Consider the following 144179-nt stretch of genomic DNA (forward strand, 5'->3'; position numbering starts at 1 on the left):
CAGTTGATAAACTAGGTTTATCGACTGTAAACTATAGTTTACGAACTGTAAACTATAGTTAACGATTCGTTAACTATAGGTTTCATCCGTAAAACTATATTTAACGGTTGTAAACTATAGTTTACAAATGCTAATCCAAGTTTATCTGTCTTTAAATAAACGTTAACAATAGATTTTGCTGATAAATACAGATTCACATTTGTAAACTATAATTTACACTCGTTAACTATAGTTAACAATTGTTAATCCTAGTTTCACAAATTGTGATACTATATTTATCAGATAAACTTAATAATAGTTTAGACTTGTAAACCGTAGTTTACAATCGTGAAACCGTATTTATCAGATATAAACTATGTTTTGCAATCGCTAATGATTGTTTTCATTGTTAATTATAGTTTACGCTTGTGAAACAGATTATCTGTTAACTATGGTTTACAGATGTGAAATATAGATTAACGTCGTTAACTATAGTCTACGGTCCGTAAACTATAGTTTACAGTCGATAAACCTAGTTTATCAACTGTGAAACTATGTTTAGCTCATTTTTGTGAATTTGGCGTGCCATATGTATGAGGCGTATTTTGTAGCAGAATTTCAAGATATCTTTTTTTTTCAATATGCCACAAGTAACAATATATGACATTTTAAAAAGAGAAACGGTTAAAAGGAATAAACAAAACAAACTCATCCACCTACCCACCTACAAAAATACCACCACCACCACCAAAAAAAAAAAAAAAAAAAAGAAAAAAAAAAAGAAAAGAAAAAGAATCCCCCCAAAAAGAAATCGGCTTTCAATCGTACTAGATTTACCGCTTGCCAGGTATGACACAGGGTCGTTTCGCCTCCATATCGATTCATATACAGGTTTACAAACCTTTTATAAAGCTTCCTCGAATTCTTTATATAACAGTTAGGTTTGTTCTTTTGAAAAATAACACATACATAGTGTTCAGTAAAAAGCGGATGTTTAATGAAATGCATTTGCACCAACATTGACGACAAATTACACGGATACGAAATACAACGCAGACGAAACGACATCCTCGTTCTAATATCGCATTCAATTCAATGCTTGAAAATGTAGGATAAAAAAAATAGGAAATAGAAAACGCACACAAGACTGAGATAAAATCGAAAACATTCTATTTTCAATATGCAGACTGAGACTGAGTCTGGTCCATTGTTGGCAAGCGATGAAGTTCTGGAGAATGTTAGACGAAGGGTACAGCAGAAAATCGCCGGGAAATTTATTGGTGCCATTGGAACAGGTAGTGCTGTTTCAGTAGGGTCAACAGTGGAATTTTTCTCCACGGCATAGGACTGTCATGTCACTAGTGTCGCGTCGGTGTCATGTCATGCCAGTGACCAAGTGCTTAGTGACTAAGTTAGTCAGATCTGTATACACTGGTCTTGTCCATAATCCGTTATAGTGATAAACATATATACCGTTGTTAAACTCAACCATTATAAATTTGGATAATTAGCAGGTCCAGTCCAAAGACTATTTCTACTTACGTAGCTATTGGTAGTTGCGTAGGTATTTAAACCTACTTAATGTAGCTACTTCTACCTATTTTTGAAAATATAAATGAATAATAATTAAGGCGCATCTTTTAAACAGGTCAGTCGTTTTATGTATCATGTTGTGCATCTGCACAGCAAAAATTAGGAGTGTAAATATGAATACTTTACAAGGGTGGAGAATGCAGAGAAAATGCATGAAAATTTGCCCCCAAATCCTTTAATGTAAAAATGCATGAAGGTAAATTTTAATATTGATACAGATTTGTAAGACACTCTAGCCTTTTTTATCACGTAGCTATGATCCTAAGGTCCTAGAAAATGGAACTGGGTGCTGATATTATTGATGCAAATTTGAAAGGTTAGTGTAACGTATTTCCTTATACGCAAGAAGGCTATCAAAGTCCGTGCCTTGTCAATTCAAGGGTTCGAGGTGTAATTAGAATAGCAACTTTCATTGGTAAAATAAGATTGGGAATGCTATTAGAAATTGGGCCTGCAGATATATACAAATATGGCCTAACCCTACCCAGGTTAATAATTACTATGAAATCAAGGAAAGTCAATCAACATACAAAGATCAGGGGTTCACCAAATGATTTATAATATCAAAACAATTTAACAATGGGTATGACCACCCTCAGTGAACGACTGGCTGACCTCGGACTAACGCTTGTACTGCAGCCTTATTCAGGACACATAGTACAAGTGACAGCCCTTCAACCGCTGCACACACTGTAGAGCCTTATTCAGGCAGACACTGTGAACAACAGCCTGGTCGTCAGTCAAGTCCAGTACACAGGACAGACGAATTATGTGGCTAGCCTTTATCTGGTCGACCTCGACAGTGGCAGGCCTCTTACTACTAAGGTCAGCCTATTAAAAGGACAGCCTCAATGCCTCCACTCTAACACCGTTACAACGTACGGAATCAAACACTGGCTTTCTCAGTAAATCACTTTATTGCTTGCAACTTACTCTTAATCTTGTCCACCACGTCTTCTCGCTCTGGGCTTCAACAATAACTGACTGACGACAACTGTTTCGCGCTGTATTTATAGTGTTAGGTCATGTGACTAAATTACGGATGTTTACATTGAAAACTACAATGTAGAACCTAGATGGTCGATGGATAAATTTCCGGAATATTACAGTTAGAAAGTAATCATTTTTTCTCCAATATGCAAGTAAAGGAAAAAGTAGGTAAGAATAGATACCTGGTGTAGGTTTAAATACCTACATAGCTATAAGTAGCTACATAGGTAGAAATAGTCTTTGGACTGGACCTGATTAGTAATGATCATAAAGATGCTTTACGTGAGGTTGTCTCATATATTTAAGCGCTTCAATGAACAAGAAGTACTCTGGTAGCAAATTTATGTAAAATTAAAACTTATGTCAAATGGTATGAAAACAAGTTATGAAATGTTCAGAGAAAAAAAAAATCAAAATTTTTCGAATTAACACTTACACAAGTTTTGCGTTGGATGGAGTTGTTTTGGCAGTTGGTCGGAAGAGGGCAAACAATGTTTTAAAGGTGGCCTAATATTGTCAGTATATTGAGAAAAAAATTAACAGGCACTATATATTGAACATTAATTGTAAATGTTTTATGACCAATTCATTATTAACCTTTGATAATCAAATTATAAACCAATAACAACATTAATACTAGCTGCAGAACTGTAGCTCTCCGAAAAAATGATCCGTCACAATATCTTCAGAGAGCTACAGTTCTGCAGCTACATTACTCTGCATATCTTAAATATATATCCCATAATCAGCATTGGAGGTAGGACAATCCCTGAAACTTATTCCATTAAAAAGCATGAAGTACACTCAAAACAATTATTGGCTGTTGTAGAAATATTATCATCATAACCTATACAAGTTTACAAACACAAACCACTGATAACCAATACATGTACATGTTTGTCTAATACTGGCAATCAAAGTATTTAACACAGAGCTACCCCAGAGTGTGATTGTTTTGAGAAATGGCACTTTTAATGGTCATTTAAAACTAGATTCTGGTCTTAGTTTAGGTGATAAACTCTTGGATGGAGAAATTTTTAAAATACTGAATTGTCAGAGCTTCCCAGCTGATATATAGTTTAAGAACCTAGACCTGAAATTTTGATTTTAAATGTCAAGAAATATTGTATGCAAAGAATTTGCATCCTATGACAGTGATCTTTCACATGCAGTAATAGTTTTGATCAAACCATGAACATATGATTCCATAAAAATAAAAAGAGTCTACTGTTACAGTATAGGTTTTACAGCCAGTCACTATATATGATTTGTATAGGTTTTACAGCCAGTCACTATATATGATTTGTATAGGTTTTACAGCCAGTCACTATATATGATTTGTATAGGTTTTACAGCCAGTCACTATATATGATTTGTATAGGTTTTACAGCCAGTCACTATATATGATTTGTATAGGTTTTACACCAGTCACTATATATGATTTGTATAGGTTTTACAGCCAGTCACTATATATGATTTGTATAGGTTTTACAGCCAGTCACTATATATGATTTGTATAGGTTTTACAGCCAGTCACTATATATGATTCGTATAGGTTTTACAGCTAGTATCTATCTATGATTTGGTTTTACAGTTAGTCTCTATCTATGATTTGTATAGGTTTTACAGTCAGTGTCTATCTATGATTGGTATATATATTACCAGTCTGTATATGTAATTTGTATAGGTTTTACAGCTAGTGTCTATTAATTTGGCCATTTTTTATAATTTGTCAGATGAAGACAAATCCTCTTTGAGTCAAAATATGGATGAAGAAACGAGAGAGCAGTTTGAGAAAAGATTTGGAAAATACAGAACCAAAGAATCCCCATATAGCATTCAGAACATTCTGTGGTTCGTCAGCTCTATTGCTGTCTTCTACTACACCGATTTCTACATTGCATGTCGCTACGACCAAAGAGTAAACAGGTACACATGTCCTCTCATGTCATAAACATGCATGTTTGATTTTAGCATTAATAATGGATTTTTAGATATGCTATCTCATTTTTAGACCACCTTAGGTGAAAGGTTAAATGAGCTTTTCTGAATGAAATTTGCCAATCATCTGTCCATATTGAAGTTTTTTCACAAAAAAGGGGTTTTACATGAAGGCGTATATAGGAATTTATTTTTGATATCTCACAAACCACAAGAGTACAGTTTGTTCAGTTAAAATGTTAGTAACCTCATTTAGTGTCAATTCAAACTTGTTTTAGTATTGCAACGGTAATTAAATTTGGAATTCAAAATCAGAATTTACTTTTCAAGCATTCTTATGTAATGTAAAACTTATATGGTACCAATTTTGATGCACCAGATCCGCATTTCGACAAATAATGTCTCTTCAGTGATGCTCAAGCTGAAATTTTGGAAATTTGAAATAACAATAAACTTGTAAGAGCTAAAAGGAAAACCAGAGTGCCAAAAACTGAATCCAAATACGAATTCAAGTTCGATTTAAATTGATCCGTTGTTTGTAAGCGTTTCACATTTTCTACTTCTTTTCAAGAATCTCTAAGCCAAATTAAGACAAACTTAACACAAAGCATCAATGGGGAAAGGAGATTCAAATTTATTAAAATAGTTATGTCTCCTTCTAAGGGGTAGATAATTAAAAACAAGAGAAGATAGGGTGGTTGTTTTAAAAAATTATTTTTATGCCACGTATGTCATGTATCAAAAGAAAGTAGAATTCAGTGGTTAATCCCAGTATGGAGGAAAAGACTTGTTATGTGGTTAATGGAGGTATGGAGGAATAGATTTGTAATGTTGACACTAGGAGGGGTAGGGACACTGTGTGCAAATAAAATATGAAAAATTGGAAATATATGGAGGAATAGACTTGTAAAGTGGTTACTCCAGGTATGGAATAGATTTGTAATGTGGTTAATCTCGATATGGAATAGATTTGTAATATAGTTAATCCCTGTATGGAGAAATAGATTTGTAATGTGGATAATCTCGGTATGGAATAGATTTGTAATGTGGTTAATCCCGGTATGGAGAATTAGATTTGTAATGTGGATAATCTCGGTATGGAATAAATTTGTAATGTGGTTAATCCCGGTATGGAGAAATAGATTTTTAATGTAGTTAATCCCGGTATGGAATAGATTTGTAATGTGGTTAATCCCGGTATGGAATAGATTTGTAATGTAGTTAATCCCGGTATGGAGAAATAGATTTGTAATGTGGATAAACTCGGTATGGAATAGATTTGTAATGTGGTTAATCCCGGTATGGAATAGATTTGTAATGTGGATAAACTCGGTATGGAATAGATTTGTAATGTGGTTAATCCTGGTATGGAATAGATTTGTAATGTGGTTACTCCCAGTATGGAGAAATAGATTTGTAATGTGGTTAATCCCGGTATGGAGGAAAAAACTTGTTATGTGGTTAATGGAGGTATGGAGGAATAGATTTGTAATTTGGTTAATCACGGTATTGAGGAATAGACTTTTAATGTGGTTACTCCCGGTATGGAGGAATAGATTTGTTATGTGGTTAATGGAGGTATGGAGGAATAGATTTGTGATATGGCTCCTTCAGGAATATAATGAGGTTTCTTCATTAAGGAATAGATTTGTAATATGTTTACTATGGGGAGGTGGTAATTAACTGTAAAAATTCAATGATCATTTAAATGAATACAATTTATGGTTCACAGTTATGGAATAATATATCAGAATTTTTAAAATATTACCCAAGATTGGAAACTTTTAAATCCGCTTATCTTAGAGATTTTTTTAATTCTGGAAATTTTTCTTTATTTATTTTCAGTTTTAAATATGTAGATAGCATATGTATGTAACCTACCTTCATATACAATTTTATATTGTATCTGTATAATACTGCTGTCTGTATATATGTTTTCAGGACCACAATTTAAACTAGTTTTTAAATTAATTGTGCTATCCTGTTTAGGTAAAGGACAATATTATTATTAATACTATTAATGTTTAACAAGTTTTATATCAGATCGTGACAATAACGAGGTCCTCCCTCAAATGAATTAGATCGTGACAATAACGAGGTCTTCCCTCGAATGAATCAGATCGTGACAATAACGAGGTCCTCCCTCGAATGAAAGACTTGATATGTTAACAACAAATAACACTTACTCAGAAGATTTTTGTTTGATACTCGGTAAAGATAAAGCCTATAGTCTTCCTCAATTCTTTTAGTAAGATTTTTGTTTGATACTTGGGTAAAGATAAAGCCTATAGTCTTCCTCTATTCTTTTAGTAAGATTTTTGTTTGATACTCAGGTGATGATAAAGTTTATAGTCTTCTTTTTATACGCCCATCTTTAGACGGGATGTATTATGGTGCAGCGATGTCTGTCCGTCCGTCCATCCGTTCGGGGTTTTCTCTTTATAATTTCATTTCCCTTTCACATATCATGCTGAAACTTGCTGTGTAGCTTCTTTGTGGGTCACTTTAGATCATACTGCAATTTTGATCCATTTCAACCTTTTTTCCAGGAGTTTTGCCCCTTTATTTGGAAATAATTATTATATACAGGGTACATAATTTGTCCGCCCTACTTCTCCCACAGTTTTCAAGTGAGAGCCTTCTTATTTTGTGGAGTGTTTGTATGGGTATTGAAGATGTGCATGTGGGATGGATTTTGATTTTCTACAATTTTTGAGAAAATTACAGGTTGTTGAACTTGGTCTATTTTGGAAATTAATATTCTATGGAGGGTGCATAATTTGTCCGCCCTACTCCTCCCACAGTTTTCAAGTAAGGACCATCTTATTTTGTGGAGTGTTTGTATGGGTATTGAAGATGTGCATCTGGGGAAGGATTTTGATTTCCTTCCATTTTTGAAAAAATTACAGGTTGTTGAACTTGGTCCATTTTGAGGAAATCTCGATTTTTAAGCCAAGACCCTTTGTTCATATGAAAGTTTGTCACATCCTCATGATGGCTGATACTACCTGAAGCAAAGTTATACAAATTATAGCACAAGAAAAACACCCTATGTAAGCATTTCACGAGCATATTATGTACCGTTTGCGGTACTCTTGTTTTCTTTTAGTAAGATTTTTGTTTGATACTCGGGTAAAGATAAAACGGAAACTTCTTTTCTTTCAGTAAGATTTTTGTTTGACACTCGGGTGATGATAAAGTCTTCTTCTTTTCTCTTCAGTAAGATTTTTGTTTGACACTTGGGTGATGATAAAGTCTTCTTCTTTTCTTTCAGTAAAAGATTTTTGTTTGACACTCGGGTGATGATAAAGTATTTGTCTTTTCTTTTAGGGTGTGGTTCAATGTGGGAGCCATTCTCATACTAGTTAATGTTTCCATTGCGGCTTTCCTTATTGTATACATAACATACATAAAGAAGGTCAGCACAGATGACTGGGAAACCCACTATCCTGCTGCTATTCCAATAGCCACGGGTTCCTTTATAATAGGAGGGGTTTGGTAAGTAATTGTGCACCGATTTGTGCATGTACAAAGATAGCTGGAGGGCTGTAGTTCTTGGGGCAGGTGGGGATTTGGATACACCAGAGAGCTACAGAACCTGCAGTGCACAACACAACTTTTTCTGTGGAAGATTAGGTCTTATATTGCTCTATTCTTGGATCACTACCTCAAAAGTTTAATAAAAAAAATCTTGATGTATTCCCTTGCTACACTTGTGTCAAGACATACAGACATTCCAATAATTGTGTCTCTCCTTATCACTTAACAAATGAATAGATCTATATGTAGTCTTATCACTTAACAAATGGATAGATCTATATGTAGTCTTATCACTTAACAAATGAATAGATCTATATGTAGTCTTATCACTTAACAAATGAATAGATCTATATGTAATCTTATCACTTAACAAATGAATAGATCTATATGTAGTCTTATCACTTAACAAATGAATAGATCTATATGTAGTCTTATCACTTAACAAATGAATAGATCTATATATAGTCTTATCACTTAACAAATGAATAGATCTATATGTAGTCTTATCACTTAACAAATGAATAGATCTATATGTAGTCTTATCACTTAACAAATGAATAGATCTATATGTAGTCTTATCACTTAACAAATGAACATATCTATGTGTAGTCTTATCACCTAACAATTGAATAGATCTATATGTAGTCTTATCACGTAACAAATGAATAGATCTATATGTAGCCTTGAATTATCACTTCAGATTTTCAAACATTTATTGATTTTTAAAACATGATAAACTCCTTAAATCTTGAATGGATTGCAATTTTTCATAAAAAAATGTAAAATTACACAATGTTGATTATCAAATGGGTATGAACATAAAGAACACATTTTTGCATCAACTAAAAACCCAGTTATTGACCTCAGAATTTGTCCTCAGTCAATATTGGGTTCTTGGTCAATGTGATATAATCATGGATTATATAGTAAGTCGGTCTAGGACTGAGTGCAGTAGTTGAATTGTTGATACGGAGACCTTTTAGTCGGTCTAGGACTGAGTGCAGTAGTTGAATTGTTGATACGGAGACCTTTTAGTCGGTCTAGGACTGAGTACAGTAGTTGAATTGTTGATACGGAGACCTTTTAGTCGGTCTAGGACTGAGTGCAGTAGTTGAATTGTTGATACGGAGACCTTTTAGTCGGTCTAGGACTGAGTACAGTAGTTGAATTGTTGATACGGAGACCTTTTAGTCGGTCTAGGACTGAGTGCAGTAGTTGAATTGTTGATACGGAGACCTTTTAGTCGGTCTAGGACTGAGTGCAGTAGTTGAATTGTTGATACGGAGACCTTTTAGTCGGTCTAGGACTGAGTGCAGTAGTTGAATTGTTGATAAGGAGACCTTTTAGTCGGTCTAGGACTGAGTGCAGTAGTTGAATTGTTGATAAGGAGACCTTTTAGTCGGTCTAGGACTGAGTACAGCAGTTGAATTGTTGATAAGGAGACCTTTTAGTCGGTCTAGGACTGAGTACAGTAGTTGAATTGTTGATACGGAGACCTTTTAGTCGGTCTAGGACTGAGTACAGCAGTTGAATTGTTGATAAGGAGACCTTTTAGTCGGTCTAGGACTGAGTACAGCAGTTGAATTGTTGATAAGGAGACCTTTTAGTCGGTCTAGGACTGAGTGCAGTAGTTGAATTGTTGATACGGAGACCTTTTAGTCGGTCTAGGACTGAGTGCAGTAGTTGAATTGTTGATACGGAGACCTTTTAGTCGGTCTAGGACTGAGTGCAGTAGTTGAATTGTTGATACGGAGACCTTTTAGTCGGTCTAGGACTGAGTACAGTAGTTGAATTGTTGATACGGAGACCTTTTAGTCGGTCTAGGACTGAGTGCAGTAGTTGAATTGTTGATACGGAGACCTTTTAGTCGGTCTAGGACTGAGTGCAGTAGTTGAATTGTTGATACGGAGACCTTTTAGGCATATGGACCTACTATTAGTTTTCTGTTATTTCTCTCTGGTGACCATTAAAGCTTAGAAACCTCTTAATACCTAAATGGTGTACATCATTTTTCCTTTCAAAGTAAAGGATTTGTTTTGTTCTTTTGCAGTGTAACAGTTGGTCTGTGGCCTATATGGAATATATTCACCCCTGTCATCCTGTTTACCTTATTTATGGGCTTGATTGTAACACTAGCTATGTTACCAAACTTTTAGGAGGTCAGCAAGAAATAGAAGAGGGTGAAACATCGTAGGAAAAAACGATGTTATCGTACTCTTAAAAAACAACGTTATGGTACTCTTGCATTGATGTTGATGAAGGTTATTTATGTAATTTACTGTTTATGTACCCTTTTCCTTGCAGCTTTTATCTTTTTTGTTCCATACTTAAATTCCATGGATTTGTGTGCAATTTTATTATATTCCTTTACATTAACTTTATTTCACTTGTATGATAGTGGGTGGATTTTTATAGTCACAAATAAGGTGAAAATGTAAACCGCGGGGGAAATAGTACACTTGCTATACAGTAGTTTTATGTCGGATAGAAAGTATTTTGTGTAATAATTCATTGTAGTTTTTATGTACCAAGCAATTGAATGGTTATCTTTTGCATTCAGGTTCCTTTTCATTCATTTGAGCTCACCTGAGTCAAAGCTGGCTTGAGTGAGTTTTATGATCAAATTTTGTCTATTTTCTTCCTCTCTGTACTTTTCAATTTGTTTTCCAAAACCACTGGAACAATTTCAATCCAAACTTGTCACAATGCATCCCAGTTAAAAGTCTCTGAGGAGATGAATGATAATAAAATTGCTAGGAATAAAAACAAGATGTGTTTGTGAAACACTGAGTCCTCGGTAGCAACAATGAAACACTCGAAGGTCACAAGGTCAATACTTTGGCAACAAAAGAAAGATCTTGTCACAAGGATTGTACATATGAAATAAGAGAGTCCTATCACTCACCATTCAAAAGTTATGAGCAGAGTTAAAGTTTCAGACAGACAGACAGGACAAAACAATAATCTTTTAATACGGGGACATAAAATAAAAGATAAAATGAGGTCAGCTTATCAGACATGACCAAACTTAAGCAGGAGTTAAAACATATCAGTATAAGTCATTTTGTGTTATCCTTGGTGACAGTCCCAAATACTAGTAACTGTAGTTCCAACCTGGACCAGACTTGCTTGGAAGTTACCGGTACATCTAGGGGATATTAACACCACTGTGCTTGCTTCAGATGTTGAGTGTGACATACAACTTTCTGAATGATTGACAGGTTAAAAATTAAGAACATGCTAATATTTTAGATCTTGGCTTCATTTAGTAGATATGAGACCTACCTAGAACAAGGTATTTAATATGGCACATTTAGGACTGCAGATGGCCAGACTTGTTCTGTAGGTCTGACCTCAGCACCCTTCCTTTTATTTCATTATTTCAAAGTAAATGTACTTCATACTTGGACCAAATTAATATATATTGTTATATATAGATGAATAATGTAATGATATCAATAGTATTGTAATATATATTTATAAATTATTCGATAATATCATTTTACATATCTACCTGATGTATTGGTATCATAACATCATTAAATTTATATAAATAGGAGAATGGCATTTGATTGGATATTTTTTTAATGATTTAAGTCCCTTATTTGTCGCGGAGGTGAGCTGTGTTAGCTTTGTCCACCTTACGTTTTGATAGTGTTTGTGATACTATTCTGATTGTTACTCTATGTTGCTGCAGATTGTTGCACTAGTGGTTCATATAGCACCAAAACTCATCCATCATCTGCCAATGCAACTGCGTTGAAGAGCATCAGACTTGCGGTGATATTGTGTTCCTTACACCAAGTTTTCTCGCTGAAGTTTCTGTTCACAAGTGAAAATCAGATAGTGGCTGTTGTTTATTTTGTTATAACTCTCAGTATATGAATTATCATCTCATGATAAAAAGCTTCTTGTTATTGATTGTTTTACGTCCCGTCAAGAATTTTCACCCATATTGAGACGTCACCATTGTAGATGAAGTACCAAAAATTTAGACGCTATGCTTAGTGGTCATGGCCTTACAGTGAGAGTTCTTTCATGTGGCAACACCTGCCATGACAGGGACCTCAGTTTTTAAAGTCATATCAAAAAGCCCCATGATTCTCACTTTTTAAATGCCAAGCAGCAATTACTACCAATGTTAACGTCTTAGGTTTGACGCTGCCATTGCACAAGTGGGGCTCGAACGCCCGACCTCCCAGTTACGAAGCGAACACTCTACCGCTGAGCTACCGTGACCAGAACAAGATAACTAACTCATTATAATGAGATAGTTAACGTGGTATAATGAGTAAATTGTAAAAGATTAATCTTAGGGGTACTCTGCAGTTGCATTGACGGAGATGGCTGAGAATTGTGATACACCCCTCCCCCTTGCATTTAAAAAAAGAATCCTCCAGCATACTTTGTAATGACCACAGAGTGCAAAAGATTAATCCTCCCGCATACTTTGTAATGACCACAGAGTGCAAAAAATTAATCCTCCTGCATACTTTGTAATGACCACAGAGTGCAAAATATTAGAGAAAGTAGTCAGGTTGCTCTTTTATTGAAAAAGTCTTGAAGAGCTGACCATTGAAGGGGTGGAGTCACAAAGTGCAACAATCAGGGCTGTAGAAAAGTCATTCATGTGACTGAGTTTAAATTATGCTACATACTAGTATGTGGAATCTGAAAAGATGTTATTTATTCAAGAAAAAATCCTTTGAATTGGGGCATTTTTCTTGTCATGTTGCCAGCATTGCAATCCATTGGAGCTCAGCTCCTATTTTACTCCGTTTTCAGCCTGTATAAACATGTCTTAATGGCTAATTGTTATGTACAGTAAAACATGGTTACAGCAAACATGCTTATAATGAATTCACAGTTACAGCGAATTGATTTTCATTCCTAATTTAAAACATATTATGAACTTATCGGATATAACGAATAAAAATTGTTTGTCCCCAGCACTTGTCTAAATTGTGTTTTACTGTAGAACAGCATTAGCCTATCAGTCTTTTTTAAGAGATTGACTGTATTTTCAGGATTTTATCAGTATGTTGTCTATTTTTCTTCCGACTCAATTTTATTTTTCTCCAAAGTATATTGATGCTAATCTGTGATGGAATCATACTTAAGGCAGTGTAATGCTATATAAGAGAACTTCCGATTGTAATCCAGGTTTACATGTAAGTTGTACAGCATTTGCCACTTTGCAACTCAATTCATTGCATTTTTGATGCCAAACATTTGTTATATTTTGTAGTTATGCTCAGTCCCATTTCCCATTATTTTCTCCTTTTATAGAAGTGCTTCATGTATAATATTTTCCTGGATATGATATAAATTGTTACTTACATAACTGACTGTTACTAGTATGTATACCGACATTGTAATTTTTAATGCCCCCGCCATGTCCTTAGTCTTAAATTGTTGCTCCTCTCCATTTACCAGTCCTTTTCATTAGTCCATCATAGTTTTAGTCTTTTGAATTACTTTCAGAAGAACTATAATAGTCCATGGACAATGAAATTTCACAGATTCATGCAGCACGTGGGCCTTTTACTTCTCGTTATGCTTGCAGATGTTGAGCTGATTTTTTAATGTGTAGTTGCATACTGAAGAAGTGCAGGTCTTCTTCATTTCCCTAGACTTCATAGTTTTCTTTTGAGAAATAAAAAGGAGATAGGTCTGCTGCTCTTGCAGATGCATAGATATACCATATGAGTGGAATTTTTAGCGAGACACAAATTTAACGATTTGTCCATGAATTATGGGTATATATATTTAGCGAGAGCTAATTCTAACGACTTTATAATTCCAAGAAAAATAACTATTACCTCCGGTATGGAGTGAATATTAGCGATATTCAATTTTAGCAATCTCAACACCCTCGCTAATAATGCCAAAATTTAAATCCCCACTAAGAATTCTGCTTATACGGTACCTGGTATTTAGCTGATTTTTTGCTATGTTTTGTATAGTGAATTCAAATGACTTATTCTCAGCAGGATTAAAGTCCATGAACTTTACAAATTTCTGACAAGCAAAATGTTGGTCTGATTAACAATGTAAATCGAGTTCCAGATCAAACTCATTTTTTATTCCAGTTGACATTGTACTCTATTGGCTGTACACATTTTTATTTGGTTACTGGCAGGGGCATTGGTGTTGTATTTACACATCTAGTTTTATTTGAAATAGCAGAAATGTTGTTGGGCTGGAAGTTGCTGTCAATGGAAATGGTGATTTTAGGATCCATAGAGGCAAAAGCACAGTATATACCTTTCAAAACATGCACACTTCTTAATCCAAATTATTACCTTTTTAAATTAAATTTCTGGGATGTGTATGTCGAAAAGAAAAGAATTCAGTAATGTTGACCATTAGATACAGATATTTTGTACTTTGATGTTAAAAAAAGCTCCAGGGCATTGTACTTCTCTGACGTCTCTCCATACCATAACTTACAATCAACTAATGAAGAGCAATAAACCCAGTTTAGCACAATGAGGTGGAGAATCCCTTTTGACTTACCAAATCAAAGCTTGACCTTATTTACATTGTACATGGTATACAAAAACACTATTCTAACTTTTTTCATTAGCCCAATTGAACTGAAAGCTCATATGAAATTTTCAATCAAAATTGGTCAGTCTTGATGTCTTTCTATAACCAACATTTTTTCGCATTTTGAACATCTTGTTAAGAACTTTGGACATCCTTGGGTAAAGGGATTCTAGATTATTTCCAAGTGAGGGATAGTATTTTCTCGCAGAGGAAAATAAATTCTAGTTTATATTCATGTGAAGGACCATATTTCTCTCAAGGGCAGATAATTAAAAAATAGATTCTTGTTTATTTCCATGTAAAGGACCATATTTTCTCTCAAGAACAGATAATCAGAAAATAGATTCTTGTATATTTCCATGTAAAGGACCATATTTTCTCTCAAGGACAGATAATTAGAATATAGGACAAGTCATGCGGAATCCTCTGAAGACCTACTTGATCAGAACTGACAAAACTTTTGTATAATCGTTCCTATGTAGTGTTGGGTCAAATTTTGGCTAACAGGGGTTGGAATGAGTTGGCAGTAATATACTGTTATAAGCATTCTTATTTAATGCATATTTGAATGTATTCAAATTATTTCTCCTGAGGCAAAATAACCTGTCTATAATGAAGCAGCTTCAGTTGACCGTCAGGGTGATATGGTTGTGTTGCTCAGTGGTTAGAGACTCAGAAAGCATCAGTTTGAGCCCCACTCAAACTTGTGGCTTAAAATAAGTACATAGTGAATAAGTACATAGTTAGTGCTCTTTTTCCCCAAACATTTAGCATTCCGAAATCAGAGTTGCGAATCTTTCATATGAAAGCTTTAGAATGAGGTCATGGTAGGCATTGGCACAATAAAGAGGCCTCGCTGCTGTGGCACCATGCCTAGGTCTAAATTTGTGGCATTTTGCCTACAGCTGAGAGCATCTCTTGATGAGTGAGAAATTCTAGAAGGGACATAAAACAGAAATTGCTGTAAACTCTTTTAGCTTACATTTTTAGATGAGTAGACTGCCATTGACAAAATTTTTAGAAAATTTATATTTCCTGTTGTGTGGTATAAAGTTTTCATATTGCTCTGTGAATTTTGACAAATAATGGCTTCATGCAATGTTTACCAAGAAATGTCATTATTAACAGTATTTGACATTTAGGATATTCACACAAATTGTCTTTTATTATGCATTTAATGTTGAGTTGCGTAAGTTTGAATGATAATTAGTATGATGATTAGTATTTTTGAAAAATCTCCTGACTCATTTTTGTTTGTGGCAAAACCTTAAAGTTCATATCAAGGATGTAGTGATTTAACATCACCATTGATCAATAGCAAAGTATGGGTTTTTTATGGATAGACTACCTTAACAAAGCTTTAATCAGCCATCAGACTATAAAACGCTTGTTGTACAGATTCAAGTTGATTTGAATTATGGCCTTCAGAGAGAGAAGAAGCATAATGTATTGGTCTGAAGATTTCATGCAGGAATTAAAGAATCCCGTACAATTCCCAATACAAACAAATCTACTGAAGGTTTTGTTAATATGTAATCGTAATGAGACAGGGAACAGTGTTGTACTATAGCTGGTCTTTCTCTTTAAAGTGTAGGGCCATTATTAAGAATTCAATGAGAGGTCAAGGTCACTGAAGGAAATTCAGAAAGTTTTTTATATAAAATTTTAGCAACATTTTTAATCCAAATTTTGTAAATTTGATAATGTGTAATATTGAAATACTGATTTAAACTTCTCATGTGTAATTTTATGAAACTATACAACTTTAATATATAAAAACCAGTTCTAAGCTGGGCATATTTCAGATATATCAAGCCTAAATTCTTTATGAATTGAGATGAAAAAAATTGTAGAATTGTCCTAATGATAGATTTCTAACTATGGAGGAATGTAGTGAATGCTTCTAGGAGAAGACAGAGCTGGGGGTAGTGTGTTACAGCAGGTTACTAGTGGGCTGACTATAGTGATGTGAAATGTAGTTACATGTAATACTAGTATTCTGTGGCAGCTGTGGTTTCTACCAGTATGCATCGATAGCAACTTTCAGCAGTATTGTAATATCTGTGATATATCTTGTCTAGAACAAAAACATCTGTTTTCAAAATAGTATAGATAAGTCATATTTTTTTGTGTAATATTTTTTGTACTTTAAAATAAATTATTTTAATAAATTCTTTCCAAAAAAGAAAGTTACTTGTGAATTTTTATATACATATGACATTTGCCAGAGACTTACAGTACAGATCGATGATGTGCACCAGGTAGATATTCCATTTAGAGACTTGCAGACTGATGATGTGCACCAGGTAGATATTCCATTTAGAAACTTACAGATTGATGATGTGCACTAGGTAGATATTCCATTTAGAGACTTACAGATTGATGATGTGCACCAGGTTGATATTCCATTTAGAGACTTACAGATTGATGATGTGCACTAGGTAGATATTCCATTTAGAGACTTACAGATTGATGATGTGCACCAGGTTGATATTCCATTTAGAGACTTATAGATTGATGATGTGCACTAGGTAGATATTCCATTTAGAGGCTTACAGAATGATGATGTGCACTAGGTAGATATTCCATTTAGAGACTTATAGATTGATGATGTGCACTAGGTAGATATTCCATTTAGAGAGGGGTAGAAACATACGAGTGGAATATAAATCAAATCAAATCATGGGAAATTCTTTTTACCACATGTTACCCCCCCCCCCCCCTTTTACCCAGGTTATTCATTTACATTACTGTATTGTTGGGAATTTTGGTCCTGACATTTTGTAAACAAGCTTGTTGTTTGTTTTGCAACATCACAAATGGGGTAGGAAAACATGGGGTAATAATTAAATTGATGTAATGGGTGATATCCATTGGATAAAGGAGTAAACATGTGATGAATATGATATACTTATGTAGTTTGAGAAGAAGAGCTATGGATAGTGGTTGTGTGTGAGAGGGTGGAGTGGTCAGAAATCAAGGCACTCCAGCTTCCTCCTACACTAATGTAAAATGCAAATGTCTATGCATAACAATAACAAGGACCCATTCAGAAAATAGTTCTAGAACTTTAATGAATTATACTGGCATTTAACATTGAAGCTGCATAAAGATTTATTCTATTCAAATCAAGGGACATATCCCCATTTAAAGTGTGATAATTGAAAAGCATGGTGAAAATTATCTTAAAAAATCCTTTCAAGCCTCAGAAAGAGTATCCAGGTTATAACTTTCCAACATACACTTTTTTTTAAAATTGTTTAATTCATTAGTGCATTATGTTCAACAAGTGTGATAAGTATAAAAGAGATTATGCATTTATTTTTTTAAAAAGTCCTCTGTCTTATTTTTTAAAAAAAACCAAACATTTTTCCTACTTTATGTAGGGTTGTATGGGAATGGGGGGGGGATGAAGATGACATACAGTGATCAATCTGATAAATCCTACAGATACTAGGGTAATCGTAGACCTTTGAACACAGAGAGGTGGGGCATTATATAGGATATTATTATTATTATTTATTATTATTATTATGAACACACTAGAGGTGGGATCTAGTATCTGGGAGTAGTAAACATTCCCTGTCAACCGGTCGCATCTGCCGTGAGTCCTGTATCTTAATCAGGTAGACGGAGTGATCCGTGGTCAACACAAAATCAATATGTAGGCCTAACAGCCTGACTGCTTTTGGTCTAGTGACAGTTTGAATTCATTATGAATCCATTCCCTCTTCAGCTATGAATTTGTTTCTATTATACAATTTTCCTAAACAATTGTTTAATGTAGAAATGATTTATGTTTTTACTACATGTAAGCTAATTACATCATATTATTGCATGCTCTTTACATCATGTTATTGCATACTCTCTCTCTCTCTCTCTCTCTCTCTCTCTCTCTCTCTCTCTCTCTCTATATATATATATATATAACCTGTACATGGCTGTACTTTTCATTGGTTTAGGTAAGTGATTATTTCAAAATACTGTACATAACATTAATGAAATTAGATAAACCTGTTTAAATAATTGCAAGATTTGGGGGGGGGGGGGGGGGGGGGCGGATGGCAAAGGTATACAAGTTCCGCCAAAGTCCTAAAAATTCTCTCGCTGCGAAGTTCTAAAAATTATCTTGTTGCAAAGTTCTAAAAATTCTCTCGCTGCGAAATTCTAAAAATTCTCTCGCTGCGGTAGAGAATTTGTAATTTCAATAGAAGATCCATTTAGTAAATGCAATTTAATTTTCCTTTTAAGTATGAACGCATATTTTCTTTCATGTTTAACTTGATATTTGTTCTTAAAAACCATCAAGTGTTTAAACACCCCCCCCCCCCCCCCCCCCCCCCGGAGACTGCTAATTGATAAGATATAATAGGATATCTCCGGGGTAAATGATTGCTTATCTCCCAACTTTATTAATTGATAATTCCCCCCAAAATCCCAAAGTACGTGTTACGTTTTGTGACACAATAGGGTGTATAATATTATGATAATCTCATCTTAAAACAGCTTATTTTTTAACGAAAACACCGCACTCTTATTATTACATTCAATTCATGACAAACAACAACAACAAAACAAACAACGAATAACAACAAAAAGCCGATAATTTTCAGACATTTTCATCTGAAAAGAGTGTTGTACATTTGCCTTCTTGTCAAGTTTGACGCGGTACTGTAATATCATCAAACTCTTATAATGACGCGGTACTGTAATACTATCTAAACGTACAGCTACATTCAAACTCCTTTAATGACGCGGTACTGTAATACTATCTACACGTACAGCTACATTCAAACTCTTTTAAAAGTTGAAAATCTCGGTCGTTTTTAATTATTTATGACGATTACCATGACTATATTTTGACGATGTTTTATAAATAATACGCGCAGTGAGTGACGCTGTACCAAATACAGGAGAAAGAACAAGTTTAGATTTAGTTATTATTTACAACTTGTATATTTATTAAATCCCGTATGTTTGGTCGATATTGGAGTTGTAAGACTCGTGTAAATTCAACGCCACGGATACATGTGAGTCCAATGATCATTTGAACTTGTCTTCAAATTAATTCCTTGTATTCGGGTTCAGAACTTTTTATACAAACAAAACATCAAAACAAAGGTGCGTACCATCTATACTTCTGTGTTTAGTCAACCAGAAGTTATAACGAGTTAGATAGGTTACACAAGGAATAGGCTTTGGTTCCTGCTGACAAAGCTTGTAATCACAGTCATTGTCTTTGTGAAGCTCAGTTGTATTTCAAACAAACTCGGCTTTTAATTAATCGTACTTATACTTCAACTGCCTTTTCAAAAGATGAAATTCTTCAAAATCATGCTTCAGTTTTAAACACATTTAATATCCCAGTCAATGGGACGAATGAATATGAGTTAACGTACCTATGATGGATCCCTAAATTTCATAAAAACCTTTACAAACAACGATACTTTGCTGGATCCAGTAAATGTTCTACTAAGCCCCTATCTTTGCCCCTCACGAAAATATTAAATGCTCTGAGGGAGAAACTTCAGACGTATTCAATTAAATATACCTTTAAAAAAAAACACATTATAGACAGTTGCCTCTCCAATAAATCTAGTAAATATCTTGTGATCAGTTACCAAAAAATTACCTTGTTAAACACCACTATGATTCTGAGCACGGAAACACAGGCACTTGTTTCTGTAAATGACTTATGACCTTTGTATACTAATAACAACACGTGTTGTTATTAGTATACAGAGGCCATAAGTCATTTACAGAAACAAGTGCCTGTGCACGGAAATATTAAAAAGATGCCGAAGTTCCTCATCGACAATATCTTTGTTGATCAAATCTTCCGACAGTCTGTTGGAATTCCCATAGGCACATATTATGTTCCTTTGTTAGCTGACCTGTTTTAATATTCTTACGAGGCAGAATTTATTCAAAAGTTTCTACATTAGAAGAAAAAATATATTGTCGTCTTCAACTCGATTTGTAGATGTGTCAACGACATTTTATCTGTTAATGATTATCATTTTCATTCACATGTCAATTCGATATATCCCAATGAACTTAAAATAAAAGACACCACAGAGTCTTCCGCAGCTGCTCCATAATTAGATATTTTACTGAACGTTGATGTTAACGACAAACTAACAACTCATCTTTATGACCTCAGCTTCTCCATCGTCAACTTCCCATATTCATGTAGCAATATTCCAATATCACCTGCATGTGGTGTTTATATCTCTCAGCTGATTCGATACACAAGAGCTTGTTCTACGTATGATCAGTTTTTAAATCAAGGCAGGCTACTGACAAACAATTTGATGTCACAGGGGTTTCAACAATCTCGTTTAAAGTCAGTATTTCGCAAGTTCTATGGTCGTTATAATGATTTAGTTTGCCAGTATAACCTATGATTGGGTCAAATGCTGTCTGACGTGTTTCATAGCGATTGTTAGGCAGTTCTTGGCACACTGAATTTGACTACGGATTATTTCATTTACCTGATCAAGATACAGGGCTCACGGTGGGTGTTACAAGTCGACAGTGGATGCTTACTCTTCCTAGGCACCTGACCCCACCTCTGGCATATCTAATCTGGTATCGTGTTTGCCCAATCTCGGTTAAGATTCGACTCGGCTGAATATTTAGACGGCAAAGGCGCCAATCCAAATATCCAACTCAGCCGAGATTACGTGTTTGCCCAACAACTCTATTTTTTAGAATCCTGTTGGGAGTCATGAGATTGATAACTGTTCGTTATATAGATCTTCGCCTTCCACGGCAAGTACAGTCCTAACGATGGATTGATTGCTTTATTGGTTTTCCTCGAAAACAATTCATCTAACTAACCCTTCTTAATTTTTTTTTGGTTGCAGTTCTCATCTTTTATATCCCCCAAATAAGTACCCATTTTAACTGTTTTATTCACACGTAGTTCATTGTGTAAATGTGACATGGAAACTTCGGTCTTTCGGCTTTCTACCGTACTACATTTATCTATTGCAATATACACTCCTTCAGCTCAAGGTTACTCATTTTACCATTAGCAGGAAAAGATGGCGGCCTCCATGAATATCACGCTGAACAGTCTTTTCCGTAACTTGTGTGACAAAACCTTGTCTTATGAGGATCTGATTCTCCAATTAAGAAGAGTAAATGACACACAGATTCGCAATGTAGGTTTTCAACGCTGTAATTACTTATTTTTAACGTGCTTATGGTGTCCGTCCAAGGATGGCTTGAACAAGTTTCATAGTTAGAGAACACTTCCCAGGTACAGCGAGATATTTTCGCTAAAACGCGATTATCCCTCCCTAGCGAGAGTAAATATATTCCGTACAACCGAGAAAAACACTGTTGAGTACATCTCTTCGTGTTTCACGTGAAAGAAGCGAAAGGGCTAAAGTGTCTGCATGATACTTCTGCAAATATATTAATCAAAACAAAAACGCTCACAATGTGTATTGGATTTCAGACTGCTTCCCTCTTGCACAGCAACTTTGATATGCAATTTCTTGACTGTGTTGTCAATTCCATAGAAACAATTTGTGTCGTGTTGAGTATGTGTCGCACTTATTTAGCGTTGCCCGGGATTTGCCATTATTTTCAATAAAGATGCCTAAAACACCTGTTTATGGTAATGTTTACTCTCTTGCTAAAGAGGGATAATTGCGTTTTAGCGAGAATATCTCGCTTTAGGGGAAGTGTTCCCAACCTGTTGAAGTATTTTCGACCACAGGGGCTTGTCACGAATTGACCCCCTCTATTCTATATTTACACAAGCGAGGAATCCGGAATCCAAAAAAATTGCTACTTCAAATTTTCATTTTTCTCCATTTTATATTTGAAGGACATGCCTAGTCTTGATCGATCGAGGAAAGATCATAGTATGTAAAAATACCTAATATTTGTTTGAACCGGCAATAAATATGCAATGCATTTTCAGTCGTTTTGAACCACAGGAACTTTTCCTCAATCACTTAAAATAGAAGACGCGTTCTCATTGGTCAATTCAATTTGCTCTTATGCTACACTATCAGGTCATAATGTTTTGATCGCGGGTGTTGCAGGCACAGGGAATTTTTTTAGCAGTAGACAATCTTAAAAAATGTTCTCTCCTCTCAAACGTGTGAGAAAAACTAAATACATGGTCTATGTATGGGATATGATACTCAGGTGACCAAAAGGCCTTTGAGCTCGGGTTTGATGGACAATTGAATTGACGAATAAGAACATGTTTTCTATTTTGGGTAATTGAGAAAAAGCTCCTATGGTTCGAAAACAACAGAGAATGCATTGCTTCTTCATATTTATTGCCGGTGCAAACAGATATTATGTATTTTTACAAACTCTGATCTTTCCTCGATCGATCAAGCCCGGGATAGTAAGATTTAACGTCCATGAAATATTAAAATGAGACGAATGAAAATTTGAGTTACCGATTTTTGGGATTCCGGATTCCTCCCTTGTGTAAATATAGAATAGACAATGGAATATTTTAATAAGACAAAAATTTCGTGATTTGCCCCTGTGGCTTGGCTGAATATTTGGACGGACACCTTCACCGAAAGCGTCGGTCCAAATATTCGGCCAAGCCGAATCTCATCCGAGTTGTCAATTTTATCAGTAAAGGAAAAAAGTAAAATAAAAGCGAGAAACAGACATGGCCCCTACTGGTCAGTAAGCTTCATGTCTGTTCTCGCTGTTCTTCACTTTACTGATAAAATTGTCGGCTTAGCTTAGTGTCCAACTATATACCTTCTGCAGCTTGTCAGTTAGTCTGAAAGATCTGACGTTTTCCTGGCTTTTTTCTGATTTTGATATTTACAGTGCCAGGAAAACGGCAGAACCGGCGCCATTACGTAAACTGGAAATTATGAGTTTAACATTAAATTCAGCTCACAAGTATTTTTAAAAAATCCGCCCAAGAATGCCTTTTTCCTGGCATGGTAAATATCAAAATCAGAAAAACATCAGCTATTTCGGACTACTCGTCAGTATCAGATACTAATGTTGACAATTCCATCGTTAGGGTGAGGGCAACAAAGGCAGTGGTGGATCAAAATAAATTTCAAAAGAATGGGGGGGGGGGGGGGGGGGAGGTGTTCCGAGATGGTACCTGTAGAAAGGTTGGGAACACTTCCCCTATAGTGAGATCTCGCAAAAATAAATTATCCTTATTAAACGAGAGTAAATACATCGTAAAAGTACATCTATTGTGTTTCACATGTAAAAGAAGAAAAAGTGCTAAGATGTCTGATACTACTGCAAATATATAAACCAAAACAAAAGTACTCGCAATGTGCATTGGATTTGAGCCTTCTCTCTTGTGCAGCAATATATTGATATGAAATTTCTTGGCTGTGTTATCAATTTTATAGAGGCAATTCACACTACACTGAGGTATGTCACAATTATTCAACAACAAAACACCAGTTCATGATAATGTGTATTTGCTTGCTAAAGAGGAGGGATAATCGTATTTTAGCAAGGTCACACTGTTTCCAACCCATAAGAATCTCTCCATAGAGTCCAAAGGATACTGAAATTACCAAATAAATGATTGAAATTACTATTAATGGGCCAAAATTACCTCAGGTCATGTTCTTCTATATGTCCTCTAGACATATATAAATATATTCATTATATATATAATTACAGTGGAGCCTCGTTAATCCGGACACTTTGGTTCCCAGCAAAATCGTCTGGATAAATGAAGCGTCCGGATAATTGAATCGCATATTTTCTATCTTTACATAAGTAACCAATATATGTCTACTTTATTGATGCATAGTCAATTAAACACATTCTATCATTGGATTTGACCATTTGCATTAGTAAATAAATTATGATAATGTTAACATTTACATGTATTTCAAAGCACTAAAATCTAATGTACGGTGTTCAGTGTATTTGCCCGTGCTTACATTGTGCATATGAGCCCAACAAATAAATATACAAAACTGTGTACCGTATGCACTAAAACAAATAATGAAGCACTTTATGTAACTATAAGTAAATAAATCATTACATTAGTAACTAATATAATCATTCACACTTCAAACATTTCATCACACTTTTACTTCTTAAAGAGGCCGGTAATTTCCATATGTCATGATTCACGGGTTTGGTGGTCTGTTAAAACAATCTTCATCGTCCAAAGTTGATATAAGAATTTCATGATTATCATGTCAGTTAACAACATTCTTTAACCAAAATTCAATCTGCCAGAGTTTATATTTCTTACTCTATAATTATCCAAGCCAATATCGGGAGAACAAAATCATTTACGCTCGTAATATCAAGGCCTACTACTGCTTTGATCTAGCCACGCGCACCTATTATTTTCATGATGCGATAATAACAGAACAAACTCGGGTGAAACTAACATTACGGGTACATACAAAATTTAATTGTTATTTTCCTTAAAATGGCAATTTTCTCACTTCTACCCAGAGTTTAAAAATTCGAAAGCAATAAAGCTCTACAACATCGTAACAAGAATTAATCGTACACAGGTACATTCTACATGCGTGACATTCTAAACGTTTAAAACTTACTACGTATACATGTGCATTAACATACATGTATATTTCACGCCAATCAACAGTATAAAATCCAGAATCTAGAAGTATAATCTACACTATTTAGATTTACATAAGCCGATAATCAATTTACGAATCAATACAACTGATATGTGTAGCAGTTAAAAAAATTATCATTACAGCATGATGTTTAATTTATTAATACTATTAGGCTATTGATCAAGACTATAAAATAATATGCTACAGATTTATTTACAAAATTCAACACTACACACAATAAAAATCTTATGTGCGAAAATTGGCAATACCATGTCTCGATTGGCACGTGCTATCTAATTGACATATCATCACACACCACCTAATTATAGGTAGGTGTTGACAGGGTACAGGCAATCGCTTCAATTAGACAGTTTGGCTTGTTTTCTTTATAATTTGCGCCTTGCTGAAATTGTCCAACACAGACCTTCCCTAAACAAAATTACCGTCCGGATTAACGGTACAATTTTCAATGCATTATAACGTTTTGTAGTAAAAAGTGACCGTCTGGATCCGGAACGCGAATTTCCGGATTAATGATGCAAAATAATGTATAAAAATTCCGTTCCCTAGAAAAATCGTCCGGAAGGTGAAGCGTCCAGATTAATGGCGTCCGGATTACCAAGGCTCCACTGTATATTAAATGTTATAGATAGCTAAATAGACACATATAAAATTTCATGATTGAAGGAGTTGTGGTCAAAAAAGTATCTTGTACTGGTGGTAAACTGTAAATACCAAGTACTAGTGATTATTGAATATACATATCTTATACCTTATGTTATCTTATTAATAAATATATTCATTATATATATAAATATACAATGTTATAGATAGCTAAATAGCATATGGTAGCCACAAGTGTAAATTTGAAATAGTGAGGAGATGAGGCTAGAGGAAAAACACAAATGGCTGGATCTGCTGAATCTGGTCTATAACAGACACAAAATGGACACAGAACAGAGTCGGACATAAAACAGACATAGAACAGACACAAAACAGACAGAGAACAGACACAGGACAGACATAGAACAGACACAAAACAGACATAGTACAGAGAACAGACACAAAACAGAGAACAGACACAAAACAGACATAGAACAGACACAGGACAGACATAGAACAGACACAAAACAGACACAGGACACACATAGAACAGACACAAAACAGAGAACAGACACAAAACAGACATAGAACAGACACAAAACAGACATAGAACAGAGACAAAACAGACATAGAACAGACACAGAACAGACATAGGACAGACATAGAACAGACATAAAACAGACACAGGACAGACATAGAACAGACACAGGACAGACATAGAACAGACACAAAACAGACATAGAACAGACACAGGACAGACAGAGAACAGACACAGGACAGACATAGAACGGACAGAGAACAGACATAGAACAGACACAGGATAGACATAGAACGGACAGAGAACAGACAGAGAACAGACACAGGACAGACATAGAACAGACATAAAACAGACATAGAACAGACACAGGACAGACAGAGAACAGACACAGGACAGACAGAGAACAGACACAAAACAGACACAGGACAGACATAGAACAGACACAAAACAGACATAGAACAGACACAAAACAGACACAAAACAGACATAGAACAGACACAAAACAGACATAGAACAGACACAAAACAGACATAGAACAGACACAAAACAGACATAAAACAGACATAGAACAGACACAAAACAGACATAGAACAGACATAGAACAGACACAAAACAGAGACACAACAGACAGAAAACAGACACAGCAGAGGTACATGTATGGTCTGCTTTTTGCATCCTGTAAGGTGTTTTATCTGGTTGGGACTGTGCTTGTAACAAATAAAAACTTTACAGATCTAATTGAGGCAGATTATGTTGTGGGACTTTCGGAGAATTTACTTTTGCAATCTTAATGATAATTATTGTTTTTGGTTTTTTTTTTCAGAAGTCAAACTTTCAGGATACAATTGGACAGATGCACACATTTCTCCATACTGCCAGTGATAGGTAACTTTTCACGAGCTAGCCTTTAAAATATATATATAACCTTCATGAACATTGTTAACCTTCATAAACATTTAACCTTTATAAACATTATTGTTAACCTTTATAAACATTATTGTTATAACCTTTATAAACATTATTGTTATAAATTTTATAAACATTGTTTAACCACTTTAAACATTATTAATCGGCCTTTGTTATTGGTTTAAAAGATAAGAAATTTAAGGTGAAATTCGGTACTAGAATTAAGCTTAATACTATCATTACAAGCTCATGTCCTAAGGTAAATTCTATGAGTTTCAATATCTAATTGAGATATTGTTTTTTATTCACTTTGTTAATTTAGATAATGATTAAAGAGAAATTGTGATTTTTCCTTATTTTTAAATTCGCCCGTTGACAACAAGGCCAAAAATAAAATGGGGTGTGAATATTTCTCCGTATACAGTAGTGATGTGATGGACTAGTACATACAGATTTATACAGTAGTGATGTGATGAACTAGTACATACAGATTTATACAGTAGTGATGTGATGAACTAGTACATACAGATTTATACAGTAGTGATGTGATGGACTAGTACAGATTTATACAGTAGTGATGTGATGAACAAGTACATACAGATTTATACAGTAGTGATGTGATGGACTAGTACAGATTTATACAGTAGTGATGTGATGAACTAGTACATACAGATTTATACAGTAGTGATGTGATGAACTAGTACATACAGATTTATACAGTAGTGATGTGTTGGACTAGTACATACAGATTTATACAGTAGTGATGTGATGGACTAGTACATACAGATTTATACAGTAGTGATGTGATGAACTAGTACATACAGATTTATACAGTAGTGATGTGATGGACTAGTACAGATTTATACAGTAGTGATGTGATGAACTAGTACATACAGATTTATACAGTAGTGATGTGATGAACTAGTGCATACAGATTTATACAGTAGTGATGTGATGAACTAGTACATACAGATTTATACAGTAGTGATGTGATGAACTAGTACATACAGATTTATACAGTAGTGATGTGATGAACTAGTACATACAGATTTATACAGTAGTGATGTGATGGACTAGTACATACAGATTTATACAGTAGTGATGTGATGGACTAGTACATACAGATTTATACAGTAGTGATGTGATGAACTAGTACATACAGATTTATACAGTAGTGATGTGATGGACTAGTACATACAGATATTTACTTTTACAGGGTGCGAGGTTTGCTGCTTTTATCCTGTCTTATCAGTCGTTGTGACACACAAGATTTAAACCAGCACATGGCTACCTGGCTGAAAGTTATCACTCAGATACTGCAGGTAATTTCTTTTTCTGTAGTATGATCACTCAGATACTGCAGGTAATTTCTTTTTCTGTAGTATGATTTTGTTTTTGATTCTTGAAGCAGATTTAAATGACCCAGAAAGACGAGTGAACACTTTTTGATCAGAGTGTTATGTCAGTCTGAGTCAAAGGCACTCTTCTTGTAGGTTACCTTAGGCAAAGATATCTCATAATGTTTAGTTCACCTGATCAAAGCATGTCTGTTGTCTGTCAGAGTCATCATTGTAAACTGTTCGACTTTTTCTCAAGAACCACTGGGTCAATTTCAACATAACTTGCTACAAAGCATTGTTAGGCTGAACAGATTCCAGTTTGTCTAAAGAATGGTTATTCTCAATCCCAAGAGGGATAATTAAGGAATATAATGAAAATATGGAGTGATGTTTAAGAATGATCGAGAATACTGCTTCCAAAAATATAAACAAAATATTTCAAGAAAACAGAAATTGTACTTTGGATATCGTGTGTTTTTGAATTAAGGAATGAAAGTAATTTTTACTCGTTTTATACAATATAAAGTAATTTTTACTCGTTTTATACGATATAAAGTAATTTTTACTCATTTTATACGATATAAAGTAAGTTTTACTCGTTTTATACGATATAAAGTAAGTTTTACTCGTTTTATACGATATAACGTAAGTTTTACTCGTTTTATACGATATAACGTAAGTTTTACTCGTTTTATACGATATAAAGTAATTTTTACTCGTTTTATACGATATAAAGTAAGTTGGGGAGTCTACGTATTATAAACCAAGAGACAGTTTATAAAAAAGTGTAAACTGTTCCAACTTTCTTTATATCTTATAGAATGAGTAAAACTTTCTTTATATCGTATAAAACAGTAAAACTTACTTTCATAACTTATAATTTTAGATAAATTCAGAAAAACAGATTTGTTGTAATATATAAATTGTTGACACGGAAATGATGCTAATGCAGCCAAGGGTTGTAGAGAAGTGGAGCGGATTGTAAACCGTTGGCTAGGGAAGATGTATAACTATAAGAAATAAACTTCACAGCATCATTAGTGCTTCATGAAGTATACGGCCATGAAGTGTTGCAATTCATACTCTCAAGTATTTTCAAAAATGAAAATTTCATCAATAACTGTTGTGATTTGTTGATTTCATCAATAACTGTTGTGATTTGTTTATTTGATCAATAACTGTTGTTATTTGTAGTCCCGGGAGCCTGCTGTTGTTCTGAAGCTGACCTGCCATGTCTGTTGTCAGCTCATTAAAGTGTCCACTAGTCTCCTAACAACGAGGAAATCCATGCAGAACTTTGTTCCTCAGCTGATTCCTCTGGTTTTGGTAGCCTCTTCCGAGGTATACATGTTTAAAATAGAATTTGTCATTCCTCTGGTTTTGGTAGCCTCTTCCGAGGTATACATGTTTAAAATAGAATTTGTCATTCCTCTGGTTTTGGTAGCCTCCTCTGAGGTATACATGTGTCTTAAGTTGTTGAATGGATATATTTTGAACGTATCACTTTATTTTGTAATGTAGACTGACTTACTGTGTTACAATGTGATTTGTGATGTATTGCCTTTTTTAGTATTTCTGATTTCATTATAACATAATAAGGTATTAGATGATAATCTTCAGTTACTTTTTGTCTTTTTAGCTCGTATGAGCCAAAGGCTCAATTGAGCTTTATTGATACAAATTTTTCTGTTGTCTGTTGATGTGATCGAGACCTTGGTTAACTTTTCACATTTTTCTGTTGTCTGTTGACGTGTCAATGTAATTAAAATCAAATTCTAAGATTTGCTCACAATTGCTACAATAGGATCTAACATAACCCCATAGGGGGTCACATCTGCATGACCTTTCGCTTGGAATATTCATGAGAACTATCATTCAGTCAGATTGGGCCATACAGACAATGATGGCTATTTAGGTAGTTCCCGGCAATTTGTTAACAAGTTGCAGTAATCTCTCTTCCACGAAGTTTATTCTACACTATAAAATTGTGTATTCTCACATAAGGAATTTTAAACTTTCGCAATAATGCCTAATCTATTCCGTTTATACAAACAACAAAACATATGATGTAAAATACACCCAAATCAAATTAATTGTGAATTGCGATTTATGTATGAATAGCGATGGGATATTTGAATAGTTTTCAAGATGGTTTACTTAATTGACGTGAGGAATAACGCCAGTCGTTGTAAATTGTGCATTGTGACATCACATCTAGTGCGATGTGTTTTCTTTCAAACCAAAGAATTGCAGCCATTTTCCTTGAATTGTGAACACCGATAAGCAACGCGCTGATTGGCTAACATAAAGTTCACATGAACATGCCTCATAGTCGTGTGTCAGATCTTCTAAGAAGTCTTGATTTTAATTTGATTGTTGACATGGTCGAGACTCATATTTTCTGTTGTTTATTGACGTGGTTGAGACCTTGGTTAAATTTTCACATTTTCATTCCTAAAAAAGCATAGGGCCAATTTTATCCAAACTTTTTACAAAATATCCGGGTGCTGCATGAAGAAAAGCCATGTTTGCTTAGCTGAAGTCATGATCTGTTCTAAAGGGAGATAATTAAGAAATAGTTAGGAGTATGTAAAAGTTTCAAAAGATCAAGAGAACAAGAGTAAATCTACATATTTATGTAGGAGAAAAAATTGGGACTGTGAGATTACTTTGAAGAGATCAAGAACCTCGAGAGATTAAAATTTGTGACATTTAGACTCCCTTATATTTATTTTAGAATTGTTTTGCTTTTGTTTTTGACAACGAACAACTAAACTATAAATTGAATTGTGATAAGGGAAATGGAAGCATCTAATAAGATTTAGAAACGTGTGCTCCATGAGTTAGGGGTTCTAATTTGATCAGGCCTCAGAGTTTAGATATGTAATTCATGTAATGGAAATCTTTCAATTTTACATTGAGCTGGGGGTCAGGTAGAAATCTTAGTTTTGCAATGTGCCATTGGGATATCTTACTTTCTGCACTGCGGTGGGATCAGGTGAAAATCATGCGTTTGCACTGTGTTGAACTGAGTCGTAATACCAGGCTGGACATGTTTGAAGTGTGCCTCACATGTAACAGGAAATCACTTTACCTCACAGATTTCATGCCTGTACTTTCACCAAGCAAATTCATCACTGTGTAGTACTGTATACTGAGATTTGAGGGAAGGTTGGGGATACATGTCGTAAAAACATCTCTTGTTTAGTATAGAGTGTACAGCATGAACCTTGGATTACCAATAGGGGTTTGAACTTCAAGGCGAGCTTACTGTCGATCTCGATCTCACAATATTAAAGGAACATATGGTGAAAAAGCGAAACTTAAGACTAAATGTGAGCTTTTCTCAAGTTTTATGTTCCCAGTAAGTGTTGGAATGGGTTTAAAGTTTTATGTGGAGAGCTACAACTGCTCAGGTGAGTGATGTGGCTCATGGGCCTCTTATGATAACGACTCCATACAAACTTGCATCTGCTCTTACAAAATCTCCAATTTGTAAATTATTTATAATTTTTGGTAGTTTTTATATAAACAGCTGTTACAGATGTGGTTTCATTTTCAGTGGAAGAGACAGTCCATTGCCGTTCTGAACGCCTGCATCACCCACTATAGTACCGTCTGTGGACCATTCAAGGTATGTCTCGCTCTTTTATTAATAGGAATTTCATATGATGTAGGACTATTATCCCAGTACTTAAACGCATTATTCATAGATATTTTGTGAGTAACAACACGCTGACCAGCCGTGTTAACTAATATGATCACTCCAAATTAACTAATATGATCACTCCAAATTAACTAATATGATCACTCCAAATTAACTAATTTGATCACTCCAAATTATCGATAAATTGTGGTGTTGTCAGTTTTTGTACAGTAAATCTTTTCTAAACCTACCAAAGTGAGTTTTTCTTATCAGAATTTGTTAGTCATCTGTTGTTGTAGTTACCTTTTCAAGTTTTCCACTTCTTCTCCAGAATCACTCAGCCAATTTCAATGAAACTTTACATAAAATATCCTTGGGTAAAGAAGATTCAAGCTTCAGAAATAGAACCATGTTCCTTTCCAATGGGAGATAATGGTGCAAAATACGAAGGGTTCATGAAATTAAAACTTTGATGAAAGCTTTGAATCCTTGTATCTTTGTAGCCTAGATACAGATTTCTTCAGATTAGGAACATTAGGACCAGGGTGAGGCAGCAGTAGAGATTTAAAGTTTTACATAAAAATACAATTCAACCTCGTTATCTTGAACTAGATGGGACCAAGAAAAAACGTTGAGATATCCAAGAATTCGAGATATCAAGGATAAAATACTTAAAGAATAAGTGGTTGGGACTTTGAATCGCTTTGACATATCCATGGTATTCGAGATATCCGTGTTTGAGATACTGAAGTTCAACTGTAGATTTAAAAAAATCTAAAATCTCAGGAACTGCAAGTTAAAGGTACAATGTATCAAACTGATGCATGCAAGCATCCACTTTGACTTCGTGAGCTGTAACCTTTTCTACTGACATGTTTTCTGTTGGTAGTCCCTGTTTTATAAACTGTCGTACTCTGAAATATTACAATAGACATGTTACAGGTCTACAAATATAAAGTCTGTCAAATTTTGTTGTGACCAGATATGGAAAGAAAATGGAAAGTCAGTTATGGTCAAAACGTGGGGAAAAGGTGGCAGGTTTAAAATCTGGATTGGTTACAAAGCTTATTAAGGTGCACACTGTGAATTAAAGTGCTTTTATTGGATACTACTGGAAATGTTTGTAAATCATGCTTGAATGAGCAGAAGTTGGGGGGGGGGGGGGGATTGTCACTGGAACAAAGGAATACACTCTCAATGTTCATTATCTTAATTGTTTTAATATAATTATGTAAACAAACCACCTATAGACAATCACTAATCGATTCTAAAAAAAATTATTGCGCGTGTGTAATACTTAATGGTGACATATAAACATCTGTGGGCCATAGGGTAGAAAGTTTTATTTCATCATATTTTGATAAAGTGGATGGTTGACCAGACAGCAGTATATAAAGGATTTTGGAAGCTTATTGTATCATCTGCTAGATGAAGTGTACATGTAATTCATTGTAAACCCCCCTCCCCTTCTGAACAAAGGTTAGGGGACATATACTGGAATCACCTTGTCCATCTGTTTGTCGGCTCGTCCGTTCTTCTCTGCATCAGGCTATCTGTCCACCATACACTTGATTGTCCAGAGGATTAGAACTTTGTGTATATCTTATATGAATTGTAAAGGTGTGCACCTGCAATTTTGATTGAGATTTTTTAACATTGAAGGAAATTATGAGATTTTTTAACATTGAAGGAAATTATGGATATTTCTTTTTCAACTTTATGGACTGTGTCATTTAGTTTTAGATTTTGTAATGATAAGTTCTCTCATAGAGCCTGCCGCATAAGTTAAGGAGAGGATACGATGACTCCATTATACAATGGAATCATTGTGTCCTCTGTCCATCTGTCTGTGAATATGATTACACCCCCGCAAACAAATTTTGGGGGTGGTGGTATATTGGAATCACATTGTCTTTCTGTCCATACACTTAATTTGTCCAGAATACAGATGCATCTTTAACGCCAAAAAACAGATTTAATTAAAACTTTGTGTATATCTTATAAGAAAAATGAAGTTGTGCACCTGCTATTTTGTTTGAGATTTCTTAACATTCGAGAAAACTGTGGATTTTTTTTACCATATTGATAGAGGTGTATGTGTCATGTTGTCATTGTTCATGGTATATTCTGAAAATCATTTATTCTTCATTGATTACAAATTCACTATTTTCCACCATCCAATGTGCTCTGTATTAGTCTTGTATGGGTAGTTCTAGCTTTTATAGGAAAAGAAAAAAACAAACAAAAAACAAAAGAAAGAAATTAAAAGATAAGATCTTTACAGATGAGTTATGAAATCTTGATCGCATCATGCTATATCTGTACAGATGAATTATGAAATCTTGATTGCGTCATATTATATATTCTTTACAGAGTAGAATTGAGAAATGTATCCATCAGGAACTGCAATCTGGCTCCGTAACCAAGGTAACACCTCAAAGATTCCTTCTGACCTTTCTTTCCTGTCAACGTTTATTAAATCATTAGTCTATCAGAATGAATATGACATTTCGGAGCAGTGTGTCGTTACAACTCTGTTGTAGGAGGTTGTTTCCTGTTTTTGTTTGCTTTCCTGTTGCGGCACTAGTGGTAATCAGAAGGTCAAGTATACAGAGGGCTGGAGCTCACAAGTCTCATATTTGCTGAATGACCTTCACAGTCTCACTGACCAGATCTACAATGACCTTCACAGTCTCACTGACCAGATCTACAGAGACTTATCTAACACAGGTCAAGTGCCTTTTTATTCTTCCATTCATATAAAGTTCAGGACTTATGTGGCGTTTCTGACATTTTCTCTTAAAATTATTTTTTCATCTCCTTGATATGAAGAGTTCTGGTGTAATTTCTGAAATAGGTTTAAATTTTACATTGTAGTAATATAACCGTACTTTGTATATCGGCCTGAGTCACAGAGTGGTTAGATCACCTAACTAGTAACACAAGGGTCCTAAGTTCAATATGTCCTTAACATATACAATATTTCTCAATAATGTATAATTTTTCACGAATTTCACGTACAATTCATTTGCATTCTATCTCATTTCTACAAAAAATCTTAGGTTATATTATTATGTCTGTTTTAGAGTTAGCCTATTTTGATAGTTTCTGGTTGTTGCAAGTAAAAATGTAAAGTCAGCTCTTATGTATAAACAGTAAGTTGTATAAATGGACATTACTGTAGCAAAGAAGGAGAGAAAAATCTTTGGAACAATTGTGTATTGAACTTCTGGTGTCTGAAGTTTTATGCTCTGCCATTGTAAGGGGAGAGATGTATAGATATGATGGTGTTTCAGGAGTCTCATAAGTTCACCATGAATTTCACTTTACTTCTCTGTCCTTTTTAGTCTGAAACCGTTTTACTTCAAAAAACATAGATGGACTTTGTGAACAAGAGTAAATTTTCTACGAATGACCTATCTTTGAAATATATTTGTAGTAGCAATATGACCTCGCTCATGAAATTGCTCCATGTGGGTGGACAGTAAAATGATATGAAAATATGCACCTCATCAGAATTTAACAATCTGGGAAAATGTTCATATCTTAGGATTTCCAACAATTTTTAGAAATAACAAGTAATATCAAATTGTACGTATATGTTCCTTTGTCAAAATATAGTAAACTTTGTTTGAAAATAATCGTCATTTTAGGGGGCAAATTTAGCTAGCTAAAATAGTGTATCTTTACATGTATTGTTGTTTGTGACTGCTGATGTAAGCAATGTGACTGTTGTTATGGGTTAGGTTTATCAATGTGACTGTTGTTATGGATTAGGTTTATCAATGTGACTGTTGTTATGGATTAGGTTTATCAATGTGACTGCTGATGTAAGTAATGTGACTGTTGTTATGGATAAGGTTTATCAATGTGACTGTTGTTATGGATTAGGTTTATCAATGTGACTGTTGTTATGGATTAGGTTTATCAATGTGACTGTTGTTATGGATTAGGTTTATCAATGTGACTGTTGTTATGGATAAGGTTTATCAATGTGACTGTTGTTATGGATTAGGTTTATCAATGTGACTGCAGATGTAAGTAATGTGACTGTTGTTATGGATAAGGTTTATCAATGTGACTGTTGTTATGGATTAGGTTTATCAATGTGACTGTTGTTATGGATTAGGTTTATCAATGTGACTGTTGTTATGGATTAGGTTTATCAATGTGACTGTTGTTATGGATAAGGTTTATCAATGTGACTGTTGTTATGGAATAGGTTTATCAATGTGACTGTTGTTATGGATTAGGTTTATCAATGTGACTGTTGTTATGGATTAGGTTTATCAATGTGACTGTTGTTATGGATTAGATTTATCAATGTGACTGTTGTTATGGATTAGGTTTATCAATGTGACTGTTGTTATGGATTAGGTTTATCAATGTGACTGTTGTTATGGATTAGGTTTATCAATGTGACTGCTGATGTAAGTAATGTGACTGTTATGGATTAGGTTTATCAATGTGACTGTTGTTATGGATTAGGTTTATCAATGTGACTGTTGTTATGGATTAGGTTTATCAATGTGACTGTTGTTATGGATTAGGTTTATCAATGTGACTGCTGATGTAAGTAATGTGACTGTTGTTATGGATTAGGTTTATCAATGTGACTGTTGTTATGGATTAGGTTTATCGATGTGACTGCTGATGTAAGTAATGTGACTGTTGTTATGGATAAGGTTTATCAATGTGACTGTTGTTATGGATTAGGTTTATCAATGGCTGACACGGAGATCACGGAATCCTGCCGGGAGTCTGACCTAGTGACACTCTTCACTAATCTCATGCAGTGCCTAAACAAGATGCTCAGGTCAGCAAATTTATTCAAAGAAGCATATTCCCGGTATGAGCCATGCAGTCTCAGACACTAAGGTTTTCTACTCATTTTGAACCCCCCCCCCAATACTAACAGATAAACTAGAACAGAATCACTGTATTTTCCCATAAAGTTTTGTGGATGTGTGTTATAACGTATAGGGGCCTGAAGTACATTCCTGTGACATTTATATGTTATGTACCTGGATATTACATACCTCATTAAGTATTATGTACCTCATTGGATGTTATTGTAGGTACTTCATTAGATATTAGGTACCTCATCAGATATTATGTACCACATCAGATGTTATTGTAGGTACCCCATTAGGTATTATGTACCTCATCGGATGTTATTGTAGGTACCCCATTAGATATTATGTACCTCATCGAATGTTATTGTAGGTACCTCATTAGGTATTATGTACCTCATCGGATGTTATTGTAGGTACCCCATTAGGTATTATGTACCTCATCGGATGTTATTGTAGGTACCCCATTAGATATTATGTACCTCATCGGATGTTATTGTAGGTACCCCATTAGGTATTATGTACCTCATCGGATGTTATGTAGGTACCCCATTAGGTATTATGTACCTCATCGGATGTTATTGTAGGTACCCCATTAGATATTATGTACCTCATCAGATGTTATTGTAGGTACCCCATTAGATATTATGCACCTCATCGGATGTTATTGTAGGTACCCCATTAGGTATTATGTACCTCATCGGATGTTATTGTAGGTACCCCATTAGGTATTATGTACCTCATCGGATGTTATTCAGGGTTCGAAATTAACTTTTTCAAGCACTAGTCTGTATGGACTAGTCACTGTTGATGTTCACTAGTCCGCAAAGCATTTCACTAGTCCGTCCAGTATATCATAAAATGATCTTCATTTTAATCAAACCAAACACATCACAGTTGCAAACAATTCAATTTCTGACACCTACAGAAGAAAAAGAGACCACCATATTTTATTTCGCATTCAAAATCTTCAGAAGCATACAATATTAACCTCCGAGTTAATCCTTTTATAAACGTCTATAAGTGCGTTCGAGATTGATGTTCCTGTTCTTTTGGTGCTCAGATTTTAGAGTCACAGGAGTTCGAAATTTTATCAATAAAGTCGATAAAATTCACTCGATTGACCAAGTCATGAGCTATAGTGTTATGAACTACTGTGTTAGAGTCGCGAATGACGAGAACATGTGCGCACAAACGTGCATGTTCTCAGACCACACTACTTGCAATTCTTACACCTAGAACACGTTCTCGTGATGTGTACTCGGCGTTCGGAATCGGCAGGAATTTGACAATTTGTACACGTTCGAAGAACGGCGGTCTCGAACGCACTCCATGTGTTTGGAAGATCAGGATGTCATAGTCATGCAAACACTTGACCATGCAGGTAATCAACCATAAGTTCAAACATCTAAGAGACTCAGACAAATCTTCCTAAAAATCTTTACCACATTGAAGATTGATTTCCGGATTTTCACTAGTCCGTACGGACTAGTGCTATAGAGAGTTCACTAGTCCGACTCGTTTTTTACTAGTCTCGGACTTACGGACATGAGTTAATTTCGAACCCTGTTATTGTAGGTACCTCATTAGATATTATGTACCTCATCGGATGTTATTAGATGTTATGTAACTTAGTTAGATTTTAGAATCTTGTGGGATATTAGACACCTCATTGCCATGTTAGACACCTCATTAGATGTAACTATAGGTACCTCATTGAATATTGGACACCTCATTGGATATTAAATTCCTCATTGGATGTTAGGTACCTCATTGCCATGTTAAGTACCACAATAGAGTTGCATGATTTGTTTTTTAGACACTGATATAGGAACCTCTTAAGGCCAAAAATACAATTAATTTGGAACCGTACGATCATATTAGTTTCAGGTAAATACTAGATATGAAGTACACAGTACACGGTATGATCTGATGCAGTGTGTTGTATTGCTGGGTCTCTATGATGTCATCAGTACTCAAAATCAAGAACGATGAGTGTGGCACATTCCTTGTGAACCTGCAACCTTGAACTCAATTTTCTTATGTATTTGGAGGCATTCATGTTTTTGTAGAACAGTTCAATTTCATATTCTTGAGCACAGTTCTGCTTATTTACAAAGAATATTCATACTGTTCCTATGGCCTTTAAAAAGATTAGAATTTTAGTGTAAAGTTGTAAATACATGTGTATTAATGTCATAGAAATAACCCTATAACATAATGCATTCTAGTACAATATTTAATTTCTTGAGAATGTACATGTGATGAGTACTGAGATATAGCAGAGGACCAGTGTGAAAAACTAATGGCTTTCTGACTGATAATTTCTAAAATCAAACATACACATGATATTTTACATCTCCCAGATTTACCAGGTGGCTCCCAAAAACAGAGTATAGAAATGGTGGAACTATGTGCTATATGTTTTAGATATAGTGTTGATGATTTCTGTAAATTGTGTTGTATATAATACGTGACTTTATTCATTCGTAGAAAGTCTTTTCCTGCTATGGTCAGAATTCCGGTCGAGAAGATCCTGGAGTTTGTTGATAAAGTTCTCTTTGTGGATGTTGCTAAATTGGTGAGTAACTTCAGCACTATACATACTTCACTTTCACCTGTGATTTGTAGAATGACTAGAATTTTGCCATGCTTGTTCCTTTATCTTCACATAAAAGAAGAGGATAAAAAACTATCATATCATTATTGTTTTTGTATTCCAATTAATAAATATAGGTGCGCTTTAAAACCTACTTTGATATTTTGTGAACTATATTTGACTCTGATTCCTAAGCATTCTATACTACTACTTTAGGGACAATCACAGAGGTGATAAAAAAGCTTGTGTAGCACCCTCTGGTAGATATTGGGCGTGTACTACTTTGTTGACTATCATTCAGACCAGCTGATCAATGTTTACGAATCACGGATTAATTATTCAGATATACATGTACTCATTCTCTGGATAATTTTTAAACAAATTATTTATGCTCATATTCTATTTTGAAAATGTTTTGTTTTGAAGTCTGTGAAATCAGATTATAAGTTTCTTGTCTGTTTGTCTGTCCTTCCATCTGTCTTTTTGTCAGTTTGTCTCTCCATCCATCTGTCTGTCAGTCTATCTTTGTCCATCTGAGTGTCTGTCTGTCCATCTGTTGATTTTTAAAAAAAAAAATGTTTGCCTTATATCCAAACTTAAGTGGACTTTTCTGATCAACATTTATCAGATAAAAATGTCTACTTGACATTAATTTTCCAAGTACACAATTTACATCTTGACCAATTTCAGCTGAAATTGGCACAATATCCTTGATTGAAGAGAAGTTTCGATAATTGTAAACTTTCAAAACATCTAAACAGTAGAAGTGCAAAATATCCAAAATTAGCAGAGGAAATTCGGGCTACCGTAGATCTTATAGAATTTGCCTGTATTTATTAGTCAAGCTTTGCAAACACACAGTAATGCAGCAAATTAAGATAAAATTTGTAATAAATCACAAATACATATGTACAATTTATGTCTGCTTTGATGGCATTTCATAGTCCTTTAATATGAAAGGAGTGTGACCTTGAACTCACCTTGATATAAAAACAAGAACTGCGACACCCAGTTTTCTGTATGTGAAAAGAATGTATTAAACTATACCTACACTCTGTAGATTCCATAGTTGTTTTATTAGGTCAGAGTATTGCAGTCTACCTCATGATACAATATGTATCATGATACAAACGAGAAATATGATGTGTATCACAATATACTTTTTATGACTTGATAACTTATTAATAAGATTTCTCAAAAGTGTGCCAAAAAAAAGCAGGGACCCACAACAGGTCATTCATACTGAACACACTTGGCTTGATTGACAGGCAGCACAACTCTGATCACAGATATTTTTGGGTGTTGGATGAAAATTGAGTCTTTAGTACTAAGTGAATTTGTTAAAAAAAATATTTTCAGAAGTCCCGGAGTTTTGAGGACAGCTTATTATCGGACTATCTTATACTGTTTCACAGAGATGCAGTCAACATTATCGAGGTTTTGTTTGAGAGGTGAGAAGAACTTGTTTACTTAAGCTGATGTAAAACTTTACAAACTCCTGTTGGATGGGGCTTTACGGACAGACTGATTTGTTGCCTATTTTACAGACAGTCTGATTTGTTGCCTATATTTTACAGACAGACTGATTTGTTGCCTATTTTACAGACAGACTAGACTGATTTGTTGCCTATTTTACAGACAGACTGATTTGTTGCCTATTTTACAGACAGTCTGATTTGTTGCCTATTTTACAGACAGATCGACTGATTTGTTGCCTATTTTACAGACAGTCTGATTTGTTGCCTATTTTACAGACAGTCTGATTTGTTGCCTATATTTTACAGACAGACTGATTTGTTGCCTATTTTACAGACAGTCTGATTTGTTGCCTATTTTACAGACAGATCGACTGATTTGTTGCCTATTTTATAGACAGTCTGATTTGTTGCCTATTTTACAGACAGTCTGATTTGTTGCCTATTTTACAGACAGACTGATTTGTTGCCTATTTTACAGACAGTCTGATTTTTTGCCTATTTTACATGTACAGACAGTGATTTGTTCCCTATTTTGGCTGTAAATTTTAATCTATATTAAGTGACAAAAGTGTTCACATGAATGTGTTGTTAGATAATGAAGGTATATAAAACTAATGGTTTCAGTGGTGAAACATGTATATGATTTATGACATCCCACACAGATGCATTTCTTGCCACTCTCATGAAAATCTGTATTTTCAATGCTTATCTGTATTCAGAAAGTATGAGCCACATGCACTGGTGAAAATGAGATTGACACGTGTTAATCTTTGTTTAAGAAATCAGTTTCTTTTTTATCCCATCACAATTAATTTTTTGGAACGGTTCATAATTATGTGGGTGAGTGTGTTTGTAACATTGAGCTTGTATACACTCTATACAGGCCACATTTTTTGCTCGATTGAGATTTCACAGGTAGCTTTGTACTAAAGAAAGGGAGAAACCTCTTGAGTTTTGGGATCGAAAGGTCAAGGTCATTATGGAACTTTGTAGAAAACTCTTGTAGACACTCATTGCGAGGGGATATGGAGCCTTGTGGAGCTCTTGTTGAAAATGCATCAGGTTATGAACTGCAACGCTTCAGACCGGCATACTTTGAAGTTTTCATTAAGTGCTTACATGCTTCATGAAGTACAGCGTGAAGTGCCACAGCCTGATGTATTTTCAAAACGAAATTTATATCTTATATCTACATTCTACTTTGATTTTTATTGGAATTCCCAGCCATCAAAATATATGTACAAAAAAGTCATATACTAATTTGTCAAAATTCATACATGCATTGTTGACACCTGCAGCACATTCAGTAAAGATATCACAGGTAAAAACATTGGAAATGTAAATGCGTCATTAAGATGTAAATCAAGGTTTGATTGTTGCCTGTAGTCCAGAAATGAGTCAAATGACTAATGTCACATGTTGTCCTATGATATATTTACTCAGCAGAGGTACGTAGGGAAAAAAAGATTTGATTGGTTGATATTTTTTATGGGCTCCACAGGCAACATCTTCTGTATGTTGTATATATATTTTGTTTATATTAATAGAGGGAGATAACTCCAATTTTCTCTTTACAAATAATATAAGTGCAAAATGTGCTGCAAATGAAAAGGAAGTTTGTTGTGTCACTTTTTCAGTTCCAGAAAACTGATGTTGCCACACAGCCAGAAAGTGATGACTGTATTAGTCAGAGAGCTGACATTGAGCCACTCAGATTCTCCATTCACTTGCACTAAACCTAACAGGTAATAAACACACTTTCCTTATACAACTAAACGAAATCATTTTTGTGCAACATTGCAGTTTTCTTCCTCCAAATACTGAAGAGTACACTCCACACTAAAGGAAACTACACATATACAAGCTAGTACATTTGTAGACGGTACATCTGTAGCAATTTTTTATTCTCTGAAGATAATCTGGGATACATTGTTTTAGAATGGTTAATATCTATCCTAAGTAAGCAAGCATGAGACTCTGTAAGAGGCTGGGGTCTCCTGAGACTTTCTGTAAGAGGCTGGGGTCTCCTGAGACTATCTGTTAGAGGCTGGTGTCTCCTGTTAAATTACAGAGTGTTTCACATACTGTAGATTTCTTATATTACGCGACTATATATTATCGCGAAATGACTCGTGGACGTCAAATTGCAAGAAAATAAATTTGTGAGTGCTTGGTTGATCAAGTGTTTTTGCATATATTTTAGCAATATAAAAATAAAAGCGAGAAATGTTTTTTCGCGAGTTATGTTTCTCGAGAAATTATGTGAAAATAAATTCCTGGCGTATATTTAGGAATTTACAGTATCTCTTGTTTGTTGCAGAGTGTTTCACATATCTCTTGTCTACTGCAGTGTTTCACATATCTCTTGTTTACTTCAGTGTTTCACATATCTCTTGTTTACTGCAGTGTTTCACATATCTCGTTTTACTGCAGTGTTTCACATATCTCTTGTTTGGTGCAGTGTTTCACATATTTCTTGTTTACTGCAGAGTGTTTCACATATCTCTTGTTTACTGCAGAGTGTTTCACATATCTCTTGTTTGCTACAGTGATTCACATATCTCTTGTTTGCTACTGTGTTTCACATATCTCTTGTTTACTACAGAGTGATTCACATGTTTCCTGTCTGACATCTGTTTTGTCTATGGTTATATTTCAATGAATTCTGTTTCCATTAAACAGAATGCTGAGAGAGGCAGTGTACAGAGCCATAGAAGCCATGATGAAATCCACTAGATGTTTTCTGGAAACTCTGAGGGAAGAAGACAGCTTAGTTCAGGAAGTACTGACTGATTGTAAACCACTAGAAAACACTCTGAAGGCAAGTTACTTACAGGACAATTCTCAGTCACATACAGAACTGTTGATAGTCACATACAGAACTGTTGACAGTCACATATAGAACTGTTGACAATCACACACAGAACTGTTGACAAGCACATACAGAACTGTTGACAATCACATACAGAACTGTTGACAATCACATACAGAACTGTTGACAATCACATGCAGAACTGTTGATGAGCACACACAGAACTGTTGACAGTCACATACAGAATTGTTGACAATCACACAGAGAACTCTTGACAATCACACACAGAACTGTTGACAGTCACATACAGAACTGTTGACAATCACATTCAGAACTGTTGACAATCACATGCAGAACTGTTGACAATCACACACAGAACTGTTGACAATCACATACAGAACTGTTGACACACTTCTCAGTCACATACAGAACTGTTGGCACATTCAATTGGAAGAAGTCAAATTGCATAGAACATACGCAACTGAAACTGTATTCTGATTATGTGTATTAAGTTAGTGATTGCATGGGTCACTGAAAATTAATGAATCTAGGAATTTTTGTTGTTGATTTTTTACTTATTTTGTTGTTGACAGTATTTGTAACTCATTATGAAAGTATCATGGTTTTCACTGGAATTGTGATGCTTTGGTTGTCATAGTACCCCTCTTGTCGACTTTAGGTAATAAATGGTACAGGTGTTTCAGATGGTGTTTAAAATTGATACAAAAAGAGTAAGTGATTCAAATTTTATCTCAAATTGAAGCTAAAGCTTTAATTAATATATAATTTGCATCAAGATGTCCATTTACTTTCATATGAAGTAGAAGCACGGCTGCTGATGAGCAATTATTTTTCACAGCATACATATGTTCACCCCCTGAGAAATAAATGACCAATGAATTCATTTTATTTTTACATATGTTCTTATATATGTTAGTAAGAATGTTTCCTGAAAGTATCAATATTGGTTTTCAGGTTTACTTTGGCACTATGAGCAATATAGTTACACCCCCCTTTTATAAATTCTGCGGGTGATAATATAGATAAATATGCATCTTACATGTATTTGTTTTAACTCATTTTAAAACTATAAAAATGTTTAGATGTTTATTATTGAATTTTTTCCACATAGAATGATCGTTCTGTTGCTTAGGAGATGTATTTATTACTTTCTGTTTGAAATTACATGTATATTCATGCTTTCTAAATGTATGTTAAAAACGCGGGAAGTATAATGCAGCCGATGTAAACCGCATTGTGACATATTACCTGTGATGTTTTTTCCCTTTTCAAACCAAGTGATTTTCAACAACAACAAAACTGTTATTTTTGATATTTAATTTATAAGAATTAACTGAACTATGTATAATTGAGAAAAAGGTATTAACATCAAGTACGTGCTATGAATAATTGAATATTTTTTGCTCAAAATGACGTGTTTACGTAACCTGTGTTTTCTCAGTCTACGATTTCCCTTGGATATTAGCCCTATATATCCAGCATTTTAGATTATGTGCACTAACACTGTATACATGTTATGAAATTTATGACACTATATATCATGATTTTGATAGAACTAGGGGTTTGAGAATTAGATTTACGTATTGTAAGACTGAAAATTAACGGGGGAGGGTGTTGCATGGAGACTTAGGACTATTATTTATAAGATAATAAAAATGTTAGTGATTTTCATTTGTATTTTATTTTTACTTGCATATTTCTAAACATATTTTCACTTTACCCTGTGTCTAGATATATCTGACAAGTCTTTCTTTACATAGTCTGTCATTACTGATGCTCAAATGCGTGATGTATTCCGGAATCAGAAACGAAATTGGTCTCTTTTTAGATACTACATGAATAAACCACGTGATGTCATGCAATCACTACCTTAAGTTTTTAAAAAAAAAATTATGCAAATTTTGTCTCAGAATTCACTCCATGCACTGAATGTGACAGAACCATCACCTGCCAAGAAAAAGAGAATAGTTAATGACACTAGTGACTTGGCTAAATGTGCAGAGCTGCTCAACAGAGAATCCAGTACCATTACTGAATGTGCTCTACAAGGTGAGTGAAGACTAGTCCATATACTGAATGTAATTTACAAGGTGAGTGAAGACTAGTCCATATACTGAATGTAATTTACAAGGTGAGGGAAGACTACAGTCCATATACTGAATGTAATTTACAAGGTGAGGGAAAAGACTACAGTCCATATACTGAATGTGCTCTACAAGGTGAGGGAATAGACTAGTCCATATACTGAATGTAATTTACAAGGTGAGTGAAAAGACTACAGTCCATATACTGAATGTGCTCTACAAGGTGAGGGAATAGACTAGTCCATATACTGAATGTAATTTACAAGGTGAGTGAAGACTAGTCCATATACTGAATGTAATTTACAAGGTGAGGGAAGACTACAGTCCATATACTGAATGTAATTTACAAGGTGAGGGAAAAGACTACAGTCCATATACTGAATGTAATTTACAAGGTGAGTGAAAAGACTACAGTCCATATACTGAATGTGCTCTACAAGGTGAGGGAATAGACTAGTCCATATACTGAATGTAATTTACAAGGTGAGTGAAGACTAGTCCATATACTGAATGTAATTTACAAGATGAGTGAAGACTAGTCCATATACTGAATGTAATTTACAAGGTGAGTGAAAAGACTAGTCCATATACTGAATGTAATTTACAAGGTGAGTGAAAAGACATGTATATATGTAGAAATCACACATTGTAGAACTGAGGCACTTAGGGGGAAATTTTTATATATAGAAATCACCCGTTGTAGAACTGAGGCACTTTGGGGGAAATCTTTATAGGTAGAGAGTACATGACATGCCCATCTGACTCCTTTCACAGTTTTGAAGCAGGGCTTTGTGATTTTATATGTAGACATTGCAGGTTGTTGACCTCTAAACATATGATGTGTGTAGGTCTGAAGGGCTTAAGCAGTATAATCGATTGTTCTATTGTATGATCATACACCAAGGTAATAATTTCAGCCATATTGTAGCAAACGGCAGACAAAACTGAAAAGATATACTTATTTTCGAATATAAACACACCTCCATCTTGTCTGAATATTTATTTGTGTACATGTGACTAATATTTATGTTTGGTTGACTGCAGCACTCTACTGGTGGATAATGGTATCTGGTGTCAAAATGAAGAGCAAAACATTTCAGGTAGGCGTGTTTTCGGTCGTCAAGAAAAACATGTAATGCTAGGTAGCTTACATTCATCACTGTTAAATCATCTCTACATGAATTCACACTGGTGTAGTAGATTAAAACTGAGAATTTTAAAGAATGTTGCATTCTTTTAAATCCACAGTTTTAATCTGGAATGAATTATCAAGTTCCTTCCAGGTGCTTTTGAATTCTGTGTAGGAATTAAATTTACTGTAGCAACAAATATCTGTTTATTTCAAGGGGAATTATTTCAAAGATAAATGTGCCTACATACTATTACATCTGGCCTGGAGGTTATAAAACTTTTACCGTACTCAAACTCTGCTATGTTTGTTTTGAGTACAACTCTGAGCAAGCTTCAAAACATACTTGAAAAATCTTGAGAATGTATCCTCGGAGGTCCATGAGTTGTTACCCTAAGGATGTTTGCCGCATTAATCGCTTGTTTAAACTTGTTACACTAAATTTATTATAACATACCTAAAGGACTTCTATTTCTTCGTAGGACTTTACATTATTTTCATTATTTTTTCATTTAATAAATAAATAATTGAGCGGAGACGCCATTTTGAAAAACTGGTCCCAGAGTCGTGACGTCAGATATAAACAAAACTGTAAGGCCAAAGCAGTCTAAAGATTCGTTTATAATGAAAAATAATGCAACAATGAATAAATGGGGAATTGCACGATATAACAAATTCAGTTAACAAATATAATAACATTGGATAACAATTTTAACAAGATTTGCTTCTTCAAAGCACTCCAGCACAGGACTTTTTCCAAAAACTGCAGTTTCTGGATCTACCTTCTGTAGAACTCTATCCCTGAGAGTTGTATCAGGCACATGAAACATTCTCGATGCTTTTTTAACCGACATTTTGTGTTCCTTTACCATTTTGTAGGCGTTTGTCAAAGCTGTGGGATAATACAGTCTATATTTTTTTCTTTTTGGACACAGGATTAACCTAATAATAACACAAAACATTTTAAAAATGCTATAAGGAACTTCACTCTTCATAACGAAAAATTATCTTTGTTTGGCCTTAAACATTCCAATCAGATCACATGACTTTCATTCGCTGGATGTCAACAAAGGAGACAACTGATGTTATATTCTTAAATTTTGGGTTTAGAAGTGTATTTAACCATTTCCATCTGTGTCTTTATTTGGGATTAAGTAATCTTAGCAAATATTTGAATTAAAAAAAAAGAAAAGAAAATATTACCTGTTTTGATCGCATTGTCGGCTGTTGTGTAGTAAGATGTGACGTCACATATCATAGTAAAATTTTTCTCACTGATTGCGCAACCTCGGATAAAATCTCGCGAGATACGCGAGGAAAACAAAAGGGACACGACTCTAGGACTGTAACGAATTTAGGGCCTCCGACGATACTCCATTTGAGTATGAGAATGATTTTACAAAAGTTTTATAACTTTATTTTTGAGTATGAGTACGATTTAGAGCACAGAGTTCAAGTTTGAGTATGAAAACATGCTCAAAAAGGTTTTATAACCTCCAGGCTAGGTTCATTACAATTCCTCATGATAAGATTTCAATTGCAGTCTACTTTTTTAATCATTGAGAATGTATTTGGATCAGTTTAATGGGTTGTGCAGCAGTTATAGCATATATGACTTAAGTTGTGTGTGATTTTGTGACTTCATTGCAGAAAGTCTGTGACTTCATCATCACAACAACCATGCAGGTTTACAGAAGCCGATGTGATGTGCCGTTTCCGTACAGCGACTGGCGCTGTAGACTCCAGCTTCTCCGAGTTCTACAGGCGTGTGTGATGACCCCTCACAAGGAGGCCTTAGTCCCTGTACAGTGTGCCGTTACCATATTCAAATTGGCAGAGCTAGATGACAATTTACAAGTATGTCAATCATAGGTAGTGATTTGAAATCCTTAGAATGATTTGTTAAGGATACTGGTATACCTTTGTCCCTCTGTCTCTATCTGTTCTTAAAGTCTATCTTTTTCTTTGTTCTTCTATCCCTCTTTCTTTGTTCTTCTCTCCCTCTTTCTTTGTTCTCTTTCTTTGTTCTTCTATCCCTCTTTCCAACAATGTCTTGGCTTATTAATGAACCACTATTTGTGTACCAAACTTTCATTTCTAGGAAGCAAGATAACTCCGATGAGTGTTTGGCCCATTGAACTCTTGTTGTATGTTGTACTTCAGATAAACATTACATTCTTTCAATGTTTTCCAGGTTTCCTCATTTTGTATTGAAGCACAAAGAATGTGTGAAATACTGGTTCATCCTCGCGCTCCTTGCATGTCTGCCCCGAGGTATGTCGTGCAGGAGAAGACAACTCTGTCAGTGCATGGTAGAGAACAGGCAATAGCTCCAACTGACAATATCTGTACCAACCAGTTGCTAGACAACCAAACTCACATATCAACACCACACCCTAATGACCAGCTGCTGGACAACCAAACCCATATACCCTCACCTAACAACCATCACGAGGGTAAGCAGTGTCTTGTTTTCAGATTCTGAAGTCCAAAGAATTTTAGCTCTCTGCAAATAAGTTCCTGAAGAGCTATTTTGATACCCATGGCTGCATTGTCAACATCAGTGGACAGCAGATTAAAATCTCTGTAAATTTTTGTCAACATTGATGGACATTGGATCTGTCTGTTTATTGTCAGTCAGTAAATTTCAAGTACTACTGAACCAATTTTATCCAATTTTAGCACAAAGGAAAGGAAGTTCATTCAAATAAACAGGCATGCCCCCTTCCAGTCAGGGATTAAGAAATTGTGGAAATGGGGGTGGAAATTGTTTACAAAATTTTTTTTCCTTTGACCACTGAGCCAGAAATATATTTCATACAAATCGTACATCTAAAAACATTGTGATTTTGGTTTTCAATGGATCATTTTCTAATTTCTACTACAAAATTCAAATTGTTTAGAGTTTTACTAAATGTAGACCACCAGGCGTCACTGCTGTAAATTAACTTAATATGAAATGTAACATTGAAGTCCCAAAGAATCTTTTCTTTACCAGCAAATTTAGCTCGCATCTTTCAACTGGCATTGGACATCGTTATTTTCTTTTTAATTGTATGTACAGTGAAACTTCTTTAAAATGGCCAGCTCTCAGGCTGAAAAAACCCCGGCCATTTTAGAGGAATGACTGGTTTACTGAGTACTTGCATTTAGAGACATTTTATCTCAATTTTCATTAGATCTTTCTTCGATCTTTCTTCTTCATACCATGAACCATATAATTTAGTGTTCAAGGCCTATTGTTTCACTCTTGGAAATTAAACAAAATAGATGACTAACATGTTTATTTCCAACCCAGCCTGTATGATTGCTGCAAATGATACACAAAGTAGGTTCTGTTCACCTTGATCTGGTGATTTAAAATTAGTTAATTGTCAGTGAAGATCAAAATTAATCTGCTTGTACCAGAAATTTTCCTGTGTGGGTATTAGTCCAAAATAAATAAGCTATGCGAGGTATGTTTGGAGACAAATTGTGCATAGTCATGGTGAAATTAAGGCCCTCTAGTGAACAAAAGACAGCTACTGCAATTCTTACTAAGCTTTTAATGAATGTTGAGTGATGGTTTAAGAAATGTGTATAAAATCTATAAGTTAACACAGGTATTACAAATGAAATATGATACAATCTTGCTCTTTGCTAGATTTGAATGATGGCATCGTGCATACAGATGACAGTGATTCCATGGAGACAGAACAGGAAGTAGAGGGTAAAGGACGGGAAAGCGAACAACACAGAGGTTCACCTTTTGTAGAGGTCATCGACAGTGACCCAAACAGTTCACCTTGTGTAGAGGTCATCGACAGTGACCCAAACAGTTCACCTTGTGTAGAGATCATTGAATCTTTCCAGGAGTCACCTAGTCAGTGTAGGGGGGTATCTAAGAAGCAGGGAATTATCAGGGCAGAATCTGTATCCTCTAAGACTGACACTGGAAGTGTTCAAGAGATTGATGAAGACTTGCGACATTCACAGCCATCAGCAGAATGTATAAACAGCCCGCCCAATGATGATGGGAGACATGATGGGTGTCAGCCAGGGGAAGAACACAGCTCCGTTCTCGGTGTCAGCAGTAGTACAGAAGGAAATCGTATCTCAGCTACCAAAGCCACAGACAACAGCAGTAGTACAGAAGGAAATCGTATCTCAGCTACCAAAGCCACAGACAACATCAGCTCTCAGGTACAGGGACCAATTTTACTAAGATCTTGATAAACTTCTCTGATCATGGTTTGTCTGTCTTTTAGGTTTTTGTCATTGTCTGTTAATTTTCACATTTTTGACATCTTCAGAATCACTTGGTTAAATGCTTTCAGAGCCTCAAAGCATATCCTAGTAAAGGGATTTAAGACTATTCAAATGAAGGGGCAAAGTGTCGGTCCCTGGGAAAATATTTAGGGCATGGGAAAAATAGGTTTTAGTCTTTCAAAATTTTTAAGAAGCACTGTGTCAGAAATGCCTACATAGTTTATATACATGTACAACTTAGTTCAAATATTGACTTTTATGACTTGGATGAAGCACAAGTTTTTGCATGATTATAATTTTTAAATGCCCCCCCCCCCCCCCCCCCCCCCAAGAACTACAAGGCTATGATGATATCAGACCAGTATGCACCCTATGTAATACAATAAGTATTGTCCCCGGTGTCAGCAGTGAGGGTGCAAGAGTTTTCAGAGGAAAGGATAGTAATTGTAACAAAGGCCAAGTTGCTCATATAAACCTGTATACTAACTATGAATTTCTTAAGATGAGCATTTTAGGCCTCTGATATGTTGTGTGATGTGCACCATGGGGAACTTTTGTTGCCTTCAGGAATGGGACGTTGTTCACGCTCCAATGGTTTTGTCAATATTGATCTGTGTGTACCTGAAATACATAAAATAGCTATTTCTTAAATAAAGGGCAGATCTTGAGAAATAGGTAGAAATTCACCATACATGTATGTACTTAATGATAGCTTTATTTTGTTGCATCCTAATGTCATTTTGAGTGGTAAATGTAGCCTTTGAAGCCCGTTTCTTGCTTATTAAAGATCTAACAGGAAATATTCTCATTTTACAGAGTGATGAGCTGGAGGACATGTTGATGACATTCACGGATGTGGACCCCGAGTAACTCACCTGGAGCCATTTCAATGTCTGTTATTATATTGTCCCCCCCCCCCCCCCCCCCCCCTTCCCTTCATAGAAGGATGGGCATATTGCTTTGCACATGTTATTAAGGCAGGATTTATTGTGTGACGATACCTGGAGAACACTTTATTCCTCAGACTTGATGTGTGGCGAGCTGATACACATTAATGTGCACATGATGCCTACTGCTTGGTAGGTCAGTATGTCCAAGGTCAAGGTCACTACCAGGCCAAACAGGTTTTATTTGTTGCAATGGATAACTGGAGAAGACTACCTCACAGACTCAATACTTTCACCAAGCAGATATAATTCTTCTGTGTATAGTGCTGTATACTGTGATTTAGGGGGAAGGGGGTAAATAGGACTTACAAACATCTCTTGTTTAGGTAGAGATATGTAACAAGGACTTACAAACATCTCTTGTTTAGGTAGAGATATGTAACAAAGTAAGAAAATAATAAAAAGCTACATCAGTCATTGTCATGTGTTATGTATTACATGATTGTATGATATCTGATGTACAATAACTACAGGCAGAGATCAAACAACTACTGCAGGGGTGGATGGGAGAGGGGTGTGTGTGTGTGTGTGTTGTAATACCCCATGTAGATCCGCCACTATACTGACGAAATTCAGTTGGCATTATCAAAATATACCCAAGATATTTATTTTAGTTTACATGCACTACATATAACATTTGTTAAGTGGAAGCAAACAGTCTTAATCTCTCTATAGAATTATATTTTCTCTCTTTCAGGGGGAGACATGTTTTTGTACTTTCTGTCTGCCTGTCTGTCACAAAATCTTGTGAACACTTCTCCTATATGGCTTCTCGGATAGACTTGAAACTTTGTACAATGCTTCATTGCCATTTGTAGATGTGCATATTGTCAGGACAGGAGGATCCAATATTTTTCCTAAAAGTTATAATGGATCTTAGAGAGGTGGAGGATGTAAAATAGCTTCATGGCTTATCTGATAGATTGAGAACTTTGTTTAATGCTTCATTGCCATTGTTAGATGTGCATATTGTTGGGACAGGATAATCCAATAATTTTTCTAAAAGTTATAGTGGATCCAAGAGGGGTGTAGAATGTTATAATAGCTTGTGAATGCTTCTCCGCCTATTTGGCTTATTGGATAGACTTGACATTTTGTACAATTATATACTTTAATGCCATTTGCAGATGTGCATATTGTAGGAAAAGGAGGTGTATCCTTAAAGTTATAGTGGATCTAAGGGGTGGAGTGTGTAAAATTAGGTTGTTATAGTGGATCTAATGGGTGGAGTGTGTAAAATTAGTTGGTTTTTTTTAACATCTTGATTTCAAGGGCCTCTTGGATCCACTTTCAACTGGGAAAATAGCGACATTTGCTTTAAATTGGGAAAAATGTTCCATGGATAAAAGAAGTAGGGGAAAACCCAAACCAGTGCATTAAGGAATAGTTGGACTCCATCTGACTTATATTTTGGTCAAAGTTTTCCTCATTTAGAAAAGCAGAGGCCAGAAAAATTGAGTTTACTTAACAATTGTGAAGCAAAACTTGTAATCTGTTGGCCTGTGATGATTTATGAACATTAAGGCTACCCTGCTTTGATATGCTTTCATTATTTGGGAATTTTAAAGCAAATATTTGGGAAAATACTTGCTTTATAGCATTGGGAATGGGGCCTTATTTCTGCCCCCTAAAAAATCCCTATATTAAATAGTTTGTGAACACTTCTCCCGTTTGGCTTATCGAAGTTCATATGGTTTATGTTCGTGCTCATGCTTTCTCCTCCATACCACGCAGTATATTAAGGGGAGGAAGTTTCATTTGGAGCACTTCCAATTTGGGGAGCTGGGGAGACATGTTTTTCATAAAAACAATCTCTAGTTCTATTTTTATAAAATAATCACACTCTCTGCTATGGAAAGTTTTTAATGAAGCGTAAAGTATTATGATAGTTCATGCTCTCCTCGAGCGCCAAATCAACATAAACTCAAATAATTGAAGATTAATACATCATCAATTCATTTAATGTGCACAACAATTCAATTACATATCTCTTCAAATGATTAATGATATCTTCAATTCTTAATTATTGCGCATATTAATTGAATTAGTGATTGATTATTCTGCTGAAGAGTGCAATGCGCCATAATTGAATTGTTACTCTCTTCGAGTGAATTGACTGATGCATGCTACAAATCAATGGAAGAAAATATAATTCAATGTGCACGTCAATTATGGCGGGCAATAATTGAATTATTTAAATTGATGATATTATCATTAATTCAATTGATGCACGCATTAACTATCTAATTAGAGATATCTTCAATTCATGTATCCACAATAAGTTTAAAGCTATCTTATAGTTTGGCGCTGATAGATGATAAAACCAAATGTTGACAACTGATCACGGAGACACGAGGACTGGATACTGCATCCATCCCACTCCTAACACCACACCAAATAGTTGATATAGTTTAAGCCTTAAAATCGAATAATCGGCGAGTCCTGATGGGACAAGGTGAAGGAGGAGTCTTAAAATCGAATAATCAGCGAGTCCTGATGGGACAAGGTGAAGGAGGAGTCATAAAATCGAATAATCAGCGAGTCCTGATAGGACCAGGTGCTGGTGAAGGCTCATTTGTAGTTGTATGTATCGTACTAGAACCTCGAGTTGATGTCTGTCGTCTCAAATAATTTTTGTCAGCAAGTCACGTGTCGCGCAAGAAGGTGAAGGACTATGACAAAAGGTAAGGATTGAGCACCATTAAATTTACGAGGGGGGGGGGGGGGGGGGTCCACCCCACCCCCACAGAAAACCTTCCAGTCCTCTGGGTTTCAACATCTCGTAAAAATACCTCGTTTCGGAAACTGATGTTAAGGAAAACAACAAAGATAAAGTGAAGACTCACTAGTGACTGCAAATACAGTGCTCCCTCAATATATTGGCAACTTTGTTAAAGACCAATTTTTGTAATTCTGTAAATTTATATCGACTCTATTCTGTATAAACATTTAGATAATCTTGAGTTTAATTCAACAAGCATGTGTAATTAACCTGAATACCTTGTCCAGACTGTCACACCTCACTGCACTGCTCTCCAAGTACAGGTGTGATTACAGATGGGTGTTAGGTAATTGGCATTATTATTGAGGGTAAACCTTATAAAATTTGACCATTTGTTTGAGAAAATCAGTGGCATATGGCATGTGGGGTTGGCATTATAACGGGGGTGTTAACATGAGAGGAAATCTGCTCTTTAGCATTTTCAGGCAATGAGCAGGGGTGACATGATGGGGGCAATATATCGAGGAGCACTGTAGTTCAAAAAGATCATTCCTGGGTCCCAACAACCATGCTCATTGGAGCGTGGAACATGCACATCATGTGTGACATAGAACAACTATTACATCAGTCTCCTCAGAATTATAGTGATGTATAGATGGATTGGACGGGGGGAGGGGGGGGGGGGGGGGGGGGGAATGACAGCAGGAAACATAATCAGGTACACACTTCTACTCTAACATGGAAATAAGATTGATCACATTATCATCAAAGGCCAATGGAGAAACTTTTTGCATGATGCAATTGTTGAGATCACCATCTTTGTACCACTCCCAATCTCCATGCAGAACAGAAGTTACATGTGTAATATCAACTAACTGTGCCATGATCTATCAACTAACTGTGCCATGATCTAGAGAAAACAGCAAACAGTTTTGCCTAGCACTTAGAAATAATTCCTGGCACTTGGTATTATCGACATAAACTTAAATAATTGAAGATATCTTTAATTATTTAATAGTATTATCAGTTCATTTGATGTGTGCCAAGATTTCTTCAAAATAATATCTTCAATTCCGAATTACTTGAAGATGTCATCAATTCAGTTATTGCACACATTAATTGAATTGATGCAGGCAATAACTGCATACATTAATTGAATAAATGTGCGCATCGATTCAATTGATGAGAACTATAATTGATTTGATGCATGCAGTAATTCAAATGATAAGAGAAATAATTGGTTTGATGCACGCAGCCTATGGCTTCGGGCAACAGATCTGTTCTCGGGTCAAACAAAACAGCTGTTGTCCGAGGACACAGTCAATAACTGTATACTATTGAATTGATGAATAAAGAACTATTCAGCTTAAATACATATAGATCCTAGAAACATCTCACAAATTCACTCCTTGTTGAGTGAAATAAAAATCCTGCTTTAAGCATCAAAACGGTCAACAAAGTTTATTAATAAATATATATAGTCAAACACTTGTAAAAGAAAAAAAACCCCAACAATTATATAAAATTTAAAGATGAGATACGTCATAATAATGCAATATATACCGTCCCACAATCAACCATCAGTTCATATCTTAACTAATATTAAACACTGGTTCATCTCAACCATCAGTTCATATCTTAACTAACATTAAACACTGGTTCATCTCAACCATCAGTTCATATCTTAACTAACATTAAACACTGGTTCATCTCAACCATCAGTTCATATCTTAACTAACATTAAACACTGGTTCATCACAACCATCAGTTCATATCTTAACTAATATCAAACACTGGTTCATCACAACCATCAGTTCATATCTTAACTAATTTTAAACACTGGTTCATCACAATATTAGTCCTCATTGAGTTTATGAATATTCACTACTCCATTAGTGTCTCGTGGTTTTCATTTATCAGCAGAATATTGTTAATTTTCCACATGTGTATCACAGTTAGTAGTCCAAACTCATCAGCAGGGCGGTTCCTCTCTTCACCCAGTGGTCCGGCGACTTCTCTCCCGCCTTCAGTTCTACAGCTACCACGAACGACGGCCTGCCCATACCCCCAGAACGGTTAGGGTAGTAGTAGCATGGAGCCATGTACATTCCTAAGGGAAAAAAGAGTCAGATTAGTCAGAGTACATGCAGCATGGTATATCAATTTTTTGTTCTGTAGTACGTTTTCAATATATACCTTTAGCCGAGTACATGCAGCACGGTATATCAATTTTGTATTCTGTAGTACGTTTTTCAATATATACCTTTAGCCACTTTTTTCTTGTTCTCTACTGGTTTGAAATGAATGGTTGGCATTAAACACACCAACTGCATGGGATTGGCCTCTACCAAGTGAGAGTTCTTCTTGTCCCAGCCTGCTCCTTGTAAGAAAAGGCCCTTAATGTAGACACCATCCTGAAAAAACACCAGAAATTATACATAGATCTACATGTATAATGACCTACTGTAGATAAAATGATTCGCTTTTAATTTTCTATTGCAAAAATACATGTCAGAACTCTTGATTAACAGACGATATGCAAATTCATGTTCACGCGATTTTACGTATACCAGTAATTTCGCCATATTTAGTACTGGTGTGAAATAAGGAATCCACAGTATTTCGCTGTACCAATGACAAGCTTACAACTGTAACTACTCTTACCTAGGAAATATCTTGCGGTGTTTTGAAAGCAAACTAAAACAAAAGATTATAGGATACCTTAGGAGGACCTGTGATGTTGGAGTCATCTACTGTCATTACACTGAATTCCCAGGAGAGAGAGTCCACAGACACCTACAAAATACACAATACAAAATACACCCATGTCTACTGTATACAGACAGATACATAAAATACACCCATAGTCTACTGTATACAGACAGATACATAAAATACACCCATAGTCTACTGTATACAGACAGACATCTACATAATACACCCATAGTCTACTGTATACAGACAGACATCTACAAAATACACCCATAGTCTACTGTATACAGACAGATACATAAAATACACCCATAGTCTACTGTATACAAGGTAAAATGACAGTCACAAATCTTGGTGAGGTCTGCCTTAACACAGCTCTATCTATTATCACACTGAAGACTTACACTATTGAGACGGGCTGAAGTCTGCAGTACGGCGGTGAGGAAACCGGTGGGGAATGTGAAGGCAGACATCCAGAATATCGTAGGAGGGTGCGCAGTGAGGGCCCACTTCTGGAATTGTTCCACTCTCTGCACCAGGTCTCTAGTCCATGCTGCCAATGGTTTCAGTGATGGGTAGGCCTATAATAAATCTAGGAGTTAGTATCCACCACGCCAGCTCACAGTAAAAAAAAAACTACAGGTATTGGTACCTAAAATTACAGGCTGTTCATGCTTAACGAGTAACTAAATACCTTCAACCAAGTAGGAGGCACATTGCCATCATAAATGCACTGGAATATGTTCTCCAGTTCCATTGTCATCACCACTAGTCCCTGAATACCTTTCTCCAGGTCAGTCAGAGAATAACGAATTTCTTCCAGTAGAGCATTATATCGCTGAATCTGTAAATGTGGATGTCACAATTCGTAAACAGTTACATTGATGTGCTAGATAAACCACAAACCAAAGAAAACTGACACCCACCTCTTGTAACAATACCACGGTCAGTGGTGAGGGGTCTACTGACAGGATTTTAGCCGTGTTCTCATAATCTATATTTTCAGGAATTTGCTTGAATATGTTAGCTGCAAGATCCAGAACCTGTAAAACAGAATTTAATGGTAAAATGTACAGAGTTTATTTTTAAACTGATATTTTAGAGTTTACAAGTTTACTGAGACACAAAGGCAACAACTTTGTATTTGCAAGCAAAAAGAAAAACCATAATTAATTTGTAAACAGTGCTATTGTACAGAAGACAGGAATCCATGATGTCCTCCCCCACCCCTCCCGTGCACACCTGTCGAGACAACTGTATCTCATCTCCCCTCCCCCTCCCGTGCACACCTGTCGAAACAACTTATCTCATCCCCCCTCCCCCTCCCGTGCACACCTGTCGAGACAACTATCTCATCCCCTTCCCCTCCCACCTGTCGAGACAACTGTATCTCATCCCCCCTCCCCCTCCCGTGCACACCTGTCGAGACAACTGTATCTCATCCCCCCTCCCCCTCCCATGCACACCTGTCGAGACAACTGTATCTCATCCCCCCTCCCCCTCCCGTGCACACCTGTCGAGACAACTGTTTCTCACATTATCACCAGTGTGAGATCGACTTTACCCATGTGAGACAGCCATGTGAGATTTTTCTGTCTCACACTGCTGCGACGTCATTTGATTGTGATGTCATATATTTTCTATGATTTACGTTACACGGTGAAGATTTACGTTACACAGTGAAGTAAAAATATTTTGCATTGTTATCTTTAAATTTTAATGTAGTATAGCTTTCTGGTGGACAACCTTGGGTTTTTTAGTTTACACTTACAGTGTAAACCATTTTCGGGTATGCTCTTTCTGCCTATCTAATTAGTTTTTGCATCGAAGTTCAAATGAGGATTTTGATAATCTAAAATTTTCTGAAAGCTCCTAATTTTATGCACTAAACTGTTGTTAAAATGTGATAAAAATAATCCTTCATTATTTACTCGTGTGGGATAGGGAAATTCCACCTCTGGAACAAGATTCGCTGTCCAAGACTGCGAATCTTGTCCCCTCGGTGGAATTTCCCTATCTCACACTTGTACTAATGAAGGATTCTATTAATCTCATCCCCCCTCCCCCTCCCGTGCACACCTATCGAGACAACTATATCTCACCCCCCTCCCCCTATTGTGCACACCTGTTGAGACAACTGTATCTCATCTCCCCCCCTCCCCCAACCCCCCTCTACCCTTAAGTGTGATACTTGTGGTTGTAGAACAACATGTCTTACCTTGTCTTCCCGGCTTTCTCCCCCTCCAGTTGATGATACTTGTGGTTGTAGAACAACATGTCTTACCTTGTCTTCCCGGCTTTCTCCCCCTCCAGTTGATGATACTTGTGGTTGTAGAGATAGAAGAGTGTTAAACAACATCCTGGTTTCCTGAATCTGGGACTGAATGTCTGCATTGGGATGCTGTCCAAAAGCTTCCGGTGCATCTACATTAGGGAGCATGCTGACGTACTCTTTGTATGAAGACAGGGGTCCATCCTTTGGTACATAATACGTGGAGACACCAGACACCCTGGAAAATAATTCCAGATCATGAAATGCTGAGTAAACACCAGTCATTTTATTGCATGCTGGTAAATCAAGTAGCAATTCAGGCGGTCGTTTCACTCAACCGATCGCAGAACGTAAATGTACGATTACATTTATTAAGTAAATCTACAGCTGCTCTGTATATTCTGATTACATAGGGCTAGATAGTCACCATGATGTACTGTATTCATGACTACAACCTTCTCTACAACTTCACGTTGTTTTTTATATTTACTTAGCATTGAGTGGCATATTTTCACTTCCATTCACATCTTTTCTATTCATTTCTAAAGAAAATCTGACTTCAAGTCAAGAGGCACTTTCAATAACACCAGCCTAACAGCTACCACTCGACATTCAACAGCATCAGCCTAACAGCTACCACTCGACATTCAACAGCACCAGCCTAACAGCTACCACTCGACATTCAACAGCACCAGCCTAACAGCTACCACTCGACATTCAATAGCACCAGCCTAACAGCTACCACTCGACATTCAACAGCACCACCCTAACAGCTACCACTCGACATTCAATAACACCAGCCTAACAGCTACCACTCGACATTCAACAGCACCAGCCTAACAGCTACCACTCGACATTCAATAGCACCAGTCTAACAGCTACCACTCGACATTCAACAGCACCAGCCTAACAGCTACCACTCGACATTCAACAGCACCAGCCTAACAGCTACCACTCGACATTCAATAACACCAGCCTAACAGCTACCACTCGACATTCAATAGCACCAGCCTAACAGCTACCACTCGACATTCAATAACACCAGCCTAACAGCTACCACTCGACATTCAACAGCACCAGCCTAACAGCTACCACTCGACATTCAACAGCACCAGCCTAACTCTAACCCTAACAGCTACCACTCGACATTCAACAGCACCAGCCTAACAGCTACCACTCGGACCTTGAATGAGTTCTGCATGTATCCACTCTTCAATCTCGACCTTTTCTTGGTAAATGTGGTTCAATGCATACCATTGTTTTTAGAAGTTGAATTCTATACCTTTGATCTTTTTCAAAAGACCTTTGGTTATTGTCAGTGATTGACTGTATGGCTAGATAAGTATCTGCTACTTATATTTTAGCAGTTACTGCTATAAATTTATACACACCTGATTTTTTATCCTTCTAATAGTGTTTTATATTTCTAATTCTGATTAAAATTACCAAAATTTATTTACAGGAATCAATTATTTAAAAAAAAAAAGCTTCATTTCTGAAAATCACACATGAAAGTATGAACTGTGATGCCTCATGCTGGCATACTTCAGGAAGTGTGTTAGGGCCTCATGAAAAGCATGCTGGTGTGAAGCATCACATGTCGTATCCTCATATTTTCAAAACTGAAATTTATTTCTTAAATTTACATTCTACTTAGATGTACTATAATATTTATCAAGATTCACATGGCTATCGTTACAATTTGTTTTAGAAATATCAATGGCTGAAGATACATTTTTATAAATGCTATTTGACAGTAATTCTAAATTAAGGAAACACCGTACTTGTAGAAAGGAATGGTGAGTACTGGATCTTGGAACATCTCTGAAACGTAGGTCATCAGTAGCCTTCTGTCCCAGTCATCAGTAACATGTCCACCATAACTGATTCCGGCGATCAGATATTTCAGGGCTTCCCATGGTGTGTCCTCATACTCATCCAGGTAAATGCTCAGGATGCTCTCTGATACCTGGGGAACAAAATTATTGTGCATCATTCATGAACATTTTTGTGAGCAAAACTTTTCAAACTTAATTTACATGAAAAGATTGTGACCTTGAACTTAACCTTGACACCAAAAAAAATTTGTGTCAAAAGAATGTTTATATGGTAGTTACTAGAGTTTTAAAAAGAGACAAGAACTTCTCTATAATGATTAAACTTGAATTCCCTTCAACAAAGATTGCTCTGTGCCAAGTTTAGTTGAAATTAGTCCTGCAGTTATTGTGAATAGGTTAACTATGTGAAAAGCTAATGATCAGAAAAGCTCACTTCAGCTAAGAATAAATGATACTTCGTTTTAGATATCAAATTTTAAACTTAGACATTCATGAAGTTTATTAGATAGGCTAATCTGGAGTGCATTTCTGTTTTTCATCAAGATCTTGCATTCAGATGATAACATTTTTGGATAGAAATGCCTGAACTACATTTCATGCCATATATTTTGATCAACTTAATATTTTCACAAGCTCACTACTATACACGTACATGTAGTTGTAGCTCTCTCATCTAAGCTACAGCAAGAGATTGATTTTCCTTAACAATTTTCTGCACTTTTGAAACAGTTCAAAAGAGCCATCTATGGAGTCTCGGTATACGTTTGCTTGTAGCCATCTATGGAGGCTCGATATACATTTGCTTGTAGATGATCTCAATAACAAAATGTACAAAAGAAAACCACACTATTTACCTTAAAGTGACAAAGAATTATTAAAGGGGTAGGTGGCCTGGTTTCAAGAACACCACCTTAATGTATATTCATTGTAAAACTGACCTATACCTTAAAATTAAGTTATTATTGTTAAATTTGAAGACAATATGGAATATTCGGTAAATAACAAAATTTTAGAACAGTATATTTGCTTGTAACAGAAGGCCTCAACAACAAAATGTACATGAATCAAACAAGAAACAATTATCAATTGGGGTTGTGAGTACATTGTATAGGTACCAACTTAATAAAATGATCTTTACCTCAAAGTCTGAATCGTTAAATTCGTAGGCAATGTTCCAACCTAACATGAGGAACTTTCTTCTCTCTAACAGAACCGAGTGGAAGAAGCAGAGACAGAAGAGCAGTTTCCTGTATTTATCTTGTTTTGTGCATCGCTGGAACTGAGGCTCCGTAATCAAGTTGTACAGGCGCTTCATGTTGGCTTTCAGTCCCTGACAAAATTTTTATTAGCAAATTAGATTACATATTTACTGGCTGAAATTTCCCACTACTGTGTACAGGGAACTATTCGCCCCGTTTTATTTCCGCCCTTGTTGTCAGTGGGCGAATTTAAGACTGGGCAAAACCATTGTTTTCTCTTATCTCTATTTTAATACAACTCTGTCTGGGCGAATTTAAATTGGAACGAAATCGTCAGCAAGTGCAGAAAGGCAAAAATAACCCTGTATACAGTAAATGATTTATCAATCATGTGGGTTTTTTGAAAAATCCATTTAGGGTTGCAGTTTATACCCGCATGCATTTTTAAAACTGAATTTTATTTCTTGAATATCTCAACATCTGCTTCACATTAAATTTTCTAGATATATGAATTTGTTTTTTGAAATATTAGTAAATCTCATTAGAATTGTAAGTAAATTGCCACTTTCGAGTATTTCAGCAATTTGCTACCAATCAATTTAACATATCATTATGCAAATCACTTCTTGGAAAATCCCTGGCAGTGATTTGTGAAAATTTGTTTCTGAGGAAAACTTTGTTTGCAAAATTTTGTCAACTGTATACAATGTACACATTTAACTAAGAATTACAATAAAACTGTACACCTTTGGTGGTTCAGTTGTTTAACTAACGATTACAATAAAACGATATCTTTGGTGGTTTAGTTGTTTAACTAACAATTACAATAAAACTGTATACCTTTGGTGGTTCAGTTGTCATTTTGATTCCAGTCTGTAGGATGGAGATTGGAAAGTCTGGATGAGGACTACTGCTGAGCCACAAGCGGAATTCTGGGTGCGGGTCCTCCACCTGCAGCTGCTCTACAAGTTTATCTAGCTGGGGCATCCAGCTCAAGGACAGGTGACAATTGGCCAAAAACACCCAATTACCCTACACACACAAAAACATATTTCTAAATAAATACGGTAGATTTAAAAACTCTACTCTTTCCTCAATATACATTTCAAAACGGATTGCATCACCATTTGGTGTTAACTGCAACTTCATTTCAAAACTACACAATACAATAATACAATAAGTCCTTACCTCTCTCACTCCTTGTTTGATCATCCTGGTTGCTATGGGAGCTTGACCTTGACCCAAAGATAAGGAATAGAACCTCTGAGCCATTCCACTCGACTCGGACAGCTGGATCAGAGAGCTAGTGGGATCCTATCAATGGAAGGAGTAAAGTTATCAGAGCCGAATAGGTACAGACCCTTACATCATACAGACGGACCATTAATACGGGAGATAAGATTGTAAAGGGTACTGACCCTTACATCATACAGACGGACCATTAATAAGGGAGATAAGATTGTAACAGACACTGACCACTCCAGCAGACAAGACAAAGATGAGTGGTGTCCTTGTTGTGGAGTCCTCCACCACTTGTTGCATGTCTAGAACAGGTGGTTCTGTGAACTTGGAACCCAGGTTGTTAATGATGAAGGACGTAGCACAGAAAGAGACTCTGTCTGGACGTAGAGAACGGACCAGAAGCATCCTCTGTAGTTCATTGCAGGCATTGTCCCACTCCCCTGTACAAAACACAATACATATCACATGTACAAGACACAATACATGTACCTGTACAAGACACACTATCACCTGTACAAGACACACTATCACCTGTACAAGACATAACATCCCCTGTACAAGACTTATCATCCAATACACAGGGAAAAGTCGCTCACACGATTTTCATGCAAATATTTCACATGAGAAGATGAAAAGTAAGACATACATATATATTATTACTATAGTAACTTGATCCGAAGAGTTGGATCACGTCAAGCTGACAGGTGCAGATCATCAGATCACATGAGACGCAAAGCGTCGAGTTTGATCTGATGATCTGCGCCTGTGAATGAGACGTGATCCAATTCTTTGGATCAACTTACTGTAGTAAGAATAAATCTATTATATACTGGCCCCTTATATATTTTTAAATTCACATTTACAAGATAATGAATGTAATCCAAATTATCTAAAACGCAGACATACAGTGAAATTATATTTTGTGTATGCAATTTTGTTTGTGATGCAGTCGATATATATATATATAATTTTCCACAGAAAACGTTGCGTTGGTGCATTGTGACATCATTGTGATGTCATCAGTTTCAGGGGATACTGATACGTAATCAGAAAACCACAATGTGGTGATACGGAAAATCAGATCACTGTGAAACCAACAGTATCAAAAAACGAAACATTGATGGATATACAAGAATTGATATTCTCTTGAAATAATTACATGGTTTTCATGGACTTGATCTTTCTTGTAATGTGATCGGTTTATAAGCCGAAGATGAAAATTCAACGTATAAAGTGTGATTACAAGCAGGATAACGAAAGTAATGGAAGCCAACAGACACCGATATAAAAACTAAAATACTATATGAAATTTTTTTTTATGATTGTTGCATGAATATCATGCAAACAAATTTGCACAATATTTGCATGATTTTTTAACACAAAGGAATTATGCATGAAAATCATGCAAGCCACCTTACACTGCATGGGTACAAGCAAACTCATTTATAGCCCATTGTGATGTGTTGATTAGCTGACTTATGTTCTCACCAAGTAGTTCACAATAATATCACCATTAGCCATCAATTAATACAAGACGTCAGTAGGTTTAACACCGTTCTGATTTACACTGTACTAACACAACACATTGCTCTAACACTTGTTACTAACCATGCCTAGTACTGACCTGGTAAAGTGGACACCTCAGGCTGGGCTGATGTGTACCAGATATTCCAGTCCCTCGGATATTGTTCAAATGCTGTGATGATCCCGTGGAAGTTGGTCAGCTTCTCCAGTTCAGTAATGTTGTCCCATGCTACATCACCGAGCCAACCGGAGCAGGGATTATCCATCTGATTCTCACGGTCCAGCACCTACAGCAAAGCAACTAACGCTCAAACTGTGTTCATCATTTACAGAAAGTTCTCAAAAAGGCCTCCTCTAGTGGTGTTTCAGTCACATTAGCATTCAAATTTCTCTCTGAAGAAATGTCAGTACATGTATTACTTTATTAAAAGATTAAATGAAACTATTTGGTTAAAAGATATCAATTGACAGTTGGGGTTATTTTAATCTTTCAGTTTTTTTTTTTCTTTTTTGGTCTTTTTTAAAATTATGATTGTTGGATGTGTATAATTGGGTCTATAGGCTTGACCTGCCTTCAAGTACCTGGTTTTATTGCATGGATTAGGTTTAGAAATAACTATAGGGACTCGTCATTATCTGGTATTCAGTTAAAGACCGAGAAAATATAGCACCGCCCTGCAATTTACCAGGTCTGTGAACCCTTGTCAGTCAGGAGAAATTAAGCTTCACATTGGATGCTAGAAATTGATGGACATTTACTTACTAGTCTTTGTGTATACCTCATCGAGACGTACGTGCAATCTTTTGATGCTTACCGCGTTAATCTAGCTCGAGAGGGAAACGGTTTTGGCTTTTTCACGTAGAGAGAGCCACACAATAATAGCTAGTAGTAAATTTTGTAAACATTAATTATTATAGAATATAGTAGGTTATGCTTGGGAATGGATACAATTGATAATAATTATTATGGATTGTTAGAATATAATTTACACGGACATCAATTTTATGCTAAACAGGTTAATTATAAGTTAATACATTGTACGTTAATGAAATCTTATTTACACTCAGTTGAAAATTTATAAGCGTAATTTTCCCTCGAAACATGGCGACAAAAGTACAGGTAACTGTCAATTTGTCGGACGAGAAATTAGCCGCTATAAGGGCTCTCTCTTGCGTATAATGCTTGGAATATGGATCCAGAGGAAGAACGAGTTCTTCGTTTGGACAAGTTACTAGTATTAAAGGAACAATTGGAAAATCCTAATGTCCTGACTGTTTTTGTAGGCCATGCGTTATGGACAAGTCACATAGAAAACTTTGGTAGAATTCTGGTGTGCCGTCCACAAAAACTAATTCAAACATAATAAAACTTTCTAAGCAGTTTTGGGGATATGTTGAGTCATCATAGGGTGTGAGACTATGATTGGTACATCAGCTGTACATAGCCAGAAAATCTGCACCCATCAAATGGATACAAAGAAACTTCGAATAAAGAATATTCTGTCTAATTTGTCAATGGCTAACGTTCTCATTTACAAAATAAATTTATCGAGCTTTAATTCTTACATGTTTGATTTATTAGATTTAATTATCAACGTTTCGATTAACCTGCACAAGAAAAATGACTACCATGAATATTTCAATCTTACAAAACCGTACAGGTAACACAGATAACATCCTGTGTATTTGGGATGGTATACACAAGCTAGCAGGGTTCCCTTGGGCTCAGAGCTTCACACCTGCCTAAAATTAGCTCTGCCCCACACTTACATGCAACTTACCTGAGGAAAACCCACCGATTGAAAACCTCGGCCTTTAAGAATGACTATAGGTACAGTGCTGACAAATTTCGGGTATGGAATTAGGAATTACTACAGTACTGACCAATATCTGGTATAGAATTAGGAATAATACTACAGTACTGACCAATGTCTGGTATAGAATTAGGAATTACTACAGTGCTGACCAATTTCGGGTATGGAATTAGGAATTACTACAGCACTGACCAATATCTGGTATAGAATTAGGAATAATACTACAGTACTGACCAATATCTGGTATAGAATAATCTGAATTAGGAATTACTACAGTGCTGACCAATTTCGGGTATGGAATTAGGAATTACTACAGTACTGACCAATATCGGGTATAGAATTAGGAATAATACTACAGTACTGACCAATATCTGGTATAGAATTAGGAATTACTACAGTGTTGACCAATTTCGGGTATGGAATTAGGAATTACTACAGCACTGACCAATATCTGGTATAGAATTAGGAATTACTACAGTGCTGACCAATATCTGGTATAGAATAAGGAATTACAATGTACTACCGTACTGACCAATATCTGGTATAGAATAAGGAATTACTACAGTACTGACCAATATCTGGTATAGAATAAGGAATTACTACCGTACTGAACAATATCTGGTATGGAATAAGGAATTACTACCGTACTGAACAATATCTGGTATAGAATTAGGAATAATACTACAGTACTGACCAATATCTGGTATAGAATTAGGAATTACTACAGTACTGACCAATATCTGGTATGGAATTAGGAATTACTACAGTACTGACCAATATCTGGTATAGAATTAGGAATTACTACAGTACTGACCAATATCTGGTATAGAATTAGGAATTACTACAGTACTGACCAATATCTGGTATGGAATAAAGAATTACTACAGTACTGACCAATATCTGGTATGATCTATAAATAAATACAGGTACTGACCACTCCTCCTCTGAGGAAAAAGCTGTATTCATCCATGTTGACCTTATTCGCTGCTTCCAGGATTTTGGCACACATTTGGAAGGAGAAAAGTAGTTTATGGCGCTCGAACAAACCACGACAGGTGTATCTATAACAAAATAATTCACCTGTACAAATAGCATGATACATGTATGTAGACTTGTGCTAGGTGTTCCTTACACAGAAATACTGAAAATCCCTGGATATCAGTCACATTTTGCACATTCACTGTTAGCAAACATAAGAAATTTCCGCTCATAAAACTGGCCACGGAAGCAAGTGCCAAGCAGCCAGAGCTGTTGAACACATGTACAATCATCATAAATTATTTATGTATGTGTTGATAAGCGGTTGATGACTTCCTAAGCCTCTGTATGTTTATGTATGTGTTGATAAGCGGTTGACGACTTCCTAAGCCTCTGTATGTTTATGTATGTGTTGATAAGTGGTTAACGATTTCCTAAGCCTCTGTATGTTTATGTATGTGTTGATAAGCGGTTGGTGACTTCCTAAGCCTCTGTATGTTTATGTATGTGTTGATAATGTGTTGATAAGCGGTTGGTGACTTCCTAAGCCTCTGTATGTTTATGTAGGTGTTGATAAGCGGTTGGTGACTTCCTAAGCCTCTGTATGTTTATGTATGTGTTGATAAGCGGTTGGTGACTTCCTAAGCCTCTGTATGTTTATGTATGTGTTGATAAGCGGTTGATGACTTCCCAAGCCTCTGTATGTTTATGTATGTGTTGACAAGTGGAATATGAAATTAACTCTTCAGACATTCTGACCAGTAAGCTAAAAATGTATTATTGTGTGTCCGATTGATGGCAGCGAAATGTATTATTGTGTGTCTGTTGATGGCAGCGAAATGTATTATTGTGTGTCCGATTGATGGCAGCGAAATGTATTTTTGTGTGTCCGATTGATGGCAGCGAAATGTATCATTGTGTGTCTGATTGATGGCAGTGAAATGTATCATTGTGTGTCTGTTGATGGCAGTGAAATGGCACTGAATGCATACCTGTAGACAGCATAAGTATGGTACTCATTCAGATTTTGAATTCTTTCCTCCAGTTTTGAGCTTCTTTGACTTTTTTCAATTGACATGATGAACAACTCTATGTAAGAGTCCAGTGAGAACTGGTACATGGGGTCAATGCGTCCCATGTCATTCAGAACAAAAAACAGAATGGAGGCTCTTTGAGCAGAGGGTCTGTAGCCCTGAAAAAGAAATCAAATGTTCTGAACTGATGTACTGATCGAGAAGATAATTACGTGCCAGATTTTCTCATTGTAGCAAATTCTCCTACCTCCCTCGCGGCATCAATTTTAACCTCTGTTGTTTCTGAAACCTGCAGCTGTTCAGTCACTTCCTGTGATGTAATCTTGGAAGTTTGCAGTGTGTTAACTAACTGTTCATCATCTAACAATGAGCCTTTTGTTTCATTCAGCAGCCTAAAAATCAAGTGTGTGTGGTTGAAAGTAAGAAACAATTAAAATCATTTCATTACCATGATACAGTAAAATATCTGTATCTCGAATATGGTTTATCTCGAATACCCCGCCTGAGTCGAAGTCGACCGCCGGTCCCGGCCGTTTTCCCTACATAAATGATTAAAAAAACTTCTGATATTTCGAACACGGTAATCTCAAATACTCCGCTTATGTCGAAGTATTTTCAAGGTTCCACACCCTAAATTCACCTGGTTTATCTCGAAGTGCAGTAAATTTTCCGCTCTGCTTACCATACCTGGCGGCGTTAAGTCACACATTCACACCCGCAGCTACATCAATTATAATTAATGACCGCTAATCCACGCGCGCCTTTTCCGAGTAGATCCAGGTCGCAATAAACGGTTCAACATCTTGGGTGATAAGTGAAGTCTTCCAACATTACGGCTATAGTTCACCACCAATTATGAACTAACACACCCGATTCCAGGGATGGTGTTTTTAAAAGACACACGCTCTATCATTAACATGTGGGTTAGATAAACGCACAAAATCGTCGATGTACACTTGAAGGTAATGCTCTTAATAACGATAACGCAATTAATAATACACGCTTCATCATTAAAACTAGTACAGAGAAAATACGAAAATTTATTTAATAAACATTTAATAAACAATAAAAATGAATGAACCATTCATTACAACGCAAAAATTACATCCCAGTCGAGCCTGGACATCAGTAAACTTAAAGTAAGCATACAGGCACGGTCATCTTAATTTTGAAACACATTGTGAATTCAGTTGGATGTTTATTTATATTTAAAAAATGAAATGTTTGTCTTTGAAATTCCACAATATTAATTTATCAACTTATATCAAACTATAAGAAACAGCAACGGGGTTTTTGTTCATAATGCAAATCCCATACTATGCATCAAATATCCTCTTTCAAAAAAAATATCCAAGATCGATTTTGGATATCTCGAACCCCCGGATATCTCGAAGTTTTTCCGAGGTCCCTCGGACTTCGAGATAGAGATATTTTACTGTACTTCAATTGACACCATTCTATATGCAACAAAAATTTGTACAATTTAATATCCACTCAGGTTTTCTACATTCTATGTGTCTAGGCTAGTGCTCATTTCACTAAATTAGTCAAAATTAGTCAACTGATAACATCCATCCATCACTTTTGCTCTGTGTGAGTATTTTTGACGGACAAGGACCCCTCTCTCTATTCCCGACCCCTACTCCTACTTGTCTCCCTTTGACCATACCTCAGAATCTCGTCTTCTAGTTCCACTAGTTTCTTCTTGCCTGCTGCAATGCTCCTCACCAAACTGTCCTTTTGTTCCTCCAAATCTGGACGTTCTTTTCTGACCACTATTCCAAGTAACTGAGCTTCCAACCCTGAAATATGCGTTTCAGAATTCTGACAACCTATTTCTTCTCAGTATTTGAAATTAGTGACATACAATATGACTGGCTGCAATACATAAATGAGAAATTAACATGAAGCTAAGCCTTCTCATACCTTGTTCCTTGACAGCAAAGTTGACAATGGTTGTCTTTGTAGAGATCTCCGGAGTGTAATGAGGATTACTCAATTTGGTTGTGATGTAAAATCGGAACTCTGGGTTGTACTCAATCTCTTTGTCTCCAAGCTTTATCATGTATGCACCCCCTACAGTTAAAAAACAAACTCTATCAGAGAAAAGTTTTTGATTTAATTTAATAATATACAAAACAATTTCACCATTTCTTTTAAGATGTTGAATATGGGTAAATCCTAAGAATGTGCTCACCCATTCTCATCCTAAGAATATGCTTACCTATTCTCATCCTGAGAATGTGCTCACCTATTCTCATCCTACAAATGTGCTCACCTATTCTCATCCTAAGAATATGCTCACCTATTCTCATCCTGAGAATGTGCTTACCTATTCTCATCCTAAGAATGTGCTTACCTATTCTCATCCTGAGAATGTGCTCACCTATTCTCATCCTAAGAATATGCTTACCTATTCTCATCCTAAGAATATGCTTACCTATTCTCATCCTAAGAATGTGCTCACCTATTCTTATCCTAAGAATATGCTTACCTATTCTCATCCTGAGAATGTGTTCACCTATTCTCATCCTACAAATGTGCTCACCTATTCTCATCCTGAGAATGTGCTCACCTATTCTCATCCTACGAATGTGCTCACCTATTCTCATCCTAAGAATGTGCTCACCTATTCTCATCCTAAGAATGTGCTTACCTATTCTCATCCTAAGAATGTGCTTACCTATTCTCATCCTAAGAATGTGCTTACCTATTCTCATCCTAAGAATGTGCTTACCTATTCTCATCAGTGATTTGTTCAATACAGGATCAAGAGAAGGATCTAATTTTTCTTGCACATTTTGCAAAACAACTGGCAGACCAAACTGGATGGCTGATTCCAGCGTTCTCATGTAATCACTTTGCTGAAGATCGATCACTTTAAGACCCTGAACGAACACAAAATTGGGTAATATTACACAACATATCAATGAATTTACCAAATGTCATATCCGAGTCTGTAATAGTGTACATTTTTGTAATTTTATCTTACCAGTTTTAAACATACAGTCAAACCTCATTATCTTGAACTCGATGGGATTGAGAAAAAACTTCGAGATATCCGAGGATTCCAGATATTGAGGGTAAATTATACTTGAAGAATAAGTTGAATGGGACTTCCCAATCACTACGATATATCCATGGTATTTGATATATCGGTGTTTAAGATATCAAAGTTCAACTGTATGTATGTGTGTTTGAAATATTCATGGAAAACTTATTTTCACATCAAGGCACACATTAATGCAAAAATACAGTACTTTGTGAATTTTTTTTTAGATTTATAGTATGGAGATAAGTCAATGAATGGAGTGATATTTAGAAACTTGCCCTTGAGGCCTCCATGTTTTTTATCCATTTGATGGCCTGGCCCTGTGGATCCACCATTAGCGGCCATCTGTTGGATGATGTCACGATGACTCCATTCTCTGTAGAGAAACTGTCACTAGGCAACCCTTGAATATTCCAGTCCCTGACCTGAGTTGGTTTGGCCATAAATTCACAGAAGTTGAAGTTTGGAGCGCATGGAATTCCAAGTTTTCTCACCTGACAAAATCATTGTATCTAATTAAATACGGTGCAAAACAAACATAAAACTGAATCGGTTCAAACAAACTTAACAAACGTTGTGAAAGTCCTTAAATATTAACATTGGTACCTCTTCAATCCATTTCTTCTGTACGAGTTCATCTCTGTAGTTAGATAGGAAGGGCCCCATATAAGACATGAATGCAGCTGCCATTAGACAGTCTCCTCCAAGGTAACCCATTCTTTCCTCAAGATCCTGAAAAATTGATTATCAACTTCAAGTTCACTTCATAGTCTTGTCTACATGTACTACACACACCGGTCTCCTTGTCAGGTCCATATACCCTGCCACTGTTAGGATTCTTATACTAACAGTTTCCCATCACTGTTAAGACCCCATACCTCGATAGTTGCTGTTACTGTTAACACCCCATACCTCGATAGTTGCTGTTACTGTTAACACCCCATACCTCGATAGTTGCTGTTACTGTTAACACCCCATACCTTCACAGTTTCCTGCCACCGCTCTTTCTCCCCTGCCAGACCTGACATTAGTTTGGTGGCCCTCTCCAACATCAGTTCTGTGTATTCAGCCTTCCTCTTCAGCTCCTCTTTTTGAGCTAGCTTCTCATCATACTGCTGCTTCAACTCCGCCATTTTAGCCTCCACCTGTTAAACATGAATTGTACACAAAATAATGGACTTGTTAATACTAAAACTCATCTCTCTATCAATTAATAATGCAGAATGTTCATAAATAAACCACTTACATTCTTATCAACTTGCATGGCACACAATCAAGTCATGGCATGTCAACAGGCATATTTGCTAAGGACTATATTTCCTTTGATAGAATATTTGACAATCTTTTAGTTACCTCAGCCAGTTTTGCTTTAGCATCAGCAAGAGCTTCCTGTTTTTCCTTGAGTTGTGACATGGCTGCATTAAGCCTCTGTTTCTTAGGCTCCACTACCCGGTAGATTCGGCCATAGACTTCCATGGCTCGGACCCACATACACAAAGATTTTGCAGCACCGGACACACGACCTATGATTTCAGGCTGAAAGTCTGATTGTGCACAGTAACCTCCAATCTTCTTCAGGACCCGGTCACTAATGTTGTCCTTGTCAAAATTCATCAATTGTTTGATAAAAGTCTGTTCACCTGTAAAACATTCGGACTGCTTTATCAACCGTCAAACAGAAATATCTAATAAAAAGGAAAGGTCTAGGCATAAATCATATTCTTTATCTTCTGTTATCTTCATCGATCCTTAGCTAATCAGGCAATTTTGGAGGGAAAAAAACAAAGAATAACATTCATGCTATCATAATTACAATTGCACATCATAGTATAATGGTCAACACATACACCTATGCACGCACACTCGTATGTACATTTATAGCACTAAAATGACCCTGCAACAAGTTTTCTTTCTCTGAACAAAGAAGCTAATCACGTGTGGAAAATTAAACAAATGTAGTAAACTACATGTTTGTTGTTTGGATTAAAGTTGGATTGTTATGGAAGATTTTTTGGAGAACCAAATTTTTACAATATTTTGCATCATTATTCCAGAAATTCACATGTATTGTTGAATTGTACACAAATCTGTGGCACATTATTTATTTGTCTTGATCCCTAGGTTATTAATGGATTAAAAATCATGCCATATACTCTGTTGAACTGCTACAGGTATCAAATTCACATATGTACTTGGCCGTGAGTTAATATCGATTTGTTCGAATCAAAAACTGTATCACTGGATAGTTACGAAAATGCAGATTCTTTTTTTATATTGTTAATTGAAATGATATATATTTAGTAATTTTTAACATGATCTGGTATTTTCCTGTATAAAATGTCACGCATGTACAGTGTACCTGTATAAAATGTCACTCACATACCGTGTACCTGTATAAAATGTCACGTACCGTGTACCTGTATAAAATGTCACATACAGTGTACCTGTATAAAATGTCACTCCATACCATGTACCTGTATAAAATGTCACGTACCGTGTACCTGTATAAAATGTCACGTACCGTGTACCTGTATAAAATCTGACGTACTGTGTACCTGTATAAAATGTCACTCACACACAGTGTACCTGTATAAAATGTCACTCCATACCGTGTACCTGTATAAAATGTCACTCACGTACCGTGTACCTGTATAAAATGTCACTCCATACCGTGTACCTGTATAAAATGTCACTCACGTACCGTGTACCTGTATAAAATGTCACTCACACACAGTGTACCTGTATAAAATGTCACTCCATACCGTGTACCTGTATAAAATGTCACTCCATACCGTGTACCTGTATAAAATGTCACTCACGTACCGTGTACCTGTATAAAATGTCACGTACCGTGTACCTGTATAAAATCTGACGTACTGTGTACCTGTATAAAATGTCACTCACACACAGTGTACCTGTATAAAATGTCACTCCATACCGTGTACCTGTATAAAATGTCACTCACGTACCGTGTACCTGTATAAAATGTCACTCACATACCGTGTACCTACGTCTGTTTGATTCATGTTACGAGGCCATTGCTTTATTTTTAAACTCTAGGTAAAAGCGAGTTACTGTTTTTCAAAAGTATGACAATTCATATTTGTACTAATGAGCTTGGCCGGTTTTGTCCCAAGATATTGGCTTGGATGATTATAGATCTCGAGTGTGAAATATACATGTATGCATTCATTTATTTTACGATAAGGTTGAGCTTGATTGTTTACTTTTAGAGCTTTTAGTGCATGTGGTCTATAGTTTAGTATAATTGTTTTTAGTCCTAGTTAAAAATACACCCAAATATCTACAGTACATGAATATTTCAATTCTAGTGTTTTGAAATACATGTAAGCGTTAACATTATCATGATTTATTAATATAATAAAGCAAATTGTTAATGTTCATTTCATATTACACATCAACGAAGTAAGCATACTGATAACTTATATGAAGATCTAACATATGTGATTCAGTTATCCGGATGCTTCATTTATCCGGATGATTTTGCTGGGAACCAAAGTGTCCAGATTAACAAGGCTCCACTGTATATACGTATAGACAGAAAATGAGGACTTACCAAGTTGTCTTTTGGCCTCAGCCCATGTGGGCTCATTGCCTCGCAGAATCATCACAGCTTCCATTACTTTTTCCACCAGCATAGGAGGCCGACCGTATGACTTGATTTCTGTCATATCTTTTTTATTTAGAGATTCCAGAGCCTAAAAATTCACATTCTTAAAATAGTATACTATTAAACAACAGTTTAAACATGAATAAAAAAGAAAAAGAATTGTATCATACAGCAATAGCTTCCTGCAGCGCTGGCAGAGCCTCGTCTAAATCATGTTGGGCAAGGTCGGCCATGTGTTGACATTTGCTCTCCTCCTCAGCAATCCTCTCGCTCTTCTGTGCCACTGACTATAACACAAATTCCACATATATACTTGCATAAATTCCACACATATACTTACATAAATTACATTTTTACATAAATTCCACACATATACCTGCACAAATTCCACGTAAATACATAGTAAGAATAAAAAACTTTCCGCATTCTCTCTTCTTAATTGATTGCTATCTGATCGGAGTTATAGCATTCATATGTTGCATGTTTTCAGTTTTACATGCAGTGGGTCTAAGTGACCACTGACCTTCTGCTGCTCGTCCGCCTCCCGCTTTTGTTGAACTATGATCACCAGGTATTCATCACACTGTTTCTGGAACTGGGCCACTTTAGTTTTGGCATCCTCTAGCTCTAGAGACATTTTCTCCACTTTCTGTCGCGTGTCATCAATCTTGCTCAGACCGTTTCGCAGCTTATCGGCTGCCCCTCCTAGTTCATTTTTCTTGTCATATAAAAGTCTGAAAATTAAAGAAATCCTTGGTATGAAAATGATGACACTATTATTAGTTGAGTAAAAGGACTTTTATAGAGAGGCCATTGTGAGACAGAATCAGTCGAACAGTCACCTGGAATGTGTGTGGTAACTTTAGTACACAATTAAAAATTTGTGTGAATAGTCAATGGAACACCTACTTTTTGTATCCGGACACTAGCTCAAGATAGTTTGTGGGGGTGACGTAGTTGTGTCTTCTGAGTTCAATCAACATCCTCTTGGAGTATTCTGTTACAGACTTGTGCATCACAGAGAACATTTTAGCCAGCGATGGCTTCAGCTTGTCCTGAAATTGAACACAAAATGATTTGTCATGAAAATATTTGAAAAATGGATCATGAAAATAAATAATGATGAAATACAACAATGATGAATACAGTGAACAACAGAGCATTATTCAGATGACAACAACGATGAATACAGTGAACAACAGAGCAATATTCAGATGACAACAACGATGAATACAGTGAACAACAGATCAATGACAATAATCTGAAGAAGACTACCTCCTCCTCTGATCCCAGAGTGATTTCGTTGAGGTATTTGTCTGCAACCTCCAGTAAGGCATCTGCTGGCCACTCACTGAACCAATCAATGGTAGTACAGTTCACAAAGGCTGGATACATACGAATCCGGTTTCTGCAGGAAAATGTTGACAAATGGATGACCATATCAAAGTTGTTTTTTTTAATTCTTTTTATGTCTAATAGTTGTGACAATTTTTGTTTTTTACAGAATTTGTGCATACAATTATAACTAATGCATCTTTGAGAGTTAATGATGTCAAGTTACTAATTTGATATTGATTGCAAAAGACTAGCTGCAGGACTTTCTCACTAACCTGAAGGGCTCTCCCACTGGGCTCATACACAACACAATATGCATGTTGCCTCGTACACGTTCAATCAAGAATGCAAAGATGCTCTGAGGGCTGTCATCCAATCCCTCTTTCTTGGCAATGTCACTCAGAGCATTTCGCACCTAGTATCGTCAAACACAAGATGCACAAGATCAAATCAAACATAGCAAGTATTTCTATCCAGATGATAGGTCTGGCGATACATTGCTAAACATGTACATCATGTGGTTGCACTAAAATGTCTGTCATTTCTTTCTCTTTGCTCAATTCATTAATTTAGTTAGTTCACAGATCACAGAAAAAGTGTTACTCTTAAACCAACCTCATTCCATTAGAAAGAATCTTTAAACTTTAAACCATTAATATATTTTGTTAATTAGAATCATTGTCCGATATAAATAATCTATTGTTTTCAGTATTTCATAATCCATGACTTTAAACAGAGTGGACCTTAAAAAGCTGATTTTGATCCTAGGTTAATAGTTAGTGTCATTGAATGAGCAAAGAGAAAGAAACTTGTATAAAAACAATATCTAATTTGTCAGAACAACCCATCATCCACGTGTATCTTAATTTGTCAGAACAACCCATCATCCACGTATAGCCAGTTTTGTCTCAGTGTATCTAGGAAACTATACGTCACACTGCACCACTGAAGTCTGAATATATTTGGATCTAGGCTGAGTGCAAGGGTGCATATAAACACTGTTATGACAAAACAAATATCGTATTCATCCTATTGAATGCCCCAGCGATTAAAAAATTGGAAAAGGGGAGGGGGGGGGGTGTTATTTAGTATTTAGTGTTTCAATTAAGATTTTGAGAAATGTTTAAACATCAAATTCTAAATGAGTTATTGTGATACTTTCCTTTACGATAATATAATTCACTGAAGTCATTTTGATTTATTATTTCAACTTGTCAAAACAACATAATAAATACAACCAAGATATAGTAGCTATTACTGGTATAAGGTATGTTATACTGTGTTTAAATGGGGAGGGGGCTCATAATTTTTAAGAATTGAAAAAAGGCCTAGGGGTGCTTATATGCTCAATAGGATAAATATGGTAATTGAAATTGATTTAAAACAATCAGTCAAATTAATTCCACATCACTCCCAAGTTCTAGTCTACACACATCTGACAGTTTAACATACAGAGAACAGTGGACAATACAGCACATACAGTGTCTATTACAACATTGAAATCAAGTGTGAATTTTTAAAGAACATTGGTCGGCCAGCATTCCTGACACATTTTTTCACGAAACGACTGATTTCAATCACCACCGTATTTATCAGTTGTAAGAAGTTTTGTATACCTATTACACTGAGTTAAACCTTTGTAGCCCCTCCCGAAACTATACACAGGCTTCTCAAATCTTGTTAGGATATTATTCATCATGAAGCCATTACACTGATGATATGCGAGACATACATAATCGGTAATTTCCATATCTATCCAAAATCAGTAATTAAGTGAACCTGAACCTGTGTAATGACATATATATAACAACCTCAAAATCAGTGGTTGAAATCAGCTGAATAGGTGATCGAGACCAGCTGAATTGTGATCGAGACCAGCTGAATCGTGATCGAGACCAGCTGAAAAGGTGATCGAGACCAGCTGAATCGGTGATCGAGACCAGCTGAATCGTGATCGAGACCAGCTGAAAAGGTGATCGAGACCAGCTGAATCGGTGATCGAGACCAGCTGAATCGGTGATCGAGACCAGCTGATTTGAAATCAGTTTAATTGGTGATTGAAATCAGCTGAACTGCTGATTGAGCCCAGCTGAATCAATGCAGTGTTATAGCAACACTAGAATCAGTGACTGGGCTCAGCTGAATCTATGCAGTGGCACATCAATACCAAAATGCTGGGTTACCTCCTCAAATTCATCGGGCTTGTACAAATTGGGAACTTCACCACTACTGAGTACATTGTTAATGTCCTCTAGGAAGCCTTCCTCTACCACCTGAGTGTCATTAAAGATAAACACTGTTGTCTTATTGTCCACGCCGGCCTGCCAGTACAGTCTCTTCAGATCTAAATAATAACATAATTATACAATTCTCAGCAAGTTCACACCAATCAAAGCACGATATGGCAACGTACTAGATATACTTATATAAGGATGCACTGATATCTCGGAATTCATTCTTGCAACTATACATGGATGTACTGACCATCTCGGAATTCATTTTTGCGATAATGTTTGGTGACTTCTATTTGGAATGTGGTGTATTCACAGATGTAAGCTGCCAGCCTTGTTAAGCTCTGTCTGCCACTCCCACCGATACCGATCAGGAGCATGTTTCCTCGAGGCTGTCGGATCACTCGAACTATTTTAGACACTGTAAAATAAACAACTCATGCTTTTAATTATAATCCAGGGCTATATTTTTGCTAGATTCAAGTAAACTTTGCATTCAAAGTTCAACAGTATTGCTGATTTTACAAATTCGAACCTAAATTGTCAAATCATTGTTGTAATTTTAATGTAAACGATTTCTGACCGTGTTCTATTGCATCCCTGAAGAGCACCAGGTCCATGTTGACAACGCCTGGGGTGCTGTTGTACTCTTCCAAAAAGTCAGTCATTGCCTTCTTCAGCTGGTTAATATCCTGTATATCTTCATATACATTGTCTGGATTCATGTAATCACCTGAATAGAATACAGTACAACCTCAATATTCTGCTGCAAAATCACATTGTCTGGATTCATGTAATCACCTGAATAGAATACAGTACAACCTCAATATTCTGCTGCAAAATCACATTGTCTGGATTCATGTAATCACCTGAATAGAATACAGTACAACCTCAATATTCTGCTGCAAAATCACTACATTGTCTGGATTTGTGTAATCACCTGAATAGAATACAGTACAACCTCAATATTCTGCTGCAAAATCACATTGTCTGGATTCATGTAATCACCTGAATAGAATACAGTACAACCTCAATATTCTGCTGCAAAATCACATTGTCTGGATTCATGTAATCACCTGAATAGAATACAGTACAACCTCAATATTCTGCTGCAAAATCACATTGTCTGGATTCATGTAATCACCTGAATAGAATACAGTACAACCTCAATATTCTGCTGCAAAATCACTACATTGTCTGGATTTGTGTAATCACCTGAATAGAATACAGTACAACCTCAATATTATGCTGCAAAATCACATTGTCTGGATTCATGTAATCACCTGAACAGAATACAGTACAACCTCAGTATTTCAGTTTGAAATTCAAGTCAGGAAGGCATAATTGTACCAAATGGTAGAAATAATTTCAAAAGCAAACACATAAAAAACAAACCTATATTCTTGTCGAGATTTTAAGCAACACAACAAATGAACACAAAATTCATCTATGGACCAAGAATAACCATTCAATCCTCATGTATAAATGTGTATTCTATACAATGTAAAATTCTAACTATCATGCCAACAAATTCGAGAAATAATCAACAATTATTATAGATATAGAAAGCCCATGGCTTACTGGTCGCTTACATATTAAACAACACAAAACTAAAAATAGAATTGGTGTTTGTGCAACAAATGAGTCTTTTATCAAAGAAGTAAAGTTTTTCTGCGAATAGTTGCAAAGATACTGGTATTACTAATCAAATTATCACTTACACTAATCCAAATCCAGCCTTACCACTTTCCCAGCATGGATATTCTTCAATGACATGTCGCATGGCCATCTCTAAGACCTTGGATTTTGCCTTTAGTGATGCCATGCCCTAAGGTGATCAGCTCTGAATTCTATTACTAAGAACCTTTCTGATGATATGTCACATAAAACCTTTGTAGAATTCGGATTTTCCACACTGATTCCCCCCTCCCCTACATCTCAGGAGCGATCATGACAATCTTTACTAAAACCTTTCTGCACTAGTTGCAGATTTCATGCATTTTCAGTAAATACAGTAAAATAAACTTATAGCGAAGTGCTGGAGATGAATATTTTGATTTCGCTATGAAGGCAATTCATTTCATGCAGCAAGTTCATAATATGTTTCTAAACTACAAGAAATAAAAATCACTTCACCATAAGTGTGAATTCATTATAAGCATGTATATTCCCTGTAACAGTGTTTTACTTTAATCCATATTCTGAACAGCTGATTCAGAGTCCAGTCCAATTATAATAAGATTTTCTAAGATTTAATACATTTCCTGTATATGAATTCCACATAACACTCCATCTTCTAAGAAAATTTTGGTCCCACCCCTAAGGCCCTTTTGAGGAAAGGACACTTAAATTTACTATCCTCTAAATTGTCTGCCCTACAAAATGCAATATACAATATTGAAAGTTGTCCATGTACTTTTTGAAACGTTGGAAATAAATACCAACAGATGAAACACAACAACCTATGACACTGATTTAAGTAGGCCACCTGATTGATACTGATTAAAGAGGCAAATTGAGTAACATCAGTTGCAGTGGGCTCCTCGAATAACTCTTCTAAATAGGCTTGAGAGAATAATTTCCAAAGTTGACCTACCAAAAATTGGAGGTTGTTTGTTTGGACATATATTGTGGTAAGTCTGGTCAAACAGCGTGCCAAGTTTCTCTGTCATCAAGTTCACAAAAGTCTCCGTATCTTTTTCATCCACCAGACGATCAGAAAACACCCTATTGATACACAAGACAGTTAATACTGGTTGAAGATGATCAGAAAACACCCTATTGATACACAAGACAGTTAATACTGGCTGGAAACATGACAAAAAGACTGTACTTGGATTTTTCAATACGCGTCATGCTTTGTGTAGTTGAAGTTTCAATGAAATGGAAATGAGTTGCTCAGAAATCATTACTATTTGTTGTGATGCAATCTTGCGGATTTCATTATGATATATACCCATAAATTCCTTAAATCATTCTGATTTTACAGCAGTTAATCATTAGAAAGTTTTCTCAATAGTATAACCAATCCACGATTTTATGTTACTGAAATACAGAGTAAACCAAGAATATTTACTCCCAAGAAAATACTTTGTGTGGTCCAATTACCTAAAGCATTCATGAATCCATAGTCTTGTCATGGCATGCTTCGTGTCGTGAAAATCCTTATGAGCCCTTAAAAGACCTTGGAAAATCTGAAATTCAGATGGTACAATCATACACATGTATGTCTTTAACTGCACTACAACAATTAAAAGAAAACACACATTCCATTTTAATGTAAAAAATTTAGCATCAAATAAAATGATTTTTGCATTCCTCAATGTATATTCCTAGAATGTGAAAAGCAAACCTTTGAGATGTCCCTCAAGTTGAATAGGTAGTGGATTTTTGTGGGTGTGGGGAGGAACTTCTGAACAACAGCCTCATACATTTCAATGGTAGCCTGTGTCATGATGTCTCCGATGGGTTTGACCTCCTCCTCAAAGTCCTGCAGTTTCTGGTTGATCATGCTTCCAAAAATTCTCTTTATCTGGGACTCCTGACATAATCATCATTAAACGTTCAGTAAGGCTAAAGCAACACAAAACTAACAACTTTTTTTTTGTTGAAAAAGTTTGAACTATGTCTATCCAATAAACTTGAAGCATCCAAAACATAACGTACATGTGGGAATGTCATGTTGACGAGATTAAAGCGACTTTGGAGCCTTCTTGAAATGACCATTCTGCCACCACCTGGAGGTCCCATACCAGCCAACAAGAACATGTCCTGGAAAGCATACCCAATCATCCATTAAAACATAGTCACAACTCACTACTTTTTCAATATTTTGTTGCCACCTAAAGTCTGAAGCACTGACCTTGATGTACTTCTGAGTCTGTTTTTCCCTGTCGTACCAGAAGCCGTAATCCAGCCACAACCTCATCAGTTCCAGAGGAGGCTGGGAGCCAAACGTATCCTTTGCTGGCATGTTGAAGTCGTCCATAAATGTCAGCAGTTTCTTTCCACCTATGGGGACGTACACACCTTTAGTCCTCTTCTCCACGCGACTCTCAATGATGTCTTGCACATTGTTGGAAGAAGTCTACAAATACACATTTACAGCTTGACAATATTTTCACAATAAATGGTTAGAAATACGCATTGTAAATTACTGGTGTGTATTACACATAGCCAGGTACTGATCTGACTGCATGGATTACATTAGATTGTACATATCAATACACTTTCCATTGTTGGCATTGATAGTGAGCCATAAAAAATTAGATCTCTGCTAAGACACTTGTCTCCATTCCCTCCTTGACATTGCCCCACCACATCTTTTTTTATTCTCAGACAGAGTCCTCGGATATCTTTAAAGTTTTTTTTCGGTCCCATCAAGTTCGATATAATGAGGTTTGACTGTGTTTTCCCACAATATGCTCAACCATCATATCTCCTAAGCTGTTTACCTGACCTGACATGTTGACTGTAAGCTTTTTACCTGAGCTGACATGTTGAATGTAAGCTGTTTACCTGAGCTGACATGTTGACTGTAAGATTTTTACCTGAGCTGACATGTTGACTGTAAGCTGTTTACCTGAGCTGACATGTTGAATGTAAGCTTTTTACCTGAGCTGACATGTTGACTGTAAGCTGTTTACCTGAGCTGACATGTTGACTGTAAGCTTTTTACCTGAGCTGACATGTTGACTGTAAGGATGCTGTAGACCTTCGAGTCCAGTTTAGAAAGCGTATTCTCCACCATGGATGTCTTTCCTGTTCCGACCGGTCCTACCACCATCACCGGATTGAAGGACCGCACCAGAGCGGACACTAAGTACTGATATCGCACAGTGTCGACTGTCGGCACAATCAGTTTGAAGAAAGGTACACTGGGTAAGAAAAACACAAGATGCCCATGGGCCACATCACTCATCTACGCATATTGTATACATCTACATAAAATCATTATCATAATGTTGAAATCAATTCTGCATTTGCTATAGTTCTTGGGAAGTATGAACCCAACCTAAAAGACTAAATGAGGGTAGGAAGGGGGAGGGGTACCACCGACCTTCAGTTACCTCTTCCATCCTGTAACCAGTTCCTCAATTGTCTCTGTGACGATGATTTTTAAATGTATTTTCTATACAGGGGTCATTGTTTTTTAATAAATGACAATCTAATTAAGATTAGATCCTTTGATCTGCTCATGTATATCGCTACGCAATGTGTAGTGTTATAAGTGAGCGCATCAAAGGATCTAATTTTAATTAGATTGAATAAACCACTTTGGAATGTAAAGATGCTTAGTGAGTCAAAATAATGTTTTGGGTCATGCACGAATGCCTATTATGTGAATCAGATATACTGTGAGTTGTCTTCATTCCATGGTGCTAAATTTTCACGATTTGTTACTATGGGTACCATTGCCATGGTTTTAATTTCACATTATAGAAAAATCTCCTTTTTAAATTTAGATAAACAAAAGCATTGAAATAGTTTTAGTATGTTATTCATTATGGTTTTGATTTCACAGAAAAATGATCAATTGTGAACATGGTGAAATTAAAATCATCATGTTAATTTTACAATCGAGAAGTCAGGACAATAAGATTCCATTTTTCTCTACACAATGACCTTGATTTGAGATACTACCATTTTTCTCTACACAATGACCTTGATTTGAGATACTACCATTTTTCTCTACACAATGACAATCTGAGATATTAGTCAGAAGCCAGTTCTTAATCTTGGATGACCGTCTATGACCCGTCTATTCAGAAGACATGAATCACACAATGTTTCACCCTTCGTACCTCTTCACCACCTCCTTGTGACACATAAACCTTATTTTGTCAAGTATATAGAAATATATCAAATTCCCTTCAAAGATATAGTTCATACAGATATTTCAAATTCCTGTTTATATACCCCCCCCCCCCCCTCTCTTTCACACACATACACACTTCATTTGGTGGGAGGGTGAAGTGACATCTAATTTTGAAAACCTTTGTAGAAGAAACCTGATTTAATCCGCAATCTTACTTTGGCTGATATTTCCACCCTGATTTCAGCTTGTCTTCCCAGTGGACCCAGGTTTTGCCTTTAGGGTCAACAAAGTATTCATAGATCATGTCTTTGTTGGGGAATGTTCCCTCCATTTCACGAATGTAATTGTCAATTTTTTTACGTCCATCCTCATCCACTGAGGCACAAATTGACCAGATCATGCAGAACTGGAACCACAGTTCTACCATCCTTACGAAGTTTTCACTGTCATGGGGGTCCACCTACAAGCAAGTCAATGTGATATCTAAGAAATCTATTCCTCTTCTTTCTTTTTCAACCACTATCCTACTACATGAAATGTTTAATTTTCTCCACATTCAAATGTACAAAGAATGAATCTCTTTTCCCAATAAATAAATGTTGACTTTACAAAAAATTTACCTCAAGACTCAGTCGCACATACATTGTACAGTTAAATGGACCAATTTCTAAATGCCATTCGACAAGAAAATGCTGTCATTTCATAATTCCTACTGTAGTTACTAGATTCTGATATTATTGGGTTGTTTTTTTAGTTTCTGAGAAATGATGAAAAACAAATCCTCTGAAGAAAACTCACCCCATTCTCTACAGTTCCGAGGGAATCAAATAATTTACAAAGAGACGACACTCCATTCAGCTGAGCAATGGGAATCAGTTCTTTACAGTTCTGTCGTTTAAAGTCCAGAATCTTCACCAGGTATTTATCAAACAATCGACGGAGCTCCTCAACAAGAGGCTGGCAAAGAGATAAAAAGCAGAAATCACAAATCGTACCAGGAAACATCTTTCTTGCACTAATAAAACTTCGAGAAATTTAGAGTGTAAAAGTCTTGAAATTGGTACTTCAATTGACCAACTACAACGTTTACACATTAGCCGGATATAATGTGTGAGGGTGGTAAAATTCATAATTTTGTTTTCAAAGGTAATATATTTAATTTAAAAACTTTATTTCATTTGAAATATGAATAAGTAACTAATTTTCTTTATTTTTTTTAAATTCTTTATTTGTTACAACATAACAATTAGTATCGCGTTTTATAATCGTCAATCACCTTAAAGAATTTGATTAGAATTAATTTTAAAATTCCTCAATCCCTAGGTTGGGGTATTTAGGACTCCCTTACAATGGACGGGTCATCCCCTAGGTTGGGGTATTTAGGACTCCCTTACAATGGACGGGTCATCCCCTTGGTTGGGGTATTTAGGACTCCCTTACAATGGACGGGTCATCAGTGATGCCTTACCTTGTTCTCCTTCTTCTTTTCCAGCCAGGAATCTACATACGGCTGCCATCCAATGTCTACATAGTCAGCATACACCATACCACACCGCGACACCGTGGCAGGGGACGCCACCGCTAGATCCTCCACTTCAAACAGAAGAGACACTTGCTCTGGCATGGCAATACGTTCTCCGTTGATCAAAGTCAGGATCTTGTTGTCGTCCATAACAGAGTTCATGCTTTCTATCCAGAGAGTATCTACTGGTCCATCAAATACCAGCCATTTCTCTTCCGGCTTCTCATCTTTAAAAAAAAAAAACAATCATCAATTAAAGCTAAAACTGTGTACTTCTCTAATTACAAAAAACAATCATCAATTACATCTGAAACTTGTAAGGTATTTAAGGAAGAGTAATATCGGTTATACAAACCTGCACAAGTCTGTCTCATCACACTTGACAGTACTCCGTCTGTCCATTCATTGGTATTGATGTCAAATTCACCATACAGCTCTCCCAAAGACAAAGACTTGGGATTCAGAGGAAAATCCTTAAATGATAAACATCCATGTTTACTGGTTAATATAAGCTGTTGTCAGTAGTCAGAAATGTCCATGTTTCATTGGTTAATCAATGTTACATAAGTAAAATATATAGCTATACAGTAGACAAAGTGTAGTGATGATGGGAAATCTTGTTAAGTAAATTCTGTATGGGGGAATGTTTACATACTTTCTTCATTGTACTCAATTTTGTGAAGAAGAAAAAAACGGTATTGACAAACTCAAAAAAAATATGTCACTGTTAAAACTTCCAACAGCGTACAAGCATGCCCTAAAATAACTTACCTTAACAGCCTGATAAGAGGCTCCCTCTTTGTTCAGTCTGGTCATGGTGGCCTGCAGCATTCGCCAGGAGACTGTTTTTCCTGACTGTGTATTACCGACAATCATGACGGAGTGTCGAGAAGTCTTCGTCTCGTATAACTGTATGACCTTTGTCAGTGTGTGGTTATTCACCTGCAGGCAGTTACTCTTCAGCTCCGCCGTGATGGCTTTCTTCATCTGAAAAGTTTATGTTTAACATCACTTGTTGTTCTGACACAGTATCTACTTACCACGCTAACTAGCATGATAGTTATCAATATCACACACATGATATACTGGATGATAAGATACCTCTGAATAGTCGACACAGTATCTAACTTACCACGCTAACTAGCATGATATTTATCAATATCACACACATGATATACTGGATGATAAGATACCTCTGAGTAGTCCATCGTTGGAGTTTCTACTCCTGGGAATAAGTCAGACATGATACCATTAAACAATGGCAGATCTGTGGAGGTCAGTTTGGCCACATTCATGTCTTTCATGGACAGAAGCAATATCTGAAAAACATACCATAGCTTTTTATTGAATCACTTACCCTCCACATTCTAAACTCATCGAAGCAAATCAGAGCACCTCAAAATTCTAGATTTGATGAAGTCCCAACAATTATCATATATTGTGTAATGGAAAATGTTCACTCCAAGTTATTTTTGCCAAAACACATTAAAAACAATTTTGCTTTTCATATTTGCCCCCAACTATTTGTTAGTTCCATCACAGGGGCTTCTTATCCATTTTGTTCTCAATCTATATATAAATATCTAACAAGGGATGACACGAAAATAGGATACCGGTTGTAAACAAAGCTCAAAATCACCTTAGTTCCAAGAAACAGATCGAATCTTCTTATACAAAGGGTGTTAAACTTCTCGTAATACAAGTCCAACGTAGTCCGATCCTTTCATATTTAATTTAATGAGTTTTATAAACGAAAATAATTCAAGCTGTCTGCGTTGTCGTCGATCACGCACAGGAAAAGATAACTCCTGCAATGAAAGTAACTTCCAGCTTTCGGAAACTCTCGGGAGTGTTTATATTTAGACGAAAAATCTAGAATTTTTTTAACGCAAATAACGGTATTTAAAACGGGATTTGTTTTTCTTTGTAAGGTAATATTTTCTTTCAGCCTGATTTTAAATGCAGTGTACAACACTCCAGTCTATAAAACTCATTAAATCGAACATAAAAGGATTGGACTACGTTACTTTCATTGCAGGAGTTATCTTTTCCTGTGCGTGATCGACGACAACGCAGACAGCTTGAATTATTTTCGTTTATAAAACTCATTAAATTAAATATGAAAGGATCGGACTACGTTGGACTTGTATTACGAGATGTTTAACACCCTTTGGATAGGAAGATTCGATCTGTTTCTTGGAACTAAGGTGAATTTGAGATTTGTTTACAACCGGTATCCTATTTTCGTGTCATCCCTTGTTCCCCTGTGGTTCCATCGGGTAAAGAGTAAGTTCATATTCGCCGAGTTCTGAATTCACTCATTTAACATGAGGATAAAAAGGGCATTGGGGGGTGGGGGTGGGGCAAAATTTGACCTATATAGTATTCTTTAAACTACTGTATAGTATCTAAAGAGTTAAATTTCATGTAAATCTGAAAATAGACACTGTAAGTTTACTTTGTTTACAGTGCATTTATCAAAACTCTTTGTATCAAATACTACAATCATATTCAACAGACCTCTTCATCCGGCATGTTGGGGTTGGATCTCTTCTTGGAGCCAGCATATCTCAACACGGACACTAATGCACGTAATCCAAAATCATAGTGGTCCTGTTTTGACAGTTGTTGTTCAGCCAATGAGTACAGAGTGTACACTTTCTTAGCGAGGACCTGCATGAAAAGATAAAACAAAGATTTAATATAAAAAAAGTAACACACGTTTTTTTCTATCGCTATAGTATTAATTTTTTCATTTCTAAGTTAAAACGAGCACATTAAATTTTTATTTAAGAATATTATTTACCCTAGTATTTCCAAAACCTTCTCCAAAGAGAATGATTTCAGAAATCATAGCTGAATCAGGGACCACCATAGCAATGGGACGGAACATCGATTTCAAGTTGTCAGGCAATTCTGTTCTGCCAGCATATCCTTGGGACAGAAATACAAAAATGGTTATTAGCACATTTGTACATGTAGTGATGGTGCAGTGTAAAATTTGTTAATATGAATAGGAATTATGAAGTTAACACCCTCCACGGTAGAAGATATGAAATTCTGTAAAAATTGAGTTGAGCTGAGGTAGTTTACCTGGGTTCATTGTAATGAAGATACCACAGGACCACACTAAATCAATTTCTCTTCCTTCAAACACAAATCTGGCTTGTCCAGTCGACAGAGCCAGTAAAATAGCCAGGATCTGCTGAGCGACCACGGACAACACTTCAATGTTGATTCTGTTAAACTCATCAAAGCAGCCCCAAGCCCCAGTCTGAAATTAATCATTTTTGCTACAATAATTAAGAAGAAAAATTCCAACATATCAAGGACTTCAATATGATGCTCATATCACACAACCATACCATGAACTAGATTTCATAATAGACTTCATGTTTTCTAGAACCATAGTCAAACTAATATGCCACAAATTACATATACAGGCAACACTATATGTATTCTGAGGGGGGGGGGGGGGGCATCAAAAATCTAATAACTTAGAGGTAGAGTTACACAATTACTTTTCCAAATGAATCTAGTTCACAGCAGATAACACACAGTTCCATGACAACATACCTGGGCTAGACCTGAGAACATTTTGCCCATGGATTTGTAGTCCAGACCCTCCGAACAGTTCACAACGATGACATACATGCCCAGGGACTTGCCCAGATCCTTAACAGTCTCAGTCTTGCCTGTTCCTGCTGGACCTTTAGGACTTCCTCCTCTGTGGAGATGAAGAGCAGTGGTCAGCGTGACGTAACACCGATCGGTCAGTGGAGTAATGACCAGACGTCCAGAATTTCCTAGATACTCATAACCGTAAGGAAATTGCGTATTGGTCTGCTTTACAACACAGTTGTCAATGGGAGGCTATAAAAACAAAAAAACATTTTAAAATGGGTTAATTCACAAAAACTGCAGGGTTCAATTTGTAGTCTCACAAACTGTCTAATTTGGTAATCCATTAAAACATGATAAATTACAGATCAGTCGTACATGCATAAATTTGTTGTTATAGATTAATGCCCTATATGCATGCAGATAAGCAAAACTAACAATTGTAAACATTTGGTCAAGCCATGAGGCCCATTATTTCTATCAGATAAAAACTGCCTATAAAGTTAACTTTTTTGACAATTTTTCAAACTATCAATTCTGTTGCAGAATATTTCTTTATCATATTGAGCTTCAACCATTCTTAAGAATTATTAAGAATATCAAAGCTTAAGTATGATACCCATTAAGTGACAAGCCTCAATCCAATACATAATGATTACAAAAGTCTTATTTAACAAAGAGATATGTGATCAAGTTGTCTACATTCGATGCACTCCCAGTCAAACTAATGCCGGATATGCTCAAGTCAAGACAAACTGTTTTCTAGAAATTACTTACACCTATACCAACCATGTTAATATCAAAAGCTGTAATGTCTCTTAAAGTCAAATAATTTAACTATTATTTTTCTCAAGCCTCACTTGTAAATTAAAAACACACTTCTGACAAATCAAAGACATCAGACTGTTAAATGTATGCTCACCTTTTCCCAGTAGAGCCTCAGCTGACTGAGCCACTCAAAGGCATTCTCATCCGACACTCCACCTTTGATTAGTTTTTCTATAATGTCTCTAGCGTGAATCTCAATTGTCACAAGAGCCACAATTTTCAGTCGTTGCATCTTTTCTAACTTTCCTCTGATGGCTTCTGACAATTTGTTCAACATTGCTACTTGTTTTTTCTTCATGGTTTTCAGAGCTTTTTTGTCTCCTCTGTCTTTGGTCAGCCTCAGGGCTTTCTCCACATCAGCCGTCCACTGGATCTGACTGGCCGTGATGCACAGCTGACCAGGGTGGTCCTTGATCCACTTATCCCTCTTGGTCATGCCGTGCTTTTGTTTAAGGTTTCCTTTACACTTTTTCAGTTCATCTTGTAGAGTCCACCTCATAGTCTTCTCCACATCACACAACCATGACTGTGAAACAGAGAAAGTGTTATACACAAAACAACATAGTCTTCTCCACATCACACAACCACGACTGTGAAACAGAGAAAGTGTTATACACAAAACAACATAGTCTTCTCCACATCACACAACCACGACTGTGAAACAGAGAAAGTGTTATACACAAAACAACATAGTCTTCTCCACATCACACAACCACGACTGTGAAACAGAGAAAGTGTTATACACAAAACAAAGACAACCTACAGAAAAATGAATACTGTTAAAACAGACACCATTCTAAGATGATAGGTAAAACAATACATGTACCAATCACACCAAAAATATCATAACTGTACAATATCTACATCCCATAAAGCTGTCAGAAGAAGACAAATGGCTCATCTCTTATGATATACACAAACACAACACAACTAAAAGGATGTGATTACTTCTTCAAATTGTGATGAATCCTTTACATTCAATGTTAGAAATTTAAATTAAGTCTAATCTCATTGCATGAGACGAAACAAAATACACTTTAACATCTAGTTATATTAATTATAGCTAAGATAGCAAAAAATGTTAAATTATATTAAAGATACCAATATCATTTATGTAGATGTAACTAATTAGCTCAATGTAATGTCTCAATAATTACGGAATATAATTAGAAGCTTGGGAACGTATAAGACAAGAATTGTTTTTCCATACCTCTACTGGTCCATCCAAGTAGACAGGTCTCTCATAGGGCACCACTTCTCCATCGGATGACATCATAGCATTGGCTTCCCACTTCAGTCCAGGCTACAACACAGCAACATCCAGTCAAATACCACCTTATTCAACAACTCAAAACCAGAGATGTCATATTTCATCCGTAAAAAATGCTCTGTTATACAGGACATAGTTTGATTACAAGAAAAGGTGGAGATAACAAACAGTGATCAATCTCATAAACCCTGTAAAAAATACAAAATAGAGAGTAGGGCAAACACGGACCCCTGGACATACCAGAAGTGGGATTAGGTGCCTAGGAGGAGTAAGCATCCCCTGTCGACAGGTCACACCCAAACAGTAATAAATCTCATAACTCCTATAACTATAAGGAATAGCTGGGCAAACACGGACCCCTGTATACACCAGAGGTGGGATCTGAGGTGCCTAAGAGGAATAGCATCCTGTTGACCGGTCACACCTATCGTGAACCCTACATCTGGATCAGGTAAACGGAGTACTCCGTAGTTAAAATCAGTGTGAAAAGAACGGCCAAACTATTGGTATATGAAACATATTGGACTGAAAAGAAAGCAGCCTGCATTTTGAGAATCCAATGGTGGTGTATAAATAGTAACCGAGATACTGAAGGTTTATAAACAAGAAATCACCCATTCATGTACATATATCATAAAATTAATGGACTAGCAGTGTTCACACAACCTGTGCATGATCACTAATGATTATTGTGCATTACACCTATTTAATACCTAGTATGATGAGCTAGACATTGATACTTTTTATGAAATATCTATGGGTCCTGTAAGTTGACTTGGAAGCATTTATAATCAGCAATTCAATATTCATGAAACAAGATGAAAATTAGAGTGTAGAAATTTGTAAGTCCTGTGAATTTGCATGTACTGTTGTGATCCAGTGAATTTGTGTGAACCGCTTTGAGGCTGTGAATTTGGAGTACAGCCAATATGTATGACATCAGATTCTACGAAAACAATGACAACACTGTTCAGAGAAGTCTATCAAAGTTTACCTTGTTCATATCTAAGCTCTTAATGTTGTCAAAGCATTTCTTGAGGTGAGGCTGCACTGCTTTGGGGTTCTTAGACTGTCCCAGAATCTCTAGTAAATCATCATTGGACAGGAAGTAGAAGCGAGGGAAGATCTGACGTTTTGTTTCCAGATACATGTCCAACGATTTCTGAATCTCCTCTAGCTTGACATTCATGTCGTTCAGTTCCTCCAGTAAACCTGTTCATAGACACAGCACACAGAATATCAAGCAAGAGCATTCTGGGAAATTTCTAAAAATAGTTTGAACATTTACAGCAGGTGATCTTACCTTCATGATGGGTTCCTCTAAGAGCGTTGCGGTCCTTATTGAGCCTTGTCATGATGACTTTCCATTTAGCATTAACATCATCAAAATCAGCAGATTCCCGTGGCAACTGTTTCCTGATGTCTTCACCCAAGAAGATATTCTGTTAGCATTTAGAAATTGAAAAATGTAATAACATTAGCGATTAAAAACAAATGGACTAAAGAAAGTGGAAGAGAAAATGTCTTTGCACGGAAATTAAGTATAGGGCATATGAGTTTTGGACATTTGTGAGTACATGTATAGGATACGCAAGTGATTAACTATATCAAATTGCTGACATCTATAAGTAAATCACTTTGTAATTATTCATTACAAACATGCTGATTATGGCTGTGTTTTATTTTACAGGATAAATGTAAGAATGTGGCATCCCAGTACACAGTCCATAGTTTTTTCACATGACTTCAGGAATGTGCAATGTTTTTATGTATTGACTTATTGGAGGGTATGTTTAGTCCAACAAAAGACTAAACAGTCTAAGGATGCAGCAAAAGACATAATATCTGAAGAAGTCAGTAAACAGAATGTTTTTCATATCTCTTATTTTATTACAAAAAAATCTTAAGTTACAATGTGGATAAAGTGAATCTTTGAATTTTATTTTATTGCAGATTTTAACTGCGTGTATAGGACATACACTTATATTGTATGCAAGGCAAATCGTGTCAAGATATGTATGAATACAAAATCAATGTGATGACATTACTTTTCCTACAAATTTGTTTTCTTGTAAATCGATTGGTTCAACATTGAATTTCAAGGGACTACTCAACATTTGCTTTCTCTATTTCTATTCAATAAAGATGTGACAAATTTCAACATGCCTCGAGGTACATCCACTGCCTCTGAACTGTGAGCAGCATCTCCACCACTTCCAGGATGTGAGACAGAGTCCTTTCCCATTTATCAACTTCCTGTTCAAAGGCCTTGACGAATCTGGATGCTTTCATTGTAGAGAGCTGTACTTGGTTGTCCTCAAGAGCAGTAAACACATCATCTGTGCTCCTGTTAAATCAGACATACCGGTAAGTAAACATAAAGTTCGTGCTCCTGTTATTTCAGACATAGCGGTTCGTGCTCCTATTATTTCAGACATAGCAGTTCGTGCTCCTATTATTTCAGACATAGCGGTTCATGCTCCTATTATTTCAGACATAGCAGTTCGCGCTCCTATTATTTCAGACATAGCGGTTCGTGCTCCTGTTATTTCTGACATAGCGGTTCATGCTCCTATTATTTCAGACATAGCAGTTCGCGCTCCTATTATTTCAGACATAGCGGTTCGTGCTCCTGTTATTTCTGACATAGCGGTAAATAAACATACATGTAAAGTTCTGTGTGGTTACTTCTGTAATGACATCACATACAACCAAAGGCTGCATGGTTTAAACTAGAGAGCCATGCATGCAATAAAACATTGAATTTTTCAACTTTTGCATATTTTGATGCATTTGAGAACAGATATGTACACATGTATGCCAAATGAAACTGAAAAAAGACAATATATCATAATAGCCTTTCTTGGCCTCCATAAAATTCAAAGCATACCGAAAAGACAAATCTAGGGCACATACATAAAATCTATTTAAGCTTGTATTCAATCTGGACGAATGAGTGTGTGAAAAAATACCACCTTTTTTATCTTGGGGGACATAAACAATTTACAAATACTTCTCAAAACTGAAATCTGCATTCTGATACACAGAGTATGATTCAGTCAATGATTTAGATAAATATTATATACATTGTAATGTGTAATATGTTTCTCATTATATCAGAAACTCGTCATAGATCAATACAGTGAAACATGGTTATAGTGAACAACCTTATAATGAATTCACGCTTACAGCAAAGTGAATTTCATTACATTTCTGTTTGTCCCTAGCACTTTGCTATAAGCTTATTCAACTGTATGACATACAAACAGACAGATAGACAAGGCAATTATAGACAATCTGAAACGAAAACCTCACATGACCAATGTTTATACAGATAGAAAGATGGACAAATTTCAAAAATCAGACCATAAACAAGAAGTTTATATTGTAAGGAATATAACAGCTGTCTGAAACCGATAATTAAGGACCTTTGTTCACATTGTCCAATCGCAATGCAGTACTCACCTGACTTTGAAATGACCTCTGTCTTTATAAGATGTGATGTCTAAATCTGTAACCTCCCATGTCTTGCCAATAGCCTCCAGACCCTAAACAATAATTAATGGAAGGATATCATTTTATGATTGTTATCAGACTAAGTGTCCTATTAACAAAATTATCATCAAGATCCAAACTCCCACCTGTTCTATGGCCAATTCCTTGGTCGCAGCCCCAGAAATATCCCCAATAGTTTCAGCATACTGGTCAAATCCAAATTCGATGATCTTCTCCAAAGTGAAATCTTCCGATTTGTGATCAAACTGACGCTGCATCTCAGTCTGTTGAAATACATATATAAATACAGTGATTGTACAAGCTTATTTTTAATACTGTAAGCATACTTATTTCTGTAGGTCAAAATTCTGCAGATTGACAAAATTTTGTCAGTGGATACAAAGAGCATGTGCAATAGTCCTGCTGATTGTACATCTGAGCTCTCGAGAGACAACTGACATTAACAGAAAGTCATCCACACTGAACTCCAGGACAACCTGCATGTTTTAGACTCATCTCTGCCTATCAGTCTAAAATTAGACACTTTGAATCACTTGAAACTATAAGTATTATATATAAATACTTTGAATCGTTTGAAATGATAAGCATCATCTAAGTATTTTGAGTAGTGTTTCATTCTCTCATTGTTTTAATTAACTCGTCATTCATTTGACATGTCCCATGCCTAACTGATTATCAGTAAGTTACACATTGCACATTAAAAATAACAACTTCACTTTGGTGTAAATACTGCAGACTTCCTGTGACCACAGACTCTGTCTAAATTGTACCATGTGGAAAGTACTACTAGTTTGTCTACAGTATACACTACTATACTTATTGATTAATATTCTAAATTCATTCTATTAATCCTTAGATTATCTGGTAATGGATTCTTCTCACTTTCCAGAGGTAGTCCTGAAATTATTCCCCCTACAGAAGTCTAGTTTCATCTGTTCTGTAACAGACAACTCTGCTAACCTGAATCTTGTCCCAATGACGCGGCCTCATAGCGCGGTTCTTCAAATCATTAATCAGCGGCATCGTTCTCTTAAACTGATCCACACGGTTTCTGCTCGTTTCCACCACTTCCCAATTTTTATCCTGAAAAAGACATGATTCCATGGTTTATAACTTAACAGTTCTCAAAGATATTGTATGCGTAAAATCAGCATCATTTCTACATGTTCAGAAAATTGACGGCTACAACCTTCAACTCCTTGCTCATCCTGTTGAGTTTCTTGAATATTGACTGCGAGGAATTTTCCATGCTCTCAGTCTGAAGCTGTACAAACTGGTTGCCTTTCCAGTCTCCCCAGAGGCCTTCCCATTCCTTGTTCAGGTTCCAAATCGTCTCAATCACTTCCAGATCCTGCAATAGATCAGGTGTCAACAACATCAACAACATCAATTCACATGACTAAATTATTATAGACCAGGTGTCAACAACATCAATTTACATGACTAAATTATTATAGACCAGGTATCAACAACATCAATTCACACAACTAAATTATTATAGACCAGGTATCAACAACATCAATTCACATAACTAAATTATTGAAACACCCATTTTCTGTCTACCCACTTTCAGATCTCTCAGTACTTGGAACTGCTGCTTCTGCCAGTAAGACTTGACATTTAAATCATTCAAAAGAACAAAACTGTAGGCAGTAAGAATAATCTTCATTATGAGAGTGAGCCAAATATATGTAACCCAAGTCAGCACCCTGCAGTAATGAAGACCCACTAATCTGAAACAGCGAGTCCATTTAGTTACCCCATTAAGTGTTGCTTACTTTCTCTAGGTTAGCGATCTCCTTTGAAGGTGGCTGATCAATCTTGAATATGTTTAATCCCTTTCTTATATTCTGCTCCTGCTTTTTCAGCTCCTCCATTTGAGATCGGATGATGTTGATGTTTTCCAAGGCATCTGGAGTGGGTATGGTACTAGTGAAGGGCCCCTTGGTTACGAACTCATCCACCAAATTGTGGACTTGCTTCTTGAATTCTTCGGACTGGGCCAGCAATCCACTTCTGAATTTTTCCTGTGCAAAAATGTAGGACATTCACTTAACAAAACCACATAGCATGCTGATTTGTCATAACATTAAATGCTACCTATTTCAGTATAAATCATGAGATATATATCACAATGTGAGTAAGTCTGTTCATAACAGTACTATATATCATACTGTACATAGTAAGGGCCTAATATAATCTCCACAATGACGGTCATTCTCTTGAAGCAAATTTATTTTGACGAGTTTGTATGCACAATTTTTTGGCACATTATCTGAAGACATCAAGACTTCCTGGATTCTTAAAATTTTGTTGAAGTGCACATCTTTTTATTCCTTTCCTTTTCACAAATACAGGGTAAACTTCATGAAGAAGATTTATATTGAGACAACAACTGATAGACATACACTGTACACAACTTGTTTAGTGAAGTCAAACATTTCTTGTGAAAAGCAAACACTTAAGTTCCTTGTACAAATAAAAAAAAAATCAACAGAGATGAAATGTTCTATTTTTATAACATCAAATTAAAAGAAATTGTGCAAAATTAACTGTAAATATCATTTAAGTTTTGTCACAAGAAAATTGAACTTTGGAAAATTAAAACATTTTAAATCTCAAGGATTTCATCTGCACTTTCAAATTTTTAAGATGCCTAGTTATGTCCTTCATTTCTGTTTACAGTGATTTCAAACTTGTTGAAGTAACCCCTTCAATACAATAGAACATTCATAAATCTTACCTTGTGTTTTTTAAGCATTTGTTCAGCATCAATCAACTTCTGTTGGAATACTATCCAATCATTGCTTAGTTCTGACAACATGGTTGTCACCTCCTCTTTGATTGGTACTTCATACTTTTCCAGGATGCTGAACTGATCATGAAGTGGTGGGAATTTGGCTTCGGTCTCCCCAAGGCCACCATTCAATTTCTCCCACAGTCCGAGGCTCAGCCCCAACTCGTCCAAAGTCTGAGGGGGTTTGCTGACACTGAAATTACAGGCATCAATTAGCCAATGAGACTATCACGTATATACACACACACACACCATTACACATTTCTTCAACAACAAAAAAACAATCTTCACAACACTTCACCTGACTTTAGGCACAAGGCAATATGCCTTTCTTCTCTGACCAGAAGGTAAGATAATACATTGTATATGTAGAAAATAATCAAAAGTCTCACTTTTCTCCATTCTCCTTAAGGAATGTGTGTAGCTCCTTAAGTCGGGTGGTGGCAATGGTGCTGAGCAGTGTAGTGAACTTGTTCTGCCACTCCGTGCAGTGACTGAGGATAGCATACTTCAATGGAGAACAGTCCAAGAGAACAAACTGAATGTTCAGAATGGTTTCCTGCGTCTGCACGTTATTAGCCACTTCATCATACCTGTCAAAAGGAACAGAGGTCATGAGGTCAGAAGTAATGCATTCAGATGTGTTGAAAGAACTGAGAAGTCATGATTTTATGTGGATACTGAGTGGAACAGACCTAGCAATATCAGCATCAAAAGAGGCCACCTGGGGGTTGAGGTTCTGGTATCTTTTGATAAACATATCTTTATTGATTTCCCAGATCTCGCGGTAATTATCCCAGGTGCTCAGGTAATTCTGTAGGTTCTGGGCATTAGTTGCCATGCCTTGATTTATGACTGTCTGTATCTTCTTGGTTTCCTCATCAGATGATATCATGGCAAATATGGCCTGCAAATAAAAATATGTATGGTTTCTTAAGTTTTCATACTTTTGAAGAAAAAGTGTATTAAAACAAAATACGAAAAAACAGTAGTACCTCCTTTGACGATTTCTTCTTGGCTAGGATAAGAGGAAGCCTGTTAATGCCTTTGATAGAGCTAGTCAGCTGACTACCAATTCCACCAATCACAGATGCTAGCTGCTTCAGAGTTGGCTGGAACTCCACCTACAAAAAGAATAAATCCAAGCATTTCTCATCGGATTGTGGATGTAACAGAAAAAGAAATACATAGTATAGCAGAATACAGTGAAACCCAGTTATAGCATATCTACAGGGCCTGCAAAAATCAGTTTGTTATAACCAAACTTCATTATACAGTAAATCACAGTTAAAGTGAACCTACAGGGCCTGCAAAAATCAGTTTGTTATAACCAAACTTCGTTATACAGTAAAACACAGTTATAGTGAACCTCCAGGACCTGCAAAAAACAGTTCGTTTATAATAACCAAACTCTGTTGCAGTAAAATTTTTTGCTATTGTTCCCTCATGGGGTAATTGATATGAATAATTAAGTGTGAATTTGTTATATGCATATTCGTTTTCAGCATGTCTTCTGTACAAGAGGAACAAAACATGAATACCTTGTCACCCTGCAAACAGACTTTGACTCTGAACAGTGGGTTAGGTGCTGACTTTCCATCCCCATTGATTGCCTTGGACAACTCCTGTAGGGACCATTTCACATTCAGTCGGAATGCCTCCTCCACCATGCGGTCCATTTTTTCCAGGTAACGCACCCAATGCTGTTGTACCTTTACACACATTAAACAAATAATTACTTTTCTGCCTGTATGCTAACAGATTTTCACAACAACAAAAAATTGCTTTTTTGTCTGTATGCTAACAGATTTTCACAACTACAAATAATTGCTTTTCTGTCTGTATGCTAACAGAATTTCACAACTACAAATAATTGCTTTTCTGTCTGTAATACTAACAGCTTTTCACAACAACAAATAATTGCTTTTCTGTCTGATTTCACATACATTTACATACATGTTTATAATGAAAACTGTCTCACCTCTTGCCCATCTGTTTTGAAGATTTCATATGTTTTCTTCATGACTCTAACTATTTCCATATGCATAGTCTTCAATTTCTCAGCCGTAAATTCTCTATGCTTTGCCTACATTGAACAAAAAATATTTCAAGTATCCAAGAACAGAAAATATTAAATAATTGTAATTTATATGTTAATTGGCTTCATGACCTTGTTTCCTATGTAGAATAAAGAAATACAGATATAAATCTCCCATAGAATGCCCCTTCTCTCACTACAATCACTGTACATGCATATATCACAGTACAATAATGGTCTACAGTACTATTATTAGCACCTACAAGATTTGAGTTATTCTGCCCAGAGTGGTTTTGGCTTGGAGGACCTATTTCTAATTCATACTAATAGAATACAGACATGGGATAGTAAATGCACACTCGCAGAAGGATACGAAGCCCACACAGATATCTGGATCCACTTATTTAATAAATGTTTCCTAAATTGTTGTCAGATTGTCTTTACACAAATCACCAGGAGGATTACTGTTGATCTACTAAGATTTGGACATCAGAGAATTCGCTTTAATTCCGTTACCTGTTCTTCGTCAAACTCCAAATTCTCATAGACTTTGCGGTTGTCAATCTTGATGAGGGACAGTTCACTGATCTTCACGCACATGCTGGATATCTCCTGGTTGGCTCCCTTGTAGTCGTCCACCATGGACTGGATTTTGGCAGCATTGATCCGACAGTCCGTCACAAAATAGTCAGAAATTCCTTTGGAAGCCCATGTCAATTTTGTCAGTCCTGGATGTATTTTCTTGTCCAGGAATCTAATTCTTTCCCTGAATAAACCTCTCTCTTCCAATGACAATGCAGCTATGATCCTAAAATAGAATTCAGTGAGACTTTGTACATACATATCCTCAATTTTTCTTTCATAACAGTTTATACACATTCTTAAAAATGCTTTGAAAGATTTATTTTCTTCTTCCCATAATATCCCAAACTATGTGTTGGGCGTTATTGCTTTAAGCTCATATTAATAAAAATCCAAATAATGCCTCATTTTCCTGAGTGACTTACACTTTTCTCTGTGGATTTTTATAGACAATTGTTTCAGATTTTTTACTTAAAAAGCTTTCTATCACATATGTCATAAAACAATATTTCCAATAGGATTCAAAGCTAAATTGATGGACCAATATTCTTTAAGAATAAGATTACTTCTTGAAAAATCTCTTGATTGAGAATTTACTACAATGATTCTCTTCAATACAATACCCGGGTTTATGAGTTTTAGTTTTCCACTAATGAAAATTTTGTTCGGGATAATTGTACATCAGACTCCTTTATAAGTTCAGACAGTCAAACACTAAGTCCCTTTTAATTTACACAATGCATGATTCACCTTTCATCAATGAATATTTCTAAGACAACTGCAGATCTGTCAAATTGTACCTGTTGTAGTCCCTGACAACCAAAAGAACATGCTCTCGGAGAGATCTTAGATCCTCCCGTTTATTGTAAACATTGGTGGCATAATGAGGGATCTCAAACATCAGGCGTTCCCAGTAGTGAATTTCTTGGAACATCTTCAGCAAGCCTCTGTAAATATGATGCATAAACAGTGGTACATTCATTATAACATCTAAGTATGTCTAAAACACGTCTTTATGTAGTATTTTTCATACTATTGTCTAATATGCAATTAATTTTTTAAAAACTTTGGAAGAACACAGAGGCCACCATCTATAAGCAAAGTCACAAAGTACTCAAAATATTCCAAAAAATACCTGTTGAAGTTGATGTCCAACATGGGTGGTCTCTCAGAGCTTCGACACATAAGGGGTACCTCTAGAAGTTTCTCAGGCTCCTATATGATGTTGAATGTAACAGTTACATACAAGTTAATTCATAAATATCATACAATTTGATTCATAAACAAAGAATTGAACCCCCCCCCCCCCCAAAAAAAAAATTCCAACAACATGTATAATGCATCATACTGCTTCATATTTCTATAGAATTCAAAAAAAAAGATATGATGATGAAATTATCATATCCACCTTATCGACAGTTAGAGTCCATTCATGGAATGTTTTTCTGATGTACTCATCCAAAGCCTGGCACAATTGTTGATACTGAGTACGAACTTCTTCACTTTTTCCTGTTGGTGGTAGAAAGAATGCTCTGTCCAGCACCTACAAAATAACACATCATACAATAGCATTCCTCAGCATAGCCCCTACAAAATATTTCATCAATCTGCAGTATTCTCTATCAAGCACATGGAAAATAACCAACCCACAAGAATAATTCGAGCATCTACGAAATAATCCCATTATACGGAACTTTCCAGTGTGCACAAACAATAACACATCACACTGCTACACTTTAGCACCTACATATACATAATATATAATGTGGGACACTAAACTTTGAATCCATACTGTAGCCCCGCCCAGGCTTGAAGTGTCATAATTTAAACAAACTTGCATGAATCTACATGGCTGGTACATGAGGATATCTCCAGAAGCTAGCTTATAAATTTTTAGCAATCATACCCTCCAAGTTCTTCAAATTTTTCTTTAAATTTCCTATATCATTCTTAAGTAAAGCTTTGAAGTCAAAAATGTTAACACACAGAAGATGGGCAGACTGAAAAGTTTTGAAAAAATATGAACCTCAAATTTTATAGTAGGAACAGAGAGTCTTAATGTATAAAAGCACTAGAAAATGAGATCTAAAATCTTAAAGGATCCTGTTATCCGTAGAGAGTCACATAAAATGAAAGATTGCAGGTGGTTGGATAGATATAATATGCCCTGACCATCATGCCTCTCTCGATCCTTCTCTTCAGCTGTCTGGCCCACAAGCCTTGTCCAGCAAACTTTGGATGCCAGGGAATGGGAGACTTCGCTTTGTTGGTGAGTTCCTTCTTTACAGCATTCAACTCATCGTTAAACATCAGATACACGTCCACATTCTTCTTGTCAATGGTTCTCCTTATTGCCTATTAAAACATGAAAAAATGTTCAGCAACAGAAGATTTTTCTGAAGGATGAATAGATGTTACTATTCATACCAAACCAGTACTAAATATTTGGAACAAAAGTACTATAAATATAAAATTTTACCTCTCGTGTAGATAAATGCATAAAGATGTCAAGCAGTTCAACTCCTTGCTCAACAGTTGTGACAGTGTCAAAAGCTGACGTGATGACGTTTGTCATCATCACCTCCAAGTCTTTGATTCCTGCACGGAACCTGTAGAAAGTTTACAAACTTATTAGCATACTTAAAAACATTTTATTATATCATTTGAGCCGTTCCTAGCAAAAAGGGCCCTTAAGTATATTAGTGCTAAAGTGTAAACTACAGAGAACATCCTCCCTCAAAATATTAGAGCAATCTTGATTGTCGTTAGAATATAACAGTCAATCAAAGATGACAACCAACTTGTGATTGGTAATCATGACCTTTTTCTTTACAAGTATGCAAAAAATGACGTTGCGTTTTTTCATTATGACGTTTTTTGAAAAACATTGTTGGATAAGATAAGGGCCTTTTTTTCTAGGAACGGCTCATTTGTAGAACAGGCCTCAAGATGTACACTTACAACATCCCCTTTTACACAGACTCCAAGTAGAATTGGCCTTGAGACAGACTATCTAATCTATTTCATTCTTTGTTTAATCATTTTGTTGATATTTTCATGTACTATATTGATTACATTCTGTCATAACTGACCGACAGAGAGCACTTATATAGACAGTGTGCCTGCTGCCTTGATCCTATTTATGTATGTATTTTCTATACATACATCAATACAATACTGTTCAAACAAAAATACAATACCTCACATAACCCACTCCTTTACAAAACCCTAACTTACAAGATTCCCCCCCTATAAAGACCATCCTTCAGGTTTTATAGATACATGTATCGGCAACCCTCAAACAACACTAACCAAACTCCATCTGCTCAGTTGAATTTGAACAAGTGCTAGTAATTTCAAATAACATTCACCTGTTGTAGTCGTCGTGCCATGATGTTGCCTTGACATCTAGTATAGTGCTCTTGACAGATCTTAACTGGTTCAGATTTCTCTCAAATGCCGTCTCTATCTCAATCAAGCCCCGGGCAATCTCCGGTCCCTTCTGTCCAGCGAAGTGAGGCATTTCCATTTTCTCTCCGTCCTCTCGACGCGCGAAATGAATCTGAGCTTCACAAACTTCGATTAAGTCTTTACATCTCTGAATGAATGCATCAATCTGAGCAAAAATACTGCTTTTATCCAACACCCAGCCAACAGGAGAAAACTTGTGATGCAATCTGGCCGTCTGCAAAATATTACGTTGTAAAATACTTCAAAAGATCAAATAAAGTTATGACACAGAATGAATGATTGATTGATTGATTATATATTGTTTAACGTCCCTCTCGAGAATCTTTCACTAATATGGAGACGTCAACATTGCTGGTGAAGGGCTGCAAAATTTTGGCCTAGCTATGCTCGACACTTGAGGGATCTTTATCATGCCACACCTACTGTGACATGAATGAGTAGAGGGAAATAGACTTCTACACTCTGAATGAGCTTACCTTCCTGTACACCTCCTTCCACTGCTCACAGCAATCAATGCTGTCATTCAAGGATTTCAGTCCCGTCTGTACGTAGCCATCAAATATCTTCTCCAGGTTTATGTCCCTACAGCATCTTCTGATCACCTCATTGCTGATCTACACACAAACCAATAAAATAATTACACTAAAGCATGGTTATAACAAATCTCCAGGGTCAGCGAAATATAGTTCATTAAATCCAATAAAATAATTACAGTAAAACACGGTTATAGCAAATCTCCAGGGTCAGCAAAATATAGTTCATTATATCCAATAAAATCATTACAGTAAAGCATACTTGAATAATACTTGTTATTGCTCACTTTACATAAAACTATTTGAATAAGACTCATGATGGCATCAAAACAGACAACAAGCAGGTGTATAGTTTGGTGTTCTGATTTGTAATTGTGGAACAGTGCCATTCAGCTACGGGCTGAAAACCTACCTTCTTTAAAATGCCAGTAAGCCTTTCTCTTGTTTTGTAAAATTCCGAGTTCACCCATATAAATCTTATAGTGTTCAAAATTTTGGGCAACATAGCTGGAATATCTTTGGGTTTGGCTTCAGACAATTCATAGCATGGATCCTTCAGAACCATCAGAAATTTCAAATTGCTCTCGGCCTGGCGTGATCCCTCCTGTTAAAATAAAGAAGTGTCTTCATTACAAACAGAAAAAGACTGCCGCATACTCTACAGGCATACAGAAGATTATCACACACAAAGATCAAATAATCTGGGCTCCGGAAGCAGACCCGCAGAAAATAGGTTAAGTATATAAACACTGAAGGAATGTCTATAAATATCTAGTGTCTCAGCATTTCAATATTATGCTACAATGCTATTTTTCTAAATTTCGTTTTTCTACCCTCATTGAAGACAATTCTAGAGATTTAATTCATTCATTTTCAGTGTGAAATATGGAGAGCTTCACCCATAGGCCTAAACATCTCTTTAGGGGAACATCAATCTCACAACTGGACTTCTAGTTTAATATAACTATTCAAATTTAGAATGTTGAACATACCCTCATGTCGGGGATGTAACATCTGAGAAGAGGTTGAAAATGTTCAAATGTTAACCCTCAACATAGCCAAAAATCGCCTGAGCCATACAGATTTAATACATTGGATAACAATTACGCCAGTGAAAGAAAATAATTTTATGCCAAATGGTTATAAAATTATCTTGTGTTTGTATTTTACATGTACTTTACCCCCCAAATAATTCAATTTTCCTTCCTTGTCTTAACAAGAACAAAAACCTTCCTTCTCTACACAAAAGCCAAGTCATCTTAACAAATACCTTCCTTCTCTACACAAAAACCAAGTCATCTTAACAAATACCTTCCTTCTCTACACAAAAACCAAGTCATCTTAACAAATACCTTCCTTCTCTACACAAAAACCAAGTCATCTTAACAATTACCTTCCTTCTCTACACAAAAACCAAGTCATCTCAAGAAATGCCTTCCCTCTCTACATGTGCTCACCTTGATCTCGCTGGATAGTTTCAGGAAGGGTCCTACATAAGAGGACTTGGCAAGCGTCAGGATTTCTGTGATCTTTTTGACACCTGGCTTGTCAAGTTGGGTACTGATGCCTGTCAAATCTGCACAACGATTTTTCCAGAATTCAATCTCGTCCAAAGGACCTGAGTTTTCAGCCATTTCAAAAGCATCTTGATTGCTGAGTACTTCCTTTATTTGTCTAGCCCAGTGGATCATTGCAGCTGAAAGGACAAATTCAGATACAGAAAAATCTCCCCATTTACGATGTACATGAACTTCTACAAATTTGTAAAATACATACATCATCCCTAGTGATGACAAACTATTTACATTTAACAATCTCTTGTATAGCTTTAAATTCATACATCAATAACACATAAATCAGATGGCAATACTTGGCATGGTTCCTAACCATGATCCACGTGGGCCATCATCTTGCCATGTGTTGATTGCCAAAACATTGGAAACTACAGGCATAATTTTTCCTTAATCTAAAATATTTGTAGCTTTAAACAAAAAATACAAACAAAAATAATAGCTAACTTTACATTTTCTTCAATATCATTCAGTGAAATATCATATGAACCCAAAAGAAACAAACTTAGAATTTTTCTGCCAGTCAAAAAATCTCTGCTGTCCCATCATGTGTTCTCATTTAATTTACATAACATGGCTGTAAATGCTGTTCCATCATGTGTTCTTACTTTACATAACATTGGTTGTAAATGTACATAGCATTGACCAAAAAAACATATTCTACAGTCAGTTCAGTTGGAGCTAGTGCACATCATTTAATTTTCCTATTGTACGTACTGGCATCCGTTATATCCCCAATATTGACAAGAAAACCACACAACATTGTTTAAACAAGAAACATATAGTACAAGCCAATGTAAACAATGGACTTAAAAGAAGACTTATGTCATAAAACATGTGGAATAGATTAATCTTCAAAACAGAAAATAAAGACTTACTTTCCAATCTCTGCACCAGGTCTTTGTTTTTTGCTGCCTCTTCTGCTGGGTGTTTCAGGCCCTCAGTGGGAATGTACATAACTGTTTTTCCCTCCAACTTCCATCGTGTGTCTGTCAAATTAGCCAGAAATTTATGCAGCTGTGCTGAAAAGTCATTTTTTATACCTACATTTCGTCAAGGATCATATAAAGGAAAATAGAGGAATGTGGGCAAATTAATGGTCACCATACATTGAGAAAGTCAATTTAAATGTCTTGCTAATTGAAGTGCTCCTAGTGAAACAAGGTTTAATTTTACATAACCAGATGATACTATTTTAAAACTAACATTCCTGCTTCCTACAATTTTCAACGACAATTCAAATTTTTATTCATAATCCAGATTTTCTCCTAAATTAGCCATAATCCAACTTGACCTCTTCTCTGGTAAGTACCTTTCCAGCGATATGTCAAATAGCAATCTAAAACTTTGATATTTTGTATTAGTTGACCTCCACATCACACGTACTATATCCCAACCACAAGGCTACAGGCCTCTTTGAATTCTGCATATCTATAGCCATTCACAGATATCCATCTTGATGTACAAATTAGGAAATCATCTAGACTTACTCAAAGTGGTACAGGCCCCCTTGCAACATGAGCATATTTCCAAAATTGATCTTTTGCAATGTTCTTTGACCTTTAACTATAAAATCAATAGGAGCCCAGAAGGGATACCAAAATTTCCCCTATATTGACCTTGACATTTGACACTTAGCCATTGAATTCCATTTGGCCCCAGATCTTTGTGTAAGTTACCATCAATGTACATGTAAGTGCCATACAAAATACAATTAAAATCTTGAAAACTTTTACATTTGACCTTGAAAATCAATAAGAACACAGACATTTAAGTAAACCAGCTTTTCTGCAAATTTGCACACACAAAAATTGTATCAGATATGTGGCTTGATTCTTGAACAAAACAAAGGAAAATAGCCATTAACAAATGAATGTACACATGCATGAACTCACCCAATAAAGTAAATCTTACTGGACAACAAACTACAGACGGTGGGCATTAACTGATGGGTATACTGATTGCAATAAATAACCTAAGTCACTCAGGTGACCTAATTAAATTCTACTTCTACAGAAGATGGTTATATGCATATTATAAATTGCTACCTATCTAATAAAGTATATAGTGTAGTAGAGGAGAAAATTTTTGGCTGGACCAGGAATCAAACCCAGGATCCCTGCATTACTAGTAGGGTGCTCTCTCCACTGAGCTACCCAGGCAGATAACCACGGTCCATATAGCCCCAAACTACTACATTTCTCCCTCCTTTAATTTGTCTTCGTCCTTGAAGACTCATAACCCAGATTCTTTTCGCTGGACAACCTGCAGTGCAGTGGTGGTCTACGGCAACAGAGCTAGGATATAGTATATAAACCACTGAGCTACTCAGGCCGATACCCACGGTCCGTATAGCCTAACTTCTACACTGAGTGAGGTAACTATGTACATGTGTTTCATTTATACTGTGTAAAGGATACTGTCTGGCCACGTTGTGTTCTCGAAGAAGATTGGGGCATATATGCCCATCATCATCCTCAGCAAGCTCTCAATCTGATTTCCTTTGATGGTACCATACTGTACTTTCTGTAAGAATGTCTCTGCAGTCAGTTCCTTAATGCTGCTGGCTTTGATGAGGTAAGTTAACTGGTCCACTAAATATGGCGGTATTGCATGTTCGATCAGGAAACCTTTGTATGGATCCATGTAAGCTACCATCAACTTAGTTCCCGGGTCATTAATGAATTGATTGATTGCATCATCATGGATTTCCTTCCACATTTCCTCTGTCAGACCCTGCACTGTGATTCTTTCTTTGATTAATGAAATCTGAAAATAATGCATTATATCAGCATAAGAGATTTAGTTTCTACCACTTTTCTGTGCAACATTTCTGTGATCTTCTAACTCAAGACTACCAAATTAAGGGCTAGTAAACTGCAATCACAGATCAAATTTAAGTGATTTTTTTAACAACCTAACAATATTGATATAATCCTGATACATGCATGTATTTAGTCTACTACAGTGTACAGTCAAACACATTTAGAGTGTACAGTCAAACACATTTACAGTGTACAGTCAAACACATTTACAGTGTACAGTCAAACACATTTACAGTGTACAGTCAAACACATTTACAGGGTACAGTCAAACACATTTACAGTGTACAGTTAAACACATTTACAGTGAAGTGATTTTCATCCCCATTAGTTTCAAAACATATTATGAACTTATAGGATACATGTATATAATGAATTACATTTATAACGCATCACATAATGGTTCACCAGCAGTACATGTACTTCACTATAAATGTGTTTTACTGTATCATTTTCTATCACATCTACAAATGGATGTATTTTTGTATGGATTCAGACATGCTGTAAATGGGTCATTTGAAAATAATCTTCCTCCTCTTCCAATTACTCTTAATCCTCCACATTTCAAAGCTCAATCTCATTATCTCACTAATTTGCTCAGAAAATGGTCATATCTATGCAAAAAGCCATGCAAACTGGATTCTGGTGGAAAATGACCTCTAGGTCATGGGTGGTTTCCCTTTCATCTGGGTTCACAATACACATTATTGTCAATGAAACACATCTTGTACCATCCACTTCTTTGATCTCAGCTGCCCCATTTCAGTTGCAGATCAGTCCAGCTAGGAGGCAGTTATAGTTATTGCATTGATTCCCTATTCCTGTGTTTCTGTCTGACTTACCATGCTTAACTTATTGTCGTCAGTATGACTTACCACACTTGACTTATTGTCCTCTGTATGACTTACCACACTTGACTTATTGTCATCTGTATGACTTAACACACTTGACTTATTGTCCTCTGTATGACTTAACACACTTGACTTATTGTCCTCTGTATGACTTACCACACTTGACTTGTTGTCCTCTGTATGACTTAACACACTTGACTTATTGTCGTCTGTATGACTTAACACACTTGACTTATTGTCGTCTGTATGACTTACCACACTTGACTTATTGTCGTCTGTATGACTTACCACACTTGACTTATTGTCATCTGTATGACTTACCATGCTTAACTTATTGTCATCTGTATGACTTACCATGCTTAACTTATTGTCCTCTGTATGACTTAACACACTTGACTTATTGTCGTCTGTATGACTTACCACACTTGGCTTATTGTCATCTGTATGACTTACCACACTTGGCTTATTGTCATCTGTATGACTTACCACACTTGGCTTATTGTCATCTGTATGACTTAACACACTTGACTTATTGTCCTCTGTATGACTTAACACACTTGACTTATTGTCGTCTGTATGACTTACCACACTTGGCTTATTGTCATCTGTATGACTTAACACACTTGGCTTATTGTCATCTGTATGACTTACCACACTTGACTTATTGTCATCTGTATGACTTACCACACTTGGCTTATTGTCATCTGTATGACTGGCTTATTGTCATCTGTATGACTTAACACACTTGACTTATTGTCCTCTGTATGACTTAACACACTTGACTTGTTGTCCTCTGTATGACTTACCACACTTGGCTTATTGTCATCTGTATGACTTACCACACTTGGCTTATTGTCATCTGTATGACTGGCTTATTGTCATCTGTATGACTTAACACACTTGACTTATTGTCCTCTGTATGACTTAACACACTTGACTTGTTGTCGTCTGTATGACTTAACACACTTGACTTGTTGTCCTCTGTATGACTTACCACACTTGGCTTATTGTCCTCCTCTACAACATCTTCTTGTTCCGTCTCTCCCTCCCCTGTCCCATTAGAAGTACCTACAGCTGTTGGGTCAGCTTCACTTGGTTGTAAGGCACCATTTGCTGGAAATGTAAAAAAAAAGAGAGGTAAGATTTCCAGATTTATTCATGAATTGCTCACATTGATGTGGCTGTGTCTTGATTCTCATACATCCATCTTGTAATGCATCACATGCTTATAACTTATAATCATGTATTTCAATGCTTAAAGGTATGTAGTGGTCAGCCAGGTTCGATCACTGGTGGCCAATCAGCTCAGTTGGTAAAGCACCTCACTTGAGATTCAGGGGCCCCAGGTTCGAATCCCGGTCTGGTCCATTGCATTTTCTCCTTTCCTATTACATTTGGTACCATGACCACTCCTGGACTTGCAAGTGAAAGCCCTGCCAGGGACAAAAGAATCTGGTTTGTGTTTTCGAGGACGAAGACAATTTAAGGAGGGAGGAATGTAGCGGTCAGCCGGGTTTCAATCGCAGGTGGCCAGACAGTCATGGCACCAAAATGTAACAGGAAGGGAGAAAATACAACAGACCAGACCGGGATTTGAACCCGAACCTCTAGTCAGTGCTCTACCAACTGAGCTAACTGGCCACCAGCGATCGAACTCGACTGACCGCCACATTCCTCCCTCCTTAAATGTCTTCACACCTGAAGACATCAACTCCGGATCTTAATCCCCTGGCAGGCATTTTCACCTGTCAGTTCCAGGGGCAGGTCTACGGCACCAAATGTAACAGGAAGGGAAAAAATGCAACGGACCAGACCAGGATTCGAACCTGGGCCCCTAAATACTCTAATCAGGTGCTCTACCAACTGAGCTATCTGGTTACTGGTGATCAAACCCTTCTGACCGCTACAGGTATAACACCTAGAAATAATACAGTCATATCGAGTATGTACATGTATAACACATAAGCATGATGACACCAGTCTGAGAATTGAACTTTTTAAATGACATAGACACAACAAATATAAACATAGAAAATATTTATTTACACTTTTTCAGTAGTTAAATTACTTTAATTATTATAGAATTTTATGTCCGATTATAATTGATAGTTAATATACTTTAAAATTAACGGAGGGAAATCCAGGTCACAAAAATAAATTTTGACAATTGTAAGGGAAAATATTTATTTTAAGTGCATCATCACACACGTATCATAAATATTCCTTTGTTTCTTAGAATTTGGCATTGACAATTGGGGATATCTTATTTGCACATGACATGGCCCGACCTCATTTGGCATAGCCGCGGTCTATCGGTCTACCGTTAAATTCTCAGACTGCTGATGAATATAAAATATCTATCACAGAATAACACTTGGCAATTCAAAGTCAAAATTAATATTAAGATTTTAAAGTTTTGAATATTAAAAAAAATCTAAATTGTTCAGAATACTCATTCAGACAAATTGAAAATTGTACAATCTCATATATTTGAATGAATTTACTTTTCAAAAATCAAAACCTGACAGATTACGTACAACATTTTTAAAAGACTTCTGTGATACTATAAGTACTTAAATTTTTAAACCCCTATTGTAGCCATGTCCTTATCCCTGGGGTCATATGGTTTTAACAAATTCATATAAGGAAACTTTTAAGGAAAGTTTTGGTTTTCCTGCTGTCAAGATGATTTTATAAGCACTTCACTGTATTTTCACATTTCTTACCCCCCCCCCCCCCCCCCCCCCCCTTTAAAGGAGCAAGGATTGAAACTTCAAACTTAAGTTCATTTACCCAAAAGATACTTATAAAGGCAAGTTTAGTTGAAATTGGGCAATATATAGTTCCATAGAAGAAATCAATAATGTAAAAAGTTAACCAAAGAAATTTCAATCAGAAAAATTTCTCTTGATCCTGAGGCTCAGGTGAGCTAAATTTCCAAAACTTTTAGAGCACTAAGATTCTAAATCATATTTAGAATCTGAACTTTTGAAAATCTAGATTTCTCTTACTCATGTAACTTTTTGAAATCTGAAAGCTTTAAAACCAGTTTTCAAGTGTTTTAAAGTTTAACATACATTTTGTGCAAGAATCCCAATGCAATTAAAAAGATATTCTCAATTTCATGATATGGAAGTATAATTAGAATTATGAAGTCATAAACATAATGATTTTCTGCTATTTTAGGTAAGTTGACATAAAATTGCAATTTTTCCCATAGGTTTTGATTCTTCAGAAAAACAAATGCTTGGATATACCGTAGGGTATTTAACGAGATACAAATTTAGCGATAAGTCCATAAAACAGGGTATATAAATTTAGCGAGAGCTAATTCTAGCTACTTTAAAATTTCAGGAAAGGTAATTAATACTATTACCTCTGAAATTTCAGGAAAGGTAATTAATACTATTACCTCTGGTATGGAATAAATTGTTAGCGATATTTAATTTTAGCAATCTCATCACTCTACATGTAGCTATAATAAAATTGAATCCCTGCTAAAATTTCTGCTTATACGTTATTTAGACCCTGAATTTATCATTATGTGAAAGTAATATTGTTTATCCAAAGCTGCACTTTATGCTTCCTGAAAAAAAAAAGCTTTCACAAAAAGTAGCATTTTTTTCTGAATTTGAGTAAAATTGAGATACTGTGTCACTTTTGATGTTACATACTCGATATAACTGTAAACATCAGAAACAAATTATGTGAAATTGTATTAGATATATACATTTTACATTAAAAGATAAAAAAAATTATCTTCTTGTAAAGCTTTTAAAACTTTTGACTTAAATTATAGGAGGGAGGGTGGGGGCAAAATGGCTGTTATGAAATACAAAGTCTAGATTACATGTATATGGTAACTAAATAAAATCTATTCCAGGACTTCTGATTAACTTAACATACAGAGTGTAATGACTTACAAGCACCAGCAGCCAGTGACTCCTCCTCTGTGATTTCTTGAGTAGTAGTTTGGGGGTCTGTTGGTAGAGGGGTATTGCTTTTGGAACCCTTTGGTGTTCCACTTTTAGAGCCCCTCGGAGTTCCAGCTTTTGAGCTTTTCCTAGAACCCCCTTTAGGGGTTCCTGTCCGAGAACCTTTATCTGACATTTAATCCAGAGCACCAGTCAAATACTGAAATAAAATAGGAGCAACTGTAAATGAAATTTTGGTTTAAAACATTAATCAAATTGCATAGATAAGATAAGGATGATAGTATTTCTTTCAAGTCAATTATCATTCCCACAATCTCATAATCATAATATATTTTGACTGCACCCTATCTTAGTGGATATAATGGCTGGGTGAAAAAAAAAATGAAATTGGCAACATTTGATGTTTATATACTATTATTCAAATGAACTTGGAACACAAAAAATATATATAGAAGGCATTGCGAAGACTGTACACATAAAAAGTTAAGCTTTACAACATCTATTTAGTGGTCTACATTCAGTTCAGCTAGCTGTTAGTCTTATACACACATGTACTGTTTTTGTACATGGGCAAATATATTCATGAGTTGATACTGTGGGGGGTTGGAGGGGGGGGGGGGGGGGGGGGTGGAGGAGTGGGGGGGGGGGGTAACATTTGAAATAGATTATTTTCATTACGTTTCTGTAATCCCTCAAATTTGTATAAACATTAGCTGACAAAACCCTTTGAAATAATGCAACTATACAAATTATCAGCGAACTTGAAAATAATGTAATATGGCGCCGCTTCACTGGCGTTTGTTTTTCCTCTCTTGAGGAATGAATCAATAAAGAAATATCCCTAACATGGATTTAATAATACAACTTTATATCAAAGTAAAGTGGCACATAGATGTACAAAACAAAATTAACTTAATGGGTAAATAAGCAGAGTAAAACAATCTCAAGAAAACCTGCATCGTTTACCTTAGCGACCACCTGCTCTTCCGTTCTCGCGTTTTATGATCACGTGGTACAATCGGCAAGCTGTAAATGTAGTACGATTGAAAGCCGATCGTTCCGGATTACAATATTCTCAAAACTGAAGAACTGCGAACGATAGTTTCCGCCGCCTACCTTTTGGTCAATTTTGGAAAGTTATCAATTTTGAATGATTTTTAGGTCAGTATAGATATTTATATAAATTTTGAATGATTTTTAGGTCAGTATAGATATTTATATCAATTTTGAATGATTTTTAGGTCAGTATAGATATTTATATCAATTTTAATGAAAGTTGATTTATTTGACATGTACAAAATGATCACGCGTTTCACTATAGGGATCAATGGAAAACGGAAAATATTTTTAAACATCTTACCCCCGTGAAACTCAAATTCCTTTTTACGGGTATTCTACATTGTCATTTAGCAAATCTATATTTTCACCTGGGGGGGGGGGGGGGGGTGTATACAGACCAAAACACAGTGAACATCTGTGATCAATTGCAAATGAGGTTAAAGTGTGATAATTGAAGATTAACCATTTTTTACTCAATAATGCAAAGTAATTTGACAAATTACAGTGCTCCCTCGACTCGATATACTCCCTCGTTATAATGTTACCCCCGCTTATTGCCTGAACATCCTAAAGAACAGGTTTCTCCCTATGTTAACACCCCCGTTATAATACCAATCCCGCATAATGCGACTGATTTTCACAAACAATTCTATAGGGTTTACCCTCGATAATAATGTCAATCAAATTGTTTTTTTGTTTTTTTTATTCCAAAGGTACCGGCGATATTCTTTCATTTGATACATCAAGATACCTGAAACTGATTAAGGTAGCTCATTACACTATAATTTTATCTCATAGCTCCTTAAAACACCTCTTATGATGTATGATTTCACCACCGAAAGAGTGATATATAAACTCTCAATTATTTTCTATGAATTTTTTTGGTGATTTTCCCCCGCAATGGTAAAAGGTTATTTGTTAACAAATGAGAGATTCTAGAGTCCAAATTTGGCTGAGATTTGGTGCATGATAGGAATATCTAACAAAACACGACTAAAAGACCCAGATAAAAACGTGGTTTTATAGGAGGGAAAATATGTTAATTGAAAACGTTATTTTTTAAATCTACGGATAAAATCTTCAAAAAAACATGTCAGGTAAAAAAGAAAAATCATACTTCACAAGGTGTTTTATCGATCCATTACATAAAATTTTAGTGTAATGAGCTACCTTGAAGATATAATACATTTAATTGCATGTATAGTGTGCAATAATTGAATTAATGATGGCGATTGGTTATAATATGGCATACAATACTAGTGGTTGAATTATTAAGATATCTTTAATTCAGTGTATGGTATAAGTATTTTATTAATGGAAAGGAACAATCTCTATTTTGAATAATGGATGGTATATCTAATTCACTTCGGTTTAAATTCCTTTGAAAATACATCTCATTCAAAAGATTATCCGAAATAAGCTCATTCAAGTTAGTACTTGAGAAATAAAAGAAGTTGGCCGTTCATTAATATATCAAAGATGTTGATAAAATATGCACTGGTATACATGTATACTGTAGGGAAAGTTTCACGACTAGTGTGTATGGGATATAGCCGCCCCTCAAAGATTGATGACTATGGAGTGTCAAATAATAGAAACTCAAATATATAAAGATATCTTTTAATCATTTACAAATTTAATTCAATGGAGAACAATAATTCAATTAATTAAATGCGCGTATCAATTCAATGAATACGATTAATAATTCTCATCAATTGAATTGATGCGCGCATCAAATCAATTATGCTCTCATCAATTGAATTCAATATCAAGTGATTTCTGCAATAATTGAACGTACTGACACGCGCTGATGATCATATCTACACGGGCACTTCATTGTTGTACTCTCTGTCTATTATTTTATTTTAATGACCATTGTGTGTTACATGTATTAGGTTATAAGGAGAAGAACTCGTAGGTTGTACGAACTTGCTTCTGATCCTTTTGTATATATTACATACAATAAAATATGTTCAGATCAAATCAATTGAATTGTTGCTCTATCTAAATTAATTAATGATATCAACAATTGAATTGATGCGCGCTACAGTTCAATTGAAGGGATCATTAATTCAATTAATGCGCGCATCAATTCAAATAATGCTCGCAATAATAGAATTGTTGCTCAAGAAGGATTTGACAAAAATTAAAATAATGTCTGATAATTAATTTCTAAGGATTACTTTTGTACAATAAAATAGTTACAGAATGGAGAATTCGATCCTTTTCGCCTCGGGAAATATCTTTTCTGTCTCAGGGGACCACAAAACACACATAATCACACTGCTTAAATGTGTACTTGAGAGAGAGGGGAAGATTGATTGATTGATTGTATCTTGTTTAACGTCTCTCTTTTAAAATTTTCACTCATATGGAGACGTCACCAAAACCGGTGAAGGGCTTCAAATTTAGTCCTATGCTCGGCACTTACGACCATTGAGCAGTGAGGCTTCTTTAGCGTGCCACACCTACTGTGACACGGGACATCCCGTGACATTCACACCTGATGCCGAGCGTATGGCGATGGAACTGTCACTACCTGTTTTAGCGACTTAGATCTGTCGCGACCGAGATTCAAACCCCGATCTTCTGCATGCGGGGCGAACGTTCTATCTCTAGACCACCGCGGCGGTTGAGAGAGGAAGGGAGAGAAATGAGAATATGACAGATGAATGAATTAAGAAGAGAAATCACAATGATTAAGCACTAATTCAGTTCAAATATCCCTATGGGTGCACATATTAAAAAAATGCCAGTTGAATTATAGTTTCCAACATTTTATGACAGCTGTTCCAAAGAAAAGCACATAAGTAGCTGTTTGAACCGTGGAGTGCCAAATTAACATAAACTAAAAAAACTGAAGATATCTTTAATTATTTGAAGATATCATCAATTCAATTATTGCTCGCATTAATTGATGCGCGCGTCAAATCGACTATTGTTCTCATCAATTGAAATTATACGCGCTTCAGTTCAATAATTGCTCTCATCAATATAATTAATGCGCAATAATTTATTTGATGCATTATGGCTCTCATTAAACCAATTATTGCTCTCATCAAATGAATTAATGCGCGCTTCAATTCAATTATTGCTCTCATCAATTGAGTTAATGCGCGCATCAATTGAATTAATGAGAGCATAATTGATTTAATGCGCGTATTAATTCAATTATTGCTCTCTTCAATTCAATTGACACGCGCATTAATTCAATTAATGAGAGCAATAATAGATTTGATGCGCGCATTAATTCAATTATTTCTCTCTTCAATTCATTTGATGAGAGCATCAATTTAGTAGAAATATTGCTCGCAATAATTATTTTAGAGCTCGGTATAAATAATTTGATGATCTCTTTAATTGAATTGAAGATATCTTTAAATCATTTACAATGCTTTTGTATAAGGAATTAATGCGCGCATCAATTCCTTGAAAGAGAGCAACAATTCAATTAAAGATATTATTAATTCAATTGTGGATATGTTGAATTGAAGATATCTTAATTATATAGTTGCTCTCTCTAAAAGAATTATTGCTCTCTTCAAATGAATTAAAGATATCATTAATTCAATTGAAGAGAGTAATAATTGAATTAATGCGCGCATTAAATCAATTATTAATCTCATCAAATGAATTAATGCGCACATCAATTCAATTATTGCTCTCATCAATTGATTTAATGTGCGCTTTATATCATGATCAATTATTGCTCTCTTCAATTGAATTGTAGCGCGCATCAATTCAATTGTTGATATCATTAATTCATTTGAAGGGATCATTAATTCAATTAAAGTGCGCATCAAATCAGCTGAAGAATTAACGTTTTCATCAATTCAATTAATGCACGCAATAATTCAGAATTGAAGATATCATTAATTATTCGAAGAGATCTTTAATTCAATTGTTGCGCGCATCAAATGAATTGATGATATCTTCAAACAATTGAAGATATCTTCAATTATTTGAGTTTATGTTAATTTGGCGCTCCATACGTTAGCGGTTCATGAACAGTAGGCCTGCGTAAATGTTACAGTTCATACCTTCATGTATTTTAAAAAAATGAAATGTATTTGTTATGTTTCCATGCTGTCGGAATTCCCAGTCTTTAAAATAGGCGTACAATATTTATCAAGATTCATACGCACTCTATTTAGACAATGAAATGCAGAAAAAAGATCATAACCTGCAATGCTTCCTACCCTCATCACAACAAAGAAAGGCATTTTATTGTTTGTGTGGATTTTAAAAAAAAAATACAAACTAGATATAAGTATTATAGTTAATACATCGTTGAGTCAACTTGGCCCATTCTTTACTTAAAACGGAACACCTAATGCACCCTTTGACCTTCACGACACTCCATATTTGGTAATAAAAAAGCGGATCGAACCAGTTTGCAATAATCATATATTTATTGTCCAAGATGAAATTAATTTTCAAAAGAATTATAAAAGAAAAGATTCAGTGTAAGTAAATATAGAAGAACAATGCACTTTACTGGGTCATTATACTTGCACATTTTACACATTGCAGCCCTGTGTCTCTCAAGATATCGCAATATTCCATAATCACCTGCATATGGTGTTTGTCTCCAACTGATTAGATATGCAAGAGCTTGTTCTGCATATGATCAGTTTTTAAATGCATTTCGCAAATTCTGTGGTCGTTATAATGATCTAGTTCATCAGTACAACTTGTTATTGGGTCAAATGCTGACATGTTTCATACCAATTCTTTAGTCATTCTTTACACACCGATTTTGACAACAGTTTACTCCATTTATTTAATCAAGGAATAGGGCTCACAGTGGGCATGATCGATCGACGAGGGATGTCAACTCCTCCTAAGCACCTGATCCCACCTCTGGTGTGTCCAGGAGTCCGTGATTTCCCATACAGCTCTTCATTAATTTTGTATTGCTTATCAGAGTTATGAGATTGATTACTGTTTGTTATCTTCAACTTTTCATGAAGATTTTTAAAGAATTTCTATATGACCTTATGTAAACCTTTGAATCCTACCCCAGCCTTTGGAGTCAGGTGTAAATGATCTTGAATCTAAGGATGCTTACATAAATTTATATCAGATATAATGTATATCTCCAGAATTCATCTATATATCTGAATCCCTTTTGTAGCCCCATCCTTGCCGGTTTGAACAAACTTGAATCTTCCCAATATAAGCTTTCATACATTAAGTTTGGTTGAGAATGAGAATTAACAAAATGTCAGATGACAGACAGAGAACACAGTGAGACTGCAGACAAACTTTCATCACTTCCAGCTAAGATAAGCTTAAAGATCATCCTAAGCAAGATTTTTCCTAAAAAAAGGTTGTTTTTTTGCCAAGCTTCAAATAATATCATAGCTAATTTAGAAACATTTATTTATCATAATATAATGTTATCTGATGAACTTGACCTTTGATCATAGAAAACAATAAGGTTTTCCTTTTAATCATGTGAAGCTTCAGTGCTAATCTTAATAAGCTAAATTTGTATTTAAGACATCATTTGAAAACTTTTCATGTTTTACAAGACCATGATATCCCAATCCACACAAGGGATCACCGTAAGTCTAACAGAATCTTCATGTGAAGTTTACAATACCATCCTATACCTTCTACAATCTGAATCTGACTTTGACCTTTAATGAACTAAATAGGGGTTATATACTTTAGTTAATTAAATGGACTCTTCATGTGAAGCTAAGGTGTTTGAAATGGACACAGACAAACAGACAATCCCAAATTAATACTTCCCAAATCCAAAGCATTACTAGCTCTGCTAATTAAGCAAGAGAAAAAAACAACAACTTCAAGCTGTATACTTTCCCAGTTTTGTGTTCTGTTTAATGAAGTGTTGTTGCATTTCTCTATTTACAAAATAATTATGACATTTGTATGTAACACAGGATTAAAGGCAGGAACTCCCTCTTATTTTCTGGAACAATGGGTTCCACCTCATGGAATTCCTTCTGCTGAATCACGCTTTGTGTTAGTTTGGTTATGTATAGATCTGCCTCTCTCTTTCCTAAGGCTCGGGTAATTCCCATGTACAAAGTGTCCACCCCATTGCTTCTGTCTGTCCTAAATCTACACACAGAGTCATACAACAGGGATGTGATATGTACTGGGTCTTGTTTTAACAGCACTCTCTCTTGTTCTGCATCTGTACATAATAAATTCTATGTTTAATTTTATGTATGTCAAATCATCAATCTAATTAAAATCAGATGTTCATTACACTCACATACATATACGTTATGTATTGGAGAGAACCTAACATCTTAAATTTTAATTATATCATATATAAAGGTGAAAGATAAACCAGTCAAATAAAACATACATATAGCAAGAAATACAGTACCCTTGAACTCTGCAGGCATTGCAGAGGATGAAATTTTGTATGTATAACCATCCTTTGACAGCCTTCTGGACAAGATACTACCCGTTGACATTGCTCTCAGAATATATCCATCGCTAGGGACCTGTTGTTTATCCTCAAATACACAGTCATAAGAACTAGATCGCCTTATTCTCTCCGCTTTATCCATGTTGTCAGTAATTGGGTCATCACAATATCGTTTGATTTCTCTCTCAGATTTCTGATCAAAAAATACTTCATTTTCTAATTCAGATTGGTCAAATTCATCATTACTGGTCTGACCAAGAGGAAAGTAGTGTCTTGAAGAAGGATTTTTCAGTACACCTGTATTTTCAGACCCAACTGGTTTAGGCCTTTTTTCAGAGGTCCTAGGAGCTTTGGAACTTGGTTTTCCTATACCACCATTGTTGTGTTTATGGCTGCTTAATCTTCTCTCACTATCAAATTTCTGTAAACCCCAGTTATTGTTCTCTACCATTTTGCCAGGCATTTCTTTCTTCCCTTGAACAGACTCTGATACATGTCTATTTAACCGAGTGTTTCCTTCATTTTGAAAGGCATGAAGACACTGAGGTTTTGAGTCAAGACTCTTCCGTCCAGAATCAAGACTCTTCCGTCCAGATGGTGGTTTGTTCACCTTTTCACTCCATTCAATGCCTGGTCTGCCATGTTCTCTTTTGTCTAGTCTTTGTCGGGGTATACCATCATTAGGTAGACTGCTTTCTTTTCCACTGTCATCGTTTTGCGAGTCTGCTTTAGTGGTTAAATTTCTTTGGTTTATTGGTGGGCTTTTATTGATATTGCTGGATGAATTTCTCTGAACTCTGGGAAACATGTCAGCTTTTGATATTGACTTCTCCTGTAAAATAAGAGTTCCCCAATTAACACACAATAAGACAATAAACTTAGGACAGAAATCTTAGTATACCTAAATTCCCAGGCTTTCACCAGGATACTAAAACCATCATTTCTGATAATCACCTTAAAATACAGTTACTGCTTTCTCATATTTCTACCAAGAATTCGCTTTCTCATATTTCTACCAAGAATTCCAATTTTGCACTTGGTGGCACCACCACCCAATCAGACTCTTTGATCAGTCAGTTTGAATTTACCTCATCCTACCTATACACTTTAGCAGTGAACAGTCTTCAAAACACTTCTATTGCATGACAAACTTTCAAAAATATTTAGTTTTGGCATTCCACACTTCAAATCACCACCACACAACCTTATTTGCCATTTTCCAGTTTCAATTCTTATCAAGAGAACCTAGTTGCAGAACTGACGTAGCTGCTCTTGTAAGCCAGACGTGTATGTGAAACATCAATGGACAAACTCCAAGGTCAAGGTGTCAAAAATGTTGGTATGAAAAGAAAGTCTTATCATAAAGGAATACACATGTGAAATATGAGAGGCCCATCAACAACCATTCAAAGCTTATGGCCAAGGTTAAAGTTTTGTGGACAAACAGATAGACTAAAAACTATATAAAAAATAGCGATACAATAAATATGAGAGAGCTGATATAATAGAAGGGATTTTCATATTTAAGGTAAAGAGTATGTAGGTACATTAATTGTAAATCTATATTCCATTTACCTGATCAGGATATGGGGCTCACGGCGGGTGTGACCGGTCAACAGGGGATGCTTACTCCTCCTAGGCACCTGATCCCACCTCTGGTGTGTCCAGGGGTCCGTGTTTGCCTAACTATCTATTTTGTATTGCTTGTAGGAGTTATGAGATTGATCACTGTTCGTTATCTTCACCTTGCATAGTGACAATTCATAACTTGAAACAAATGTCAGAGAGAGAGAGAGAGAGAGAGAGAGAGGGTCTATTTACGTTTATTGCAATATACTATTTCTAAAATTGAAAAAAAAAATAAACATCAGATTTTGCATGATGACCAACAGATTTCTTTATTGATCAGATTTGTTTTAAGCATCTTTTCACCAACAGCTTTCATGTGAAATTGTCTTGTTTTATATGCCAATCAACAAGAGACAACATATCTCACCAGATCTTTCATGTGAAATTGTCTTGTTTTATATGCCAATCAACAAGAGACAACATATCTCACCAGGAAGCACAACTCTACTTACTTTCAAAAGATATAGACAACGTTAGAAGGTCAAAAGTCTAGTGGAAAGTGAGAGGTCTGGTGAAAATTAATCTATATTTGAAATATCAAAGCCCTATCTCCCTTCTTTCAAACGATATAATAAGGCGAAAAGATTAAATTTTCAGCAGGACAATGTGCGCACGCACACAGCAAGATTAACTCAAAAATTTCCTTCAAACAAGCAACATCAAAACTCTTGATTGGCCTGCTATGTCCCAGGACTCATTTGTGGGACAAGCTAGGTAGAAAAATACGCAGTCGTCATCCTTTAAGGTATCCAATCCATAAAACCCCCATTTCACCCCCAATAATTAATTGTTATGTAATACAAAACTTGGTATCAAAAGAAAGATAATTAACATACACAGTGATTCACCAGAAGAATTTTCAAAATTGACAAGACATCTCTTATAGAAATATCTGTTATAGAGATTAACATTAATCCCTATGAGAAAAACACATTTCTGTCAATTAGAATATAATTTCCAAAGAAAGGTCATGGTGAAAAGATTCCTATTACCATGGTCTTTCAAAATATGCGAAGAAGAGTAAAGGTCACCATACAAATTATGAAAATATTTAATTTTTTCTATATTTCTACAAGGGGAGATAATTTAGACAAAAAAATCTAATTCACTATAAATAGATGTGGCATCATCTACTCTCTCTGCCATCTTTATCTCACTAAAAATCAGGCATTTTGTTTTCACAAAAGATTTAGTGCTACAAATATTGACTTTATGTGAAAATATATGCTTTTATGGATCGGATACCTTAATAGCGTAAGAACTTGGAAGAACATTGTTGGAATAGTAGAACATTTCCTAAATGACCATTTGGAATGTATGTCAGTCCACAGCACTGCTATCAATGCTAATGATGGGCTTACCTGGTACTAGTGTCTATAAAACCACAATTTTGACACACTCCTCTCAGGGAAAAACAATGATGTTTAAAATCAAAGGATATATTAGACTTTTATCGTAAAAGATTATATACCACATATGATTGTTTATTGAATTTAACAAATAACACAGAAAATTATCCATTACATGTATTGTGTTTTTAAACTCTATCAGTATGTGAACATAAAAGATTTTTATAATTATAAACATTAATAACCTGTTCCTCTTGAGTTATGTTTGAATGTACAGAATATTCCTTCCTCTGTTTTGCCACAATATGTGAGACATTTGGGGATTTGGATAGTTGCTTAAATTTTGGGTTCTTCACCAAGTATGTTCTTCCAGCCAACTTTGGATCCAGCTGTAAGTAAGAAAATTACATGTACAGGTATATTTTCTCTGTCTTGAGTGTTTATATGGATAATTAGAATTCTTACATACATTTTCTTTGTCAGCGGACACCAGAATACTTTTCCGTCCTTTTCCTTCCTTCGGATGTCTTGTTGATACGTTGGGAAGGCTGTGTCGTCTTTCCTTCAGCTGCTGATGGCTGTCTTTTGATTCATGTCTCTTAATGTATGGTTTCAGTGCAGAAAGAGACAATATATAATCTGAGGATGGCCGATTTTCAGGATTTTTATCCAAAAGTCTTTTAACCAGGACATTTATAGTTGATCCCAGGGCTCTGTAATGTAGAGGTACAATTTTATACCAGTTGTAATTAACGTAAGAGGATCAGTATTTATGCATGTGATAGTAGTGTCCACTACACACAATCTCATGAGTACTGAGGTACGACTAATAGAATCCTTAACTAGCACATGTCTGAGACTGGGAAATTCCTTTCACAGGACAAGATTGGCAGTCTAGAGTGAGGAGAATGAACATTTTTTAAAGTTTTGCTTAGGTATATCATAGAACTTCACAATTTTGCAAGCGCCCTTCATACTCAATATAACTATGCAGTTTATTTGTTAGATGTTCATGCAGGAGTAAAGAATACACATTTATACTCAAAATACTGGAAATTTTATCTCTAACAGTTTAAGAGTACTAGGGTGTGAAAATCAGAAGTTTTATCTCTAACAGTTTAAGAGTACTAGGGTGTGAAAATCAGAAGTTTTATCTCTAACAGTTTAAGAGTACTAGGGTGTGAAAATCAGAAGTTTTATCTCTAACAGTTTAAGAGTACTAGGGTGTGAAAATCAGAAGTTTTATCTCTAACAGTTTAAGAGTACTAGGGTGTGAAAATCAGAAGTTTTATCTCTAACAGTTTAAGAGTACTAGGGTGTGAAAATCAGAAGTTTTATTAACAATGGACAAAATAATTCCCAACTACATGTATTGTATTGTGGTGCTTCGTAGGTGACCCCAACTGTCAACAGATCAGAGACAACTACATGTATTGTATTGTGGTGCTTCGTAGGTGACCCCAACTGTCAACAGATCAGAGACAACTACATGTATTGTATTGTGGTGCTTCGTAGGTGACCCCAACTGTCAACAGATCAGAGACAACTACATGTATTGTATTGTGGTGCTTCGTAGGTGACCCCAACTGTCAACAGATCAGAGACAACTACATGTATTGTATTGTGGTGTTTCGTAGGTGACCCCAACTGTCAACAGATCAGAGACAACTACATGTATTGTATTGTGGTGCTTCGTAGGTGACCCCAACTGTCAACAGATCAGAGACAACTACATGTATTTTCTGACCAAACATGCCACAATGGTCACCCAAACCACCTTGTGTATACAGTGATTTTACTGAAACATCAATAGGTGCTATTTGACCATAAACAACGTGACTTATATATCTCTCTACATGCCTGAATGCATTTTATTTCCACAAACTGTAAACATTTTATTGCTGTGGTCTTGGTCTTTGGACCACTGGTTAATGTCAAAGACTGGGTCCATAGAAATGTTTTTTAAAAGAAGATGTTTACCCATATATATTCATAGTAAAACTTTTGACACACACTCCCTATTGTGGCTTTATCAATTGAGCCAAAACCAGGGTTGCTTGCAATATCAAAATGGTACTGCTTGAAAATATTTCTCTCTCAGACCCAGTGGACATTGATTTGACTTCTATCTACACAACATTTAAATCAAATAAATGTTTTCATTTGTGACCTAGTGGTTGTTGAAAAGATTCTTAAATGACCCAACCCTACTTTTATTATTTCTTGAAAACTTTCCTTAGATATGCAGACATGAACTTAATTTGAAAAAACTCGAATACCACCATCCAATACTTTATGGCAGCTTTGGTTAAGACTGGGTCAGTGGTTCTAGAGAAGAAGTTGAAAATGAGAAAAAAAGACAGACCGTGAGACAGACAAAAATGTTGACAGACCGTGAGACAAAAATGACAGACCGTGAGACAAAAATGACAGACCGTGAGACAGACAAAACGTCTGCTTCGGTAAGCTAAACACTAACCTTGGAATGGGTCTGTAATTTTCTTGTAGGATTTTCATCAGGAGTTCCTGTAGGTCATCTGCATCAAACGGTACACGCAAACAACATATTTCATATAACACACAGCCCAGAGCCCACATGTCACTTTTGTGATTGTATCTAGAGTTTTGATTAAGGATCACAGTATCCACTATAAATTTGTTGTACCGAGTACTGTATACACACATGCACGCTCACACCCATCCATCCACCCACACACCTTTTCCCCAAGCACTTTTAACATAATGTTATATTAACATGTTGAATTTGTCCATTTCCAAATCATATAATGTACTACATATGACTGCATAGATTGGACATATTATTCAGTGACTAAATTGTAGGGCATACTAAAAACTATTACAGTATACATGTATCTACTTAAAAATTAGTGTATTCAAAATTCCTTTTAATGAGAGATGATGCATGACTTGGTGTAATCATGAATGAAGTCTTCGATTGTGTTTGATTGTTAAAAAGAGAATTTCTTTTCGTATAGCACAATCTTAAATCACCATTCTTGACCACTAATTAAGTATCATGAGTCTGCTAAAATAAGTACATACACAGTAAAACATGCTTATAATAAACATACTTATAATGAATTCATGCTTACTGCAAAGTGAGAGGAAAACAAGGAAAATTATATTGGATATAATGAAGTTTGGTTATAATGAACTGTTTTTCATTGTTCCTGGAGGTTCACTACAACTGTGTTTTACTGTATTGCTCATTGTAACACTGGGTCATTGTGATGTCTTAATAGCACCATTTATGCAAAAATTGAGATGAGGCAAAACTCTTCTACAATCTACAAGTTTAGAATTTTGACATAATGCAGATAATTTCTATTTTTAGCTTTAGTTAGGATATCTAAACTTTATGTTCTTGAACATGTTTTCTTAGTATTATTTTTTAGAAACCAACCAGATGGGTTTTTTAAAAACAATATTTCCTCTAAGATACAGCTTTACCTCAAAGAATTTACTGTGTGCTAGGATACGTCCAAGCGATGTAGTCAAATGTCCACCACTTAAATTTAAAAAAAGCATTATCTAGTGCTTCAAACTCCTGTTTGATTTTTACTATTGATAAAGTGCACCTGCCGAATTTCTGTTCCATTTTAACCACCTTTTCTTCAATTTACAAATATGCTAAGAAAATATCTTAGCATGTATCCTGACCTCCCAAGCAAACAAAAGATGTTTTTAAAAAAAACCACGTTAATGCTGAATGGTATTGACTTATCTATTAAATTCTAAAAACATTAATTTTGGCTTCAAAATGTATTATCTATTTGTTTTGTAACTGGTGCACCATTGACATAAACATACAATTCCTTTTGATTTGCCTTATATAGGGATCAGAAGCTTGTTTTTTCTGGTTCAGTGGTTCTCGAGAGGACATACCACCTTGTTTTCATTTTTTTCCAATTATCTCTTTTTTGAAAGGTCCACTTAGTTCTTCATTTGAACTATTTAATTCTATCCCCTTTCCACAAGGATGCTTTGTACAATTGGCCCACTGGTTCTCAAGAAGAAGCAAAACAAAAGTGAAAAGTAAACAGACAGACATACAAAGGATGAATTTTGATCAAAAAGTTCAGTTCTTGATCTTTCAGCTATGGTGAACTTAAAACCTACCTAAACAAGCCCACCTACTCCAGGTCAACAAAATCAAGGAAATGGTTTTCTCCCATTGGATACACATGTTAAAGACCCAACAAAAATACCTTAAGGTTTCTTCATGGATCACTGGATGTGGGCAGAGCTCATCTTTACCTGGAATTTACCTTGCCTAGACATCAGGGTGTAGTGTATACCAGTAGTTTTGATATACACAGGACCTGTCTCAGGGCCCTCTGCAGAGTTTCTGTGGTCATAGTGTTTGAATAATGGTTGTATTCCTAAGAGTAGCTGACACACAGTCTACACCCACCCCCTCTTTATCTCTCTCTTACTCTCAGTCATTGACGTAAGGGTTAATGTACTCGTATCGCTCCATTCCTTAAAAGTAATGGACTGAGGCCCCGAAGGGGCCAGGTCCATTGCTTTTAAGGAATGGAGTGATACGAGTACATTGACCCACTTAAAATCCACCTTAATAACAAGAGGCCCATGGGCCACATCGCTCACCTGAGTCACCTTGGCCCATATCTGAAGACTTTCCATATATATTTGCATGTAAAACCTTAGTCCCTATTATGGTCCAAACTACCCTTTGCAAACTTGAATCTACACTGTGTCGGAAAGCTTTCATGTAAATGTCAACTTCTTTGGCCCAATGGTTCTTGAGAAGAAAATTTTTAAACCTTTTTCCTATATTTGTATGTAAAACTTTGAACCCCCCCCCCACTTGTGGCCCCATCCTACCCCCCCCCCCCCCCACCCCCCGGGGGGCCATGACTTGAACAAATTTGAATCTGCACTATGTCAGAAAGTTTTCTTGTAAATATCAGCTTTTCTGGCTCAGTGGTTCTTGAGAAGATTTTTAAAGATTTTTCCCTATATATTTGTATGTAAAACTTTGATCCCCCCTTGTGGCCTCATCCTACCCCCAGGGGCCATGATTTGAACAAACTTGAATCTGCACTATGTCAAAAAGTTTTCAGGTAAAAATCAGCTTTTTTGGCTCAGTGGTTTTTCTGGCTCAGTGGTTCTTGAGAAGAAGATTTTTAAACATTTTTCCTATATATTTGTGTGTAAAACTTTGATCCACCCCTTGGGGCCCCATCCTACCCCCGGGGGCCATGATTTGAACAAACTTGAATCTGCACTATGTCAGAAAGTTTTCATGTAAAAATCAGCTTTTCTGACTCAGTGGTTCTTCAGAAGAAGATTTTAAAGATTTTTCCTATATATTTGTATGTAAAACTTTGATCTCCTATTGTGGCCCCATCCAACCCCCGGGGCCCATGATTTGAACAAACTTAAATCTGCATTATATCAGGAAGCTTTCATGTAAATCTCAGCTTTTCTGGCTTAGTGGTTCTTGAGAAGAAGATTTTTAAAGTTTTTCCCTATCTATTTGTGTGTAAAACTTTGATCCACCCCTTGGGGCCCCATCTTATCCCCGGGGGCCATGATTTGAACAAACTTGAATCTGCACTATGTCAGAAAGTTTTCATGTAAAAATCAGCTTTTCTGGCTCAGTGGTTCTTGAGAAGAAGATTTTTAAACATTTTTCCTATATATTTGTATGTAAAACTTTAATCCCCTATTGTGGCCCCATCCAACCCCCGGGGCCCATGATTTGAACAAACTTGAATCTGCATTATGTCAGGAAGCTTTCATGTAAATCTCAGCTTTTCTGGCTTAGTGGTTCTTGAGAAGAAGATTTTTAAAGTTTTTCCCTATATATTTGTATGTAAAACTTTGATCCCCCTTGTGGCCCCATCCTACCACCGGGGGCCATGATTTGAACAAACTTGAATCTGCAATATGTCAGGAAGCTTTCAGGTAAATTTCAGCTCTTCTGGCCCAGTGGTTCTTGAGAAGAAGATTTTTAAATGACCCCACCCTATTTTTGCATTTTTGTGATTATCTCCCCTTTGAAAGGGACATGGCCCTTCATTTGAACAAACTTGAAAGCCCTTCACCCAAGGATGCTTTTGGCCAAGTTAGGTTGAAATTGGCCCAGTGGTTCTGGAGAAGAAGTCGAAAATGTGAAAAGTTTACAGACAGACGGACAGACAGACCGACGGACGGACAGACAGACTGACAGACGGACGATGGACAAAATGTGATCAGAATAACTCACTTGAACCTTCGGTTCAGGTGAGCTAAAAACTAAACTTTGTGCATTTTAATCATGTCTTACGTTTTTCATTCTTTTGTTGCATGCATTTATATCTACTTGTATAAAGGTTGACCTACTTTCCGAACACTCCATTCCTGAAAAATAATGGAGTGTTCGAACAAAAGAATGACGTCATAGGTGGATTTTAATCAATGAATAATTTCTACCAGAGATTCACCAGAATGTTAAAACTTATGCTCAGGATACGGTTTCTTTTGGCATATCTCTGGGCTTAGGTAAAAGGGAGTCCCAATTGTTGTTACTGCCAAATCAGAGCTGTCCTTGAGAATACGAGCTATTCCAAAGTCTCCCACTTTTATGATGGATTTTGATGTCAAAAAAATGTTTTGTGACTTCAGATCTAAAAGTAAAGTAGAGCTTAATAATTACATGAACATCAGGATTGTGCACTGAAGCATGAAAACGTGTAGCTATCCATGCAGCGATTCCCTGTACAAAATGAAGAGATGAAATTGGTATGGCTTATAGACACGGCTCTGACACAAACCCTGGGTTCTGACAGCGTTCTTTGGCACGTACTGTTACTGATGATGGCTTCGTTTGTTAAAAATCAAATTCAAGAAAGATTTCCTCTAATAAAGTGTAACTTAAGAAAGTTAAAATGGAGTTCAAAGATGTTTTACAATTTACAAAGGCTAGAGAAGATATTCTCCATTTTACATTTGCAAAAGGAACCTTTTTCTCCCTCAGTTTGACTATTAAATTCGCACGATGACTGGCCTTATCACAACTGTCCTATTTCATTTCCTTGCTGTGCTTCAAAAAATAATTTGCTTGATATTGCATTATTTATCCTAATGTCAATGTTTTTATGCATTTGTAAGCATATGTAAATTTGATTCATAAGTAAATGAATAATCGTATTGGGTATTTACATGTACATGTATATGTAAAACAAAACATCAAAAGATATATTTTGTTTGCGGAATATAGACAAACACAGCATCCAACTTAGAGGTCCAAGTTGTAATCTTGGAGCCAGAGCAGTGAGAGATTGAAAAGAGTAATTGGGAAATAGTAAATATTTAAGAAACGTTTCTAGAACATGAAAGAAAACGTGAGGAAGCTCACATACCCCTCACTCCAACATTGCTTGACGATGCCTCACATAATGAATGGTAATGCTATGCATTACTGCAAGAACAGGACAGAGGGGCTCAAAATTCTAATTAAGTTTAATAGGGGCAATTACTCCCACAAAACTTACTGTATCAGAATTTCCTGGAAATATGCACATCTACACAGTGGGTTCTTATTAACTACAAAGTTTCACAAAATTCTATTGAACGGTCTCAGAGGAGCTGCACTGACAAGAAAGGGATTGACAGATTGGTCAAAAACATTATACCCTCTGCAACTTCGTTGCATGGGGTATAATTAGTCTTATATAAGACTGCAATCTTTGTGGATTCTAGAGTATATATAGAGGCCCTCAGTTCTCATTGTTTACAAGTTTCATGGAGCAAAAGTTGACCTCTGTTTTTGTTAGTGCCTGTGGAATATAATTAGCATTTTATCTACACGGATCCTGATTACCTATACATTCAGTACTTTGATTTCTTAAAATTAAGACTGTAAAATATATATTACTTATAGAATAACACACACAATGACATGCATGTAATTTACAGATTTTAAGTGAATGATAAATGTCACATATAACATTATATACAGGTACAAAATGCATTTTGAACATACACTTTGTTATCTTGCAATATTTTCAAACTGCCATGGCTATACAAATAAAACAAACAACAGATTAACAAGATTTTTTTCATGGCCAATGAATCTCTCTGTCACTACAATCTACTGCAATTTGATAATAGAGACTAGCTAGGCACTTGATTGATTGCATCTTGTTTAACGTCCCTCTTGAGAATTTTTCACTCATATGGGGACACCTACTGTGACACGGGCCATCCGTTTTTAAGGTCATCTCTGAGGATCCGTGACAATCACACCTGATGTGGAGCATTTGGCAATGAAACTGTCACTACCTGTTTTAACAACTTGGGTCTGTTGCGGCTAGGATTCGAGCCCCGACCTTCTGCAAGCAGAACGAACGCTCTACCTCTAGACCACCGCGGTGGTAGCTAGCACTTGAATACTGATAGTCATTACAGGATAACTTTACAGCATAACAGATAACATTATTTGGAAATTGGTTTCTTCAATGCTAACAAAATTTTGATGATATGAAATATAACTGCTTATGAACATTCTTTCCCTCAGTAAACCACCAAAACATTAGCAGGCAATATCATACAGGTAGAATAATGATATCTAGAAACCATCAAACTTTTGTTGGTTCACAGCTGGGGAAAGAAACTTTTCTACACATACACACATAAATGTTTTGTGCCAAAATTTTCAAAAGTTGACTGTTATTATTTTCAGTAAAATATGAACCACTTCATATCACTGAATTATCAAAATGGCTGTTTTTGAAAATTTCTAGAAATGGTGTTAAAAGCAAACAAAGTTGCCATTCCTAAATCATTATCTACCTCTGTGAAGGATATTATGTCTGTGTATGTACTGTAGCGCCATGCAAATCTGAACGAACCAGTCCAAGATCACCTGTAAATACACAAAATCATCTACAACATCACCTGTAAATACACAAAATCATCATCTGTAAATACACAAAATCATCTACAGCATCATCTGTAAATACAAAAAATCATCTACAACATCACCTGTAAATACACAAAATCATCATCTGTAAATACACAAAATCATCAACAGCATCACCTGTAAATACACAAAATCATCTACAACATCACGTGTAAATACACAAAATCATCTACAGCATCACCTGTAAATACACAAAATCATCTACAGCATCACCTGTAAATACACAAAATCATCATCTGTAAATACACAAAATCATCACCTGTAAATACACAAAATCATCACCTGTAAATACACAAAATCATCTACAGCATAACCTGTAAATACACAAAATCATCAACATCACCTGTAAATACACAAAATCATCTACAACATCACCTGTAAATACACAAAATCATCTACAACATCACCTGTAAATACACAAAAACATCAACAGTATCACCTGTAAATACACAAAATCATCTACAACATCCCCTGTAAATACACAAAATCATTTACGTCACCTGTAAATACACAAAATCATCTACATCACCTGTAAATACACAAAATCATTTACATCACCTGTAAATACATAAAAACATCTACAACATCACCTGTAAATACACAAAATCATTTATAACATCACCTGTAAATACACAAAATCATCAACAGCATCATCTGTAAATACACAAAATCATCTACAACATCAACTGTAAATACACAAAATCATCTACAGCATCACCTGTAAATACACAAAATCATCAACAGCATCACCTGTAAATACACAAAATCATCATCTATAAATACACAAAATCATCTACAACATCACCTGTAAATACACAAAAACATCATCAACATCACCTGTAAATACACAAAATCATCTACAACATCACCTGTAAATACTCAAAATCATCTACAACATCACCTGTAAATACACAAAATCATCTACAGCATCACCTGTAAATACACAAAATCATCAACATCACCTGTAAATACACAAAATCATCATCTGTAAATACACAAAATCATCTACAACATCACCTGTACATACACAAAATCATCTACAACATCACCTGTAAATACACAAAATCATCATCTGTAAATACACAAAATCATCTACAACATCACCTGTAAATACACAAAATCATCAGCATCATCTGTAAATACACAAAATCATCTATAGCATCACCTGTAAATACACAAAATCATCTACAACATCACCTGTAAATACACAAAATCATCTACAACATCACCTGTAAATACACAAAATCATCAGCATCATTTGTAAATACACAAAATCATCTATAGCATCACCTGTAAATACACAAAATCATCAACAGCATCACCTGTAAATACACAAAATCATCATCTATAAATACACAAAATCATCTACAACATCACCTGTAAATACACAAAAACATCATCAACATCACCTGTAAATACACAAAATCATCTACAACATCACCTGTAAATACTCAAAATCATCTACAACATCACCTGTAAATACACAAAATCATCTACAGCATCACCTGTAAATACACAAAATCATCAACATCACCTGTAAATACACAAAATCATCATCTGTAAATACACAAAATCATCTACAACATCACCTGTACATACACAAAATCATCTACAACATCACCTGTAAATACACAAAATCATCATCTGTAAATACACAAAATCATCTACAACATCACCTGTAAATACACAAAATCATCAGCATCATCTGTAAATACACAAAATCATCTATAGCATCACCTGTAAATACACAAAATCATCTACAACATCACCTGTAAATACACAAAATCATCTACAACATCACCTGTAAATACACAAAATCATCAGCATCATTTGTAAATACACAAAATCATCTATAGCATCACCTGTAAATACACAAAATCATCAACAGCATCACCTGTAAATACACAAAATCATCAACAGCATCAACTGTAATACACAAAATCATCAACAGCATCACCTGTAAATACACAAAATCATCAACAGCATCACCTGTAAATACACAAAATTATCTACAGCATCACCTGTAAATACACAAAATCATCAACTGTAATACACAAAATCATCAACAGCATCACCTGTAAATACTCAAAATCATCTACAACATCACCTGTAAATACTCAAAATCATCAACAGCATCACCTGTAAATACACAAAATCATCAACATCACCTGTAAATACACAAAATCATCATCTGTAAATACACAAAATCATCTACAACATCACCTGTACATACACAAAATCATCTACAACATCACCTGTAAATACACAAAATCATCATCTGTAAATACACAAAATCATCTACAACATCACCTGTAAATACACAAAATCATCAGCATCATCTGTAAATACACAAAATCATCTATAGCATCACCTGTAAATACACAAAATCATCTACAACATCACCTGTAAATACACAAAATCATCTACAACATCACCTGTAAATACACAAAATCATCAGCATCATTTGTAAATACACAAAATCATCTATAGCATCACCTGTAAATACACAAAATCATCAACAGCATCACCTGTAAATACACAAAATCATCAACAGCATCAACTGTAATACACAAAATCATCAACAGCATCACCTGTAAATACACAAAATCATCAACAGCATCACCTGTAAATACACAAAATTATCTACAGCATCACCTGTAAATACACAAAATCATCAACAGCATCAACTGTAATACACAAAATCATCAACAGCATCACCTGTAAATACTCAAAATCATCTACAACATCACCTGTAAATACTCAAAATCATCAACATCACCTGTAAATACACAAAATCATCAGCATAATTTGTAAATACACAAAATCATCTATAGCATCACCTGTAAATACACAAAATCATCTACAACATCACCTGTAAATACACAAAATCATCATCAACATCACCTGTAAATACACAAAATCATCTACAACATCACCTGTAAATACACAAAATCATCTACAACATCACCTGTAAATACACAAAATCATCAACAGCATCACCTGTAAATACAATGAACACCCGTGACAATCCCTCTAAACATTATACTTTCCACTTTATTAATTCACTCTCTTGTTGCTTTCACACAGACAATAATGATGAAAATTACCATTAAAATTTTTCATTTCAGAGTGTATATTTTTCCTTTCTTCCAAGAGTCATTGTTACCATGATAGCCATGACCCGTTATGTTATTGTTACCACGATAGTCACGACCCGTTATGTTATTGTTACCATGATAGTCACGACCCGTTATGTTATTGTTACCACGATAGTCACGACCCGTTATGTTATTGTTACCATGATAGTCACGACCCCGTTATGTTATTGTTACCACGATGGTCACGACCCGTTATGTTATTGTTACCATGATAGTCACGACCCGTTATGTTATTGTTACCACGATAATCACGACCCGTTATGTTATTGTTACCACAATAGTCACGACCTGTTATGTTATTGTTACCACGATAATCACGACCCGTTATGTTATTGTTACCATGATAGTCACGACCTGTTATGTTATTGTTACCACGATAGTCACGACCCGTTATGTTGTTACCACGATAGTCACGACCCGTTATGTTATTGTTACCATGATAGTCATGACCCGTGATAGAGCACCATATAGCTCTAAGAGTCATTGTTACCATGATAGTCACGACCCGTTATGTTATTGTTACCATGATAGTCATGACCTGTGATAGAGCACCATATAGCTCCATACATGATTTGAAATTTCTGATGGCACATTTTATTAAAAAAATTGCCAAAAATTTTGCGATATTCAGATTTTGCGAGATTTAGATGTATGACGTGAAAATTAAAACGAAGCCAAAAAGTTCAATTATGATCATAATCATTGTAGTACATGTCTAAGCACTATTCAAGAAATTGTCTAGTAATGGGTCTTAGACTATTGCAATCTGATTGAAATACATATCTCTCAAATACCAAATAGTGCAGAGAAGAGAATTTCAATCTGTCTTTTTAAACAGATTGGGGTCTATTGTTAACATGAAGATGACACTTTTGATGGTTCAGATTTAGTACTTAGAAAAAAACAATTCAAAGGCTAAAATTCTAATTACCATATGTAGTTTTGAAATACATATACAATATTGTAAACTATTCCATACTTCTCTAGTGAAGGAAACTCCCTTTTGATCACAGATTTTCTTATGAAGATCTCCTAAAAGAAATAAAAGCATGGTTAATTCCATTTTAGTTTTACAAACATATCTGAAAGAGGATTTTAAAGCACATTTGCAGAACTTTGCAAAGTACTACAAGCCTCTATCAACAGTGCTTAATTCATGGTTCCTTAAACATGTAAAAGTCCAAAAATAATGTAACCAAAAAAAACAAAAAACAAGAGGCCTATGGGCCACTTCGTCTACCTGAGCAGCAGTTCCTAGCAATAAACAAGCTTGAGAAAAACTATCATTATACAAGCAGCTTGGTTCAGAAAAAAACTTTTCAAAGGTATGGCTAAAAATATATTAATTATCAAACTTAATTATTAGATATTATTACAAATTCAAAAATTATCATATGCCCTTGTAGATGGGTATGGCCTTTCATATTAACCAATTTCATCGATGCTTTGTGCCAAGTTTGGTTCCCTATACATTCACTTGTAAAACTTTGATCCCTATTATGGCCCCACCATAACCCCAGGGGTCATGATTCAAATTTCCACTATGTCAGGAAGCTTTCCAATTGGAACTCCTCGAATGTCTCGCGCACTCGACATAGATCTCGGATGTAATACGATGGCATCCATGAGCGAATTTGATGCATTGCTGTGACGTCACAATTGACAATGCATCAAATTCGCTCATGGATGCCATCGTATTACATCCGAGATCTATGTCGAGTGCGCGAGACATTCAAGGAGTTCCGATTGGGAAGCTTTCATGTATATTTCAGCTTTTCTGGCCCAGTGGTTCTTGAGAAGAAGATTTTTAAATGACCCCTCTCTATTTTTGCATTTTTGTGATTATCTCCCATCTGAAGGGGGCATGATCCTTCATTTGAACAAACTTGAACCCCCTTCACCCAAGAATGCTTTGTGCCAAGTTTGATTGAAATTGGCCCTGAGGTTCTGGAGAAGATGAAAATGTGAAAAGTTTATAACGTCAACTATGGACAACAGAAAGTTTTGATCAGAGAAAAAAAAAATCCATCAAATTTTCCAGGTATGAAAATATATCAAAACAAAATTCAGCCAGTTTCACAGCATTTCTTTTAATTTAACAACAGAAATGAAATGTTTTGTCAGTTATTGTCTTTTTTTGCTGAAAATATACATCTTTTAGACTTTAGTGCTTTTTTCCCCTAGTTTCACAGGTTGGGAACACTTTAACTATAGTGAGATCTTCTCGCTAAAACGCGATTATCCCTCTTTAGTGAGAAAGTCAACTTCACCATAAACAGGTGTTTTGGTGTATTTATTGAAAATAATGGCAAATTCCGTGCAATGCTGAATAAGTGTGACACACACTCAGCATGACGCGAATTGATTCCATAAAATTAATAACACACTGAGTCAAGAAATTTCATATCAATGCTCTGCATAAGAGGGAAGGAGGCTGAAATCCAATGCACATCGTGAGTGTTTTGTTTTGATTAATATATTGGCAGAAGTATCAGACATTTCACCACTTTTCCTTCTTTACACATGAAAAAAAGAGATGTACTTCACAGGTGTTTTTCCAGTTGTATCATGGGATATTTACTCTTGCTAGAGTTTTTGTGAGAAGATCTCGCTATATATATATATATATATATAGAGAGAGAGAGAGAGAGAGAGAGAGAGAGAAAGAGAGAGAGAGGGAAGTGTTCCCAGCCTGTTTAAACCATCATGCATTCCAACAAATTTGAATCTGCAGTACATGAGGATGCATGCATATTTCAAAATCCGTCAAATAGTACTATATCGTCAATTGGTTCTTTTTTTCAAAGAATTTCCCTACATATTTCCATGGGCAAAAAACTGTACATGCTTATGGCATAGATACACCCCCTCTTTATAGGTAACTAAAAATACACCTTAGTATACTATAGAAACATCATTATAGTCATAATATACATGTAGACTAGCTATAGTAGATGTATTTTTATTTACCATTTAAGATGGGGAGTGCCTATGCCCTCCGTTTGCTGTCTTGTTAACATACACACCACCATCCGCATACTCCATGGCAATGTTTAGCGCACCGTCGTGGACGTAAGCATCCAGATATCGAACAATGTTGGAATGGTGCATTCGTCCCAGTACAGACACCTCCGTCAGGGATTGGTCCAGTTCCCGCTCAGACAACCGAAGAATATTTATAACTTTCACGACACATTTTGAGTCGTGCTTTTTTGATTTTGCAATCCACGCCTCTCCAAATGTCCCTGTTCCTAGCAATGTCAAAAGCTGAAAACCGTCGGCCATTATTTTCTTCTAGAAAACGGTGTCAAGGTCATTGCGATTAGTGACGTGAGTACAATGTTACTATTGAAACAGGTGCGCCTTTTTTATTTCATAAAGTTGTGGGGGTGTATATATAGCTATACACGTCTCACTTCGAGACTGCTACGAGTTTATTTCATACCGCCGGGGATCATGTGTCAGAGAGAGAGAGAGAGAGAGAGAGAGATTGAGAGAGAGAGAGAGAGATTGTTGATTGATTGTATATGTTGTTTAACGTCCCTCCCGAGAATTTTTCACTCATATGGAGACATCACCATTGCTGGTGTTGTAGAGTGAGCTTTCCCCCATAATGAGACTTTCCCCCGGAAGCCTGGCTCTAGAGTGAGCCTTTCCCCGGAAGCCTGGGGGAAGGCTCACTCTAGAGCAGGAGAACCCCCGGGGAAGTCTCACTCTAGAGCCAGACTTCCCCGTGGGAAGACCTACTCTATCACTAGTTGTAGAGTCAGACCCCCCCCCCCCCCTCCCCCATAGCAGGACTTCCCCCTTCATTTATTCCTGGTAAACTACCATCACTTTATGGAGATTGTTTAGATACCAAGACCTTTTTCAGCAGGGCATTAAAGGATTTTGCTTAATTAAGTCGTTCATTAAACTCAAGAGAAGAAAACGCTGAATAAAACACATTGGAATTAATAAGTCATTCTGTTTGACCCATACTTTGTCCCACACAATACAGGTCTATGCCTTGGTTAGTTTTAGAAGTTTGAAAATTTCGAATTTGTTTCTTCTCATCTGCGTACAAATTTCAGTCATGCTTTTAAACTTGTACAACTTCAGGTAGGTAGGTAGGTTGGCAGGTGTAGGAAGGTAGGTAAGTAGGTAAGTAATTCCCTGTCCGATAAACTAAAATTTATTTCATAGTTTGCGCAGGAGGGGATGAAAGCGGGGTGTCTAGAGCGAGACTTCAAGAGGGTGTTATGGCTCTAGAGTGAGGCTTCCCCTGGGGGTAAGGTTTATTCTATAGTAAGTCTGCTGGGGGGAAAGCTCACTCTAGATCGACACTACCGGGGGAAGGCTCCTTCTAGAGCCAGACTTCCGGGGGGGAGGCCCACTCTAAAGCCAGACTTCCGCAGAGGGAAGGTTCACTATAGAGCTAGACTTCCGCGGGGGGAAGGCTGGCTGGGGGGGGGAGGGGGGGGGGGGTGTCTGGCTCTAGAGTGAACCTTCCCCCTGGGAGGAAAGCTCAATCTAGAGCCAGACTTCCGGGGGGGGGGTCTCACTAGGGGGGGGGGGGTCTGGCTCTATAACACCCGCATAGGCATCGGAACCGGGGGAGGGGGGTAGAGGTAGGGGGGGGGGTAGCCTCTGGAAAACTGTAGAATGACCAGGCAAAAATACATAAAAATACATAATGTGTAGTAGTTACATATTTTTTATTTACCAATTGAGATGGGGAGTGCCTATGGTAGAAAAATGTAAATGCGCCAGTCTCAGCAGCCATTTCATATCAGTATAAAATTTCATAGTTACAATATTGTGCTAAAATCTTGAAAAAATGACTAGGATAAAAGCAGACCCTGAGCTCCCAGGGTGGTGTATCATTAGGTTTCGTCTTTCACGAGTGGCGGGTCCACTGCGAGTTTGACAATTAGTATTTTTACAAACTATAGATCTACTGCATCAAAATACTAATAGGCAAAAATGTCCATATATTTTGTTCAGTCAGGGTGGGATGTCGCCCGGTCCAACCTCTGGATCCATGATAGCAAAATCTGTTAGACCCGTATTTATGTCCATGACAAACCCATCTGGTCACTTTATTCTAGTGACCTAGTCCTGTGGGGAAAAAAATCCGATATAAATAAATGTGCTAAAACTTTCGGGCTCTTCGATTCCATTCAGAGTCATTCACACTATCTGTCTTATTTTTCTGATTTCCTCCTTCCATTTCCTTGGAAAACCCATCGGACCCAGTGTCTTAGGAGATGAAATATCATCTGCGCGTATTTCTTCTTATGATGGAATGATTGATTGATTGTTTTGATGTTTTCCGCCACACTCAACAATTTTTCAGTTATCTGGTGGCGCCCAGTTTTTGTTGGTGGAAGAGAGAACCCAGATACGATGTACTTGGGAAGAGACCACCGACCTTCTGAAAGTAAACTGGGAAACTTTCTCACTTACCGGCGCGAGCGGGATTCGAACCCGCGCCGACCAGAGGTGAGAGACCGTGTGATCTTAAGCGCGATGCTCTCTCTCTCTTTCTCTCTCTCTCTTTCTCTCTCTCTCTCTCTCTCTCTCTCTCTCTCTCTCTCTCTAACCACTCGACCACGGAGGCCCCTTCTTATAATGGACGGAACCAGAAAATTTTCAAAGGGGGTTCAGGAGGGTTGCGACCCAAGTTTGTGCCTTTTCGTCGAAAGGGAGTGAGGTGGGGGTTGATGACCTCAAAATGGCAAAGAATTACCTTTTCATTCAACTTCTGTTAAAATTCTTTTCTTGTCACAATGACAAATAAAAAAGACTGTTATGAAGAGAAAGAAAAAAAAAAAAGGAAAAAAAAGAACAAGAAAAAAAAAAAAAAAGGTGCTTAATGTTCCTAATCCAGTGATCTTTGAAAGGGAGTATAGGCCCCTATATGGAGCACCAATCTTGCGAGCTATAATTAATTAAATTGATGCGCGCATCAAATCAATTCAATTGATGAGAGCAATGAATCAATAAAAGCGCGTATCTATTCAACACCTGTCATTAGATATAGTTGCCCTCTCTCAAATAATGCTTGCGCGCAAAAATAGAATTATTGCTCTCTTCATTAAACTAATCCAACTGTCATTAGATAATCCATTTGAAGAGAGTGGGAATTCAATTACAGCGCGCATGAAGTCAGCAGAATAATTGATGCATGCTATCAACAATTTTAATTAATGTACGCAATAATTAAGAATTGGAGATATCGTGAATTATTTAAAGAGATCTTTAATTAGATTGTTGCGCGCATGAAGTCTTCAAATAATTAAATGAGTTGATGTTAATTTGGCGGTAGATATTTTAATTTAGATTCTAGTAAAGTTATCAATACTACAGTATTTTAAGAATAAAACGAAACAAAAATCTATATTAGATATGTATACCAAAACAACAACAACAACAAGAGGCCCATGGGCCACATCGCTCACCTGAGTCACCTTGGCCCATATCTGAAGACTTTCCATATATA

The 144179-nt window shown here is 36.0% G+C and overlaps 4 protein-coding genes across 8 annotated transcripts; 2 read left to right on the forward strand and 2 right to left on the reverse strand.

Annotated features, from left to right (window-relative positions):
* Positions 1 to 242: 242 nt before the first annotated feature.
* Positions 243 to 16784, forward strand: LOC125659637 (transmembrane protein 128-like). Its single transcript, XM_048891375.2, has 4 exons — positions 243 to 1274; positions 4299 to 4491; positions 7834 to 8001; positions 10094 to 16784. The coding sequence occupies exons 1-4, from the start codon at positions 1160 to 1162 to the stop codon at positions 10197 to 10199; spliced, it is 582 nt and encodes a 193-aa protein (XP_048747332.1). The 5' UTR covers positions 243 to 1159; the 3' UTR covers positions 10200 to 16784.
* Positions 16785 to 21622: 4838 nt separating this feature from the next.
* LOC125659632 (proline-, glutamic acid- and leucine-rich protein 1-like) lies at positions 21623 to 52794 on the forward strand. Of its 3 annotated transcripts, XR_008798670.1 has the most exons (19): positions 21644 to 21764; positions 27137 to 27198; positions 28436 to 28541; positions 29754 to 29900; positions 32122 to 32193; positions 34579 to 34632; positions 34749 to 34935; positions 36922 to 37021; positions 39552 to 39639; positions 41017 to 41108; positions 42773 to 42880; positions 43818 to 43956; positions 45879 to 46017; positions 47097 to 47152; positions 48832 to 49038; positions 49376 to 49637; positions 50825 to 51363; positions 52246 to 52702; positions 52745 to 52794. XR_008798670.1 is itself a non-coding variant. In XM_048891367.2 (18 exons), exons 1-18 carry the CDS (start codon positions 21645 to 21647, stop codon positions 52297 to 52299), a joined length of 2532 nt encoding a protein of 843 aa, XP_048747324.2. In that variant the 5' UTR covers positions 21623 to 21644; the 3' UTR covers positions 52300 to 52794. The 3 variants fall into 3 exon arrangements, 2 of the variants coding, with proteins under 2 accessions (XP_048747324.2, XP_048747325.2); XM_048891367.2 differs by having other exon boundaries at positions 21623 to 21764; positions 52246 to 52794; XM_048891368.2 differs by having other exon boundaries at positions 21624 to 21764; positions 42779 to 42880; positions 52246 to 52794.
* A 3750-nt stretch (positions 52795 to 56544) lies between these two features.
* On the reverse strand, positions 56545 to 116142 carry LOC125659630 (dynein axonemal heavy chain 2-like). 2 transcript variants are annotated; one of them, XM_048891366.2, is made up of 79 exons: positions 116102 to 116142; positions 115124 to 115334; positions 112195 to 112313; positions 109948 to 110296; positions 108406 to 108570; positions 107414 to 107652; positions 106369 to 106560; positions 105900 to 106037; positions 105324 to 105637; positions 104432 to 104561; positions 104125 to 104307; positions 103361 to 103495; positions 103088 to 103167; positions 102753 to 102899; positions 101887 to 102178; positions 101314 to 101418; positions 100874 to 101044; positions 100328 to 100456; positions 100028 to 100239; positions 99725 to 99925; positions 99279 to 99525; positions 98314 to 98562; positions 97725 to 97886; positions 97496 to 97618; positions 96661 to 96798; positions 96485 to 96567; positions 95186 to 95366; positions 94323 to 94461; positions 94014 to 94231; positions 92960 to 93052; positions 91844 to 92275; positions 90877 to 91173; positions 90394 to 90574; positions 90107 to 90234; positions 89821 to 89973; positions 88494 to 88619; positions 88072 to 88287; positions 87656 to 87773; positions 87247 to 87527; positions 86577 to 86735; positions 85994 to 86238; positions 84639 to 84837; positions 83823 to 84047; positions 83627 to 83731; positions 83313 to 83501; positions 83069 to 83154; positions 82557 to 82687; positions 80544 to 80693; positions 80214 to 80381; positions 79913 to 80073; positions 78005 to 78144; positions 77670 to 77802; positions 77304 to 77449; positions 76918 to 77128; positions 76565 to 76681; positions 76341 to 76482; positions 74117 to 74403; positions 73744 to 73908; positions 73370 to 73495; positions 73042 to 73257; positions 72449 to 72599; positions 71638 to 71787; positions 71381 to 71513; positions 69959 to 70103; positions 69670 to 69869; positions 68634 to 68760; positions 65986 to 66172; positions 64596 to 64801; positions 64308 to 64433; positions 63960 to 64151; positions 63059 to 63250; positions 61867 to 62051; positions 60095 to 60320; positions 58737 to 58853; positions 58505 to 58654; positions 58215 to 58391; positions 57820 to 57894; positions 57362 to 57512; positions 56545 to 57208 (listed from the first exon to the last, which is right to left on the reverse strand). In XM_048891366.2, the coding sequence occupies exons 2-79, from the start codon at positions 115308 to 115310 to the stop codon at positions 57054 to 57056; spliced, it is 13599 nt and encodes a 4532-aa protein (XP_048747323.2). In that variant the 5' UTR covers positions 115311 to 115334; positions 116102 to 116142; the 3' UTR covers positions 56545 to 57053. The 2 variants fall into 2 exon arrangements, with proteins under 2 accessions (XP_048747323.2, XP_056005670.1); XM_056149695.1 differs by lacking the exons at positions 112195 to 112313; positions 115124 to 115334; positions 116102 to 116142 and adding an exon at positions 111621 to 111632.
* Positions 116143 to 122015: 5873 nt separating this feature from the next.
* On the reverse strand, positions 122016 to 141010 carry LOC125659633 (serine/threonine-protein kinase Nek1-like). 2 transcript variants are annotated; one of them, XM_048891369.2, is made up of 9 exons: positions 140722 to 141010; positions 138675 to 138727; positions 134408 to 134480; positions 132087 to 132240; positions 128064 to 128201; positions 126054 to 126297; positions 125830 to 125973; positions 122562 to 123438; positions 122016 to 122363 (listed from the first exon to the last, which is right to left on the reverse strand). In XM_048891369.2, exons 1-9 carry the CDS (start codon positions 140978 to 140980, stop codon positions 122083 to 122085), a joined length of 2223 nt encoding a protein of 740 aa, XP_048747326.2. In that variant the 5' UTR covers positions 140981 to 141010; the 3' UTR covers positions 122016 to 122082. The 2 variants fall into 2 exon arrangements, with proteins under 2 accessions (XP_048747326.2, XP_056005679.1); XM_056149704.1 differs by having other exon boundaries at positions 140666 to 140784.
* Positions 141011 to 144179: the final 3169 nt, after the last annotated feature.

This window comes from Ostrea edulis, chromosome 9, assembly GCF_947568905.1.
Source record: "Ostrea edulis chromosome 9, xbOstEdul1.1, whole genome shotgun sequence".
Lineage (NCBI taxonomy): Eukaryota > Metazoa > Mollusca > Bivalvia > Ostreida > Ostreidae > Ostrea > Ostrea edulis.

Excerpts from the sequence above, each read along its gene's own strand:
- LOC125659637 (XM_048891375.2), top strand. The coding sequence starts at position 1,160 with ATGCAGACTGAGACTGAGTCTGGTCCATTGTTGGCAAGCGATGAAGTT. Across the intron at positions 1,275-4,298 it reads TATTGGTGCCATTGGAACAG|ATGAAGACAAATCCTCTTTG; the intron begins GTAGTGCTGTTT and ends ATAATTTGTCAG. Across the intron at positions 4,492-7,833 it reads TACGACCAAAGAGTAAACAG|GGTGTGGTTCAATGTGGGAG; the intron begins GTACACATGTCC and ends CTTTTCTTTTAG.
- LOC125659632 (XM_048891367.2), top strand. The coding sequence starts at position 21,645 with ATGGCGGCCTCCATGAATATCACGCTGAACAGTCTTTTCCGTAACTTG. Across the intron at positions 34,633-34,748 it reads AATCTGGCTCCGTAACCAAG|GAGGTTGTTTCCTGTTTTTG; the intron begins GTAACACCTCAA and ends ACTCTGTTGTAG. Across the intron at positions 49,638-50,824 it reads ACCTAACAACCATCACGAGG|ATTTGAATGATGGCATCGTG; the intron begins GTAAGCAGTGTC and ends GCTCTTTGCTAG.
- LOC125659630 (XM_048891366.2), bottom strand. The coding sequence starts at position 115,310 with ATGTCAGATAAAGGTTCTCGGACAGGAACCCCTAAAGGGGGTTCTAGG. Across the intron at positions 105,638-105,899 it reads GGAAGGAGGTGTACAGGAAG|ACGGCCAGATTGCATCACAA; the intron begins GTAAGCTCATTC and ends AATATTTTGCAG. Across the intron at positions 90,235-90,393 it reads CTTCATTACAATGAACCCAG|GATATGCTGGCAGAACAGAA; the intron begins GTAAACTACCTC and ends TTCTGTCCCAAG.
- LOC125659633 (XM_048891369.2), bottom strand. The coding sequence starts at position 140,980 with ATGGCCGACGGTTTTCAGCTTTTGACATTGCTAGGAACAGGGACATTT. Across the intron at positions 125,974-126,053 it reads TGTCCGCTGACAAAGAAAAT|CTGGATCCAAAGTTGGCTGG; the intron begins GTATGTAAGAAT and ends TCTTACTTACAG. Across the intron at positions 122,364-122,561 it reads AATGCCTGCAGAGTTCAAGG|ATGCAGAACAAGAGAGAGTG; the intron begins GTACTGTATTTC and ends TATTATGTACAG.